This window comes from Calonectris borealis, chromosome 5 (genome assembly GCF_964195595.1).
Source record: "Calonectris borealis chromosome 5, bCalBor7.hap1.2, whole genome shotgun sequence".
Lineage (NCBI taxonomy): Eukaryota > Metazoa > Chordata > Aves > Procellariiformes > Procellariidae > Calonectris > Calonectris borealis.
In genome coordinates this window covers 12,718,465-12,860,011 of record NC_134316.1, presented here as the reverse complement: position 1 = coordinate 12,860,011, position 141,547 = coordinate 12,718,465, and the positions used below count along the sequence as shown (strand labels likewise).

At 46.1% G+C, this 141,547-nt stretch overlaps 1 protein-coding gene across 2 annotated transcripts; it reads left to right on the top strand.

The window, feature by feature from the left end:
• The first annotated feature begins 24,648 nt into the window (after positions 1 to 24,648).
• RCOR1 (REST corepressor 1) lies at positions 24,649 to 110,495 on the top strand. 2 transcript variants are annotated; one of them, XM_075151039.1, is made up of 12 exons: positions 24,649 to 25,084; positions 25,185 to 25,244; positions 68,419 to 68,502; positions 86,131 to 86,183; positions 90,247 to 90,408; positions 93,065 to 93,183; positions 96,795 to 96,873; positions 101,305 to 101,499; positions 102,494 to 102,571; positions 103,287 to 103,344; positions 103,888 to 104,117; positions 106,722 to 110,495. In XM_075151039.1, the coding sequence occupies exons 1-12, from the start codon at positions 24,898 to 24,900 to the stop codon at positions 106,761 to 106,763; spliced, it is 1,347 nt and encodes a 448-aa protein (XP_075007140.1). In that variant the 5' UTR covers positions 24,649 to 24,897; the 3' UTR covers positions 106,764 to 110,495. The 2 variants fall into 2 exon arrangements, with proteins under 2 accessions (XP_075007140.1, XP_075007141.1); XM_075151040.1 differs by lacking the exon at positions 68,419 to 68,502 and having other exon boundaries at positions 24,675 to 25,084.
• The last annotated feature ends 31,052 nt before the right edge of the window (positions 110,496 to 141,547 follow it).

The following is a 141,547-nucleotide window of genomic DNA, read 5'->3' as shown; positions in this document are numbered from 1 at the left end:
TGGCAGCCAAGGGGGAATTGCTCCCAGGCAGTGCTTGTCCCCGGCAGGATGGCAGGGGCGGGGGCTCCCTGCTCCTTTGCAGCTAGCCCCCAGGAAAGTGATGCTGTTTTGCTGCCCTTGTGGCTTGCCCTTAATGCAGAACATACACCACTGTGCAAACAAGGTTTTGCCTTCAGTGGGGGAAGGAAAAATCCAGGACTGGGCAAAACAGAAAGCAAGGTGATCTTGGATGAGTAAAGTGAATCCTGTCTGAGGACATGATGGCGATGGCCATGGGTGTTATAAGAAAATGCTTCTTACATGGGCATCTCTGCTGTAATATAACTGTGCTTCAGGTAAAAGGCACAGTCTGATTTAGCAACAGATAAAGGCTAAGTGAAACTTTTCTTGTTTATTTTTCTTAGCTTTTGTCGTGGTTTAACCCCAGCTGGCATCTAAGCACCACACAGCCGCTCGCTCACTCCCCCCGGTGGGATGGGGGAGAGAATCAGAAGAGTAAAAGTGAGAAAACTCGTGGGTTGACATAAAGGCAGTTTAATAAGCAAAGCAAAACAAGGAATTTGTTCACTACTTCGCATTGCCAGGCAGGCGTTCAGCCAGGAAAGCAGGGCTCCATCACGCTTAATGGTTACTTGGGAAGACAAAACACCATCACTCCAAATCTCTGCTCCTTCCTTCTTCCCCCTGCTTTATATGCTGAGCATGACATCATATGGTATGGAACGTCCCTTTGGTCAGTTGGGGTCAGCTGTCCCAGCTGTGTCCCCTCCTGACTTCTTGTGCCCCCCCAGTCTCCTCGCTGGTGGGGTGGTGTGGGAGGCAGAGAAGGCCTTGACTCTGTGTCAGCACTGCTCAGCAATACGAAAACATCCCTCTCTTATCAACACTGTTTCCAGCACAAATCCAAAACACAGCCCCAGACTAGCTACTATGAAGAAAATTAACTTTAGCCCAGCCAAAACCAGCACAGCTTTATAGCTCATAACTGGAGTGGCTGGGTTTCTTCCACAAAAAAATGCAAAAATTCAATGACACTGAAATGGCTGAAAGCTAAAGCAAATTAAAACTGAACAGTCTCCTGCTTTTCTAAAAATTTCAAACAACACGTTGTTTCAAACTTTTTTCCTATTTTTAATCAATTTTAATTAATTTTAATTAAAAACCTTAACATCGTGGTTCAGTGCCAAACTAGGTATTTAATTTCACATCAAACTGAAGTGCCAGTAGCAATAATACTCATATTAATAGCCATTTTCATAATACCAAGAAAGGCACACACTGAGGCTGGAGATCTTGTTTGGAAGGGAAGACCTGGTGGACACCCTGATGACAGCAGCAAGAACCCAAGTGCATGCGATGGTCCGTCCCTTGCATTGACAGAGTAAGATCATACAGTTGAATCGTACAGTCACTGGCCTTACAGACAGTGCGGCTACTCTGGGATGGAATAAGGAAACTACAGTCCCTCCTTTTCTGCCTTTAACAGGCATTCAAGACTCTGGACCACACTGATCCCCTCCCTTCTCTCCCTCCAATTATAGGAGGCCAAAGTGACTTTGCTTGGTGAAAAAAAGAAGGAAAAGAAACCAACCCCAAAACCCCAGAAAAAATATCAAACTCCCTCCCACAGCTGAATTAAATTTTTTTGTAAGGTGACGTTCTGAGGTAATCGAACATAAACAGAAAGAGCGAGCCCCGAGAGGGCTGTACGTGATACGTGATAAACTGAAACCATACCACGTTGGGCAGTTTAACTGTTTTAGCAGCCAGCAGGCAGACGCAGAGGGGTGGAAGGATGTGGGGATGTACATATAGCCCTGCTGCCCATAGGGACCGACCCTGTGATCAGCATGATGAGCTGGTGGGTCCCCAAACTCCTCTGCCCATGGTGGCGAGCAGAGAGCGGTGACGGGCGGCAGTCTCGTCCTCCGCTCTGCCTGTTGGCTTCACTTTTAAGGTGTTTAGTTTCCTGTGTTGTGGTGGATGGGTTCACAGGCAGCGCTTCCTGTCAGACATCGGTTGGGGACCACAAAGCGAGTTGGATCAATAGTCTCGCCGCTTTGATGTCCTTTTGATTAGCGTGGTGTCTTGGTGGCCGGATCCCAGTGTCGTATCAGCTGCCCTTGGTTGGAGGCATCAGACTGAGTCAGGCTCGGCCTGTCTCAGAAGCAACAAGGTTTTCTATAACATCCCGTTATTGGCAACTTCTACTTGGTGTCAGACACAGACAATAGACTTCTCGGTTTTCATCTGCCAGAGGAGAAGCAGCTATAGATATCTCCCCTATGCAAATCTGTGTAGCCAAGTGAAGAGCACAGCCACTCACAGGGTGTCAGGGTCCCCTCCCGGGCGCCCAAAGACCTCTCCGATTTTCTGGTCAAGAGTCATTGTGAACCACGTTTACCTCACTTTTCCTGCCCTATCTTTAGAAGGAAAATAATTTGTAAAGGCCAAAACACACTTCCAAGTTCTTTTCTGCACATTGTGGGTTTGAACTGTGAGGTTACACTTGAGTTGTTCCCCAGCTTTTCCTGGGAGCATGTTTATGAAAAGCTTGGTTATCACAAGTGCATTTGGGAGATGAGACCTGAAGAAAAAAAACACCCAGCATTGCAAAACATATGAAGAAGCTACAGGAATTACCCACCTGGGCCCAGCTGCCATGCTGGCATGGGACCTGGGGCAGAGCCCACGGCCTCGCTGCAGTGGCGTCAACACTGCCCTGGGCTCGGCCCATCTTGGAGTTGGGAGAATGCCTCCCCATCCATTTTATAACTAAAGCCTGAACTATGTTCAGCCTTTGACCATCCAGTTCGCTTTCTCCACTCTGTCAGACAGCCTCCTCCGAGCAAACCCGCTGGAGGCGGCTCGGGCCTGCTTCTTTGCTCCGGCCCTGAGAACTGGTGGCCGGCAGCCTGCCCGCCTCAAACTGCTGGCCGGGCAGGATCCCTCTCAAACAGCGGATGAACAACAATGGATGGGTAGGCTGTTCCTGGCCTTTTACGGAAAAAAAAAAAAAAAGATTTTCACTGCGCTGCTTGTTTTTGTTGTTACCTTTGCAAGCACGCGTGGCCGTGGGGCAGTATGACAGGACACAGGCTGCGCTGTGAGGCGCGGCTGTTAAACTGTCCAAAATAGTGAACCTTTCACCATTTTGATCAAAAGCATTCTTAAAAGTGAGGAAAACCTCAGCATTGACTTAAAGCGCAGAGCATTTTACCTTTCAGTTTGCCCCTGAGGCCAACCTGGAGGCCAGCCGGCCCCCGTAGCAGGGGCGGCCTGGGCTGCCCGCCTCTGGGGAAGCTGAGACCCCCGGCGGGGCAGGCGTCGGGAGCCACCAGCCCCACTGCTGCACAGCCCCCTCCTGCTGCCAGAAGGTGCTGGCATGTCCTGATAATCCCGTCTGTTAAAAAAGCTTGATGTAATTGAGGAAAAATGCTCTATTTATCTTTTGCTCATCTTAACTCAATTTGAAGAAAAGGCTCTGCTCTCGTTGCTTGGCGAGGATGTTGTCCAGAAAGGTTAACGCTAGAGGATGTTTATACGGGAACGGAGTTTCCCAAGGAGGGAGCTGGGCGGAGGAGATATCTCCTCCAGTTGTCATTTTAATTTCCTGGTTTTAAATGATCGGTCTCAGCCTTTTAGAGAGAATACAGGGGTGAGCTGTGTTTGACATGTGCTTTGCCACCATGGCGATGTGACGTGAATAAACTGGTGCTCCCAGCCCCACTCATGGAGGCCCTCACGGCTCACAAGCCCAGCATCCGCCATGGGTTGGGTGGTCCTGTCTTTGGAAAACAGCCACCCACCGGAGGGACCCTTTAGTTTAACAGTGGGGAGGGGCATATCAGCGATGTGAGGGACTTGTTGCACCTTTAGTGCTGCCTCGTGTGATACGTGCCCCATAAGAGCTATAGGGCAGTTGATGTGGTTACTCCATGGGCTCCTGGACCTTCTTCCCCACTCACACCTACACAGCGGTTGCACCCAGCCCTGTAGCAGCACCCAAACCTCTTATGGGTCGCCTGTCAACCTGCTAGCCAGGAACTTGGAGGTACAAAGAGATGCTGGCCGTCTTGCTGGAGGTAGGGGCTGAAATGGTGCTGTTTTGCCTCCAGACACCCAGCCAAATTTATGCATCAGCGCAGCCTCCTTCCCCATCCTGAAAGCCCTACGGAAATTGCTCCGTAGCTCTTCTGCAGAAGGTACCATGGAGAGGTGGGGATCTAAGCAGTTTTGCAGCACAATTTGTAAAGACACCAGCAATGGTTTGGAAGACAGGTGTGAGCCGGTAGAGTGGAAGGGTCATTCCTGCTGCCCATGGTACCGGACTGAGGTTGGAAATACCGATGGACCAGGGTCATCTGTACCAGTGAGGGCTGCATTATAAATGAGCTAGTGGATGGATGCCTAACACAAAGGACTGAATTCAGTGTTGACCTGCACTACATGCAGCCCTTCAGTGGGCTGGCGTGGGGTGCCAGTCAGCTCTCAGTTTGTCCTCAGTGAAGCTGTTATTCTAGTTGGACTCTATTATAAGGCATGGGGTTTGCCGCATTTGTGGAAATGGGATCACAAACGCCTATATAGGAGACACTGTACACAAACAAAAGTAATTTTTCAGTTTTTCACAATTTGACTAGTGTTTCTGAGAAAAAAAAGGCTCGTGATTGTGATTTGTATCTAAAATTTCTGCTAGGTAGCTGCATCTTGCTGTGTCCTGCCCTGACCCTACATCATTTTCAGCTGTCGCCGGCTGTCCCTTGCTCTTGCCTTGTGAACTACACAAAACAAAACAAGAACAAGTACAGCGTGAAAGTGTGAACGGTCTGTGCTGCAGACCTCCCCCGGGCTCTCTCCAAGAACAGAGGCCAGGAGTCAGAGGTTCTGGAGACGTGCCCTGGGCGAGCTCCAGAAGACAACTTGCTCTGCACACTACCAAACAGCCTCTCACCTGTGCAGCTGAGGGGCACCAAGCTCCTGGTGCTCGCTAAAGCAGCCAGCGTGGGGTCAGGGCACAGAAAGGCAGAGCCTGAAGATCCCTTTGTGGTTTCCGAAAGGGTAGGCTGGACTTTTGGGCAAGCAGCACTTCTGCTCCTGCCTGCTGAGCAGCCTGCCTTCCTCTTCCCAGGGCAGCACGGGGGTGGGGAAGCTCCTCCTTAAATTTCTCACGTAATGCAGCAGAAAATCTGTTATTTCTGCTAAGCCTGGACTTCTGATATGCTACTCAAAGTCTGGGTCTGGCTGACTGCAAAAAGTATTACCCAGCTTTTGTTCACTTGGCTTTGTTTTCCCTTTTTTTTCCCCTCTTATTTTTCTTCATACCAGGTAGCAGGAGCATTTAGTGCCAGATAGATTTTTAGCAACACCTAACATATCTACTGCTCTCCTGCAGTCAGAAGATGCCAGTGGAAGAACTGTGCTGACTGCAGTGACTTGGGGTGCCTTTATCGTCCGCATACACCAAGGTTGGAGCCAGCGGTCTGCAGGCAGCGAGAGCAGCCGCTCGCCCTCCTGCCTGCTGCAGCCGACTCACGCGCCCTGTGCTTGTGCTCCCTCTGCCTTTTCCTCTCTGACAGAGACCTGGGTTTCTGCCCATACATATATATATTTAGTGCGTGGCAGAAGCAACGTTAGGCTTACCTTTGGGTGATTGTGGGTTTTTGGCCCAGTGATTGTTTGACGTCTCTCCCTGCTCTGCAATGGAGAGGAAGTTGACTGAATGTTTATTACATTTTGTAGATTACCTATGCCCATCTACAGCATATGTTTACAACGAATTTATAGACCCCTATAAAGGGGCTTACAGGCATTATATTTAATTAATGTGGCAGAAATTATATCATTGTAATAACTGCCTGGCCTTTAGAGGTAAAACTCGGTGCCAAGGATTCCCAGATGAATCATCTCTGATAAGAACCAGAAATGACACAGGCCATATATTGTATGGTGAATTTGTTTGGATTGGTACCTTTAGGGTATTCAGCCTTGCCAAGTCTCTGCGGTGCTGACACAGTTTATTACACATTTTCATTTATTAAGAGATTATTTGACTGCAGTTTGTTGTTTTATTGTACAGCAGGTGATAATTTTACACTAAATTAACTGTAACATCTCTGTTAGGAACAGGCCGAAGAGGCTTCTTGCTATGATGCTAAATACTAAGTAATGGCTTTTATTCATCAAGGGAGTAATTTATTCTTATGTGCAGGGCTTGAATAAGACTCTCCACCAACCTGTTATTAGCCTGTGCGTGTATGTGGTTCAGGTTAGGGTTAATGGGTCTTGTGCCAGTGCAGGCTGCCTCTTAAAACCAGATCTCTGTGCTAGCACCAAACAGCTCGCTACTTTGAGGCTTGACTAAAAAATGGTTTGAGGCTGCCAAACCTGCACATAGGCAGACAAATGGGCACCGAGGTCTGGAGGTGGGTGATGCTCGTCCTTGTCAGCCTGGGAGCCCAACTTTTAGCATCAGAAGAGGTTACAGCTGGGCAAGCAAAAAAGTGAAAACTTCTAGCACAGTTTGACTCTTCAGTAAAATAAAAAGATGCTGTTTCCCTTCCTGGCTTAAATATTTGTTATTTCAACCAAAGAAATAATTCAACCAGAAAATAATTTTCAAACCTTTTGTAAAAATGAAGGAAAAAATGAGCAACAATAACCATCCTCCTTTTCCCACAGAAATTAATAACTTTTGAAGGAAAAATATTTATTCAAAAGCCCTTTTTTCATTTAAAATAGGTTACAGATGAAAATAATTTGCCTATCCCTTAACGAAGTCCATTATATCAGACTAGTTTCATAGTCTGTCTCACACAGATATCGTCGAGTTAAGCTTTGTGTTGGGAGATGGGAATTCCACACCAAATTGAATTGGAGACTGAAGCAGGAACAATTATGGCTGCAAATTATTAAAGCTTTGCTATATTGGAAATTCACAGCATGCTCATAGCGGTAACTTACTATTAAGAAGAACCATACTACAAAGCTAAAAATAGAGGAAAACATCAGAACCATATTGCTTTGATCACAATTCCATGTTTAAAGGAAGTAATCATTGGCAAAATAATCCCCTTCCCAACTGCGCCATGGATTAGCTTTGGTTAATACTAACATTTCCTTTATACGGAGCACATCAAGGGAAAAATTATCAATTAAAATCTAGGGCTGGGTAAGGAACTCATAGCAAATAATTTACTCGAGGGAAACCCCCGACACACACTCGCTCTTTCTCACTTCTGACTTTTCTGCAAGCAAACCTTGACTTTCAGCACATGATATTGGTGAGCAATAACTTACCGAGCGGTTAGCTGTGAGTTACACACATTTGTTCTGACTGGACAAGCAGATGAAGCGTTATATTTCTAGATGCTGAAGGGATGATCAGAGCTCTTAAATTAGGTGTCCAGTGTGGGGTTTTTTTATTAGTTATTCCAAATTGTCTTCTGAGGAATACTTTCTAGTGCTTATTTTAAAATTAGCTGCTCAAAGATCATTCTGCAGCAAGCTTGTTAGCTGGAGCGCTCACGGAAAGCTGCTACCAAAGCAATGTGCACCCACACTTGGAGGATATGAAAAATTATTCCTAACTATTTTTTTTCAGTATACCCCGGATCTAAAAGCATTGAACGGGCTTGTCTGTTTTATTTATTTGGGGGTGTTTGTTAATTGTTTTTATATGAGGGAATGTGAGACAATGTAAACGGCTTTTGTCTGTTGCCTTTTGGGAATGACATTTGGTTTTCCCCTCTCTCCTCAATTTTTGGAGTCCCTGTTTTCTGCAAATGGAATGTACAGCAAATTTCCAGCTCATCCTTAATGTGGGTTTTGGTTCTTTTTCAAGGGCAAGGGCAATGCCAGCCTATGAAAAAAAACTCTCCCGGGCCCTGGGCCTCATGCCTGGGAATTAAGTGTTTGCAAGTGGGAGGCTCTGCCTGTGCATCCCAGCTCAGGTGCGAACATTTGGGGAAAAAACCTGCACACTTGAGACCGGACACCAAAGACATACCTGCACCAAAGGCACACCTGCTTGAGAACGAATCCTTTGCTGGATAGCTTACAAAAGCTGCTGCTCCTAAAGCCACCAGCAAAAAAAGATGAGCAAATTTGGGAATAAATGGAGATTCAAACAAATCCTTTGTGCATATTCAACATATCTTTTGCACATAGTTGAGAATTTAAATGCATTTGATCCTTTGAAGAAAGTTTCAGTCCGTGCATTTTTAGAGGGATGTGGTCTTGCGCCTGAACTGGAACCTGCAGCTGCCTTCTGCCCTTGCCTCTGTAAGAGCTATGATGTACATCTCCGTGGGTTTTAGCTATATTTCATGCCTAAAGCTGGCACACAACAGCATAACGTGAGCTTGAAAAGCCCTGAGAGATCCCTAAGTGACGGCTGTTCTACAAGGGCCCACTGAGATGACAAAGTCCTATTGCGTTCAGACAGGATTGCAAACAGTGAGGTGAGCTGGCATGTGTGACATGAACATTGACTAGGTGACGTCTATTTTTAACATCCAGCAAAATTATTTGAACCACTACTGTTATCATCAGCAAGGATAAGAAACCCTGAAAGGATAGGGCTACTACGGAACATCCCGTACAAAATGATGCTTGGAGGTTGTACCACAGTACATGCTATTATGTTACGTTCCCACCCACCTAGCATCCCTGCAGCCCGTTTAAAGGACTGTAAGTAAAACCTGAGCTGCTGATAAACACTTTACAAATGAAAACCTTGATTTTATTAGATGGCGTAAGACTTGAGAAGAAAATGGGGGGAAAAACACAGAGCAGAATAAATTTTATTAGTAGAGCAGATGCAGCAGAATAATTACAATTTCTGGGAGAGTGTTGGGAACAGCATAAGAAGTCTGGAAAAGAAACAGCAGCTTAAATTTTTATTGTCTGTTAGGGGTGATAGAAAAGTCAAGAGTGCCATTTCCAGTCTAAAATCCCTATATCCAATATTAAAAAGCATTAGAGCCTAAATAAGGATTTGAATACAAATGTCTTCAACTCTGGCTCACCACAAAATTAAAGGCTCTGTTCCAGGAAAGACAGTATCCGCATGAAGAGACCCCCCTAGATCTACGCCTTTGAAGCTTAAGTTTTAATTCAGGACTAAAAAAAAAAACAAACCAACTTGCACAAGGCCCTGCAGAAGTCCGACACGGCATCCTGGAAGAGATCCTGTGCCGCTGCTGGCTCGAGTGGAGCTGGGTCGGAGGTCTCGCCACTTGCCCGCCCCAGAGAGGGAACGCTACCCACAGTGATGCTGCTGATGCAAGAGTGATTCAGCTGCGAATGCGGAGATAAACACTGAATCCAGGAGAGAAGCACTGAATCCAGGACGGGTGGGGTGGCACACAGGCTGGCTAAGCCCTGATGATGCTGGTTTTAAAGGCAAACGCACATGGTTTGGGTTAAGGCTGGCCTCCCTCTGTCCAAATGCGTTGCAGATTATAGATGATGTCAGTAATTTTTTCTTTTTCATCTTGGTATAAGGCAGCCCAGGAGACACTATCATGTATGATGTGTGCATTTCTCTTGTGCTCTGTGTTTCATTTACTCAAAAGAGCTTCTTAGCAGCCCAGATACAGTGGGTGACCACTTCTATTATTCTCAGCGTTGTGCAACATTATTATTTTGCCTGTCCTCTTTTATGTGCAGGCTTGAGTGCACTTGGAAGCACCAGGCAGAGCTCACTCATTTAGGGACATCTGAACTGGGATAAAATAAGATAACCAGTAGCTTTTACCTCCTAGTGTAGACAGAGCTGGCAGTAGGGTCATTTTCAATAGATGCCCATGGGTGGCCCTACCAAACAAGATGCCTCAGCGCTGGAAGTCCCAGCAGCAGCGATGGCAGGGTCCCGGGATGCAGGGGATGCTGTCAGGTGAGCTGCTTTGTAGGTGGGGTTGGCCACGGCTCCAGCGCTGGGCAAGCTGGCTCTGGGGTTCATGGCCTTTGAGGTGTTTTCCCTGGGTAGGTGTCGCAGACCCAGCAGCACCGGGGTCACAGTGGGAGCCACTGACCAGCCTCACTGATATTCTGCCAGCTGCCCAGTTGCTCTGTAAGCAATTCTGAGGCTGGTTTTCATTTTTATTTACTCCATTACATTAAATATTCACATCTCAAAAAACCTGAAACCCCCACAACACCCAAAGATATTTCCAGAGAACAATATTTTCCATTTGCTCCTGCTGGGCAGGGTCCCTGGCCCTTTGGCCCATGGTGCAGCAGTTTCCATTTTGAGCTCTGATGTTCTTGGGTCAGCCCTGGCTACAGGAGCCTGTCCAAAACGGGGGCCTCCTCAGCCTGGTTCATGGGCCACTTGCAAGCTCCACTCCAAGGCAAGTGCATACAAATTCAGTGGCCGTATTCCTTGTCTTTCTGGAGCTTGTTGTGCAACTAAAGATTGGTTTCTGAGTGATCCCACTGTGCATCCTGAGTCCTGCAGGGAGACGTGCCAGTACGAGCCATATTAGTAAAAAGATCTAGTAAAAGGGTAGGTGACTTCATTTTAGCCCGTGAGAGAATATGTGCATCGCAGCTCAGCTGTGGGCTCGGAGGGCAAGGAAACCTTTGGTGAGGGGCTGCTGCTTAACAGACAAGGGTTATAATTTTTTCACCTGGAAGAGCTGCATCTTCCCAAAGAGGGAAGAGCCTCCAAATCCCTCCTGTGAGCTCTGGAAAACATTTTGAAAAATTTTCCCTTCTTCAGATAAAGAACTCATTAAGTTTTCTGTTCTTCTGAGTCCCTGTGCTTCCCATTCCCAGAGGCATAACATTGAGCCTAATCACTAACTAGAACAACTGAGGCCTTTATTTTGGTGTAAAGCTGCATGAAAAAAAGAAAGTCCCCTGTGTATACAGCTGTAACACTTGCATGATTGTAAGAAAAATGGAGGAACCCACAACTGATTTCCAAATCTGCATCTTCCTTTTTCCAAAGTGAGTGTGATGCATAATTTACACAGGCAAGAAAACGTACGAAGCTGATTATTTTTTTCTTTCTGTTTGTTTTCATTCAGTTGCAGAAGGGCTGGAACTCCAGAAAGCTGAGATAAGAGCCCTACCTTTTCCTTGATGCGGTGAGCATGACAGCATGGAGAGGAACGCTAGTACTCAAGGTACAACCATGAGGACTCTGTTGGGTCTTTCCAGCAGCTATCAAAAAAAGACGTCTCGTCTCTTTCCTGTTTTGAAAAGGAGGAGCATGAGAGCCATGGTGTGAAACCCTCCGTGGTGGCAGGGGCAATCACAGTCCCAGTCACCGAGATACTTGCCACACCCAGAACTGCAGCAATAAACTGCTGACTACAACTAATATTATAAAAATTCCTCCCTGGATGCCGTAGACACATGAATGGTTTTGCATATCTGGAAGACTCACTGGGTGATGACATATTTCCTTTTTGGGTTGACTCACGAGCTGCTCCTCCTGGTTGCTATGAAAGTTGGAAGCACTTTAGTGCTGCCTGCTGCAAGTACCTTTCATTAAAAGAGAGAAAATCTCAATATTATTTCTGGATTCACTGGTTTGACCCTTTCACTTTTGCAACTGGTAAGCTTTGACATTTATTAAATAGCTTGACAGTGGCAGAAGCAACGACAATAAAATTTGTGTGTATAATCTAAAGCAAACAATCTCCTCTCTTAATCCGGCCTTCAAGGCCTGAAGTAAACAACTGCATTTCAAGGGAACGCTAGTAAGAAGAGAAAAGTCTGTCGGGTGCTCCTTTTTTTTTAAAACATGAGAGAAAAAGCTCTAAGCCCCGAGTTGTTATGGGGAGATAACAGCTTTGTTAATTAGATGATCAAATATTACTTTATTAGTAAATTCTTACATTGGTCTGGCATGACTTGTGCTCATTGATGAGATATGCGACTCTCTTCTTTTCAGCATTTATAATGAAATTTTTCCAGTAAGTTGTTTAATGTAATTGCCGTAATTCTCTAATCCATATATTTGCATCAATGTTGTGTGTTGATTATGACCTGGCTCAGGGTATTTATCTGTGCTGATTTTCAGCAGCTCTTGGGAAAAAAATAAAAGGTCTTTTCACAACGTGCAAGTTTCCTCACCAGGAGAGGTGAGGCTGGTAGATCTGTGTTCTTGAGCTCGTCCCGAGTTAGCACCGCGCCAGCACGCGGGCAGAGGGGAAAGCGAGAGGGAAGAGGCTGGATAAAGGCATTAGGGCAGCTGACAGGGACACCAGCAGCCGACCTGCCACTGACTCCTGAGCAGGGGCACGTTATATGGGGATGGACAACACCTCCTGCTGCGTCTGCTTGCCCTGCCGCACGGACGGTTAAATTGCCTGTGAGCTGCTGATGGCCAGAACTTACAGCCTGGTAGTTTAAGGGGAACTAAAATCACTGCTGATCCACCTTGAAACGTGGGCTGTGGGCAGAGCGCTCAGGAGCGCGGCAAAAACCAGCATGGGGAGCCGGAGGGACTGCGGCAGAACTTTACCAGCAGAAGTCACTGGCCCTCGAGTCAGCACCAGGCCGTCTTGCAGGGATGTGGGCTGCCCACATTGAAATCGCTTGTGGATTTAAATTGGACCTAGCATTTCACAGCGCGATCTCTCCCTGTAGTTCCCTATGCAGGGGCCATATACATTTGTATATTGTACAGCCCCCTCACAGCCTGCAGTACTTTTAACACGTAATATACATGTTAATCTCAACGTGGGATAGACAGCAATTAACACTGCTCGTTAATGAGGGCATAATCAACTTGCATAACCTTGAACCACTGAGTGCACACAGTGATGTATGAATGAGAGGTTAACTGCAGATGACAGCTCATTTCTTTTTGTTCTTCTGCCCAGAACATCCTGCCAATACACACATTATAAATAACGTGTTCTTGTGATGGTAAGGGGAGGCATTTCAGAAGTGCGTGTTGCCTCTTTGTTTTAGGAATGATTGCATGACATTTGGGGTTTCAACCTTAATACCATCAATCGCCTCGGCTGCTGGGATCAGCTGTTTCCCCCCAGGATCTCCACTGCTGGTACCCCCAACCACAGCCCAGTTCTGCTTTCTGAATTAGAAAGTTGAATGTAACACGGATTAACTTAAAAACCTACAGAAAAGGGCAAGTGGTATTTTTGATGTGTCTGAGACGCCCGTGCCCATCTGACTCACAGTTCACAACTCATGGAGCGGTATCATTCGTAATTTGTGTAAATGCTCACTTGCTCACCCACCCACAGCTGTGTTATATACTGCTTTTCCATGCAAAACGCTCAGCCAGCGATAAAGCCCAGTTAACATCACGCTATCTCTGCTCTCACACAGATTATGCCACATCAGTGTTCTTTCTGTGACGAATATATTTACTTGCTGTAAGGAGCCATCTAGTGAGGGTTTACTGCACATAAAATCAAAGTAACCTTTTCTTTACTGTTTCCAGGCAATATCGAAAGAAAAAGTGCTTTTTTTTTTCCTCTTCCCCCCCTCCACGTGCTCCTGCTGCACTCAAGCCACAGCTAAAGCAAAGAGATTGAGCAGGCGAGGCTGTCAGGACTGAACGCTTATTCCTCTGGCCTTCCCTTTACAAAAGACAGGGAGCACACGTGCTCACCCTCGCTCAGCTCTGCTCTTGGGGTACCCACAGGGAGCAAGGAAGAGTCCCAAAGTACCTGCCCTCTGCACTGGCAAGAGCGAAAGCAAAGTGAGCAGGCAGAGAATACAGGGAAGGGCTGCACCAGGCAGAAGTGAAAGGCCTTAAAGCTGGTCCAGTTTTAGCGTACGGGGAACGGAAGAACAGAGCCAGCTGGTGAAGTGCCCCTCGTCACGCAGGCAGCGATGGCACAGCCGGGAACTTAATTCAATTTACAGAAGGCTAAGCCAGAGCCTCAGTCAGCAGACAGATAAAGAGAGCGGCGTTTGAATGGTGGGCACTTCTGTGCTGGTTTGCTTTTTTTTTAGTTTTGTTCTTTAAAGAATGATGAACTTCAGCAGATGAAAATGCGAGAGTAGAGTTGAGAGTGTCCGTGCACTACAGAAATTTGAAGTTACAGTTCCTGGCGTCAAAAGCCCAGCTACATTGCAAATCTATATTGTTATGAATTTTACAGCCTGCAGAAGGTACTGAACACACCGAGTTAAATATTAAGCACTTGGTCAGGGAAATGACAGCAGCTTTTCTACACGTTAGAAGTAAGATGTTGTGTTGTGCCCTGAAACTATACCCAGCGAGTGTGGCTGGGTGGAGGGAGGGGGTGCAGGGGCAGCATCATTCGTTTTGGTTGTACTGAAGCAGTCTCCAGGCTAAATCCGAGCGGCCGCAGGCAGCGGGGTGTCTGTCAGGGTGTGCCACAGCAGGTGATATGCAGGAGTCTCCATCGTGACATTCACTGTGGAGCTTCCTCCAGCCCCTTCAAGCCTCTCGGGGTGGGAGTTTGCAAGCAAGCAAGCAGCTTCGCATTACTTCGAGCAGCCTTATGCTGTGCTGGCACTGGAGTAATCCTCCCCATCTCCTGCCTGCGTACTTCCAGCGCTGGTTCTCAGTAGGCAGCTTTTCTGTCCCTCGATAGCTCAGCTCTGTGCTCGCCCGCGTTGTCCTCAGCTCAATTCCCTTAGGCACAACCAGCCAGCCCTTGATGGGAGAGTGCCGAGTGTCAGCCTCTGTAGGGCTGAAAGAAATGGCTGGCACACTGGAGGAAAGGGACTCTGAGACGTTTGTCACTGTAATACACAATAAACAGGACAGTAATTTTTCATAGCTATGCTGTATATCAGGATAGGGAAAGTAATCCAACTTTTATAAACAAGCCTTTATTCTACAAAACCCAGACACACTTTCATGCACAAGAAAATGCTCTGAATTATGAATGCCTGTCATTTTACAATAACTATTCCTTGCTTTTTTCTTTTCTGGAAAATGCAAGCAATGAAAAATATTTTTTTTAACAGTGAGAAAATCCCCATTTTTAGTCAGTGGAAAGTATTTGACTACATCAATGATTAATGGGTCTAATGTAATATCTGCAACTGAAATTTAAAAAGCAAACAAGCCAAACAGAGCTGAATGTTATAATGATTTCATTAGGGATTTTTAAAAGTTTGCTTTATACTTGCAGTTTGTTGTCAGAAAGAATTGGCTGAATTCAGTCAAAATGGTTTGTTCTTTGTCTGTCCGTGATCACCATAGCTACCACTTCAATCTGTTAACATATGTGGTATTATTTAGTTCCTTTCTCTTAAACTCTATTCACAGATGCTGTCAAGATTTTCCTTTGTACATATCTGATCGGTTTGTGCCAGGTTTGGCTCCATGCCCTTTCAGACGAGAGCCTCTGATGAGGACAAGGTGGTTAGGCACTTGGTGCAGCAATGGAGACAGGAGAAGCTGGGGTGGGGATGGCTCCTACTCCACTACGGCATGGGATCTGTGAGAAATACCTTGGGAAGATATTGTCAGAGGTGTATCTATTTTCTGGAGAGGTAGGTATTCCCTGGATATGCTGTGCCAGATCCTCAGCTGCTGTAAATCAGTGTAAATTCATTCATTTTAGTGGAGCTGTTGTGCCTGCTGATGGTCAGGCCCTGTGATGTTGCTCATTACACAGGTTTTGGGTAAGGAGCCAAGAGATGAAGGGAGGTATGGCTACAACATTTTAAATAAATAAGTAATAGGATTGTATAGCCTCTATTCTCTTGCTTTTTCCAGTCTTAGAAAAGGTTCAGGTTGCCACTGAGTATGGGGGTGTATCCACTCTGGACAATGTAGGTGATTGGAATATTTAGTGGAGATCAGATTATCCACATTTCCCATTTTAATTGGTGCTGAATGGGAAAGAGTCAGCTTTCTCTATTGCTGAATGTGAAGATGATTGAGAGGGCTTCATTTTCTTTCCAGCTGTGAAGCAGGCAGGTAAATGTATTGATGTGAGTATCAATACAGTACAGTTTAGCAGTACAGTTTATAGTGGGGAAGCCGTAAGAGAAATCAGATAGTCTGGAAAATATACAATTTTCTTTCACAACAAAGCTCTCACGGTAAAGAGTAAAGTTAAGGTCAGTCTGCCTCTTTTTTTTTTTTTTTTAATAGTATAAAAGCCTTTGTTTAAAGCTCTGTGGGTCTGATTTTCAGAGCTGCTGAGCACCCTGCTCTCTGATTTCTTTTAACTGGAGATGTAGGTGTTCAGCATTTCTGGCAGCTGGGGCCCCTCTGCTAATGCCTGCAGAGAGTAGCTGGAGAAAGTGTGAGAAACATTATTGTAATGAGGGGCTAATTCTGCCTCTCCTTCCTGCCTCTCAGTGCAGATGAAAGAGTGCCTGCGAGTACGGAGAAGGGGAATTCTGATTTACTGGCTCCCCAGGGGCAGGGATGCTCTCCTAGCACAACTCGCAGTAAGTCACATCTGCATTTCCAGTATAAGGCCCATTTTTAAGGACTCCTAGTTCGGCTATAAAAATTCACTTAGCATGCATGAATAGAAACCAAATTGACAAGATAGACCATAACTGCTCTGAAAGGGCCATTAGTTTCTGTCATATGAAAAATCCACGTTTTAAAAAAGCGAGTATTGTTCACATTTGCACAACAGGCTGTAACTGTTCCTTCTAAGTCATTATAGCCTGTACGGAAATAGTCATTTTCAAAATCACTATTGATACCACAGACACAAAAACAGCAGGAGGCAGATGCCTGTGCTTGATATTAATCCAGAGCCTTCCAGTGTCCCTGAGCAGGTTCCGATCAGTGTAGACTCTAGATTTACACCGACGTAACTGAGAAGAGGAAGACCACGGTATAAAGATTTTGTCTGATGAATGAAGAGTTTGCTGCAAGGTTTCTGGTGTCCTGAGATGAATCCCAGCGGCTGTGAGAGGGTACCAACAAGTTGTCCGTTGAGAAACACTATCCATCAGTGCTAGTGGAGAGGGTAGGGAAAATGCATTGGCATTTTGGTGTTTAATAAGGGAAAAGCCCAGGGCAGATAGGAATGTAGTTCTTTTTTTAAATTGTGATTTTAAGAGATACTAGGTCATGGCATTTTCTAAAATAGTTTCTCTTAGTTGGCGATTAATCCCTCACTTGACACCAAATGGAGATTTTGTTGATCTTTTTCTTTTCTGTTCCAGGTTTTCGTGTGTTGCAGGTTTTCTTTAGACAAATAGCAGTGAGGAACTAACTTTGATTTCTCTCTTCTCCCCCTGAGATCACTAGCATTTGAGATTTCCAGATTATACCTGGAATGAATGGAAGAGAGAGTGTAAAATCAAAGGTTGGCACTAGAGTCCTGATGAGTTGTGCTATGTTCTCCAAAACACTGGGCCTGAGCCTTCATGTACTGGTTTTACAACACAGGGAATTTCCAGGGATTTCAGCAGAGTGATCCCTACATACATCAGAAGGATGTGAATAAGACGATTTCTCCACTCCCACATGTGTGTGCAGACATACCAACCTATACATTTTTACTCTCTTACAAAAGTTTGCTTGAACCTACGACTACACGTTTTGAGGGCAATTTCAGATGAATTTCTAATACTTCCCTTTCCCGTGGGAATGCCAGTGGTCAGAGGCCCTATAGGATACCCCTGGCTGAATTTCCCTAAGATCATCCTATGTCATGGGAAGAGATTGGGCTGAATGGTGGAGTAAAGAGGCCTGTGTTGGCAGAAAGTCAAACCGGGGATTTTTCGGTAGGATTTCGGGAGCAAGCAGCTGCCTCTCAGCTGGACCTCTCTTTCCCGTTGCTGGGATCACCACAATAGCAGCAAGGCAAGTGAAGAGGACCCCCAGGGAGGCAGGAGACCGCCTGGCTGAGGGACTTCGCTGCAGGGTTTCCCTTGGAGCCCCGGACACCAGCGTGCCTCCGTGGGGGGGTGCAGGCAGGAGGCTGCGAAGGCGGGACACCTCTCTCCAGGCTGCCTTTTCTGCTCCCACCAGTGGATCCCAGCGGCGCGGGCCCCTGGACAGCTGCCACCATGGAGGGTCTCACATGGAGGAGTTCTCCTGCTGGATCTGTCCGGCGCTTGTTTTAGTCCGTTAGCCTTGCTGCTAGCAGCGTTCTTCAAAGGTAATGCCACAGCACTGCGCGAGTAGCTGCTCCTGGGGAAAGCTTCTCTCACTCAAAAAAAAAGACATTGATTTAAACGCTGAAGTGCAAGGGATTGTATTTCTTGCAAAGCTCTAAAAATTAATATCTACTGTTAAACCCCTGGATCTTTTAATGTACAGCATCCAAGCTTTGTCCCATTAGGTCTCGTGACAAAGAGCTCCCCAAAGGGATTGTGTGCATTTCTTGTTTGAAATCTCCTGTGAGAAAAATTAAGTTATTTGACTCCCAATCACCCTGAAAACGATGACAGCTGTCCCCTGGAACTCCGTCTCCCCTCACATACTCTCGCATTGCACGCTGGCTGCCCCGCTGCCGAGATGGTGATGATGGAGAGAAGTGAAAACAAAGAAGTTTATAAAAAGAGAGTGATATCTTCCCAGGTAAGCGCTGTGCCGGCTGCAATCCTCCCTACGATGAAGTGGCTCCCAAAAAGGAAATCTTTTTTCCTCATTTGTCTTTTTAAGGAGTGATGAATCTCTTTGCACCTCGTGTTTCTCTTCTGATATGGAGATTTTCTACTTAAACACAGAACAGAGTGAAGCAAAATCACCAGCTATCTGAGGCTTTCTACTCTGATTTTGCTACATGCCTTCTCCTCCTCCTCAGGAAGGGAAAGGTGCCTGTCCCACCTCATGCGAGGCTTCGTTTCTGTGAGAAGGCACCAGCTACGGAGGGGTTAATAACACCAGAGCCTAGCTCCTGTCTCACCCCCTTTCACTGCTGTCCCTTCCCACTTTCTCCTCCCGAGCTCTTCTTCAGGGCTCCTCAGGGCTGCAGGGTGGGGGGCAGAGAGGGGCTTCCCACTCTGGGTGCTGCCTGCTGGGGGGTGCCCCCGCCCTGGAGCCCTGCTGGCTGGGGAGCTGGGGGAGCTGAGGGGGAACAGGGCTCCTCAACAGCCTTAAATTTAATTAGCTGAGAGAAGCTCCCAGGAAGAAAAGGAGAGAGGGGGAGCAACACAGGGTGGCCGGGAAGGCCATATACCCCAGGAGCCGAAGCCCTGCTAAGGGGATGCGGACAGTAGCGCATACAGATGAGTGACTTCTGTTCCCCTCAGCTTCATAAGCTGTGAAATAGCTCCTAGTGTGGACGCTGAAACAAACCCACTGGGGTCTGTGTTCACACTTCGCTGGGATAGACGGGGTGTTCTCTGCAACTCTGCCCGCGCCAAGATGTCGTCTGTTTGTCCCGCTGCTCTCCCGGGCTTCGCCAACCTCTGCCTGTGCAGAATTTTAGTCCCATCCTCTCCTTCCTCCCAAGGCCAGCTCTTAGTGCCTCCCCTCTGGGCCAGCCAGGAGCCCTGCTCCAGGCCAAGACGGGGTTTCCTCTGCTGCTGCAGCAGCTCCCCCGGCTCCGCCACGCTCACCCCGCAGCTGCCAGCAGCCCTTCTCCTGCCTCCCCCCGCTGATCCAGCCCCAGCTGCCTCTCTGCACCCTTGCACTCCCACCATGGTCCTCCCCGTATTTTTTCTGCTGGCCTCCCACTCACTACAGGATATGAGCCATTCTCTCCAGTGGGAAATAAAAGTTTGGATTAAAATTTGCCGTATTATTCCTTCTGAAAAGCAGCGTTCAGGCTGAAAAGCTCCAAGGACAAATTTCCAAAGGAGTGCGGGAGATTTAGGGACAGATTTTTAAGGTCTTTTAGTTACATTAAAATGAAATTAGATGTCCCCTGGGATCTTTTCAGCAGAAGGAGGTGTTTTTGAAATTTGCATATGATGTCTGTTCACGTCTTTAGGCATTGAAATGCTTCCAGAGATTTGGGTTTTGAACACCTAAGTCCCCTTGAAACCAAAGAGAGCCAGACATCAAGTCCTGTACATTCCTTCCAAATTCCAGCCAAAATTGTTGTCAAACTTGGAGCACGATGTTCTAATGTAAGAGATTATAAACTCGATTTCCGCTCTGCTTTAGCAGGCAGCTTAGCACCAGGGAAAAAAAAACAACCCATAGTGTTGACTGTATAAACATCTTGTTCAAAGGGTAACATTTTCCTGATTAATAGCCTTTCAGTATTAAAAACAATCAGTCTAGAACGTGATTAATTGTCCCTTCTACTACTAGTAACCAAATACATGTGTGTGTATATACATACATATATATATATATACACTTGTGCAAACACGCAGGCACATTCTCACTGTGGCAAGCATTTTTAGTGTGTCTGTTTTCAAGGAAAATAAAATACGCAGGAGGTGAGAGCTGCTTTTTACAATTTGGGCAAATGGGAAGGGTTTTAGCTCTTGTAACCCTTTGTTGCAAGAACTGGCAACCCCAGGGACATGCGTTAAGCATTGCTGTCCTGGTGAAAGGCATGAAACACTCACCTGGGCAGGGAGGAGCCCAAGAAAGAGGCAGAAGACACTTTGCTTTTTGTCTGGGGAATGAAGGCTGCTTAGTTGTTGGGCATCCCGGCTGCGTTTCTACTTCATCTGTATTTTACTTGTGGGACTGACAGGGTTAATGACAATAAAAAGTTTTAATTTAAAAGTTGGCAAGGAGAGGTGGTTTTCCCTTGGCAAAGATAACCAAATTTCAAGAAATTATTTAAAAAGACAGTCCTGCCTGGTCCAACCTGTTAGGCTACAGCAAACACACAACAGTGACACCGTCTTTGTAAAGAAAAGACTTTTTCTTCCCCCACTTTTGCTCTGATATCTAAACAGCTGAACAGGTTAACCATTACGCTACAGTAATGTCCAGAAGTTGCAGTCAAGCTCAGGGGCTAGGAAAAACGCCATCCTTGCTTTATGTGACTCAGTCTGCTACAGATCGTATATGAAACTCCTCCTGATCATACACATGGCTTGATGACCCTCCGCAGAACATACGGGTGTGCGCAGTCACGTGTAGGATCGCGGCCTAACGTGTCTAAATGAAGTATCGATCCAGGTAAACAAGACCCACCAGAGGCTCTCTTAGTGCTCATGGGGTTTCCTCCTCATATGTCCCACCTTGCAGAACCTGAAAATAATGAGGTTTTAACATCGGGTTTCTCCAGAGCAAGCGGCGTGAGCCGGAGGAGTAGAATTTGTTGCTCTTTTGGCATTTGCAGTAGTCAGAGGCTGCAAAAAGTGCATTCACTGTTGCTGCTGAAAAATAAAATACAATTCTGTATTTTGTGTACAGTCTCTGAGTACACACTCGCCTACACTCTGTGAAGAGTTTTCTTTATGTCCAGAAAAGAATTTTTCAAAGTTTCCTTCAAGAACACCACCAAAATCTGTAGCACTGTGTTGAGACACTCTCAAAACTTCAGGCTTTTAGCCTAAGCAGAAAGAAACCCAATGCCACTGGTAAGGAAGCAAAAACAAACACGAAAATTTGTCTCAATGGTTAGAAACAAAAAGCTCCATCAGCATCAGAGATGTTGCGTTCAGGGCTCATGAGTTTCTGCAGAAAGGTTTGAAAAAGAAAAGCAGCCCTGCCAGGGGTGCAGAGGGTGTTGTAGGCCTGGGACAGCGGCTGTGACAGGTGCACACTGGCTGTGACAGTGACAGCCCCGAGACTTCCTGCTCTGGGGACACACGCACGTGCACAGCGCACACACGCGCCCCTTGGCACCCACGGGAGAAGGCACCCACCCGCTCCTCTTCCTGGGCATCTCCTCATCTTCTGCCGGGGATAGGGAGCGGCCTGGTGGGCGGCGGGAGTGGCAGAGCATGCCCTGCTGTCCCAGGCGGTGGCTCCGGCAGGGGTGGCTCCCTCAGGGTGCTGCCAAGCGGAGGTGCGGCGGCAGGGGAGGCGCGGCTCCCCCAGCCCGCTCCGCCGGGATGGTGCTGCTCAGCCCGCGCCCGGGCGGGCAGGGCCGGGGCCGCGGCTTTGGGAGAGGCGAGCAGCTGTGGTGCGCTGGCAGCCAATGTCGCTTCAACGGTTTAAAGGAGTGCAATTGCGTTATAAATATTTTAGATGGTTGACTTAGATTTTAATCCTGGGGCCTAAGCGGGTAACGGCTATGAAGAGCGGGGGAGGGAGGCAGGGAGGCAGGGAGAGGAAGTGAAGGAAGACCAAAATTAGGCCCCGATTTGCAAAGCCATACACACGTGTCTCAGTGTAAGCGCATCTGAGGTCTCAGGTTCAAGTTCGAGTTGAACTCTCAGGTGTGCTTCAGTCTAATTCTTGGGTGAGCTATGGGTTTTTTTTTCAGGGTTGGGACCTGCAAAGCAGATTGAAAAACCTTTCGAATTTCACTCAAGCTCATTTTTAAATGAAAAATCGGGTGTTCCCTTCCTGCCCTTGCATTTCTGGAGTAGAAATATTGGAGTACGGAGAAGGATAATGAACACACTGCCATGTTTGCATTCCTGTCTATCATGAAAATGTATTCTGCGCTAAAGAACTAATACACTTTGCACTGGGAAATATTTGTGGCTGTCAGTGCTGGGGTTTAAGAGCATTGCTAATTATTCCCCTGATTTAGAACTGATATTTTTAAAGAGTGTGGGATCACGAGTCACCATCATAAAATTTAGTTTTCTGAGCTAGAAAAAGTTTTTTTTATGTAGTGTAAATAAACCTATTTTTTGTGCTGTAAATAACTGCAGTGAATAAATATCCACAGGTTCATGCATGTGTACATGAAGGAAACTGGTTATGCATCTGTCAGTACATACACACAACACATATACTGAGTATAGAAGGGAAAATAAATATTGTGAAGAGGTCAGTATCCTCAAAGAAACAACCGTGCATTTCAAAAAGGTATTTCTTTCCCTAATTTTAATAGAGCAAATAGTGCATGAAAATTAAGGAGGACCGTTTCTCAACTACTACCTAGAAGTGAGATAATTTTGATAATTTTAAGCACAATATAGAAAAGGAATGGTAAACCCAGTACTAGACACCGTAGCTCTCCTTCAGCAGCTCTTTCCCCCTCCCCCTGTGCAAATTCTCTTGGATTAAAATGGCAGAGGGAGGAGGGGAGTGGCTGGGGACAGTTCGTCTGATATGAGATAACCGCTGCTAGTCAAATTGCACTTTTAATTGCACGGGCCAATAAAAAAAACTTGCTACAGAAGTTAATTTGAATGAAAATACAAGACACACCCCACAAGCTGCTTTCCATGATTATGTATTGTTTTCCCTCACCCTGCTGTACAGCTCAAGTCGCAAATAAAAGCGAGCAGTTTGTATACTTTTGTTGCCCATTTTTGCCAGGACGGGTCTGGACCCCCGTCCCCCTCCTCCCCCCAAGCAATTCCTCCCCTGAAGCGTACAGGGTTTGCCGACAGGAGCCCCGTTGCAACAAGGGAAGGAAAAGTGGTCTCACTTCCCCTTTTGTTTCCTCCCCTCGCCCCTCGCCCCGGCTCCTGCCCAGTTTTTGGGAGCGCTGCCGCCGGAGGCTGGCGGCAGGGCAGTACGCACGCTCCGGCTGAGACCCGGGGAAGGCACAAACGCGTAGGATGATGCAGTCCCCGGTTCCGAAAGCCTGCTCTTACGACGGCAGCCATGTGGAGAGGGTTCTGTGCCGTGCCAGGCCTCCGCGGGCTGCAGGGGCTCCTCCGCCGCCCGAGCCCCCCAGCGCCGCCGCCTCGGGGAGCCAGGCGCCTCGCGGGCCTCGCTGGCAAAGCGCGAACCGCGGAAATGCGGGGCGCGGGGTCGGCCGCTCCCGGTGGGCCCGAAGAGCGGATCTTGACTTGGCAGAAGAGCCCCTCGAGGGGAAGGGGGGGCTCAGGAGTTACTTGAGAGGACCCCGGGGCCACCACCGCCGCAGCCTGGGGCAAGGGCTTCAGCGGCTCCTGGTGACGGTGCGGGACGCTCCGGCGGGCGGCTCTGCCTGCCGGGGGCAGCCGGCAGCACCCTGCTGACGGGGCCTGATCCTGCTTTCGGCCGCGGCCTCGTCCGTCTGGTGCCCGTTTCCCGGCGGGCTGCTCTCAGCCCCTCAGGGCTCCGCTCCTGGGAAGGATGAGCCTCCCCCGCCCCCGACGCTGTCCCCTACCCTCCGCGCCGCTACCGGCCGGCCGCCCCCCCCACTCTCCTCAGGGAACGCCCGGCCGTTGGGCTCCCCCAAGCCCTCGGGGGACTCTCACCCCCCGCGGAGCAGCCGCCCCTGCCGGCGGGGGCCGTCCCGACCGGGCCAGGCGCAGAGCCCCAGCGCCAACCGCCCCCCAACCTGCCCGCCCCGGCGCCCCCCAGCCACGGCCCCCGGGCAACGGGGGCTTTGTATGGAATCCCATTCAAACCACGCCGTAACCTTCCGCCGCGGGGGGGGGAGGAGGGAGGGAAAGTAGTCCCTCGCCACCCTCCCGGGGCTGAGTTCACAGCGGGGCGGCGGACCCCGCTGCCGCCCCCTCCGCGGGCCGGGCCGGGGAGCGCCGCTCCGGCGGGGGCGTGCGAACCCGCCTCTCCCCCTCTCCGCTCCGGCGCAGCCCTCGGAGGAGAGGTATCGCTGAGCGGAGAGATCGCGGAGCCCTCACACGTACAGCCCGGCGATACGCCTCCACCTAACCCAGCAAACGGAAGCGTCGAGCCGCCACGATGGACAGGAAAGGCCGTCCAATGGGCAGGCGGGCTGGCCTCCCAAAATGTAGGTTTAGCCAATGGAAAGGGGCGGGAGCGGGGGGAGGCGGGGCCGGTCGCAGGCAGCAGCGCAGGTTGAACGGAGTCCCAGCGCAGGGCTGGGATGAGCCTCAAAGTTCGGGGCGATCGTGGTGGGGGATGTAGCAGCGCCGCCGCCGCCGCGCACCGGCCCGCCCCGGCTCCCGCCCGCCCTCGGCGCCTCCCCCAGCCCCCCCCCCGCAGTTTTTAAACTCTGATCCCCCTCCTTCCCTTCTCCTCCACCCCCCCCCCCCACCTTCCTCCCCTAAATGCCAGCCATGATCGAGAAGGGCCCGGAGGTCTCGGGGAAACGGCGGGGCAGGAACCACAACGCCGCCGGCGCGAATAATAACAACAACGGCGGTAGCAAAAGTTTATCCGCCGCCCCCAACGGCAACAGCAGCGGCAACTCCTGGGAGGAGGGTAGCTCGGGGTCCTCCAGCGATGAGGAGCACGGTGAGAAGCAGGGGGGTGGCGGTGTGTGGTAACTGGGGGGGGGGAATGTAGGGGCCGGGCGGGCCCACGCGGGTAACGCTTCTCCCTCTGCCTCCCTCAGCTGGCGGCGGTATGAGGGTCGGGCCGCAGTACCAGGCGGTGGTCCCCGATTTCGACCCCGGTAAGTCTTTATTATTTTTTAGGGGGGGGCGACTCCCTCCACTCATCCATTGCTTTGGACCCCCCCCCATGAGCGGAGCCCGGGGAGGGGGATTCCCCCCGCCCCGGGCTCCGCTCATCGGGGGGGGTCCAAAAATAATCCCCTTTAATTCCAGTTCCAAACACCCAGAGCAAGAACAAGGACCCCCCTTACCCCCCCCCAACACACACGGTTGATAAAAGAAGTCTCGATGCTTTCCAGAGGGCGCTTTGCAGGCAGGGAGGAGGAACAGGGAAGCTGGCAGGGCTAGAGGAGGCAGGAGATGGCAGTTGGGTGGGTTTTTTTTTTTTCTTCTTTCTTTCTTTTTTTTTATCCCCTCCTGGACTCGTGTGTCCGTGGGCTCGGTGGTAGGGGTGGAACTAGAAGGCATCAAGTTGTAAATATAATTTTTTCGAAGGTATTTAGAAGCGACTTGGATCTGTATTTCAATTTTCTCTCCTAAGAAGCTGCTCGCCTCCCCCCTCCAAAAAAAAAAAAATGTTTCACATTCCAGCTATTCTGCTGCGGTTCTTTGTAAGCTAATTTAAAGTGGTATGGAAGCAAATTTTGAGCAAACAAAGGAATTGGGGCTGTGCTGAAAGGCAGGTGCTGGAAGCACGTTAGTACTGATGTATCTCTGTGTATAGAAAGACAGACTGTTGACCTCCTTAGTTTGAAATCTAAGCAATTTTTTTTTTTTGTGTTGTTCCTTTGTAAGTGGAGGTTACAAAAACCCTCCTCCTGTCTGGAGATCCTAGCGTTTTGAGTTGTCCCTTTGGCCAGCCCAAACTTAATTGAATCCTCCGCACCTCTTGCCTTAAAACAAAAAGAATGGTGTAGAAAGTCACGGTGTCTCCTTATCGAATAATCCTGAGAGTTACTATTGTGTGGATTCAGGAAAAAGGTTTCTCATGGATCGTCCTCAGACTGTGCACTGATATGTTGGATGCCTTTTTTATTATTAAATATATATGTTTGTTCTTAACTGTTGTCTCGGGGGGGAGGGGGCGAAGCGGATTTTTTTCTTAAGTTCAGTATTACTTGTATCTATTTACAGAATCATTTTTCCCCACTCCTTCCCCCCTTCATTTTCCTGACAAAATAAGATACAAGGTCTTGGCACATGGGAGCTCCATTTCTTGGTTGACCAGAAGGAGGAAGGAGGGGGGGAAGGAGGAGGAGAAAAAGTGGGGGGAGGGAGGGGGAGCTGTTAGTTAGGCAGCAGTTGACACTGTTTTTCAATCTGTAGGTCAAACGCAACGTTTCTGTAACACACAACGCATATCACGCTGGCTATTAGCCAGGTATCACAACAATACTTGGGCTTTTCGGCACCCCTGTGAATTACACTCCTTTGTGCAATTCATTTCTCTAACATAATAGATGGAGGGGAAAAAAATACTATGTGCCCCTTCCTCACTATCATGTGCTTAGTTATACATTGTTCTGGTTTTAACTTACAGACGTACAGTGACCTATACAAAGGTTACTGCTTTCTGTGCTGTGTGGAGTGGAAGGGAGGGGGTAGTGTGTGATGTGGAGAAACAATTTTTTTTTTCTGAGTAATATATACCCTACACAGCATCAGCAGGCACTCTTCTTTGAGTACACAGTGTAATATAGCAAGCTCTTAGTAGATTCACCCAAAGTAAATGATCAGTCTTCTGATGACCTGAATGGGCATCGGATCCTCCTTTACTGGTCTGTCTATTTTTTCTTTTTTTTTTTTTCTTAAAAGTATACTTTTTAGTTAACAAGTTTGAGGTCAACTTTTGTCTGCTTGTGCATTGAAGAGTGGGTTTCCTGGCCTGTGGAATTATCCAGGAATAATTTTGCAATGCACCGTTATTCCCTGAATTTTGTCATCTCTTTAGCCTAAAGGCTAAATAGCCATGTTGTGTTTATTTGTTATGCCTCTTTTGTTTCCATGTTTAAGAAGGAAAACCCTAAATAAGCCTAACACGCTGCACTAAGACTTTTTGGCTGAAACTATTAAATTGTCCCATCTCACTCATAATTTCAAAGTTAATCAATGGAATAGTGTTATCGGAGCGCACAGATGCTGTGTCTGTTTCTCACCAGAAATTTTAGGGACTGGTTGACCAAAGGATCCTAAAGCTTGAAGGTTGCTTGGTGTCGTGTTGTGGAGGCTTTCACCTTCAGATTAGCTGGCTGGTAAAATGCGGAGGGCTCATGCTGCTCTAGCTGTGTCTGAGGGGAAAATGGCACAGACTAGGCCTCGTGTGCATATTATTTTTTTTTTTAACTTAAATGTTCAGTTATACCTCGGGTTTGGCTGAGGTATATCTGTAACTGCTGATTCTTATATCAGCATTCTTACGTGGGTGTTCCTCTGTCCCCATGCACAGGGGCAGAGAAAGCATTTAATGTTGTTTCACTTCTCAGCCACATGCAAACTGTAGCAAAGAGCAGTAAAATCAGGAAAGCTTTTCTGAAGTCCTTATCTGTGAGACTATGGGAGAAAAGAGAGGTAGAGCAAGGTAGTGGTGGGATGTTGGTCTGGGTTTCATGAATTAAATAGCCAGAGAAGAGCAAAAAAGTACCAAATGGTATGTCCTGAAAATGAAGAGAGTGTCTCCTCAATGATTGCCTAGGTTTAGGGAGAGAAGGGACCTCAGCACCTTTCAGTTAGCGTGGAGGAGGATAGAGCATGTTGTCTCTCCCTTGTTTGAGCAGAGTATGAGGAAAATGGCTGAGGGTTGTGCTTCTTTGTTTTAGCTTAATCTTTAGAACCAGAAAATAACAAGTTCTCATTCTGGATTAAAATATCTTGGTGCAAGTTTTTAATTCTCCTTGTGGCTAAAACTTGCCGTGGCAGTGGCCAAGGAAGGGCCTGATGTGATTCTTTGACTGTAAAAGTGCTCGTGGCTGGAATCCTCTGTAGGAGGTGGTCCTTATTCGCAGCTCCTTTAGTAAATCTCTTTATGGTGGCAAGGCCTATTCCATGTGCTGGCAGAGCTTGTAAGTTCTTTGCCCAAATTAATGTTGCTATCTTTCTTACCTATCCCAATCTCCCCTTACCTTGGGAAAGTAAGTTCTCACTGCATTGATCCCACTTCTTTTATTCTCAAAAAGTTACACCTATATTATTATAGTACTGTGGTACTTACACCTTTATTATTATTTGTATAATAAGAATAGTTGTACAGCAAAGGCAAGGCTTTTGCAGAGGCAACGTGTTTATTAAACAAGCCAATTCAACTAGGGAGAAGAACAGGCAAAACTTTTTGGGCTGAAAATCCCATGCCAGTGCTCATTAGAATCAGTAAAACTTGCACTTCAGCTGTGTTTCACTGTTTGGCGTTGATGTCACAGATATGATGTGAAAAATTGCTATTGTCTCTCCTATTTCATCTCTTATTAGAGCTCAGAGTCAAATATTTGCCAGCTGAAAATTCTGTGCATTAAACAAAGGCTGGTATCAGTAGGTCGGCATTTCTTGTGAGCTCTTGATCTGAGACATTGAAGGTTTTGAAGAGGGAAAACTATTATGGTTCTTTTAATCCATACAAATGAAACCCACATGTCCTGGTAATGGAAAAACTCAGTGGAAGGAAACATTGCATATCCTAAAGCTAAATAAAAATCTTTCGTATGGGGAAGCACTGATATTGTACTTGACCATTTTACTTGTTACTTATTAATTTATGCTATTGGAACATTGAAAATAGGAGGAAGAAAACATCAGTGAGCACTTTAACCCAACCGGTGAATTTAAGTAAGGATTTAAAGCTTCCATAACTTCAAGGAGTGTTAAATAACTCCCTGAAGAAAATGGTCTCTCCTGAATTTTGACACAGGTTGAAGGCAGATGAGCTTTTCTTTCTCCTTCATAGCACTACAACTTTAGATTCCCTCATTTGTTGCAATGGCAGTAAAAATACAAGCCACATCTTGTACCTTTGGACATCAGTTGTGTTGGTCATCTTTGGAAAGCAGCTTCCAGGGCTATTTCCAGTGGAAACAGATGAGCAAAAGCTGGTTTGACTCAATAGTGTCTTGTTGAGGAGATCCAAAGTTGGGATGTGTGTCAGTTGGGAGACTTGTTTGCAATGCTGTTCTTTTCCCATTTTTTTGTTGTTGTACTGTGACAATTAAAGTAAAAATGGTGGAAGGAAATACTCTGTAGTGCTTTCACCTCTAGGTGCAGAAAAGCTTACTGGAAGGTGCTCGCTGCCAGAAAGTCACTAATCCTTGAGGAGCTCCTTCTCTGGTCCACACACGCTTAGCTGTGCTCTGCGTGCTCCTGCACAAACACTTGATATTCCCTGGCCGCCTTTCATGGCCAAGGCTGTGTTGTTTCAGTGTTACCAAAAATGAAGGGAGGGGCGGCGGGTAAGAAACCAACAACCCTTTTCAATGTAGTCAGAAACTCTGTCAGTGCAGTTGTGTCTAAGAAGGGGGGGAAGGAAAATATAGTCTCTGTTGTCTCTGATCTGGAATGCCTGATAGGGAAGTGGTGGCGTGGCCATGTCCTAGGGGAGGAAGCTGGTGCATCCATCCATCCAACTCTGGCTGTATAAATGCGCCCACCCTCTGTCTATTTAGGATCAAAGGTGAAAGTATAATAGTGGGACAGCCCCTGGGCGGCTGATTCCCCTAGAATAGCTGTATTTCTCTGGTGTTTGTAAAGGCCAGATTTCATTAGGTTGTGTCTTCAGCTACTTCATGGGGTTCTCAGCAGAAGCACCTATTGGTCTACACAATAGGGACTGTAACCCTTTAACAAGAGGTTGTTAAAAGCCCCCTTATGACTTGCACTTGGCAAGTCCAACTCCCAGCCAGCTTGTTCTGTTTCTTTGTTTGCAAATAGTCCTGCTCCTAACAGTCCTAATAGTTTGCAAATAGTCTGAGTACCCAATGACTGTAAGAGAAAATTGTGTTTAGATGAACGGACTCATCAGAAAGGGGGTGGGGAAAAAAAGTGTGCTCTTCAGGTGAGACTTTAGGATCTCTATCTAAGCAAGTGGAAAAGTCAAAACCAAGCTCCTGAAACTGGAAATACTGGTATCCTGGAAAGCTATCTCATCTCCTCAAATGACTTTGCCTTAAACGCAACATGCAGGAACTCCCTTAATGCAACAGTCTCCTTGGAAAAGAAGGGAGAGTTATGAGGATGTTTGATCTAATCAGAAGTACCAAACCATAATGTACTAATACCCAATGTGTTTGGGCTGACAGAGGCTGCCTAGTATCTTGATAAACCAGGCGCGCCTCGGTCCTTTCACTGTTGTCTGAGGAGATGTGCATTGTCCCGGACAAGAGTGTGTTTTCCTAATTAGGTGGTAGAAAATTTAGGTACTGTGGGTTTTCTGTTAAACTTTCTGTTGGGAGAAGAGGAGTTTTTCCCCCGAGTTGTAGTCTGCTTAGCCCCTTAACTCCCTCATGGGCTGTATTTGTCTTGCCCTCCTTCTTCTACAAGTCACAGCCTCTCTGTATGTGGTGTACTGCAGAGCAGATGAGAAGTTCTTGAACCGGCGTTGCACCAAAAGCTGTTGCCGAAACCTTGTTTTTTTGGCTGTCTCAACCCCATAGGCATTTAGGTACAAGCAAAGGGGATTCTCAAGGTCAGGCTGGTCCCCAGCAGCCCTGGGGAAGGGGGACATGACTCCTGCCGCCTCCTTACTGTGCTGGCAACTCTGCTGGTGCGTGGGTGAGTCTTGGTCTCGTCTTGTTCCCTCACTGGTATGTACTGCTGGTCCAGTCACTGCGGCAGGAGAGGGTGCAGTCCCACTACACCTACATTAGGAGAATGAAGCTGACTTGTAGATGCAGACACTTCAGCTTATCCTCTGTTTTTTAAATCCACCCTGGAGAAAAAGAAGAGTAGTGCTCAAGCTGGAGACTTCATTATCCCTATCTCTGTCACCTCAGCAGGAGCGCAGCTGTTGATTTGGTGCCATACCTTTCTTACCGCTGGGCTGCTCCCCTGAGGGAGACCATTTTTAAGCCTGCGTGGCTCAATAGTTAGCTTTCACCTGGTCTGTTCACTCATCCTGTGAAGGGGTGCAGAGGCTGCTGGTGGTGAGCAGAGCTCCTGTTCCACCTTATTTCAAGGCATGGCTTCGGAGCTTTCTCGTTATTCAAATAGTACCAAGAACATCCTTCTCAAACCTGAATGCTGTAGTAAACAAACAAGTCTCAGTGCAGCCAAAGCCTGTGGCTTCCTTCCCTGCCTGGCACATGCAGTGTTTGTATGTGGAGGTAATAGCTGTCTCATGTACTGACAAATGTATTAATGGCTGGACTGGAATTAATACTAGGTAGAGTGAATGCTTTGTTCTTCATAGCTGGTTCCTGCTGCTTAATGAGTTGCTCTTAAAACTCTTGTTTTCAGCCCTAGTTAGGTCTGTGACTTGGCCAAGTGAAGGCTTAGAGCTCCCTGTGATTAGTCATTATAATTAGCTCGGAAATCTTTGCCTCTGTGATCAAGGTGCACTGTATAATGCGGCTTATAGTGGGCTCTAGTCCTGTCACATACCTTCAGAGTAGTATAAATGACAATCCTTTGTTGGACATCCATATGTATTTTTTTAAGTGTGTTGTAACTTTAATATACATTCTTTTAATATGCACCAGGCAGGTAAATGTGAAGTAACTGGCTCCTCAGAAGCTTGTGGTTGATGCTAGTCCCCACTTCCCTCAGGTATAACAATTTCTGGTCGTATCCAAGGCTTGCCTTACCCATTCCAAGTGTAAGGTAAGATTGAGACATGGTGACTAGAGGCTGATTGAGTCTAGAGACCAAATCAAAAAGAAAACTTTGGGGTAGCTAGAAAGAGCGTGCTCCCTTCCTAGGAAGTCTGTACCTCTTTCTGCACTGGGTGACCTTGTCTTTTGAGGCTTTGACTTGACGGTATAACAAGATGAGCAATCCCATGTTCTTAAGTGTTGAAACTTGAAAGAACAGTTTGAAATTCAGTTCTTGAAAATAGAAAGTTGATTTGTAAACTAAACTTGGTCTTAAAAAATGCTTTTGTAAGGAATGTTAGATTAGTGCCTCTTTCTTTAAACTTTACAAGCTTTTAATTTATAGTTCCATGTGAAAGTTTTGACTTCCTTTGCTTTTCGAAAGTGCAAGAGGATGTGCTCAGCCTTAGTGAAGGCAGTGAAAGTTTCTCCAGTATATTCTAGAATTGGGCTGCTTTTGTGCTCCTCTAGCTGTTTGTTTTGAAATGCAACAGATTGTGACTGCCTTTAAGTATTATAGGTCAAACTCAATAAATTTGCTTCACTTCTCATGTAAGGTTTTGAGACCAAACAAGTGAGTTTAACCTACCTTTCCAAGTATCTTCAAAAATTCAGCTCTATGCAGCAGCTTGCTCTTTGAACTTCATAAAGGAAGTATTGGTAAATGTTGCCTCTCTGGGGGGAGGAGGCTGCAGCAGTGTGATAAAATTGCAAAAATCCCCTCTCAGGAGGAAATTCTAGTCTATGCTTCCCTCTTCAGCCCTGTCCTTCTATGGTGCAGGTACCTCCAGGGAACATCAGCGGGGTCTCGTATGTACTCCGTCTGTGTGTAACTAGGCATATCTCTAGAAAAATACTCCTCTGCCCCTTTAGGGGCAGGAGGATAAGGTTGTGAGTTTTTGGCCTTAAAGTTATTTAATCTTACTTGCCACCTCCCTTATCTCTGTGCTCTTCACCTGGATGGATTTCACAAATAATAATCTGAGAGAGCCTGCGGCTTGTTTTCATAGTGTACCTGTCTAATTAGAGGAGTCTAACCATGTGGCTGTCTATCGCAGCTTTTCAGTTCTGATGTCTGTAGGTATCTGTGATAGCCCATCATGATAGCATGTGCATGTACTTTTAGATGACTAGATGTCTTATCAGGTTGGGGTTTAGTTCATACAGAGACTTTGATTTGAAAGTTGGGTATTTGAAAATAATTATTAGTGTATGTGACCTTGAATTGGTGTCCTTCTAAACTTCATAACCATAGTATGAAAGCACAACGTAACAAATGTGTAATCATAGTTGTGGCTTCTGGGTTCAGAAATCCCTAAGGAATATGTATAAACAAGGCTTGCACGCAGGGGCGTGATGCCTGCCCTCCCCTCTTAACTGTTACCTGGTGAGAGTCCCTGGAGAGGGCACAGAGATTCTAGTTCCACAGCGGGACCGGGTATGGATAAAGGCTAAGAAAAACCTCTCCTGTGTAGGAAACGGCCTCCCCTCTTGAGGAACTGAAATGGCAGGACTGGGATAGTCTGGTTTACATAACAGCTTTGCTTTTGAAGCAACTCTTTACTTGCAGCTTGCATTGAAATGTGGAGTTTTTTCTCCTCCCTCCAACTTCCCACCTTTTTTTGGGGTCTAAACTCATCCCTCTGTTCTCATCAGTAACGTTGGTTTGAGTCTTGGCCACGTGTCAGTGGGGATGGGGGAGGATTTTTCACCTACTCCCCACATTGTATTGAGAGCTAGCTGCCCCATGTAGCAGGCGCTGTTGGCTGGAGTTGTATATAGTTCTGTGGTTAGGTTGCTAACAGCTGTTTGAGAAGCTAAAAGTGCCGCATCTGTAATCCAAGCTTTTTTTGTGCTAAACAGTGCAAATGATCTGTAGATATCAGTGTGCATGTGTATTCCCCTGGCTGACATCTCTCCATCCCTAGGAGGGGGCTGCTCTGGCTGCTTTCGGGTGGGGGCGGGGGGAGCAGGCTGTAAAGGCAGGCAGGCATACCAGGTGTAGCGTTCGTACTTTCTTGATATTGTTTTCTGTCTGGGAATCTTAAAGATGTTCCTCCTGGGACCCTTGTGCTGATTTGTGCCGCTGCCACCACACTGTTCATGACAGTAGCCATGGGAACACAAGTAGGATGATACAAGTTTAAAACTCCAACTTGTTGCTAGGCAGACCCAGCTCAATGTGTGGATTAAGTAGTCTTAACAACAACAAAAAAACCCTGTTCTGATATCCTACCTCTTTCGTGGGGCTTGGCTTGCCCCAAATTCTGGGTCTTTGTCTTTAGACTGGCAGAATGAAACCAGCCCCAAAAGGGTCCTCTGACACCAGCCAATCTTGGGGGAAACCCCTCTTGTACATCTGAATAATGAGTACGTGGTAGCTGGGGTGAGTGGGAGTTTCAGCAGGTAGATTTTAACGCAACCTTTTCTTAAAAACAAAGTGCTGCAAAGTAAAGCGATGTGCCATCCAATGCAAAACCATTGCGCTGCTCATACGGTCTAAAAGTTGTAGCCTGCATTAAAATAGATACTGCTAAAAGTGACACACTCTAAACAAAGGTCACTGGCTTAAAATATCACAAGATCACTTCTAAACTCTGGCTGTAAAAACTTAAAATTATGACTCAGGCGAGGTAAACACCTTCAAAACTTACAATGCTTTTGCACGTTGTTAGTGTGTAGATGCTGGTATGTTCCGGATGAGCTGGGTTAGACCTTTTAACTTGGGCAGTCTCTTGCTGATAAGTTGCTTTGTCCCAAGCTTGTGTTTTGGCACTTCTTGTTCAAGAAATAAGGGCAGCCCGTTCTCTCATGTTATTTTTGTCGTCGATGCCTGACAAAGGATGTATGGCAAATTACAGGGGCTTGAAGGGAACTGGAGACCCAAACTCTAAGGGAGAGATGGGCCTCGTGTGCTTCTCAAGGGCTGAGCTCCAGCATGCCTTTGTCTCTGCAGCTGTTGGCTTCCTGTATCACAGCAGTAATTGGTTATGCTCTGGCCACTGGTTTAAATGGATCTTTTTTATTTTATAAACATTTGCTGTGCAGTAACTGTCATTCCTGTTGGAATAAGGCCATTTATAGAGATGCTCCCAATTACCACCTGCTCTTTTTCTTTCTTAGCAAAGTACACTCTTACCTAATTTAACCTCCCACAGCAACGCTTTGAAGTAGTTTTCTCTCTGCACCTTAGCTCACTGCTATCCCTTTCCCCTCTGACCACCCTAGCAAACTGCAGTTGTCCTTGCTTGTCCTTCCAGAAATTACCTACTTCTGGGGGGAAAAAACCGCTTGCTTGGTTTGCCCCAAATGTTTCTGTACTCAACTCTTATAAGAAACCATTGCTTTCCTTTAATATGCTTCAGCCCCCTTTTTTTTTTTTCATTTCCTAAGTTGCTATTTGTGGTTCTCCCACTTTCATTATAATTTGTGTACAGCTTCTAAATCCTATCTATCCGCTCTCTTACTAACCCAGCCCTGCTCGGGTTTCTGAGCTCTTCTCTGTGCTCCTGAGCCCCCTTTCTCAGTGCTTTGTCCCTCCAGGAGAGACACCTTCTCTGTGCCTGAGCTACATTGTAGTTGTTCTCCCAAGTTCCCTCTCAGGCTGGAAGAAAGTGGTCATGATTTTTACTTTGTTATAATTTTGCTCTAAAAGAGGGAAAAATGTAGCAGAACTCTGCCGCTTAACAACCTATTTTAACTTGCGTGCCTCTCTGGATATGGTGTCTGCCTGCTTTTCAAGCATTTAAATAGCAGTGATGTTTTCGCCTTCTCAGGCTCCTTTCTCAAGGCTTTTTTGCATCACTGAAGAATTTGTGCCTCAGCTTCTCCTGTGGAAGCCTCAAGGCGCTGCTTGCTCTTGTTGGAGCAAATGCTTCCCCCCACTTTAGCCTGGTAGAGCATCCATCTCTTTGGCCAGTAGTGTCACTCTTCTGAACTGTTGCTGCTGTGAGCAAAGAGCTGCGTGACAACGGTGAGAAAGGTGATCTCTCCTGCAGCCAGGGCTGCCCTGGGGACGGGCTGGGCGCTTGGCTGGAGGCTCCAGCTGGCCCCTGCCTGCTGGGCGCTGAGGCTGATTTTCCGTGAGTAGCTCTGAAGCCTATCCTATGAGTTTGGAGAGGAGGTAGGGGAGGTCTCCTCTCCCATTGTGTGAATAAAGCAAACCTTGGAGTTGCTGGCTGACTCAAATCTGCAAACAGCGAGTTGTGATGCAGTGAGGACAGGCAAGTGCTCTGAAGAGCTTTTCCTCTTCTCTTTTTGCTGTAGACTCCGCCTCGGGCTCATCGTTGGGTGTGCTGAGTTGGGTGGTGCTGAGGGGAGGGTACAGCTGGATCTCATCTGAAGTTCTCATCGCCTCTCTTCTCCTGTTAGGCTTTGTACAAGTATTGAATAACTTGGCGGGGGGAGGCTTGCTGGTGGGAACTTGGTGGCAGAGGGAGGATTTTTCAGAGTTGTCCTCTGGCTTTCAGCCCAAGATCTGAGTTGCTTGGCAAATTGTTTCCTCCTGTGCGTACTGGCTCCGAGAAGCGGGTTTGCTCTCTGGGAAACTGCTGCATTGTGCTCTAGCTCCTTCTGTATTTTGGCTGGGTTTTTAGTCCTCTCGATTTGATTCTTAAGATGGTTGTTCTTCCCCCCCCCCCCCCCAAGATTTGCTTGGGTGTGTGAGTCCATGGGATCAGCTTTTGTTTCTTTTCTTGGGCAATTTCAGGTGAATCAGAAAGCTGTCCTCCACGCGCAGGTCAGATGCTGTCCTTGTGGTGCAAACAGGGCAGGCACAAATCCAGCCATCCCACCAACAGTCTGAAAATTGGCAAAGGTCTAGGGGTATATTTGTGGATTTGGGAGAAAAATGACTTTTTCTATTGGAACAGAAGGAAACGTGGTGGAGCTGGGAGGTGTTGCAGTTTGCTCTGGTGCAGCTAGTGACTGAAGAACATCCATCTGCTGGTCCAGGAGCAGAGATGGGCAGCACTCGTTTTGCCTGAAAATCCAAGACTAGCTGCTGCTGGTTTGAAAGGATGGATGTAAATGTTTAAGCTGTTCAAAGTGTGTGTGAGAGCAGTTACATTAGGCAAATTGATGTCTTTTATTGTACCCATCTTGCTGAAGTTATTTTGGAGGATGGGGGAGAAATAAAGACAGAACTTCTTAAACCCCTAATAAGAATATTTTTAGAAGTCATAAAAAACAAATAAATGAGGTGTTGGGGGAATTAGGCTTGGAAAGCAGTCCTTATGGCTCTGAAACTTGCGGGGAAGTGGACTGTTTTCATGTCCTCTTACCTGAGCTCTTGCGAAGAGGCTCTAGGAGCAAATGCTGGTGTCTTGAAACCAACCGTCTCCAGCTCAGTTCAGTGGAATGCTGCCCTGTCTGGTTATCGCTCGCTCTGCAGCGGCTGCTGTGTTGCCGAGAGCAATACCTCCTGAGCAGCAGTGTGTCCTTTTGTTTCAGCTCAAGAGATGGAAACTACTGGGTGCAGTGGTGTTGCCTGCAAAATGATTTCAGTGTCTGCTGGGGGAGGGGGTAGGAGGAGATGTGATGGGGTCTCTGAAAGAGATGGGTAGGAGAAACCTTTCCAGTGACTATGTAGCGCCTATGTAAATAAAGGCAGCGGATTTAATTCATGCTGCCAGAGCTGGGACAAAGCTTGGAGCAGGTGCACACCCAGAGCTTGCTTAAGTTGGATAGCTGCCTGCTGAAATGTTTATCAAACATGAGAATAAAAGGAAAAGGGTTGTATTTAACCTTTTTTTTGATGATGCATTTTAAAAATAACTTACATTTCTAAAGTGAGCAGCAGTTACGACCAGGGTTTGAAAAATTGACTTGGCGCTTGCAAGCCACAGTGGGAAACACCTGTGCTGCAATACGCCCTGTAGCAGGAAGGGATAAAATGGTTGGGTGCTGCTTGCTTACTGTGGTGTTTGTTGGCTGTTGCAGCGGGGTTCTCCTTGTGTGCTAGGGTTGCCTTTGCACTCTTTATTGCCACTTGGTTCTTGCTCTTTCATCAGTAGACATAATTTGACTTGATATCTGTATTTCACTGCTTTCAAGTGATTCTTGAATTCAAGTGATTCTGAGCCTCTGGAGTAGGAAAGAATGAATCTAGTTAGTCTTAGCTCAGTTTTACCCCTGTAAAACTATGGCATGCAGTTGAGGTACTGAAGCTGTCTTCAGACTAAGGAAGACACTACTGCACTAATGTGCTAATTTTAAACTCTCACTTGGCAGGTTGCCTTTGTAATCAAAGGGCTGGAAATTTTTCGGTTTGAACAAAATGTTCCAAGTAGCTGTTCTCTAGGTGGAAATGGATTTGATACGGGATACTGTCCTCAGAAGAAATCCATGTTTCCTTATCTTTCTGGGCATAATCATAATCTGGGCATAAAATTCTCTTTCCTGACTAAGTAAAACTATAGTCAAGACCTGGGTAAGGCTTACCTGTAAAGTTTCCTTTCCTTAGCAATGGTGTATCTCGCCAATCTCTATGAATCTGATGGGAATGGAGACAGGGGATGTTTTCAGAAAGTACCTGGAAGTTTTAGGAATGACAGTTGTAATGAATTTCAACAGAACCATTCTATTATGTGTCATTTTCTCTCTGTTTGGTTAATAACTATTGTACAGGCTTGGTAGAGAGCATGGTCAAAATATAAAAGCTTGTTTTAAGCAAGTTTGGAAGATAGTGTCCTGGTGAGTTGTACAGTACCTGGCACATGGGGATTATGCAGCAGGGAGTAAGTATCTGCTTCTCATCAATGGTGTAAAAGTAATTAGAAACATCTTTTGATGCCCTTGGGTTTTTTGCCCTTTGTTTCAGGGAAGCAGTGAGCACTGACTAGAGAACATACGTATCCCGACTTTACTTTTTCCAACGAAAATGTCCATGGGAGCAGAGCAATCACAGAGCAATCATATATTTTTAAAGTGGTTTGAAATAAAATGTTAACTCAAAGGCCATGTTATGTTACTAGAAAGCTTAAAAAAAAAACGGCAGAATTTCTTCCACCCTGTATGAAACTTATGTCTTTCTGTTGCCTTTGATTTTTTTTTTTAAAGTAGCTTCCAGTGTTCTTGAATCTATATAGAATTTTAAATACACTATTTTTTAATGAGCCTAAAATTTCAACTTCTGTAATACTATAATGAGAGCTGGCTGCTAAACTTTGTTGCTTTGAGTTTAAGATGAAACAAAACTCTGTGTGCCATATGTTAAAAGGACAAGCCAACTTGACAACAAGAATGTGTTTTATCTTCTGCATTTTGGCAAGACTATAGTCTTGGAGGGCAACTGTAAGGAGAGAGAAATCAGTGAAGATGCAAGAATGATGCAGGAAGGACTTGTGAGGTCAGGAGAGCTGGAAGCTAACTGTCTTAGATGGAAGGGGGGGAATAGGAAGAGAACCAAGCAAAAAGGGCTCAAAAGTGGCAGCAGGGAAAATCTTAATTAAAAAAAAAACCCTCATGCTGTTAGTGTCCTCTTCTAAAGATATTTGGCTATTCTTTCTGTTGTTTTATCATTTGACAGATTAAACATATAGGTGCCAGTTCAGGTGAGTGCAAATCTACCCTTCCTACACTTCAGACAATATGGTCTTGAATTGAATTCCTGAGATCAGGAAACAACCAGGCTGGTGGGGTGGTGGTGGAAGGGAAGCTACATTGATGACAGTATCTTACTAGCCAAAGACTGCCGTATCTGAAAGCCTGACAGATCCACATTGAGCTGAACTACTGCTTCTGCCTGCAGCAGCTGTTCTTATCTGTGTTAGGGGCTTAGGTACATGGCTGGGTACTGCTCTGGCAACCTGGGCAAATATGCAGCTTGCCTGGTGATGGGAGAGCCAGAGCAGGCCTGTCCTTCCTTTCTCTCCTCCCCGGGAAGGAGAGCGGTGGCTTTCTCTGTTCACGTGCCCTCTGCCAGTGCCGCAGCTGCTCAGGCCATTCAGCTGAAACTCTTCCTTTGCTGTGACTTTTGTTCTACCTTACCCAAAAGCAGTTTGCTGAGAAGTTGAGGGCTTACATAGTGGGGATGCAAGTTGTGTTTGGCACCTGCTGTTGTTGCTCTGTCACTTGTGATTTCCTGTGACCATCAGCAAAGTGTGATGTCCCCACAGCATACTGTTTACTTGGCCTTGCTGTGCTGGGCTTGGTGAAGCTTGGTCACCATGGAGCTAATGACTTGCTTGCCATAACCTGCGATAAAGACGTAGGGGGGATTGCAAGTGAGTGTTTCAGCCATCCTGTCAGTATATTTTGCTCTCCTGTTGGTTGTCCTGCCTGTCCTTTGAAGACAGGCAGCATCCCTTTGTACTGCCGTCATGGCATGGGGACCTCGTGTGTGATTACCTTCTGCTGGACTGTAGCAGGCTGCTGGAAGTGCGAGCGAGCCAAATGAACTGCTGGCTCTGGGGAGTGTGCCTGAGCCAGATGCAGGTGGAGCCAAACACTGTAAGTCACCGTGCAGGCTGGCTCTTGGCACAATATTCAGTTGACTAAAATTGCGAGACGTGCTTTGCAGGGTCTAGAGTCTGAATTTGCCTCCGAGTGGATCTTCTCAAGTCTTGTTACTTCTGTTCAGGCTTGAGTTTTACAGTACAGGTCTCGTTCCTCCATCTCTGTGTTTTACTCCATATAAGTTCTTGGCTAAATATTTGTTTGGGTTAAGGGGCCCTTATGGCTTTCTCTCTTCTACTTCTAACCTCCCTTCTTTCCAGACTCCTTGTTTCATCCCTGAGCTGCACAAAGTACTCTATCTCTTTCAGAGGTGGAAATACTGTTACTATCTGCGTTCCTAGACCTCTCTGAGGCTGGGACAGGCCTTGCCTAACTCAGATCTCCTAGGTAATGCCAATTCCTGTTCCTTGTGCTATGCAACAGCTCAACCTCCCCCCTCTGAAAAACAAGCAATATTGCAGTCACTCACGCACTGTTCCTGTGCCGTGCGTTCAGAGCAGGACCTCTCTCTGCCGTTGGGGTGTCCTTGCTGCAGCAGGTGCTTACTCTGGCGCTGAATTTGGCCAGGCGTGCCCAGGACCCTGTTCAGTAAGAGCATGCACTTTGTGCTGGTGCTGTTGTTAGACAGGCGTGAGATCCCTGTCGTACTTGGATCACAGTACAGTTACACCCTGTTGTTTCACAGATGTGTCCGTGTCTCACAACTGTAGGGTGACAAAGATCTTCTTGTCAAAGCAGATGTTTAAGTGGCTATTTAGCTTGCATTGTAGTGAACTATCTCCATGCAACTACAATTGAGTGGAGCAGGAGTATGGGCTAGCATTGAGGGAGGTGGTGGGAATAATGCCTCCAAATAGCCATAAATAAATAGTCTTTGGCTGCAGCCAAGCACAGCTAGAGCATTAGTGAAGCGAGCGAGGGAATGAAGTAATGATCGTGGACAGACCCTGGAATGAATTGGATGGGGGAAGCTGTCAGCACACCAAAAATGGCCCTTCTGTATAGATGTCTGACTAATTGGCAGTGATGGAGGAAAGAGCACGTAGGACACTGGGATTTGACACTAGCCTCTGAAGGGCTCTCTGGGGCATATCTGATTGCTGGAGGTGGCTTGTGAAGCTGGCTGATAGGTTCCTTCCAGAGTTTAGATGTATAGTAACAAGAGAAAGTGAGCAGTGGCAGGGGAAGAAAAATAATTTGGTCCCCTCTTTCAGTCATTTGGATTGTAAGAGTACAAGCTTGTGCTGGGAGTGGGGTAAATGAACACTATTGCCTGCAGTGTTCATGGCTCTTTGTACTTACTACCCTCCACATAGAGGAGCTCGGGACATTTGTGTGCCACAGGGAAAGTAGCCACTGTTCCCTTTTAGGGCAGGACTTCCAGTGCACAGTTAATCCAGGTAGTAAGGTGAGTAATTAGCACCTCTGCTCTGCATGTGTGTTCTCCATGGCAAAGCCTTCATCAAGTTCTTGTGTTTCTTATTCTGTTAGCCCCCAGCTGGGTCACCTCTCTTTGCACAATGGAGGTTGGACTTGAATGAATGAGAAACCAGTTGGGAGGTGAGCCAGCTTGGTATGCAGATAATGTGCTGACATTTCTTCCCTTTCCTCCCCCTTTTGGCCCAGTGGCTTAAAACCTTGTTCTGAAAAAGCATCCTCCAGTTGAGTTTTCAAACAGGGAAACAGGCAAGACTTCTTCTAATACGGGAAGGTAAACTTGGTTTAGGTTACTTTGCCCTGCAGCGAAGAACACTGACATCTGAAGGTAAGAAGTGGTAGAGGGGAGAAGACTCCAAAAAGAGCTTGGTTTCATTTAGCAAAGTCACCTGAAATCTTGACATGTGAGAATCATTTCCACTTGGCATAGACTGTGACAGGTGTTTCACCATAGGAAATTCATTGCTTGACTTCCAGTGTGACCTTGGACAGAAAGCTGAACCTTTTAGCTTTCTCTGTTTTACGTTAAATCTACCTGTGTTCAGTATGGGGATGACAGTGGAGTGGACAAGCATGCATGTATCCAGAGACATTCGAGAAGAAACCAGCAGCCTGAGCAGAGCTAGTACTTTCTGAGGCAGGACTGGAATCCCCCCTGTCTGATTTGGTGACAATTAAGATGGGGAGAGGAGATGTCAGTGTTTGTGGTCTGTCTTATTAACAGAATTGATGCATCTGAAGTCTGGTCTAACCACAGCAGATTAATTCATGTTCTGAAGGTAAAACAGGAAATTTTCCTCTGTAATCTGTCTTCCAAAAGTCAAAAGTGTTTCTGACTGCAGGGTAACTAAGGTGCATTAACTATTCCACTGTGAATTCCTTGTGGAGTCAGTGTGCTTGCTCTAGCTTTACTGCAAAGTAAAGCAGGTGCAGCCAGTGCTCAGCTTGCTTGTCCATCTCAGGGAGGAGTCTGCATTTGTGCACTGCGGGGGGAGGGAGAGATGTCTCTAGCAGGGAAGGCAGAGGCTAAATTTACACATTTCCCTTTCAGGCTGCTTGGAAGGAAGAGAAATGTATAGCAAATAAATGTGTGTTGGGGTTAGACTCTGTTGTGCCAGACCTGTGCTGTGCCTTATGAGCAATGTTGACATGTCTTAAAGTTTAATTCCTTCCCTCTGCCTATAATTGAGTGATGAGGAATTGGAAGGTTTTCTACACCGTCCAGTACTGCTCATGTAAGGGCATATTTCTCTGGGTTACCTTAACTTCTAGTTCATAATGCTGCCTCTCTTGCTTGCTCATGCAAGAAAAACTGCTTCCAGGGACTGCTGGAGTTGGGGAGTCCTCTGTTCTGACTGCTTTGGTGTTGTCCCTGTTTCTGGAATGTCACTTCTGTGGGTGAAGCCTGGCATGTTGGAGCAGCCACAGCTCTGGAGCAGGGGGATTTCATTGGCTCAGGAGAAACCCTCTTCCCCCTTAAACAAAGGGTTTGGAGGGTGTTTCTTGGCAGTTTCTCTTCCATTCTTTTTTCTGTGACTATTTCATCAGAGGGTTTTTGAGAATCTGGAGGCCTGTCCCCTGAAAATCTGGGAGGGGAATACAAGATATTGGAGAAGGTAGGGAAATTCTTGAGGCAGTATGTTCTGACATGCTGGATTCAAGCAAGTGCCTGAAACCCAGAATTTCCCACACTCAAAGGCCTCATCTACTGCAAAAGCTGGAGAAGTGAATGCCAAGTGATGGTAATAGAAGCATGTTCAGTTCTCCTCTCTAGCTGCCTGCCTAAATAAACACCCTCTGCATCAGTCACACCATTGTCTCATGCCTTTAAGCTAAGCTAATTTTCCCCACGATGGTGTAAAACAGGAAATGAATTCAAAATCTTTATTAAATGACAACTCCGGCACTATCCCCTGCTAAGTGATGAGAGGACAGCTGGTCTACAGAGACACCACAGCATTTGTCACTCAGCCACGTGCATCCTGCCGCATCCATAAGAAGTCCTTGGTAGTGGAGCTCAGGTTTGTTCCAGCCCTCTCTGTGCAAGGTGCGTCTGTACAACATGCGAGTGCCGGTTGTTTGGAAACCTTAACAGAACTTGTGTTCAGTCGGCTCTTGGAAGGGAGAGATTAAAAGCAGGTCCTAAATGTGTCTGCTGTGGTCTCTGAAAACCGTGGTCTATTGGATGGTGAAATTATCTTCCAAGGCTCAGCTATAACGGAGTCTTAGGGTGCCCTGAGGGGAATAGGCTCTTGTTCCTCTGATGTGGAGGCATAATTTAAGGGGGCCCCTCTCAGGGTTGAAGGCCTCCTGGTGACCTGCTTTACCGTGAAGAGATGCTATCATGACATGGACAAGCAGAAGCTGGTCCAAGGCTATGACCAAGTATGCCTTGCTGTAGTTTGATGTGTGTTATGACAGATGAGTACGCAGGTGAGCAGAGAAGAGGGTTAGAGTAGCTAGAAGAGCTTCTCCTGGATCTAGCAGCCAAACAGACATTGTCCTAATGAGCACTTTGTGGGAATGGCTTGCGGAGAGAAGAATGAAACAAATGCTGGCTCAGCAACCTGCTTGCTAGTGTGCACCCAAGTGTCTTGAAAATGTATTTCTTTAAGGTGTATTACCACCTATGCAGAGCATTTCACGTCTGAGACAAATTGGTCTGTAGCTGTACCTTGGTTATCGTAAGACTTTTTGCAGGATATTGTCTATCACAGTAATATAAATCATCCATCCACCTAGTGACGAAAATCCCGGCTAATTATTCTTGGAAACTTGCTTTTGAATTGTCAGAGTGTGAACTCTCTGGTGGGCTAAGCAGCAAGTCTGAAGTGCATGGTGCTGGCTCGGTCCCTGCTCAGTGCAGTATGTGCAAGGGAGCCCGGATGGAGCCCCTGGGTTCAGGAGCAGTTGCTGGAAGCCTGGCTGCCTGCTGCTTGTGTCTTCTCAGCTCTGTGAAGTTTTATGCTTTAAAGCGAATGTTCTTTCTCAGTAATTGGTCCAGCAGCTTGGAAGAAAGAGGTGTGCAGCACCATGTTCTGCTGTAGAGCTGCTTGTAGGGGAGCAGAGAGTGATGTTGCTGGTATTTTGAGAGCAGTCCTTGAGGCCCATTGTTCTTAAGTACACTGTGACTGGCTCTGATCGAGGGCTTGCAGCGTGGCTCTGTCACTAGTTTGCAAAGCACTTTCCTCGTGGCTTTATCAATCACAGGTTTAAAAATAAACTGGGAATTATTGGCTGTGTGCAGGCTTGTGATGGCAGGATATGCTGTTAGTTCATCTTTGAGATAGAGGTGTGGGTCAGCTGCTGGCTGGCAGAAATCCCTAATGTAGGTGCTGTGTGGCCAGCAAAGCCCAAAGAACTTGCTGGGAGGTGGTTTGCTATAGTTCTACAAAGCACAGCTCTGCCAGTATAGCAGGATAGATACTGGGAATGCTCTGGGGATGGTTTGGTATTTAACTGCTATGGAGTGAATCCATGAACTTCAGAGCATAAATGCCATGAACCAGAGCCCAGCTAGGTCAGTGGAACAAGTCCCTGTGGGTCGGAGGACTGTAGGCTGGGCCTCATGTTGCCATTTCTCTCCTCTTTCCCAATTTCTGATGGGAAAGTAGTGTGGGTTTTCTTCCGCTCCTATCCCTTTTTTTTTTTATGTAGCTAGCTTTAATCCACAGTATGGTCTTCTCCTATCACCTGTGATTCTTCAAAATTGTAAATTAGCAAGAGACTTGATTAAAGCTTAGCAATATATTAAAATCTTTTTTAGTATTCCAGGAGCTTTTACAATAAGAACAAGATTTCTAGAACCTAAACGTCTTGTCCTCATTTGTTTAGCTTTTCCTTTTAATAGCTGTATCCAGTGATCTTTTCCAGGCAGTTCACCTGGTGTGGAGGTAAGACTTGCTGTTCTGAACTTTTCAGAATCACTCCTGCCCACCTGCCTCCTAAAGGCTCTGTACTTGGTACCCACTGTTGCACCGCCTGGTTAGAATAAACTGATGTGGCACATGAGGAAGGAGGGACTGGGGAAGTAGGGGAGAAGACTTGTATCTGAAACTGCAAAGGCATAGGTAGCCTCCTTTCTTATAGCTAGTAGTTTGCTTTGCTTCCTAGTTCACTAATTTATTCCTTCATTTTCGTGTGCATCAGACTTTGAAATACTGCTAGAAAAGGATAGGCATAGATGCAGTTTCTTCTGTCCTGAAGTCTAACAGAGAGATCACTAGCTTCTCTGTAACTAACTTACCCTCCTTAACTACTGCTTTTTGTTCCTGGGTTTTCCAGAAGATCTTGCTGACTTGCATCAAAAGAGGAAGTCTGCAGTGCTGTAAATAACTGGGTGGTTCCGTCTGATTTTTTCCATCCAACATTTTACCAGCCGAAGTTAAAATTCCTTTTTATTGGTATCAGTTGTCCTGAGCTAGGGCTAGACTTTCAGCACATAACCTATCAAGTTTCATTATGGAGAAACGTGGGATTTGAGGGAGAGTGGTGTTGGTCCTGCCTTGCCCTTCTGTTGTATTTTGGCAATATTCCCTACAAAGGTACCATATGTGAAGACACTGCAAAATGTCAGAGCATCCTTGGACTCAGCCTGAAGGTTGCTGTCTGTCTTAACCTGACTGTAGGAAAAGAAGGCTTAGTTCAGCAGCCTCTGAGGAGGAGCACACCAGATGGACACAGAGGATTTTGGTTTCCTAGTGAGGTTCTGCTGCTGAATTGACTCAATCATACCAGTATAACCACAGAGCAGCCTCCTTCCACTGCAAGAGTGGACATAGTGCGGTGTGACTACTCCTTCACTGATAATAACTGCTCAGTTTAACTTGCTCTCATCCTCCATATCTGTACAGAGATTTGGGTTATGTCATGACTGTCCCTGCTTGGGGTAGCAGCTGTAGGTAGGCTAACTGTACTCTGCAGTGAGATTCCTGGATAGAACAACTTCAGGAACTCCTTTTGATAGTTCAGGTATATGGGTATCATCCTCCTGCTATGTTCTTTTAGTAGTTTGTTTTAAGTAAAGCTTAAGCTGTGTAGCACAACTCTGGCTACAGATCTGCAGAGACGTAGGGTTCTGACTTACGCTTTGTCTACACTAAAAAGCTTTTCCTTTATGAGCTGAGCTAGGGTGTGAATTTAATCTGCTGTAGTTAAGGCTGTATAACCCTTACGGAGGAACTCCAGTCAGTTGTGAATAGCTTGCTTTCCCCTTCCTTTCTTCTCCTTCTCAATGGGGTCTTCTATTTAGAAAGGGGTTTTGTGAAACCTTAAATGATATTTGGGAAGCTGCAGACTTTCCTAGGTAGGCAAGGCATCTCACATCCTACTAGACACCACTCTGAGGCTGCGAGGCCAAGGACACCTTCCTTTTGTCCTGCTGGAGTGAATGGTTTCTGCTCTTGCTTTGCCACCTCAGGCCAGGAACCGTTTTATGGAGATCTCCGATATCAAGGTCCCTGGAAAGGCCTGTGTCTCAAGCAAAAGGGACACAGCTATCAAGAGACTTGCCCAGGTAACTGGCCTGACACTGGTGTCTGCTCCCATTAGCACTGGAACTGGATGTGCAAGTGCTGTTGGTGTCTACACTGGAAAAGTTATGAAATAATTGAGGGTGTGACTGCAAAGCACAGTAGCTCTCCTGCAGAACTCCACTTTTTTTTTTTTTCTTCCTCAGAAGGGGCATTTTTGTAATTCAGTCTGCTATTGAAGTTGTTCTTCAGCAAGCACAGTGATCTGCCTGTGTTAGTAAGCTATTAATACTGGGAGATTCATTCTTTGGATGTGATGGATCGGAGTCTCCTATGGCCACCATTACCTCCAGGAGGTAACTTGAATTGACTTTCTGTGGTCTTCTCACTTTGAAGTGCACTGTGGTAAAAATTCCCTCAAGGTCTGTCTTAGCCTGGCTCGCGCGTGTGCAGCAGTTCTTTCTGCCACGGAGCCCGGAACACTGTCCTGATAATGGCCTTTAGACTTTCTAGCCCCCTGCATCTATGTCTGCAAAGTACCAAGTATTGCCGCGAATTGAAGGCAGGAGGAAATCGAGGCACTGAAGTAAAATGCCTTGCTTCTGCTCCAGGGAATAAAACGTGGTTTCCCACATAGCATCCCGGTTCCACATTCAGTCACTTTCTGTGGTAGTCAGAAATAAATCCATTTTCATACAGCTTTTTCTTCAGAACTGCGGTGCCTAAGCATTCTAGCAGACGATCTAAGCTTTTGTTGTAACAGTGCTTGAGAGGAGAAAACATGGGGCCTCTGGCTGCAAAGCAACTTAGCAGAGTAAGGTCTTCATGAATCAGTAATGAAATGCAGAGAGTCCCATTCCAAGGACAAGATCTTTTAGGTCTATGAGAAGAAAATAATTCCCTCAGGTTTTTTGTTTGTTTTAATAAATGAATAAAATGGTTTTATGGGTGTCTTGTGAACTCTGGGCTCAAAGTCAGAAGGTCAGACTAACACAGATCCTCATAACCAGAAGTAAATGATACCTGGGACTGGTTCATGGATGATAGCGTTGTGTTTCATGAAGGCCAGATAGTTCTCTAGGGCAAGATTCAGTACGTGAAACAACACTTAATCTCTATGGAAAGATCATGGATGTGATGTACTAGACGTGAGGACTTGATAGGGAAAAAGAGTAAGTCATTAGCTCTCAGAATCTACTTTCCTCTCCCCAAGTCCAGCGTGGAAAAATCAGAAGGGATATTCTTGAGTTATATTTAGGATTAAAAGTGAAAAGCTTTAAATGGAGATGACTGCTGCACTTAAGTTATTCAGAATGTTTTCTGTCACTAATGAATTCAAATACGTTTGCTTCATTTAAAAAAATAAAATCCGTATATATGAATTTAATTAGTGATAACGTGGGATCAGATTTACTTTTTGTCCTTGCTGTTTCCATGTCACAATGAAGGACACTTTTGTGTAGACTGGGATGTTGTACTTGTTTCTTTACGTTTGCATTATGACACTAGGTCTTTATTTACATACCATTTCAGAGCCCTCAGGATATATAACCTTCTGTTTGAGTTAACAATATTGATACTTTCTATTTCTGACACTTTTCTTCCCTCTTTTGTCTCATTTTAGAGAAACATCAACTGGCAACAAATACACTTATTACCATAGCACGCTGTGACGTTCTAGTCTCACTTCTGAATGGTGATAAATGTACCTTGTATTAAAGAGCTTTATTTGAAAGCATACCTGATGGAAATTTATGGGCTAACTCAATTAGGCATGATGCATTTCTCATTCCTAGATGAGCAAATGAAGTTCCAAGTTCCTACAGACTTCTTAAAAAACTTCTGGGAAAGGGCAGGTAGAAAGCAAAGAGAACTAGTTTTCACTCCCTGTGTTTCAAAACTTCAGGAAACGTTACACTTCTGGGTGATGCATGAGGTGAACAAGACTGATCATCTTTACGTTAGGATGTAACGAGACAGGCCAGTGTCTAACCCGTGAGAACATGCAGCATGGCATGGACCTTTCCCTCTGTCCTCTCCATGTGTGCCTTGCTCTACCAGGATGTAGGTGGCTGGGGACATTCCCTTTCTAATTCACTAGTGTTATTTTTAGTGGCAGCGCTGAGAATGATACTATTGTAGATGGCCTTGAGATCACCGAAACAAAGAAACAGGAGGAACAAGGGAAACTTGCCATATTTTTTGAACAACGGCAGAAGTGGTAGGGTTGTGTGATGGTTTCAAGTGAGTTTTCTAGCGAAGAGCCAAGGGAGCCAGGGAAGAAAATGTTGATATAGCTAAATGGCAAACTCGGGGATGATAATTGCTGCTTCTATAAAAAAAAAAGGATTTTTTTTCCCTTGTGGCATGGTTTCTAGTGGCCAAAATTGATGGTTCTGTAGGAACAGCAGAGGAAGGGCTTCTGAAAGCAGAAAAATCTGCTTTCCTAGCGGTGTTGGTAGAATGTCCTTGGCCTATACATTTGAATTGAAGCCTCTGTTCAGGAAGATGCCAGTATCACAGGATAAAGTTGGACATGACCAATCCTAAACTTGATGAGGGAACAACAACTGACCACCTAGTGAGTATATGCATGCAGCTTATGGGGGGATCTACTCTTCAGTATCCTTCTGTCAGGAGATGGCTCTAGAGACAAATGCATACATTTTGTTTCTGCGTACCATAGCCTAGTGTGTTCTCTGTCCCTTTTGTCTCTCCCCTGCTCCTACAGGGAAAATTCTTGCAGGTGGTGCAGAAGAGCAAAGGCATGGTGTCCTTGCTTTACGTGAAGCGTTACTGCAGGGCACTAGCTGAGCCTGCTGGCATGTGACCTTCAGTTTTAGGAATCGAGAAGCAACCTAGACGCACATTGTGAAAGCTTTAGCTTTCCAGTAGCGTCACCGTGGCAAAGTGGGGCTTGGAAGAAAAAGGTGTAGTTATTCTGTTCCTGTAGACCACTGGGTGGGATCTTCAGAAGGGCTTTGCTCTCGGTTAGGATGTGGAGGAGGGAGGTTGCATCACCAACCAGTGTCAGATGGAAACAAGTTTTCCAGCCTTACTGACTCTGCACAAAAAGAACTATCCAAGGGCAGTAAGCCAGAGATGTGGAAACTGTGGTGCTCTGGTGTCATCTTTCCTAGAAATTGCTGCTGAGTTCTCTACTGGAGATAGCACAGATATTTAAACAAACTGCACAGAGGGAGTGCTGTTTTCTTGGTGTATTGCTATAGTCAAGGGTGCAAGGATTCACAAATAGATAGAGCCCAGGCATCTTATTAGGCATAGCTTAATTATTACTCCTTTTTCTTGTGCAGGAATAACTTAAAACCTGCTCTCCCAGCATCTGTGCTGGTTTCATGTGACTTTTCTACATACTGACTGGGCAGTTGCATAAGGTGGTCCTGAGGTTATGGGGGGACATGCCAGGGCTCTGGGACTCGTTGAACTGCTCTTGGACTGAGAGTCTTTTGATGAACTGTTCATACTTGTGGCTGAACTGTTGTTTTCTGTAAGAGGGGGAAAATGGAGGCTTTTGGAGGGAACTCTGCAAATTTAGATCGAACGCAGCAGCAACAGGCATCTGAATTCCCCTGCATGCAGATTGATGCCTCTGGTTCAGGACAGCGCCAGATGCAATGGGGTCATCTTGTTCTGCAAGCCTGGAACAGCTGACAATGGATCTGGAACACTGCTACAAGAAAGTGGTCTTTTAAGGAGTTTTGTAAGCAGCTTCCTTCTTCCTTTCTCTGTGGAGGCACAGAAACAAGTAAAGCCATGCACTCAGCAGCTTGGCAGTCTGAAGTACTGTGCAAAACATGGCTACAGGTCTAAGACTGATGTTGTTAGGACGGTGTTGCTGGAAGCCATGTGAGTTGATCTAGCATGTGGTTTACCAGTCTGGACACAATGCTGGTACCTGTGATAATCATGACCTTGAGGAAATGAACGTCCCAAATTTCCTGGGGCTCGTCAGGGATGTTTCTGTCTCCCTGCCTTGTGCCAAGGTCTTGCAAGCATTGCTGATGTTCAGGCCTTGCTGGAGCAGAAGAGCTGGTGTTTGTAGCTTATGCTGGATATACCAGAAAAAATACCTGGGTGCAAAGATCTAGCATCCAGTTGTTGAGAAAGCCTGGGCCATGTTCCTGCTGAATGAAAGTTTTTGAAGGTGGGGTTTGTCTGGATCTTCAGGGGGTCCCACTTCCCTGCTGCTTCTGTGTCTTGTGCAGCAGCACATGTTGTGACTGCTCCTGCAGGAAGCTCCCACAGCTGTTGCGGGATGGTGGAGAGCTGCCTGCAGAGGTGTGGGAGGGTGGGCATGTCACAGTGCGGCAGCTGGATGCCCTCACACAGGGCTCTGCAAGTGGAGACGTAGCAAGTGTTGACAAGAGTGAGCTTGGAGTCTTGCTTGCATTTGGGCCCAGTACAGACAGCCAGCACCTTCTCTGGGCATCGCTCAGGCAGGATCTTAAGAACAACTAGAATAAGATGTTCTTGTCGCTCTGCACAGTAGATGCACACTGCAGAAATCTGCCATAGGAGAAGAGCTTCAGTCGTCTTGTTCAGTGAAGCTGGTTTACTCTTGAGTTTGTGTTGTGTTGTTTTGTTTTATTTTATTTTTTTAACTGGAGCTTGGTATCTTGTACAGGCTGTGGACTCTTCCTCCTTTGCTGTTTTACATTCAGGCTAGGTATTATTAAACAGAATTATACCAAGAATCACTGCCAGCATCATGACTGTCTGACTACAAATAGTTTTATCATTAGAAAGTTGGACCAATCGGAGCATGCCTTAAAGGGAGCTGAGGCTCTCAGCCATGTCCCTGGCTGCGCTAACAAGTATTGGTTTAATGTGTGCAAAGCGTTTGCCGAGGGGCTGTGTGCATGCAAGGAGGGGGAAGTGAAGCTGAGGGATTTTCTGGGATGGGAGGAGGGGTAGAAGAGAGAAGTCTGTGGAGTCGACTTACCCTGAATTATTTTGACACTTATTCTTTCCCTTCAACATAGATATAACTGGATTCATAGCAATTTGTATTTGTGTGGTGGCACAGAGCAGAAGACTCAAGACTTCCAAATGCGCAGGGTGAAATCAGTGTTGTGGCAGTACGTACAGCTCCCAGTCACAGATCAGAGCTCAACTGCACTAAGAATAGCGGTTGTTAGTCCCTGTTTCATGGTCCCTGTCTTGTAGTCTGTCCTTTAAGGTAACAAACTTTTATTGAAAAAGCAGCCTATGAAAATCCAGATGTCAGGGGAAATGGTCGTCCTTCACTAAATGCAATAACTTGTGCTGGGAAAGTTACAGAGAAAGTGCAGGCCAGGATAGAAATGAAGAGGACACGCAGCTTTTCTGCTGAGGAAGATGTAAGTGTCTCAAAATGCTTGGCAGAGCCCCTCGCTACGGGTAAATAGCGCGGGTTCCCTGGCCTGCCTTGCCTTGTAGTTTTCTTTGACAGTCTGGTTTCCTCTCTGGTGCCAGCGAGTCTCAGCTTTTCTGTGCTCCAGCCCACATATGCACCTGTGAGGCTGTTGTGTTCTCCAAGATGCTCTGCACAGATTTTTCCTTTGAAGACCCAGCAGCCTTAGCATGGTTTAGCTTCTCAGTCTCTAATAACTTGGCTCTTCTAAATACTGTCCCTCCCCTGAGGCTCTCTGTCCTCTTTATGTCCCTGTGTGTTTTGTTTCCCTTGCTGCCTTGTTCTTGTTGCTGCTCTTTTTTTTTTTTCTTTCTTTTTTTTCCCTCCTGTATGGATGTGTGTAAGCCCCATTAAGCACTTTTCTCCAAGCTGGGGAGCTAAGATTTGGATTTGAAGTGATCTGGTGGCAGAACAAGAGGCTGCATTGGGTCATTAATACTCAGAAGGTGATAGTGTGGAGTCGGTGCTGCAGAGTGGCCAGAGTGGTAGCACTGGATGTAGGAGGACAGGGACGATTGCTTAATGCCTCCTTACGTGGCTGGGGCGCAATATGGTGCCCTGCGGAGACCTGCTGGTTGCTTTTAAGGAGTTATCCAGTGATCACTGGGTAAAGACAATGAGCTTGGCAGCCACGTTTTGAATTTGTCCAGTGCAGTGCGGGGCAGCGTAATTGATGTGCAAGGAGGCACAGCTGTATTCCTATCAAATAGCTGCTGGGGGCTGGCCACTGGATTTTTTTCCATTATATAATTTGTGGGAAGAGAAAATGAGACCTCTGGGCTCTTAACACAGGCAGGGACACTCTGGCTGCTTTCACTATGTTGATGGGTTTTGGAAGGAAGGGAGAGAGGGGATGTTTTGCCCTGAGCATGAATTATGTCTAAAAGGGATTTTTTTTTTTTTCTTTTTAAATTGGAGAAAATGGAAGAATTTTCAGCCTCAATAAAGAGGCATTTAAGAGCTGAATAGGATCTCGGTCCTCAGATTGGAAAGACTAATGGCCCTGAACACAGTAAAATTAAGTTAATTTTGTAGCTGTGTATCTGTGTGTGAGGAGGACCGTGCCGCAGCATGTGCGGTACAAGGGACGTGCTACAGGGCAGGTAAGTGCTGTGCAAACCGCCCTCCTCTGCCTTGCCGGGGAGCGTCTCCTTCCCCTCCTGGGGCAGCGCCAAGCCGGGTTCCTCCCTCAGCTCTCTACCAAACCGCACTCTTCTCCTTCCAGCAGGGTCTTGGCTCCTCCGTTTATCTACGCTGCCAGGCTGGCATTCGGCTGGCTTCGCCTTATCTGCTTAGCCTCACCGTCCCCTTTGTGCTCGCTTCCTTGTGGCGATGGCGGGAGAATAAGGCTCGGTCTCCCCTTCCCCCGTCTCCTGGCTGCCGAGGCTTTCCCAGCCCTCTCCCTTCTGTCTCCTGCTGCCTCTCGGCTCTTTGTGTGAGCTCTGCTCCTGACGCTCGCCACGTGGTGGTTGCGTTTTAGAGAGCTTGTAAGGCCTTGCGCCTGCTAACTTCTGTCCTCTTTGTTAAACAAGGTGGGGAAAGGGATTGTGCTTTAGACATGGATAGGTTGTAACCGGTTTGCTTTTCCCTGAAGCATCTAAGCAGAGCAGAAAACCGCGTCCATTTCTGCGGGGTGCCCCAAGCACTATGGGCCTCCTCTCCGTGTTCACCTTCGTGCTTGTGTCCCGATTGATTTCTTTGTAAATATGCTGTGGTATGCAAATGCCAGCACTGCAGAAGGAGTGTTCATAATCCCAAAGCGGAGGCAGCTCAGGAAAATCCAACATTTTTGCAGGCCTGTGCCCCTGTTTTGTTCCTCTGGGCTGCAAGTGTACTTGCTGCCGCTATTGCTGAGAGCTTGTCTCTCCAGGGTTTGGTTCGCTGTTACTTGGCACCTTTTACGATCAGTTACGTTCAGCATAAAGTGGGAGTATGGGCAGACCAGCAGTGCAGAATGAGTGCAAAGCAGTGCTTGGTGTGGAGCGATGATGAATTAAGTGTTTAGCCTCTCTCGTAGTTATCATACTGCTTTCTTGCTCTGGAATTTTATTAATGTAGATGCAAGACAAACTAGTTCTGAGACTCTTTTGAAGGTGGGAGAAGGAGAGGAACCAGATAACTTGTTTTGGATGGTCTTTTAGTAAAAGTTGAATGTTAAAAACAAAATTTTAAGATTTGCTATGATTGTTAGCTACATTTTAAATATAGTCCTTACTGTGCCTCTGAGTTTGGCAAAAATGGGAAAAAACAAACTGACTTGTGAAATCTGTTGGAAAAATGTGATCCAGGAGCTGCCTGCATTTCAAGGGCATGTTAAGTCTGACTTTGTGTTTTTGGATATGAATATTATCCTTACAGCACCCTGTTGAGCCAGGCCCCATGCAGACAGAAGGAGAGGGACTGTCTGTGTGCCTTGGGGAGCTTGTGAGCTAATGAATACAACAGTCAGCTCCAAGGAGAGTTGGAAGCAGACTGAGTTTTCAAGATCTGATTTGAAATATTACAAATGTGTTATTTACGGGCTCCTATTTGATTTCAGCATTTCTGAGAGTGGGATGATGGGGAAGGATGACCCACAGTTGGGGCTCTAACACGGGGCCCAGGAAACCTGGCTCAACTGCGAGCCTGGCACTTGGCGCTTTGCGTGTGTGTGTGTGTGTTGATAAAACCTCTCATCTGCTGGTAGGGGTGCTGTGAGGATAAGGACCTGGAAGACTGTCATGGATGGGGGTGAGAGGAGGATATGCAACTGTCGCAGACGTTTAAAAGTCGGATTTGTGTGGGTTAAACTGGGCATGCTCGCAGCCTGTTGATTGCAGTTGCACACCACATCGGTGCATGACTCAGTGCTGGGTGGGATTTGATATATAAGCTTCTCATACGCTCACGTTGGCCTGAGGACAGGTGTCTGCTTCTAGAGATGGCTGCGTCGGGAGAGGAAGCTGTGCCCCCTTTTCAGCTTGCTATCTGCCGCTCTGTCAGCCAGGCCACTCGTGTAACCTCTACAAAACCAGCTTCAGGTAGAAGTGGCTGGGTAACTTTAGGTGGCTTCAGCACAGAGGTGAGGCCTCTCCTGGGCATGCTGGCACGGCCTGATTCTGCTGCTTTTGGGGAGGGCACTACCTCCAGCAGCGAGGTGCAGTAATGGTACCTTCCTGGATGTCCAGCCTCTCCACGGCACCCAGCTGGGTTTGGAAGATGTGTGTCTGCCACTGTATGTGATGGGCTTGTCTGCTTATGGCCTTGAAGAGTGTTGGTGTTTGACCCAGGTTTTAAAGAAGAATAATAATAATAATGTGAGAAATCTTTTCTGTCTTTGAGAGCTGACTGTGCCTAGCTGTTGCTGATTGATGCAGTCTACTGTGTAAAATGATTTGGTACTGCAAGAGTACAGTAACATGGAGTTTCTCTCTCATTTGACCTTTTGAGTGGACTCTTGTCTGGATGGAGACACCAGTGTGACTTATCTGCATGCCCTTCACAGTCTTGCCAAGCAGTTACATGTTCACCCAGCAGCCTTAGTTCATAAGCCATTGAGCATAGCTGGTTGTGATTGATTTTTTTTTTTTTTTTTTTTTTTCCCCTTCCCCCCTGAACTCCTGAGATGTAGGGTGAGGAGGAGGAGAAGTGCTCACATCCCATACTCTTTGGACACCGGGTTCCAGTTAGTCAGATGTGTTCCTGACTATCTCTTGGCAAGGGTTTTTGAAGCGTGGTGGAAAAAATAAACCAGTTACTTTAGGTTAACCAAGAATCTATGTTTCATACCACTGGTGCTTTCTGGGCACTCGTTACTTCCACTAATCAGTGTAAGCTATCTCAAAAGGATGCTGTCATGTGCACTTTGGATGGGTGGGAAGGGAAGAGGTGTTGCTAAAAATACCAAAAACTAATCTCTCTGCTTTGTGAACACTTGAGACTGAGGTTTTAGGTTTTTTCCTTTTTTTTTCTTTTTTTTTTTTTTTTCTTCTTGCATTGGGCAATAGGAACAGGCCAGCTGGTCCTTAGTGTGTGGGAAAGATGAGTAAAGTGCTGCTTGTTTGGGTTGCCAGTGCTTGTGCAGGCCTAGGAAGGCCAAGTTTGAAGCTTTGCAGGGGAAACCAGGTCTGCTCTGTGAGTAAGGAGGTTCACTGCTTTCTAAAGCTGGGGTGGTGGGAGTGTCTCCTCTGAGCAGAAGCAAAAGCACTGGTCCCTCCCCCGTTTTCTGTTCCTTTCCTCATTCCCCAAATGGGGAAATGGGAACATGTGGCTGGAGCTGGGAAGTGGGGAGTACTTGGGTCGGTGGTCTAAACAGCATTGCCATTTAACGGGAAAGGGAATGGGGGGAGCCGCAAGGTCTGAGAAAACCCTCCGTTGGCTTCTTGCTCCTTATGTCGCGTCACTTGGGGGAAGAAGCCTTGGGAAGTCAGAGGTGTCCTGGAACTGGGGGTTGGAGAGGAGCCACTGTGCACTTCTCACTCTCCGAATAAAGTGATGCTTGTGTATTCTCTATGTCAAATTACATATCTTGTTATTTTTGTTTCTCGCTTTTTATTTTTACTAAAAGCTGGATTGTCCTTTTGTCAGTGTGTAAAGACAGTATGTGAACAGGACGAAGGGGTGGCAGGGGGAGTGTGGGTATCTGCTGAACGGGGAGAATGGGCAACCTGTTCAGTCTTGTGACAGCATGGCTGTAAAAATGACAGGTGACACTTGTTGTTATGTGCTAAGTAATATTCGGGGAGGGGGGTGGGGTAGAGTGGAACAGCCGTTAACATGGTAGTGGTCTCCAAATTAGCTGGTGCCTTTCCAGATAAAGATCTTGGGAGTCATAGTGGTTTTTTCATCAACTCAATGGTAATAGTGAAAAGGCAAGTGTATTGTTAAAAGCTGTTATGAAAGCATCTGCGAACAAAACAGAACCTCATTATGGCATGTTTTATAAATCCTGTGGCGTACCCTCTTCTTGAACACTGTGTACAGTTCTGGTTGTGCCCCGTTTCCATCCCTCCCCCGTGCATACATGCTTCTCAGAGCTGTAAGATAACTAGATAAAGTACAGGAATTGTTCTTGTTTCCTATCTCTGTACGAGGGAGAAGCAGAAAAGCCCAGACTGTCTTGCTTGGAAAACAGATGACCGAGAGGAGTGTGGTAGAGGGTCTGTAAAACAGCAAGAGACACAGAGGAGGTGAACAGGGCACAGTTATTCTCTGCTTCTCATAAGGCAGGAAATGGGGCCACCAAATGAAATGACTGGGTAGCAGCTTCAGAGCCGAGAAGGGGGTGTGTGCATGGGCTTTCTTTGTTCTCCTTCAGACAACAAACATATAATTAAATTGTAGCACTCTGCCACAGGATGTTGTAGATGCCAAAATTACAAATGGGTTCAAAAAGGATGAGATGATTTGATGGACTTCCCCCCCCACCCCCACCCCCCCTCCTCCCATGAAGGGCCATTAAATCCAATGATGCAGATACAGTGCCAGGCTCAGGAAGTCTATCTGCTGGGTCCTCGTCTTGTTATTCCTAAGTGCTGCCCGTGAATAGTGGGCAGGACTGGGCCCAAACAACTCCTCTTGCTAGGGGTAAGGGAACACAACAGAGGACCCCGTTCAATGGGTGGGAAGAGCTGAGGGCTGGCTTAGTAAAGAAATGGAAGACCATATGAATGTGGAGCTCTGTGTGTAGGAGTTGCTGATTGTTAAGGAACAGGGGAGGCAGCAGAGTCAAGATCTATAATGGAAGGAGGAAGATGTGTTTGCCTTAGCTTTGCTTCCTCATCAGTAGACTGTTTGGCTTCGAATAGATTTGGCAGTACCTCGATATTTGTCGGCAGCACAAGACCTGGCATTTGAGGTAACTGTGCTATGTTATTGTTGTTCCTTTTCTGTATATGAAATTATATATGTGGATCTTATTTGCATACATGTAGGCGTGCCTGTGTGACTACTTGGTCACCTGAATGAAAGTGGAAGGGAAATAGTGTGGAGGGAAGGAAGGAAGGAAATCTCTTCTTGTTGGGGCAGTGTTCAGGGAGATTGAACAGAAACCAACAGTAGTTGGCTCATTGTAGCTTGGCTCAGCTTGTAGCTTGGCTCTCAGGACTAATTGTGTGCATGCATTTACCTATTTTTAACTAACTTTAAAATGGTTCACTGCGTGGCTCTGTGGAGCTCCTGCATTAATGTTTTTTGTAGGGCTGTGAGTGTGCGGGGGTTCCCAGGGTTGGTGGCAACCTGGCATGTGGGACCCAGTGTGGCAGTCATGGGTTGTGGGGTGGTATCCATAGGGTGTGTGGGACCCCCGAGGCCCCACGTGTGGTGCTTGCTTTTGTTGCTACTGACTGGCAGGGCAGCATGGGTCCAGTCCCATCCCAGTCCTCCTGATGGAGCGTTGGAGCTGCTGCGGCTCTGAACCGCAGCCTGGGGAGGCCGAGGGTGCTCTTGGTGATGTTGGGGGCGGGGGGAAGTGCACTTGGGAGGGCAGGTGGGCCTTGTAGCTCCAACTCGATGCGTGCGCTGCAGGCTTTTGCTTTGTTCTGATTGCTTGTTTTTTCTTGTGCATTCAGGATTGCTGTAGTATAGTTACTAGCCCTCCTCCTTTAAAAAAAAAAAAGTGGATGGTGCACATTTTCACATTCTTAAAAGCGCTTGCAAGAGATTTATGGTAAAATCTTAATCAAATGTGCATTTTCTCCTCTTAATTTTATACTTGATTCTCTCTTTAGATAAACTCTAACCCTTTCATGTTTCAGTACTAAACCCTGGCCATGTTTAGACAAAAGCCTGTTGTGATTAGCAGGGGTGTGCTTCTCAATACTGAGTGTGTGTGTGGATATATTCATGCTTCTGATGTTCTGTTAATTTATTTCCTGCTCCTGTATGGGTTGCAGGGCTTGTGTATGCAGAACTCGCTGCAGAGCTCAGGTTGGAATTGCATGCATGTAGAAAAAATAATTTTACACACTGAGAGTGTATATTGAAAGGCTGTTTGCTTGTATAGTTATTCAGACCTCATCTGTGGCTGCACATTGGTGCCACCTGCTTGCAGGAAAGAATGAGTGGACTCCTATTATTCAGGAAAAAAAAAACCAAGGCGAGGCCTCAACATCTGTTCTGGCTTCATTGTTCGGTCTGGCCTGGGCTGTGGGCAAAATGTAGGCCACAGCTTTTGCTTTACTACTAGCTCTTAAACTGGATAGGCATCTTGGATCAGATAGGTTCTTAGAAAAGTTTAAAATAAAATAAAAACATACAAAGATGTGAAGTTCAGACTTGGTATGGATTGAACTTGATTACTTTACAGAAAAGGAAACTGTATTGCTATCCATGCTTTTTCTCATTTTCTCTTCCAGTTCTTCTAATGGTAATAATTTTTATCACTGCAAAGTGACCTTTGTAATCATTGCTGGATGATTAATCTTTAACTGGGTAATTTTTAAAGCACTATTTTTCACACTGTTGTAATGTGTGATACTGTGGGTTTTTGTAGCACAGCACCTACAGTTATTCTGAGGCAATAGGGCCCTTCAGCCTGCATTTCCAGTGCTGCTGCTCTGTATAGAAACCCAAATAGTTGCCTTTGTTTCCTTAGGCAGATACAAAAATGCCCTCAGAACTTTATTTGCATATAGATTATAGTGCCAGCTGGGTGTAGTCATGTATAGGAAGAGCTAACCGCTGCTTAATTTATAAGTTTTTAATTAAAAAATGTTCCTCAACTTGCAGGATTCCAGTCTAAAATGTTCTGCTGCATTTCATGCTGCTACAGTGTGTACAAAGATGTATTTCTATGAGGTACCAGCTACTATAAGCAGTCCTCAGAAAACACGAATGAAAGGGCATCACAAGCATTATCTGCTGACTTGGGGAGAAGTCACATGCAGAAGGAAGTGGGAATAGGCAGCAAAGTTATGTCTTTGAGTTGCTGTTGAGACACCAGTGCCAGCAGCGGGGGAGGAAGGCAGAAAAAGCTTTTCTTCTGACTATTTTGTTTGAATTCTCTTGTGCCACATAGGTATTTTGTTGTTGGATCGCAGTTGTGCATTTACAATTACACTGTGAGCCTGAGTAATATCAATGAACCAGTGAGAGCGAGTTTTTTAAACTGCAGGAACCAGTGCCTCCCTTGTCTTATTTTGTTTAATAGTCATCATGGGTCCTGTTAACATGGGATTTTACCCTATGCAATAAATATAAGGTCCGCATTGATAAAGAAAATGCAGGGTTGGGAATGGAAGCACTTGTTTAATCTCACTTCATTAGAAGTAAATACATTTAGACTTGGTCCAAAACTGCTTTAAGCAGCATTCAACAGCTAAGTTATTATATGTCAGCTCCAGCTCTTCCCCAAACAATAAAAACATCTATTCACCTTTGGGTATTATACAATGCATGTTTTATATATAATGCTGAGGGTTACATATTAAAAGGAAAAGGTTTTTCTTAGTCTTTCTTTTTAAACCTTCAATATGTGATTTAAAAATGAGTTAGTACCAGTTATCGGGGGATCAATAAGTGCTGTTAGTAATGCAGTAGCCTTTGTAGGTGGGAATCTTGCATCCTGTACCTTGGAGATTTCAGTTGTTGTTGTGTAAACTTTAATAACTTCATGAAATACGTTGTTTAGATCTGGAAATCTTTTCTTACCTGTTGCCTTGCAAAAGATCAGTACCTGAAGAATTCCCTGTACTTCTGTGGCAAGTGCTTTTTACACTTTTATTTGCCCATGTTTGCCTTCCAGAGAAGGTACAGAAGTGTGTATCTGTATGGAACACCTGACAGTGGACGTGCTTTTCTGAGTTACCTTTTGCTGTTTCTAAATAACGGAGGAACTGACTAGCAGCAGATTCCCACTCTTCATGGTGTGTGTTGCAGCGCTCTCACATAGTCATGTGTTAATGTGTTTTGCTTTGAAACTCGGAGGGCTTCAATAGCTCTGAAATGCCTTGTGCAAACAGCAACAGCAAAAACTCACATCAGAGACTACGGAAAGAGTTATGGAGAAGGAAGAATGGGGAGGCCTCCGGCAGAGCTTCACCCCGACTTGGGCAGGATGGAACTGGGAGCAAAGTGTGTCTTGGCATCTGCAGCAGATGAGGATCATCTCTCTGAGGGGTCAGTATAGGTGCCAAAAGCAAAGCGCTCTTGAATGGCTCACAGGCGCAGCTGGAACATGCAGCATCCTTGGGGAGAGCTGCAAGACAGAGCAGCTCCCTCAAGTGCAGGAACTCCAGTGGGAGCTGGCACAGCTACCTTGCACAGAAGCAAAATAACAGGCGACAGAGTGATTGGTGGCTCTTTGAGAGGCCTCGGCTCCCATTGAGTTTATTCTGGCATGTTTCTTCTCTAACTTGGAGAAGAAAAATAAAATGGGATGTGTCAGGCTGGAGCTGCGCAGCGCTGGGCTGCTGCTCGCTGGCAGGCTCTGCCTTCCTGCCTGCTCTTCATGTATGCTGTCATTTTACCAGCGGTCCTTAAGACAGCCTAAACTGGTGCTATGATTGACAGAGGTGTCCTACCTGTCCCTGCTTCTTCATTCCCCTTCCTTGTTTCTTAGGATGTGCGGTAGAAAACTATGAACTGTTACGAGTTAAAGCTAACTGTTTTTTTTTTTGTTGGGTTACTTTTTTTTTTTTAAGCTCAGGTAGATTCCCTGCTTTGGTTTGTCAAACAGGTATTGGTGCTGGTGGAAGGGGAAACAGCCTCCCTCCCTCCTTCTGCAGTGGTGCTGCTGAACCATCACATTGGGGTGAAGCTCTGCGGGGTGAAGGCAGAGAGGCCCCTGTCCACGTGGGCTTGCTGCTCCCTGTGCACCCGCTTGGCTGTTTGTCTCATCTTGCAGCCAGTTGATTTGATTTAATAACAGGGGGAAATGCTGTTTGCCTTCTATTTTGCCAAGTTACTTTTAGCGAATGTGCTTGGCTTGGAGGGATAAATACCAGAGTCAACACAGGATGGTGGGGGAGAGGCAGGGAGCATATGTCAGGAGAGCAGAGCAACGCTGGCTGAGCAGGACCTCCTCTCCCTTCAGAAGAGGTGTTGGATGGATTGAAGCTGTGAAGTGCAAGCTTCACCCTTTGGCCTTTTGACACAGCTCTTCAGAGGCTCTTAGTTCATCTCACCAAAAAGGGATTTAGGTGGGACGAAGGGAGTGGTATTACTGCCAGGCACAACTTTTCTTGTGTACTGATGCCATCTGCTCCATAGCTAACTTGAAATTGGGGAGGGGTCAGAAGCATGGGGAAGGTACTCTCTGACCTGTAGCAGGGACTTTATGTGTGTGGTGCAGTGGCCTTTGGTAGTTTCTGTTTGGAGACGTGCCCGTTTCCCTTTGCCTGTCAGTTGTCCTGACTTCACAGCACCTGGTAGAGGTGGGGAGAGAAGCACACTTGTTGCTTTCAGCCCCACTTTGTTGTCCATTTGCAGCAACTCTGCTGAGCGTGGTGGCTGAGGAGCCTGCAGGGCACGTGCGCATGTCTTGGCTCTCTCGCAACGTTCTGGAGAGAGCCTGAACAAAGATCTGTGGTTTCATGTCAACACAAATGTATTCATGATGACAAACTCTGCAGCACGTTCAACACTGAGCTTATTCATACAGTCCTGATTCCAGCACCAGTAATATTTTGGTTTGCCTAAGAGAAAATACAAAGTTATAATATCTGCAGATCCCCTCAGATGTGAGATACTTGTGTATTTCTTGGTATAGGGAGGGGATTTAGACCCAGGGTTTAAGGTAATCGACACATCAGAGGGCTCGCAAGGGTATTTAGGGCTTGGTGTCCTTTAAGAAGTTCCTTGCAAGGAACTTGCAAGTTCCACCTTTCTCCTCTGTTTCTGCAGAGGGTCATGGCAAGGTTGACCCTCTGCTCTCTGACTTGGAGTAAGTGCAGCAGAGGAATGTGGCTCTGGGAGGAAGGGAGTGGGTTTTAAGAGTTTTGGTTTGTTTTGTTGTTTTTTTTGTTTTTTTGACAAAAAAAAATCTCTTTGCTCTCACTTTACTCTTTGTTCTCCTTTTCCTTTGTGAGCTGGAATCACTCAGGTTTGGGGTCTAAGGTGGATTTACCCCTGAGGCTTTAAACTGTGTGGGTGGTGGTGGGAGAGCAGGACTGACACCTTTCTGTATGCAAGTGAAAATTGGACAGACAGATGCTTGGGAGTGAGGCTGTCCCATGGAGTAACCTTCACAGCAGGGGAAAGACATGCTTTAAAGAACTGTCAAGATTTTTTTTTTCTTTTTTTTTTTTTTTAAATCTGCCTAATGCCTCTTGGAGTCTGAACTGACTGCTGCTGCTGGTTGAAACCTCTGTCTTGTTTTTCTGTGGGGCAGTCTTGCAACAGCTTTCTAAAAGTTGGGGAAGAGCCGTAGCTGCTGCAGGTTGGGGTTTCACGTCCTTGCAATGTGCTGCTCTTGCGTGTGCCAGGCTGGTGCTGTAGCACAGGCAGCCCCCGGGGATGGAGAGCCTCAGCCTATGGGCAGAAGTGGTAGGAACTCCAACGGCAGTGTTCCCTCTCTGCTGTGCAAATCGATATATTCCTATACACCGTGTAGTCGACTGCATGCTGGTGTTCAGATGTGCCCTCACAGCTCCAGGGGGAAAAAAAAAGCCCCCACAACTTCTTTTTAGAATAATGTTGATACATGGGTATTCTGCCCTGCGTCATCGCCTCCCTCGTACAGTTGAACTATTTGGGCTTGTGCAGTAAACCACACCTGTAAATGGGACCAAGTTTAAAAATAACATTTTCTTCACAAAGTGAGTTTTAACCTGGATCAGTTCCCTCCTGTGTTTCAGCGTGTAGTCCATGGGTTAGGGGTACATTTGGGGGATGAGGGAAGAGAGAGGGATGGGAACTGCTGTGGAAAAAGCAACGCGATACTGTGGTTGGGGCACTTCTCTACTTGGGTAAAGGCAATGGGAGCTTGCATCCCCTGTGAATTCTGGCAGTGGAACAAAATTTAGGGGGTGCCGCTTGTAGTAGAAGGTCTTTCTCTTGGGGATGGAGCAAGCATCCATGATTCCTCCCAGACTTGGGACAAATGGGAAAGCCAGCAGTGGGAAAGTGATTACAGAGTGTTTGCTCCCACAACAGCTGTGATAGGGAGTTGATGGCTATGGCAAAGACTTTACAAACACCTGGTGGGTAGCCTCTATGAAAGTGCAGGATTAACTGAAATGTCACATGATCTCATCTGCCAATATACAGCTTCTCTAAACACAGGTTGCACTGGTTTAACTGCAGTTCCTTAAACAAGCAAACCCCATTGATCCTAAATTGATCTGTTCCCCTAAAAAAGAGTAACCCTTGCCCTCCTTATGTGGCTATTTTTATACGAAATATATAATGGATTAAATTGAATTAGCTTTTTAGCTTTGTCACTGAAGTGTAGAATGTTTGAATTCACCCTGGTATCCTTTGTCCAGAAGCAGGGGATGGGGTAAGGAATTCCCCCGTGTTGGTGGACCTTGCAGCTGTGCTTGGAAAGATGCAGGAAAAGGGTGTAATAACTGCTCTGCTCTAAGCCCCCTCTTCTCTTCTGGTGGCTGTTACTCTGAAATAACCATTTCAATATGCTTCCAAATTCTGAGCAAGCTCTTAAGCTCTTCCTTGCTATGTCATGTAGCAAGAGTACTTGTGCTGCATGTATTTATGATGGAGTCAACACTGGTCAACTGAAGAATGCCTGACCTGTCTGCCTTGTGTGCAGGGGTAAACATGGGGGCTGTGGGCTTGAGAAGGGGTGATGGGGAGGATGTGGTGCTGGAAGGTGAAGGAGCTGGGTGGCAGGCTAAGTCACCTCTGATGTTAGAGAGGGAGTCTCGGCCTCTGTGGATGTTTGAGGAACACACCACCACCACCCCACCTTCTATGTGTGTTGGCATTTAGGTGCTTCTGTCCTTTGCAGAGAAGCATGAGTTTTAACTTAAGCCTGCTGTGTGCCTTGCACTGGCCTCTACCTCTGTCGAGGAACGAGGGCTGAGGGTGGACAGGTGTGGGCTTGGGTGGAGAGGCAGGGCGGGAGAGATGTTTTGGGAATACCGGAGGTGCTGCTTCACACATGTTTACAAGTGCAGTGTAACTTGGCTGGTTGTTGCTACCGAGAGGCTGGAGGGAGGCAGAGGGGAGGAAGCTGGGCTGTGGGAACTGGGCAGAAGGGGGTCCTGAGGATTGCGTGAAGCCCAGCATTTGCAGGGGGTTCTTGTTCTGGGTGCAAGGCCCAGCGAGTGATTTACCCCGGCTCCTAGGGAGGCGATGTGGGGCTGAAAGGAGGTAGCTCCTAGCCCAAGGCACTGCCTTTGCAAAGGGAGGTCCTGGGTTCCTGGGGGAGGACGAGGAACACATTTCACCAACCCTGCTTGGGTGCCATGAGGTCCTGCAGTACCTCCCTGCACTGGTTGTCACCTCCCAGGGCTAGCTGCAGTTCACAGCCAGGAAGGCTGCGGTGCTCCCTCTGCAATGCCCCAAAGCGTAACTTGGGGTTTTAACCGTGGGAGGTGAAACTTCACCCACCTTACTGTGGGTGAGCTGAGCTAGCGGCGCTCTGCTCCTGAAAGGGACAGCCGGGCTGGGACGTGTGCCTGACGTGTCAGGAGGAGGTTCAGCCTGCTAAACTAGGAGAAAACTTTTACCTTTTCCTGAGTTAGGTGGGTTTTGCTAGTTCAGTGAGTGAGACTGTGGTAAAGCCAGGCTGACAATTTGCCTTGTGTTAAGCCTCGCTGGCAGAATTTGGGCATCAGGCTCCTGAACTACGGTGGGTTACTGGGAGTGCGTTGGGATTTGGGTAGAAAGTGTTTAACTTCCTGGAGACCTGACTGATGATTTCTGTCTTTGAGTGTTTTTATGGGATGAGAACGTGCTTTTCAGTGTAGTGCAAAGTGAGGAGACAGACTTTTTTCCTTTCCGCGTTTTGAACCCTATGCTAGACTTAGTAGGACAGACCATCCTGGGTAGGGAGAGTGAGGAGCAAAATTTGATAAAGGGGAGGCTTAAGGTTGCCTCTTTCTTTGCATTCCCGACCTAGACTTGAAATAAGGGAGAAAGTAAAATTTAATCCCCAATGTTTCAAGACTTTTTTTTGTGAAGTTGTAATTTTAAATTCAGTATTGTAACTTTAAATTCGGACACCCTTTGTTTTGTGTATAGACCTGGTCTCTACCCCCCATCTCTCCCCACCAGAGGCTGTTGTTGTCTCTTCTCACTCCTGTTTTTCTGCCTAGTGTAGAAAGCAATGAACATGCAGAGTGGACAAAATATCTTGTATGTGCAGTTGCTAACCTTACTTAAAAAAAATAAACTCTGTGAAAGATAATAATTGTGTTTGTCATGAAAAAAATTGTTAGTTCAATGTAAATATGTTGCTGGCAACTGGTTATTTTTAATACATGCTATTTGTGCTTTAAATTTAATGTTAAAATACTTTTGTCATCTAAACCCTGACTGCTCTTAGCTGAGCAGATTTCACGTTAAAAACAGTAATCAAACCATGAGTGTTCATAGCATTGTAATTACTAAACTTTCTGATGTGTTCAGATGAGCAGGGGCTGGATGCTGGCAGGCCTCTTTCTGCTGCAGCGGAGACATGTGAGCAGATAATGTTCTGATTTCATACCCTGTGCCATGAGACAGCGTCGTGGCATTGCATCGTTCGTGTTACTAGATCTTTTCTGACCTGTTTGTTTAATGCCTCGTGAAGTGGTGGTTATATGTCTAATTGCACAGCGCAGAGAAAATAGCATTGTGTTGAAATATTGCATAAAACTTCAGCGTTATGTGACGTTTTGTAGTGGAAGTAGTACTGTAGGCACTCGTTCATAACAAGACCTGCAAGTTTCTCTTGGCTAGGGTGGGTAGTTGAGCTGGCTGTGTGTGTGCTGACTCAACGGAGCAAGTTTCTTTCTCTTCTCATCCTCCTCCTCATTTGACTGCTTGTGACCGAACAACAGCAGATTCACAAGAACTCGCTGTTGAAATGTACCTTAGCTTGAGGTTGCTCTTTAAAACTACGTGCAGCTGTGGTTCTTCACTTGAGACTTTCAGAGCTCTCGTGCCAGCCAGGTGTTAAGTTGGTTAAAAATGGACTTGCTTTCTGAGCGTGCGTATGTGTACGCAATGTGGGTTTGAACGCACAAGAATTTCTCTGGAGCGTTGAACAGAGGACCTGATTCTGACCTGGGGGACCCCATTCCTGTCTGTATGGGGGATGGAGGCACAGAAGGGCTGCTGAGGCAGGGGAGGAGGTGCTCAGAAGTGAAATCCGGGAGGTTCATGCATGTGTCTACCCTGAAGTGTTAATCGAGCTGCACAGTACGGTCTCATGATGTCAAGGGCTGGGAGCCTGCTGCCTGAGCCTAGCTCCTCCCTTTTTCATTTAATGATGTCTGGAAGAAAAATAATCAAGTATGCTGGAAGAGAAACATTAATTAACTTTTAATTTAGATCCAACGTATGCTTCTTAGAGTACTGCATGAAAGAGTGAGTGTGCAGTATCTGTCATGTTATACAGGGGATGATGCATTGAAGAAACGAGGAAAAGCCTCAGGTCGAATGGGAAGATGGGGTTTTAACTCTGTGGATGGGTTTTGTATCTTGATTAAAAGCTGCAGATGTGTGATAAGTCACTTTTGTATCCATTTTGCATCTGAAATTACTTTCTCTGTAACTTGGTTTGTATCTGTTTTCTCTTAAGCCAAACTTGCAAGGCGAAGTCAGGAGAGAGAGAATCTCGGCATGCTGGTCTGGTCACCTAACCAGAATCTGTCTGAAGCAAAATGTAAGTCTCTTCAAATACTTTTATTTCCTGCTTCCCTTACATGTATCACTTCAAGAATGCAAAGTTGCCACTTTCAGTAGAGAGGTTATGTCTGTGAGCTTTCCATTATGATTTGAAATTAATTTGAAAAAAGAAAAGCCTACAAAGCAATCCCCCAGAAGAGCTTTGTTCCCCAATGGGCAGCTGCTCAGAGCGTCAAATCCATGGAGGCAGAGAAAGCAGGAGAAACGTGACGCACTTTCTTCCTGGGTATGAATTCTTTAAGGTACTTATCCATGGGCCTACACGATCTGCTTTTTTGCTGGTGGTGCTGTAGAAGACGACAGAAATAACTGGGGAAAGCAAAATGAAAAGTATTTGGCGGGAGGGAATATATGCTAATTAGTAGTACCTTTTTCCCCACAAAGACACAAATAAAATTCACATCTGGAGCCCATGGAGGTTTAAATGCCAGAACAATTGCAGTGCCTTGGAATTCCACGTGAGGGCAATTACTGTGTGTGTCTGGGAACAAGCCTCAGTGCTGCTGCCAGATGGCAGAACTAGTGTTTGAAAGGTTTGTCTAGCTACAGTTCTCCTCATGAATAAGTAGGACTCTTTGATTAAAGGGCTGCTGTTTGAATGCAGTAACTAAACCTAAGTGCTTTTGGGGAAGGGAGGTGAAAGGAGCTATTTTTGACTTTGTGCTTGTACCCTTTTTTCCTCCTTTCTGATTCTGGGACTAAGAATAAGAAACTTGCATTCCTGTTCCTCTACAGTTGTTTGTGGTGGCACTATTAAGTTGATATCTGGTTTTCCCCTAGACCCAAGGGTTAAGATGCATCACAAGACAATTGTGAGGATGTAGTGGCATTTGCAAATTAAGGCAGCAGAGATTGTGCACAAACTGGCTCTGTCATGAAAGGGTTGGGCTCTGCCCTGGGGCATTTGTTCTACTGAGCAAGTTGCCCCTTAAATTACAGAAGGATGATGGTACTGTGATCTACAGATAAAAAGGGCTTTGCAAGGATCATGTCTGCCTTCTCTCCTACCAGTGGTGTCTTGCCTGCTCCCTGCTGGCTATTGGATGCTGAACTAAATAAGACTGATGAGGAGAGGGATATATTTGACTGTTATCTACAGCTAGAAACCTCTAAAAGGTGTCAAAACAAGAAACTGTTGCTTCCACCAAAAGGAATGACTGTTCATGGGTCGCCTGTGACACAGAAGATTCCTGTAGCTGCCTCTCAAGTCTTGAGAGTCTTTTGAATCTCAGCTTAGCTTTGGAACATTTAACTCCTGCCTGATAGGAAACAGGTTTCTTGGAGAGGGAAGAGAGAATGGAGGAGGAAAAGGAGTGAAGATATGTGGAATTGAGTAAAATAATCTGTGACTGAATATTCTGTGGCAATTTGCACAAAAATATGCAAGGCTATTATAGACCATAAAGAGGATATAATATCTGCTAAGAAGATGTCATGAACCTAAGAGGTAATTAAAAATTTAGTATGACATTAATAAATAAAAACTAGGTGGCAGTTGACTGTTGCTGCTACAATAAAAAAGTTGGGGAAAACAATATGAATGTAAGAAGAGGGCAAGAAGAAATTTCTCAAAAGACTCAAAATTGTAGTAAGAGTGTAGGCTCATCAGTGATTTCACCTTCCAAAAAAGATACAGAAAAAAATTAATAAATATTTCATATAGTGTTTTGGGGAGAGAAGTATGATGCTCTTGCACATGACACACAAAGTATCTCCCAGGCGCCTAATATAGAGGGATGGAGTTGGGAAATTCAGCATCTAGTAGTAGTAAAAAAAACAAAGGAGCTTTGGGAGAGGTGGCTGAGGGGACCTTGGGGTGCCAGGAAAACTCCAGCAGATGGGGAGAGGGCAGTTGTGCAGGGAATGAGAGAACAGGGTAAGAGTGGGCTGGTTGGTCATTGCTTTGTCTTGTGTCAATTTGAGCTGACACTAGCAAAAGGTATCAGTTATTTCTGTCTCTACCTGGCATTACTTAAAAATGCACTGTGAAAAACAAACCCTGCTGAAGGTAGCTGCTTTTGTTCTTTTTGAGACTAGAAATGGATTGATCGGTAGAAATAACTTCATAGCTCTAATGTATTCAGCCAGCTGTTAGACATTGATTTGCTACTGCATGAGATTCTGATTCAATCCCCGTTCTTTTCAAAAGACGGGAACCTCCTCCAAAACACCAGTGCTCTGCAATGGCTGTAGAGCATTTACTAAATGTATTGCAAGCAGAGTCCTCTAGTCTGTTTTATGGTTTATGAAGAAAGAACATCAGGGGACAGGATTCAGCTACTCTCAAGTTCACTGACGAGTCTTGGCATTGTTGATAGTGAATCCTAATTAAATGGGGTCCGTGGGGGTGTGTGAGAAGACTGATGATGATCAACATTTCCATCAGTGATATGGGAATTGATACAGGATTGCTGCGGAGAGAAATTGAGGATGAGCCATAGCCTGACAGGATGGTAAATGAAATGAATGCTACCGATAGTCTTGTGGAGTGCTTTGGGTCTTTTCCTAACTTGAACTGATGCCAATGCAATGGGCTTTTAATGACCCAACTGCAGGGTTATGAATCTCAGTACTGAAAGCTCTGGCCTTATCTTCTGCATCAAGGCTGATGTTTGGAAAGAAGTGGCTTGGAGAGCAATTTTGGGGACACAGTGGGCAGGTAATTTGACAAAGCTTCCCGGTGTCCTGCTTGACTCAATGGATGATGTGGGGGTAAAGAGAGTGAGGTAGTCACTGGAACGGTTTGCTGTCTCTGCACCCAGCAGCATTCAGGAAAATGAACCTCAGAATAGTGACTTTAGTGTCGAAAAACTGAGAAAAGGATGGAGATGGGAGCTAGTGAAACGTTTTGGAAAATGAAGACTCCATCTGTTCAACTTACTGAAAAGAGACTGAAAGGGGACTATTGTCAATTATTTTCTCAAAGGGAAATTTTGACATAGTAAGAGACGTGCATAATACAAACAAATGGCTACAAAATAAGTCCACATGGACTGGAATGAAATGCCTGAGTGTGGGGTTTTTTTTGTGATTGATTATTGGAAGTTATCCAGGGAAGTGATGGATTCTCTATTTCTTGATGCCTGTTTTTTAAAACATGGGTTTTTGTGATGTGTGTGTTATCCTTGGTGGGAGGAATCATTGGCAGTGTGAAATGGCAAGTGGAAGGAGCTGTGGTGTCCAGGAGGTTGGTGTAGCCACTTGGGCTGTAAGAACTATGAATCCTAGCTCGCACATCATTCTTAATTTTGCTGTTCAGGTTGAAGCGTGAGTGAACAAATCCTTCCCATCAGCAGCATGTTGATACCTGGTCTAGTTACTTTCATTTGTACTCCAAAGCCTTTAATCCATCTTGTGCCTGTTCTTGTGGTAAACTCTTTAAAAGTCATAGGTCTCTTCTCTGTTCCTGTGGCTGGGGCTCAATGTGAAGATGGAAGTTAGTGCAGCACATGTTAGCTGTCAGCTTGGAGTGAACTGGCACCTCTCGTGAGCAGGACAGTTCTGTACAATCAGTGAAACTCTTGGAAGCCACCTCCAGTAAAGGTGAATCTGTGCTGCAAAACACTGTGAGCAGATCTGTGACAATGCTCAGAGCAACGCACACTGACGGGTTTGGCAGAGGGCTGGCCAAAGTGGCGGAGGTTGTGGGAGGGTCTTCTGTGAGCTGCTGAAATGAATCCTGGAAAGACCAGTGTTTCAACCAAGACCTGGTGGATATCTGCATGCCTGATGCTCCAGGCTCGTACAATTAATTAAAGCTTGTTTGGGTCCCATGCATCCTATATGCTGGAGCAATGTTTTAATCCTGTTGGAGAAACCTTTTGCCTGGATGCCATGAAATGATGGTTATGGTAGAGAAGATTAAAACAAACAAAAGTATGTGTTGGCACATTGATCACTTTTTTTTATCCTCTGCCTTGTTAACCATTAAACCTGGGTACAAACCACTTACTGCCTTGCCCATATTAATACCAAAGTGGAATGGTGCCAGCAGTTCCATATCTACTGCCAGACTTCTGCCTTTGAGGGGTCACTTGCATAGTACTTGCCACCATTAGTGAGTAGTTCACAAAGTTAGCCCAAAGCTAGAAGTTTGTCCTGTCTCTTTTGAAGAAGAAAGAATTGTCATTGTGCAGTAACTGAACATTTGGACTTAAAATCACTGTGCTCCCCTTCCAGCTCTGCTCCAAATACCCCGTGTGCTGTGGCTAGTGTTGCACCCTTTACAAGGACCTTGCTCTTAAAATGAGACTCCTGAGAGGCTTTCTGAGGACTTGGTGCCACGAAGGGCAACTGTTCTGGCTGTGCTGGGACACTGTCATAGAGGGCGGGGAAGGAGACAGGGAGAGAGGAGGAGGAGCGAGGCCTTGAGCAAGGTGACATTGAGGAGCAGGAACAGCTAGGTGGAAGACAGGCATCTGCTCTTTGAGTGGCATGTGGGGAAGGAGGGGGGAAATAGTGAAAAATGCATTGTAATGATGCTGTGGAAATCTTGCACAGGATAGAGCTGGGCCAGCATGAAGCTATTAATAAAACAGCAGTGTCTCACTCTGTGCCAAGTACGCCAATGGGTGGAACCATAAAAATGACATTGGGTTGGTTTAGGAGTGAGCAAGTGCTGGCATGCTGCAGCTGCCCGGGAGCAAGGGATGGAAACCAGGCGGGAGGATAGGATGTGATGATTGCTTTTATGCATCTGCAGTTCAGAGGTGAACTACAAGAGGAGAAAGATGTATTGTTTTGCTTGTGATAAGCTCTGTTTTGAAAGTAATTTTTCTGCTCTCTTCTGACAGAATACGTGTGCCGCTAGATGGGAGTTTTGGTTTCTCACTGATGTCTTGGTGGGTGTCGCCAGTGGATTTATGGGGTGTCACTGAGGCAGGCGCTGTCCCTAATAGCCATGGGACAGTGGGTGGTGGACGGCAGCTGAGTCCCCTGGTCTTGCAGTGCTGCTTCTGTTTGACCTGATGGTTGATCGGCCTGCCAACTTCGGACACTCACAGTCCCTCCCTCCCTTACCCTGTGGCATCTCTTCCTGCGAGACTGCAGCTGGCTCCCTGCTTTACATTATGCCTGCCCTGGTGCACTTGGAGAGAATTTAGGCAGCCTCCTTTCCCCCCTACGGAGGGGAGGCAGAAGTGCCCAGGGAACATGGGGGCAGAGGAATGACGGAATTAGGTGAAGCAGCGAGTGCCTCAACATCCTTGTGATGTGTTTGGCCAAACCCCATGGTTGGGGGGAAAGGGAGGGGTCCCTAAATGTGCTGCAAAACCTGATGCTGGGAAGGCAGCGATGTGCCAGCTGAGGCTCTGATGGAGGAAGAAATGCTGGTTGCTATGGTTACTAAGGATATTAACCCTGTGGTGTCTGCATGGACAAGGTTTAGTTAACTGTGCCACAGGCTGGGTAACGGTTTGGAAGCGTGGAGCAGCGGTGCTCCACCCTAAGAAGCTGTGAGTTGGCATTCAGGATCTTAAAAGCCTATGTCCCAACCAAGTCTGTAAGCGTGTCCTGGTCATTAGTGTGTCAACAGCCTTCTTTGAGTGAGAGTGAGTTTTGGTTGCTGTCCTCTGTTGTGAAGGTGAGGTGAATTCCAAAATTTCTAAGGGCAGGTTGCACGTTTAAGTGGCTAGAGTCTGTCTCCAGCTGTAGTTCAAGAAGAGGTAATCTTTGCATAGAACAGGCTATGATTATTCTTCAGTTTCTCTTTTGAAGGGGATGTTAAACAAGCTTGGAAATCACCTTTGTCTGAATTTTCTAACTTAAAATGACTGCCAGAGTAGAGGACAGGAAAATCTTTGTCTTCTCAGGTTGCTGAGTGTGTCTGATTGTTTTGTGTGGCAAGTTTTCAGTGTGTAGCTGAGCCATAGCTGTTTTAAGAAGGGCTTCTGCTTGAACATATCGTTTCCCCCTCAGCTCACTTATTTTGGCCTATGAATTCTGTGGACATACAAGCCCATCAACTATCGTCATCAGTTCTCATTTTCCTTGGGGCGTAGGGTGCCCTAGCAATCAATAAATGTGAGTGGAAAACCACAAATGGGAGAGAGTAGACTGGGGAAAGTGTTGATCTTAAAATCTCCCTTTTAAAGAATGAAGCCCCTATTTAACAGGATGCATTTAAAATGGAAGGGATTAATGCTTCAGAGGTACCCAACAGCCACCCCCTCGTGGGTGCACAGGCACCCCTGCCCCGGGCAGAGCAGTGAGGGAGAGGATGTAGTTGGGTGTGTATTCAGCATCAGCAAAGCTGCTTTTTAAGTCCCTCCTCTCCATCATGCTGTAAACAGGATCCTTGAAACACTTGGAATTGTGGTTTTGTTTTTGGTCCTCTCTCCCCTCCAACCCCTATAGTTTCTGTGACCTGGTTTATAACACAACCCCACGAAAGGTTGCGCTGGCACTCAGTGAGAGTGCAGCCAGCTTGGTCAGGGATAGGAGAGTGGGAGCTGCTTAGGCTTTGCCACCTGAGAGAAAAGTATTGTTGAACTCTTAGCTGAGCTTATACCTTTTTTTTTTTTTTTTTTTTTTGTGCTGGCTAGGTGCTGTGGGAGATTTTGAAAGGAGGACTGTATCTATTGTGCTTTTCTTGTTTGGGGTTTTTCTGCTTGTTCATGTCTGAGGTTTTTTGTTGAGGTGGGGTTTTTTTTTGGTAGTAGGAAAAGTGTTGGCTTTAAAAAATAGCTGCCAGGTAAAGCCAAGACTTCCAGGTCTCTGAGGGGTGGACTTCAGGGATTATAACTCTCGCCTGAAGCTAGGTGCTTACCTTTTGTCACTCAAGTGAAGACAGCAAAAAAACCAAACTTATGATCTTGCTGTTTGTATGTGCTCCTTCCCTAGAAATATCAGTTTGTTGGCTGTCCCAGTGACAGCAAAAAAGATTAATGGAAAAGCAGGATTGGGTTTGTTTATCCCTAATCCAAATTTCATATTATGCAGTAAACCTGGCAGCTGTGAAGCTTGGATGCCAATACAGTAGCTGAAGAATACAACTCCATGAATTTAGAAATGAGAGAACTGGTGTTTAATTTAAGATTCTGCTTGAGTTTAGCTGTAGAAATAATATAGTCACGGCCATTTCTCCCAGCAGCTGCAGTTGCTGCACTTCAGAAAATGCTCAAAAGGTGAAGGTGAAGGGATGCAGTTTTTCATTTTAGCTGAGGCAACTTTTGGTGTTTATAGTAGCAATATTGTGAACAACAAAAAGAAGATACCAGGCTTTCAAAGGCTATGGGTGTATCCCAGAAATGGCTGAGTTGCTTCAAACTTAGCTGCAGTTTCCCCTTTGTTCATCATCCGCTGTGCTAGTTGCTGTTGCAATGCTGTGTGGAAATCTCAGAGCAGCTCTTTCATCATTATTGCTGCAGGTTGATATTTCTGGATCCTGAATGCATATTTAAATTAAGATGAGGTTTTAACCCTTTCAGCAGTGGTTTGTATTGCAGCCAGGAAAGCAATTTAGTTTGAAAGGACTAGGGTGTATGTTTGGGATGGATTTCACCCAAAGTACAGTGGATTGGTTTGTTTGGTTTTTTTTCTTTTTTAAACAAAAACAAAATAACAACAAAACCCAACCAAACAAAAAAAAAACAACCAAAACAACCCACAGACAAAAAAACTGAAGAAGAGAAAGTGTTGGAGAGTATCCAGGAAAAGGATGTCTTATCTAAGGTAGCTGTGTTATCCTGGAGGAATTTTTGCTGCTGTGCTGGGAGGGGGGGCAGTCACCAGTTTCTTCATGTGCCTTGTTCTCTCCTGCCACCTGTTTGTTCCTCCTTTTTACTGCAGCGTGAAACAGGCCTTCTCCGAACCTGTCGAGATGACCCAGTTTGAAAATGCCGACTGCCGCTACTGTTGCTGCTGCGGGGATTGAACTAGTGCTGGTGCTAGGAAGAAGCTTTTTTCCTAAGAGAAGTTTAGAGACAAGATGACGTGGATGTAATGGAGTGATGATAGCCGTGTTAAGAGTTACGCTGGCAGCGAGCCTTGATCTGAAATACGTTTGGGAGCAGTCCTAACCAGCCTGATAGGCTCTGTTTGAGTTGTAGGACCAGTATGACGAGAACTAGCAGGCTGCAGCTACATCGTGCTGCTTGGACCCAGCCCTGGGATGGGCTGAGTGCGCTCCAGTCTTGCTGGTCTTGGTGGGAATGGCAGGCTCAGAGCATTTCAGAGGACTAGGTCTTTTTTCCTCACCTCTTATGTCTTACTGTAGCTGTGAGGGAAGAATAAGAAGGGTCAGGGAACTGGAGGGTAACTATGATTTTTTTTTCCTTCCCCCCTGCCCCAAGCAGGTTAGTCAGGAAACGAACCAAGTGCACGTTTATAGGGATATGATGAGAGCTGTGCGCAGGCAGGGAGGAGCTCTTGGGGGCTATGTCCTCCACTGAGGAATGCTCGAAGAGGTCATGGTCATAACAGCTTGCTGTGATGAGTTCATGTGCTGCTGAGTGTGACCTTTATAGAGGTGCTAGTACAGGAGGCAGAGCAGCGAGGCTTTCTCAAGGACATGTGCCAGAGCTTCCCTCACCGTAATGTGTTTGCTGTGGCATTATTTGCTCTAATTAGGAACCACTCCCACTAGTTATTTTTCCTGTACTCTTATTTTTGCACTCCATGTTAAGTTACTTCCCTATCATGTGCTTCTCATGCAGATTTATATTATGGTAAGGTAGTAGTGAATTTTCTAGCACTGCAAGGATTAGTACTACATAATAACTTCTCAGTAAGGACTGGGCTTCTAAATCCTGGCTAAAAGCCATGACCACCTACCACTGATACTTCAGGATCTAGTTAGTGACATTGGTTTATTGTAGGCTTTTCTGCTCAGTCTCTTAGGATCAGCCTTGAAGGCTGATATAATCCATGTTTCAGCATGTGCTGTGTGGATCTGTAACTTAACTTTTTCTAAATTGACTTAATTTTATATATTTTTGAATACCTTAATATCTGTCAACATTAACACTAATACTTTGTTTTAGAGACTACTGTAAAAATTATGTTGCCCAAGATCTGGCTGTTTAAGCTTGCTGTCTTTCTGCATGGACTTCTTGGAGGGGTCAAAAACATTTCTTTTCATCTCTTTGGTTTCAGACCTGTAGGAATAAACAAGTGCAAGAATGGATGTATTGAGTGTTAGTGTATCCCGAAGGCTGGCCTGCCTACAGTAGGGCAGTCCTTATCAGTTTGTCCATAAGTAGCTTCAGATCTCTGATGGAGAACAGGTTCTTTACCTAAACCTCTGTTTATTGCCCGGGTTCTCATGTTGTGTGGGGTAAGGTACCAGGAATTTCATGAACCACTGCACCTTAACCTGCAGTAGGCGCTTGTTTATGTTGCCTTAGTTCATGGCCTGCCTTATTAAGGGATTAAGCAGCTGCTTAATCAAGCAGCCAAACTGTTCTTTCAGGAGAGGGATGGGGCAGACAGCTGGGGGGCAGAGCCACGACTGCTCTCGAGATAAGCTGTTCCCTTCAGGTTGTGCAGCACTCTGTGCATTGGAAGTGTTTGTCTTGTCTCCGTTGTTCTGCTTCCTGTTAACTTGCTCACATCCAGCTGATATGAAAGTGAGGAAAATGGAGTCTTTCAAAGCAAGTTTGAGACTTATTTTTTTTCATTCTTAGCACCCAGGTGCAGTGGTGCAATGAGTGGAGTTGTGGGAAGGCCCTTGCCTTCTCAGAAGGGGCCAGCCCCAGACATCTGAAAACAGATTTTTAACTGTAGATGTACAGGGAACAAAAGCATCTCAGTAATACTTCAGAAAATACAACTGAAGGATTAGTTCCCCTCCAACATCAAGCTGCCTTCACTTATTCCCTATCATTCTTCATCTAATTTTGCTGGAAGCAAGTTTCATGCAACTTGTTCATGAGAGCAGAGGCCTCCTGAGTTGCTAACACTATTAGGTTACTCATATAGCTGAGCTTGGAAGTGAGGGGGTCGGCTGGAAAAAATAACTAAAATAGTAAGTGGTGCTTTTGTGACCTGACCACTCACCATTCTCCTGTTCCAGCTGCTGAGGAGCTGGGTGTGGGCAATTACAGCTGGAGGCTCTCTCCCCTCTGCTAGCAGCTCCTGGCTCTCGGCACGCCTGCTGAGGGCAGCTCCTCTGTGTGACTCCGACTCATCTCCTTCCTTTTGCTGCCTGCTTGCTTGCCCGATACTTCCTTTCTACCCAAGTGACATCCTTCAGGGAGGTAGCTAGGGGACAAATTGATCATTTCTTCTGCTTTTGTATCCATTATAAAGGGGGGCAGCATGGCTTCTATTCTCTTGTCATAGGCTTTATTATCGGTAAGGATAATAATGAGCTGTAATTTAACCTGATGGCTATTCTGCTCGCACACACCCCTTGTGTGTGTGCCCTCATGCTGCACAAAGACCCTGTGTCGTGGGGTAGTAGTTACCCATGCTGTTTAGGAAGCCTAAAAGTGCTTTTATTAGTTTGCATTCCCACCACAATGGGGACTATAACAGTTCTGGTTTTAGACAGGAGCTTTCAAAATCTTGTGGAGGGTGGAAAATGGACCTTGTGGAAGGTTTCACTGTCTTTAAAGGGCTTGGAGTCTTGATATTCCTTGGTGGCTTCTGAAGCTGGTTGACAGCAGGTTGCTCGACCAAGCTTTATCGTAGTCTGCGCTGACTATTTTGCAGGCCAAGAATTTCAGCATATATAGCATGACGTGGATGAAGAGCTGGGAATGTTTCTAGGTAGAGTACCAAAGCCTTGTATCAGACTGCTAGTAGTGTGTATCTGTGGTCTCCCATACCGACTCTGTCATGAGTGTGTGTCAAAACTGTATTTTTTTGAATTAGGGAATCTGGCTTTTGGAAAGGATGCACTGGAGCAGGCATTCTCAAGGAGTGCAAAAAATAATTTCCATAAGAAAATCTGCACGAGGGAGGTTTCTTCTAATCCAAGTTACCATCTCCTGCAGTGAACCATCTGATCATAATTTTTTTAATATTCTACCCCTTGTCTCAACTGTATTGATAATGTTGCTACTTGCATTACTTGGGCATGTTGCTGCCTGTAGTTGAAGTATATAATCTGAGGCTATAACTTCTCAGTGGAGTTAACTCAAAACACGCTTTGACAGTAGAATAAATCTGGCTTTAGGGCTCCTCGGACTGAATTGAGAGCACTGTGCTGAATCATGCAAAGAGCTGTTCTGCTATAAACTCTTTGCTGTTTGGGCGCGTGCTCTGTGCATTTATCCTGCCTGTAACTTCCTGTCTATGTCTTGGAAGGTCATACGTGGCAACGAGTATTCCCTCCCTGCTGGAAGCTACTGTGTGCTGGTTTTATGTTCATACGTTGCCTTCAAACCCAACATCAAGTGCTGTAGCTAATTACATTTAATACAGTCCAGTGCCGGTGTCTGATTTAGGATCAGGTTTGCGCTGCTGAATGATCCAGCCATGCTCAGATCCTGTATGGTCACAGATTAGGTCCCTGGTGATCTGATGTGGCTCTGCCTATTCTGTGCTAGGTCCCAGAGGTAACGTTTCCTCTTTGCTACTGCCCTGTCAGATCTCCCTCGTCCCCTTCTCTTCTGTGGTACATCTGGAGACGTCTGAGCTCATGGTACCCAGGGCTCTGTAGATACTGAAAGCTGTGCCACTCCTCCAGTAAAGTGGCGTTCAGTGCTATGGCGGAGCAAATTTCTGGCTGAAGGTTAAATGTGATGGATGTGTAAGAAGCAGTCTTTCTTCCCAGAGGGTCCTCCATGGATATCCTTAAAATGGGCATCCACATGGTCTTTCTGAGGGAGAACAGCATCAGAGAGCAAGAGAGCATCAACTGGCTGGCTCTCCTTACGGTAATCGTCATTAATACACCACCCTACACATATACGCACTGTGTTGAGCCTTTTTTCTTCAGTGTCAGCTGAGGGTGCAACTTTAGGAATGAGCGTATGTTGGTAAAAGCTTTAAAAGTAACACGCGTCTACTAGCAAAAGGCCTTTCTGGTTAACAGTTTAAAATAATTTTGGCAAGCTACGAAAACTATGCTAGATTTGTCAGTACACCTGTGTCTGCAGTACAGCCTTCTTGCTGGTATAGCAAAATCTAAAGGCAGATGAGTCAGATCTTTAACCATCACTGGATTTTCAACTTTGGACTTGCCCTTAGATGCAGGCCATGCAAAGAACAGAATTAAAAATAATAATAATCAAAAAAAAAAGGGGGAGGAAATGGGGTGTTTCTTTTCCAGCTTATTAGTGTGCACTGCTTCCGTGGGGACTGGTTGCCTTTGTGTGAGAAAGGAAGCTTTCGGTAGGTATCAGGGCTTTTAAAGGGATAAATCTCCCAGCAATGGGGCACTCCATTTAATTCCTTGTTTTCTGCGCTCTGAGGCTGCAGTTTCCTGGCTCCAGGTGTGGTTCCATGAGCAACTCTTTCCTCACCAGTGCTTCTTTACATAGCCATGCCTGTTCCTGCCTGTCTGCTCATCCCTGCCACTGTACTGTGCCGGGATGAGGAATGAGTCGCACTTTTGGCTGAGCCAGTGTCATTGCTCACTGGAACTAGGAGGGTTCGTCTCTTCTCAGGCTTGTGTAACCTCCCAGCAAAGTGATTTTTATATGGTATACAACCATATAAAAAGTGTAAAACTGTTTTATGAATAGCATGCCGCTTTGGTGGTGGTCAGCTGTTCAGTGTCTTGAGTGGCTCCAGAGCTGGTGCAAGAGAAGGGGGCAGCCTGCATAGCTAGGTCTGGCAATAGGAGAGCCTGGGACTGCTCCTCCTGGTAGGTGAGAGCATCTCCATACTTTCAACCACCACCACCACTCAGTGCTTGTATGGCTTCACTGCCGCTTGTGTGAGGGAGCTAATGCAGCAGGAGAGGGTTGGTTGTTTTTCAGGTGGAAAGGTTTCCCAGCCCAGTTCCCTGGGGGTCCAGGCAAATGTTTGTGCTCCCAGGTGGGAAGAGGTGGCTGGAGGCTAGGGGTGCTTAACCTGGCCCTGCTGCCAAAGGAGACTTCTAATGCAATGGCACCCTTCGAACGTGGACAAGAGATGACGTACAAGTAAGATCTGAGCTACAGGGAGGTAAGTGGGTGGGAGGCTGAGATACACTGTGAAGTCCCGTGACTCAAGGTACACTACCCTGCTGCAGGGTGTTTTCTCTTGCTCCCATTCAAGTAAGCTTCTCCAGGTAAGGTTTGTTTTCCTTTGCCTTGCAGTTGCATCCAGACTTTTCCCTCACCTGCTGTAGGTGCAATGGAGTTGAGGCCTAAGTCCTCTTGTGCCTTCAGTTGCATGAAGTGATTTTTAAGTAGCCTTTGTGTCTGTGTAACTAGCGCTCTCTGTTCCTAGAAAGAGTGTTAAAGGAGTCTGTATGCCTGCCCAGGTGGGTGCAGCATGGGGCATAAAACATGGCTGTGCTCTCGCTCTCCGCTCCTCTCCTGCCTGTGACACACATGGCATCTTGCCAAGAAGAGGAAATAGCTTTTCCAAGGCAGAAGACCCTTTTAAATAGGCAGGTTTTATTTTCTTTTAAGTGATTCTGCCCAGAAAAAGTGGTCAAGCCACCTTGCTTTGATCTCTGCCTGCTCCCCCCTGCCTCCTGTTGCAGCTGGCTTTAGTGAGACACTTGTCCAAACTCTTGTGCTTTTTGCGACTTCCTCTCCTGTGCTGGGACCACGAGGTGGCAGGATTGTTCCACCGATGCTGCGAGGGCGGCGGGACGGCAATGCAGCTGCTCATTTTTATAGCCAAGGCAAAAACTGTGCTTAGTTGTTTGTGTACCATCATAATTGTGTTTTGAAATTTAGAAGAATTTCACATATGTGTGTCTAATCCATGCTCCTTATTTTCTTTATATAACATTGATTTGTTCTGGATCTTGACTTTTTTTTTTTCCTATTCTCAAGGGAGATGGAGGGGAGAGGGAGATATACAGCAACATCCAGAATTCCTCACAGGTTCCGGCATTGATCAAACCCTGTGAAGCACATTACTGAGGCTGTGAAGGCTGCTGCTTTTGTCCTCATTTCACCCCGTTCTGTCAGGGTATTGCATCACGTAATATGCAAAGTGTTCAGAGCTCCTGCAGTACCCCAGTGATAGGGGTGAACTGAGGTTGCAGCAACAGCTCTACCTCTGCATTCCTGTTGCTTTCTATAGGCTTTAGCACACTCGCTTCTGCTGCAAACCCTCCTTGGGGTCACTGAGTCCACTAAACATGATGCGATGCTTGTGGGGTCATTAAGAAGCAATTTGGGTATGGGGGAGAAATTCTCTGGAAAGACCCACTCAGGGAGATCATTTAATTGATCAAATGGTGATGAGGGGAGTCGTTGCTTTCAGGCATTTCTCTTTTCAGAGTTCTCCCACCCCCCTGAAATTAATGTTTCTGTTTTACATCTCTCAATTCACTGTTCTAGGATATGGGACTGAAAATCAGCAATGCAGTTGTTTGCTCTTGTCTCTCCTTCCCTCTGTCAGCCAAGAGGGTCCCCTTTCTTTTGCCTCTAGTGAGGAATTCTTGCAGGAAGATGGTTAGCAGAAGAAAAGGGAGTATGAGACAGCTGGAAACAAGACCACAAAATTCAGGGAGTTGACAGCACCATTTTGGTCAGAAACTCTCTTCTCTAGATGGCAGGGGGGGAAGCATCTTTGTCTGCTTCCTTTCCCACTCCCTTCCATTTCCCTTGTCTCTTTGGCTGTGTTAGTGCTAGACCCGGGGTCCTTTGGTCATCTCATTGTAGACCTCACTTCTTGTATTAGGGCGAGGTGTTTTTTAGCATCTGAACACTCCGTGTTCCTCTTTGCTGGTGACAATGTGTATGTGGGGCTCTGTTCCCTTTGTATCCCCGCCTTTTGTGCTACTTCTGCCTTCCTGAGCATGGCTGGCTGTAGGAAAGGGCTCTTTGGGCCAGTGCTCACTCCATTTTGGGTGTGGGGTGGACAGGGGGGTCCAGCTAAAATGCATGCAAGAGAAGAAATGTAGCCAAATAGCCAATAAAGAAATACCGGTTTATGATTCTCTTCTCCATCCCTCCCCCCATCTGGTTTCTAGTAGCAACAAAAGCCTTCACAGGAGCAATGCATCTCCTGTGTTACAGGACTGTCTCTATTCAAGTGTCATTGTCTTTTTGGCCTGGCCTGTGCCGAAATATCTTTCCGGCATAGAGAAGTGAGTTAGATGGGAGGGGAGGATGCTCTTGTCTGCCCTGTTCGGGGAAAAGTTATGCTGGTAGAAAGCTGGTGGTGTAGTTTATGCTAGGGGAAATAGGATGGGATTGCTTTGCTGCTCTTGCTTATTCTCTTCTGGAAAGCGGCTAAGAGCCGTGTTGGCAAACTGTCTCTTCTGGTGTAAGCAGGGCTCTGCCCCAGGCTCCTCTGGCTCCAAACTCTGATGTCTAAACAGATTTCTGGGTTACACGCTGAGCGTGACTGGATGCCAGTGAAACTCAGTGGAGCAGAATTTCACGTGCCTGCTGCCCTGGGCTTGCTAGAGGTGCTTGGGGAAGGCAGAGATGGAAGAGGACACTTATTTATCTGGTGTGGCATGTGAAGCATTAAGCTTGTGGCAATTCCATGCTCTACTGGTATGGGAGACTAAAGGGATCCTGTGACTCAGCTGGTGCCATGCTCTTTCTTGCTCGCTTCATATGGAGGGGTTAGTAAAGAAAGCAATCAGAAGGATTGCTCAAGGGACTGTCATACCTCTCAGATGGTGCAAGCATCAAAGCAAGTGAGCCCACAATTAGCCAAGAAATGACAAGCAGAACAGGCTAGATTGTCAGTAAGCAGGCAGGGAACAAGCTAAGAGTAGGGTACGATGGTGTACTCCTTGTCCTTATTTCATCTACAAACACTCTTTTAGTGTATAGAAGGAACATTGCCGTGTGCTCATGGTCGGTTTACTGCCTTATTGCCTTTTTCTTATTTTTCTTTTTTCTTCCTCCACTGTAACAATGGGGTGTAACACTGAGGTGTTGCAGACCCCACCATGACAAGAAAAGCATCCCGTCTCCTCTCATGGTGTCCGATCACTCACAGTGTACTCTTTGGCCCTGTGGTATATGGACTTGATTCAAGAGAAATCCTGTTGATATTGACATGGGGGGACATTGCTAATGTTCTTGCTCAGTTAGGAGAGAAAATGCTGTAATGGTTTTTTGGGGGGTGATGAGCAAGGGGGAGGAAGTATGTTTTCATTGCTTATAGCATCTGGCATAAGAAAGGTAATATGCTGAAAAGGAGAACGACCTCATCTCTTCTCTGTATGTATTAAAAGATAAGATGCTGAAGTCAAATCAGGAACTGTAGATCTTTCCACAGTGAAAGCGAGCTAGTTAATGCAGCAGTACTTAGCATTCAAGAGCTTAATTCAGCCTTGGACTTCACAGAATTCAACTCCTTTCCCTCCCCCTTCCTTCACCTCTCTCTTAGACAAAATATATAACACTGCATGTGCAATACCTGTCCTAAGGAAGCCGAGAGTATTTAGCTGAAGTACTGGGAAATGCTGCACTTAGGGTTTCCTGGCAGCCTTTGTTTTTGGTGTGGTTGTAAAGTCTGGAAGCATCTGAAGTCACTCTTCTGCCCACATCCTACTGATGTTCCCTGCCCTGTTTGGCGTGTGGAGGGAAGGGATGGTGTGTAGGGAGGAGGCAGATCCCTTCTCTGTCCCCATTTCCCCAGTGTGGTCCTCCTGGATCATGTTCTCCCTTTGGGGTGTGGTTTTGCAAGTTGGTGTTTTTCCCTTTTTTCTAAGTCTTTCAGGGTACTAGCACATTGGGGATCCTACAAAAAACCAATGCTTCCAGCATCTTCCACTCCATTAGGTGAAGTCTCACCTCATACAAATAGCTTGTATTTTTTTTTTCCAAGGGTGTTATTATCATTACAGTGTATTTAATGACCAAACAAAAGGGCACAGACTTCAGAACACCATCACTGGTACGGACTTTGATCCAGTCCTCTCCAATGGGTGCCATTGGATATAATGTAAGCTCAGTCACTCATACTGAAAGAGACATTTGGGTTTTAGTCCCATCTATACAAAATATAACTCCTCAGGGCATCTTCACATTGTAAGGTTAAAAGCTCATGGGGGCCTAATAATACATAGAGGTGGGGTTTGGTCCAAGATGAAAATTGGTGAGCCATAAGGGCTAAAAAATTCGCCAAGATATCTGCAGTGGTTGTGCAATACTAGGAGTCTGGCAGTATTGGAACATATGGATTTTGTCTAGGGATTTTTGTTCTTAAGAAAACAACTGCTTTGGAGGATTTTAAAAAAAAAAAAAGTAGCTGAGACAGTTATGTCTATAGTTCTGGTGAACAAGTTCTGAAATACTATATGCTATGTTTCAGAAGTGCTGGAACTGGATTGGATATCATGCATCATTTAGGCTTGTTAAGGAAAATATGTAGTAGTTTGTCTGGTGACTATTGTTTTTCTTTTGTTTCCTTCCTTTCCCAAATTGTTGGAAACAGCAGCTATTCATGAGAGTTCTCTGTGGAGGATGCAATGACCATGACTGAAGTCAGAGCTGCAGGACTGGGTTTTAGACTGGAAAGGGGAAGGGAAGAGGAGATGAGATCATTATATGAAATGCTCTTATGTCTTCTCTTTGTTTTTCAGTGGACGAATATATTGCCATTGCTAAAGAGAAGCATGGATACAATATGGAACAGGTAACAACCCTTTGAATACTTCCTTTATTTTAAAATCTTTTTCAGCAGGTATTAAAACATGACTTAAAGTGACTGCCTAGAACTGCTGCTTCCCTTCTGTACCATCTGTGTTTTCTCCTCTCCTACTTCTCCTAGAACTGACTGTTCCTAATAGCAACCTGTGCTCTGGCGTATGGAGTTCACCCCTAGTTTTACATCAAGAGTCAAAAGAAGAAAAACAAAACCATTGTAATTTTTAATGGAGTTTGGCCATGAGTATTATGCTTCCTGTGGTGACTACCTCTTGAACGCTTTCAGAACCCCTAAACAACATTAAAAAGATTGGCTTGTCTTTGGACAGCTGCCTGATTGCATTGCAGTTTCCAGTTGACTGCCCCATCTCTGCTTCATGGATGTCTTGACAGTTATTAATGAGCTATTGAGCCATCATAATATGCTTTTCTGAGGCAAACCAATATCCACGGTTACTTACCTTAAAATTGTGCTGCAAATCATTTTGCATTTCATAGATGAGCATCTCAGATGTCGGTGCAGTAGCAGTGGATGACTTCACCAGCTGTCCCTGAGGTTAGCCAGCGCCTTTAGCCTAGGAATGGAAATCCTGGTCTGAGGAGCAGACCTCTCCTTTACTCCACATGGTCTAAGATTGTGTACTAATCTTCCCTGTTTTAACTAACATCGATTTCAACACTCATCTGGGAAGATGAGTAGACCTGTGCCTGGGAAGCTTTTCTGAATTCTGTGGAGTTTCCTTATGCACTAATACTTGCCTGGAAGGGGAAGGTGGGGAATCTCATGGCTTACTGTATTGGCAAAATATGTACTGTCTCTACAAAGGAATTCTATGAAAACTTGAAAGTTTATGAAATTGTTCAGGCAAAAGCCATGAGCATAGAAACCAACGATTTGGATGGGCAAGGATTTCTATTTAAATGACTCTGCTGTCATCTTTGAGTCAGACTTTCAGTGGTTGGTACTCATGCTCAAAAAGACTTCTTGTGGAACAAGAACATTGAAGTTGAGACAGCCAGCAAAATTTCCAGCAAAACCAGGAATGATCAGACTTGATATTTATAATTTCTAAGAGCAGAAAACAGCAAAAAAAAAAAAGGAACAGGAAGGCACCAAAAGGCTGCGAACTTGAATCAAAATAAGGATGGTAGCTCACTTCAGTTGAGATGGGTATATCCTAGTATTGGATATTGTGGATAATATTTGCCAAAAGAGATTTTTGCATGGTAATAAAAATGGCTTTCATTATTTTAGTGGAGAAGTGTTTTTTAGGGAGTATAGACTGATCAGAATGAAGCTTGTGATTTTTTAAAAAAAAAAAGAATTCTCGTGTTTGGAAAAACTTAGATTTGGCTAACAGAGATTAGCATTCATTTTAATATTGGAATTACAGACCTCTCGCTCATTCCTCGAAGACTTTCTCCCCATTTTTCTCCCCTCCTCTGTGTACAGAAGTAGAACTTATGGGACTCACCACGCCAGGATGTAAAGTGTAAAGCAACTTGTAAAAATGTCCCTCCTTCTGAAAATTTTCTTATTCCTTCCCTAGCACTCTCACATAATACTCTGGAGTTAAACATGTTTCCCAGGTCCTTTGGGATTTCCTAGACAGCTAAGCTAGGCACTTCCAGGAAATAACTGGAGAGGACCAATCTTTTATCATGCTGGAAGGCACGTACTCTGTTTTGTATTATAGGGACAAGTGTCAGGGCTTTCAAATCAGGATGATTTGTTGTGTCACCGACGGACGCCCTCTCTTTAGCAGGTATCATCAGAATTGCTGCTGGCTGGGTAACTGTGGACAAGCTGATACGGACTCCCTGGAAGCCAGTCAGAGCTCACTTTAGCATTTGGCCACCGTCTCTGGGCTTTGCTGGCCAAGGCAGCCCTTTCCTATGCATGCATCCCCCCGACAGCCAGTCTCTTTGGACCCCTGTGCGGGTGGCTTGGCTGACAGTCATCGCACAGAGATTCCCGTTCTTCCATCTGTGCCCCCTGCCCAAAACCTACTTTTGCAGATTAAGATGTGCCAGTTTGTTAAAGGGAGAGGTGAGCTGTCTGGCAGGGCGGCTGGGACGCATGCTGGCACTCCTCTGCCCAGCGGCTTTCCCATCTGTGCCATGCATGGCTCCCATATCTCTGTCCTTTCTCTCTCCTTGTGGCCGAGTGCCCCATTGTTGGCTCTGCTGCTGTGGGATGATGGCTGGAGGCTCGGGGCTGTGCTGCTGGTGGGAGTCCCTGCAGCCTCACCAGCTTGAGGGCAGGCAAAGGGCAGTCTCCAGCAGGCAAGAGAGCTCTGGCTGGGCAAGCCCACTTTAGCTAGTGTTGGCAAACTGCGGTAGGTGGTTGTGCGAAGCCGTAGCAGTCACAGGCTTCTGGGAGCACTACAGCAAGTCTGGAGGTGAGCTGTGCTCTCCTGCCAGCCTGTGTCAGATGCCCTGGGACAAAGGAGGCTGGAAAAGCTGTGTACTTGCCTGTATATGAGTGCAGAGCTCTCCTAGGGCAGCATGCGGTGGAGAAGGAATACTGCTCTCCTGTTAAACAAGCCTATAAGGAAAGCCTTTTTGTTTTCCTTTTGCTTTGTGTAAGCACCTGTCCCCTCAGCCCTCGCTAGCACCTTAGTGGTATTTAACACCAGCCTGCCCTCCCAAATGTCTCCCTCCTTCTTTTTCCCTTGCTTTCTCACAAGGATATTTGGTACAGCTCATATCTGAAGCTGAAAGGGATGGCAGGGGAGAGAAAACTTGGTCCTTCATGACTGCAGAATAATTTCTTTGGCCCCATGCTTGCCAGAGTGGATGGAGATAAGTGGCTCTGTGGCTCCTGTGACCTCTCGAGTGACTCTGCTGCAACCAAGACTACTTCTTGTTCTGCATGGTGGCAAAAAGGAGGGGGAGGGTGCCTGAGCAGCACTGAGAGGCCAGTAGGGTCAGGACAAGATCTTGGATAACACTAATATTTATATGCATGCTCTCTGCAGAATCTCAGGGGAGCAAGATCCCATAAAGGAACTGCTTTTTGCATAGCAAAGCATAATGGGGAAACCCCGAATTTGGAGGGATTTTGTAGCTCTGAGCGACCAGGGTGAAACTACTAGATGAGGGCAACTGTGGCTGCGAAACCCGAGCTGAGTTTGCATATGATGAGCAGGTTACTCTGATGTTTTACTCAGCATGTTAGGGATTGTTTTCACTTTACAGCCGTTGCGAAAGGCTGGTTTCTAGCTCTGCAGAGTCAGGCCTTCCCAAAATGACTTGCAGTGGTCGCTGGCATGCCAAATGTAGTGATGTGTCATAACACACAGGGCCTGCGCACCCTTGGGAGAAGGGTGAGCGAGCGTCTCAGATGGCGGGAGGAGAACAGTTTGCAGGTGGTGAAGTGCAGCGCATGCACTTTATCTGTGGAACTGAGAATTAGAGAATGCAACAGTGAAACGAGGTGTCTCTGAAGGGAACAGATGAGTAGCCCCCAAAATGAGTGAGATTTGTTCCTCCTTCGGGCCAGGAACATCTTAGCAGCAAGTCAAGGTTGTGCATGCTCTCTGCCTTTCCTTCTTCCAGTTCTTCCCTCATTCTCTCCCCCTTTTCCCCCTCCTCCTCAGAAAGAGCCTCCTAAACCCCCAATCAACTAAACCATCTTCTTAATTGCACAGGAAATGAAGGGAGTTTAGTGCTAGCAAGAAGCTTCCTTTTAGTCCAGCCTGTTTTTTAGGTAGTCTTCCCAAGTCTTTGCTTAGCTTTCCTGTGCATACCATGATCAGTGAAGTTGGAGTCATTTCTTCAATCTTCCTCTCCCCACTTTCTGCTGCTGCTCTCTTATTACGTTACTACCTGGGTGGTTTGGATGAATTTCAAGTTGGTCTTCGCAGCCTAGCAGGGTGGGGGTCAGATTCCAGGTTTCTTGCACACAGAAAAGTGTCTGATGTAGCTGAGAATTAATATTATGTCTAACGTGTTGCCTGAGAAAAATACTGTAGCTTTTTCCCTTTGCATGCATATAATAATGTTTCTTGTTATTACAATTGTCCCCTTGGTGTCCTTGTTATTTCTAGGCCCTTGGGATGCTGTTTTGGCACAAGCACAACATTGAGAAGTCTTTGGCAGATCTGCCAAACTTTACTCCATTCCCAGATGAGTGGACAGTGGAAGACAAGGTCTTGTTTGAACAGGCCTTCAGTTTCCATGGGAAAACCTTTCACAGGATCCAGCAGATGGTAAGTGGTGTCAGAGGAATGGAAAAGCAGAAGAGGAGGTTGGACTGTCGTCTTCAGTGCTGATTGTGCTGAACTCCTGTTTAATGCTCTTGGGAGAGAACAGGCCAAAGGGGATGTTAGAGGAAAAATATTACCATGAATAGAAAGAAACAACATTGTTTCCAGAGTCTCTGTAGAAGTGTTTTTCTGAAGTGCTTTACTGGTTCAGGATAAACTTTGACTGTGCATTTTTTTTTTTGTTGGAAATTACAGTTTTCAGTCCCCTGTGTGCTATGGTAGTGTTTATGTCTCAGCTGGAGTTCAGGCATGGTCTGTACATACGTGCCCACGCACACACAGAGTAAAGATCATCTCTGTGCAAAGCTGATTTCCTTTCTTACAGTCTGCTTTTTAGGAATTCATTTTATTTGACTATGAAGTCTGTGCTTAATGTGATTTGGGACTGTCAGTGGATGCTGTGGTGGAGGTTTATACATCATTGCAAGCATTCAGTCCTTTGTTTTTGGTTGGTAATGATTTTTTTTAAACTATGATTGAAAACCTCAAGGGTAGGTTTCTGCCTGAAGGGGAACCGCTGGGGTGTGTGCAATTTTCTCTCAAAAGAGGGAGAGGATGGGATGTAAACATTTTTTATTAGTTTTATCTTGAGAGTTTCTTCAAGTGGTTCATCACCTGGGTGGGAACCAGACTTTGTTCTTTACTCTTCTTCAGTAAAGTGCCTCTCAAGAGTTCCAGCAGGACCTGGTTACGTTTGTTGTGACCCTTTGAAGTGAGCCTAGGCTGTTGGAGTCTGTTCAGCCTCTTTAAAGCACATGTGAAGGTCTGTGTTACTGATGATGCTGAAAAGTGAAAGGCAACTGGCCTCCCAAGTATGAAGGAAAACTGCCAGGTCCCTCTTCAAAAGGGTGGCAGGAACAGTCTCGTTCTCCTCATGTCCTCCTTGAATGTTCCTTCACTGGCATTTGTTTCCAAATGTTCTTGGAGTCCTAAGGTCTCCCACTCCCTTGGGTCAGATGGCGGGGCTTGCACGTACTATGGACAGCTGATACAGACAGTCTGGAGAGTTGTGGACTCCTGAAGGGTGAAGCTGTTTTCTTCTTTATTCATCTGTTCTTACATAGGGGGGGAAAAAAGGGGAAGGGAATGTCCTGGACAAAAAAGAGAACATAAAGCCCGTCCTGTTGCTTGATTAAATGCCAGAGCAAGAAATTCTCAATTTGGTTTACGTGCAGAAGCATGAGTCTGTCCCTGAGTGAAGTGCATTCCAATACAGGGATGCCAAGCTCATGCACTGTTCCCTAGGTAATGATATTTTTTTACTGTTGCTCCCAGAAAAGCCACCCTGCACGAAAGGAATTAAATAGCATGAAGCTTTGTGTTTAGCAGGGGACAGGAATCAATGGCTCGGGAGCATGTTAGTTGTTAGTTTGTATATGCTGCCCCGTTAGCACCAGTGCAGCTTGGAACTGAGGGGAGAAAATCATCGAAGCCAGAGAATGAAAAGTGAGTTATGTTATTTACCAGAGCTGGTTCTGATATTTTGGCACTCTTAGCATGTGTTTGTAGCCAAGTGGATGTTTGTCACGAATAGCCTTGTCCCTGAGTTTGTTCTGTTGTTCTGGAAATCTTCAATTCCAGCGTACCAGCCTGCTGCATGGCTATTGGCAACACAACATCGACGTAGCACCTGTGCTTTGCCAGCGCAGATGGATTTATGCCTGTGTGCAGCTGTGGGCCAGGGTGGTAGTTCTAGCGCAATCCATTATTAGGACCTAAAGTCAACCTGCAGTCTGAGAACCAGGCTTATCTCAAGTGAAGACTTAAACTGCAGTATCTGAATAAGAGAGATCTGGCTCTTGCTCACAGTTCTTGCTCACAGTTTTGTTTTCCTTCCTACCAATCCTGCCCTCCAAGCTGAATCAGACACTTATCTAAAACATGTTTTATTCAGCAAGAAAGGCTGGACTTTTACCTTGTAGAAGTCCTCTGTAGGAACATCCATGCAAAGTACCTCAGAAGTAGAGAATTAGTCCTAATGTAGTTTTATGCTTCCTGGAGGCAGCCTTTTCATTCACAGCTACAGGGCAATGACATTAGTGTAAGAGGACAAAAAAATAAAAATTGAGACTTGTGTTTTCCTATATCCTCAGTTCACCATACAGTAATGTTTCACCTTTTGAAAACATCTTTTGTTGAGACCTTTGAATAGACTTCATCATGTGAATGGTGTGAATAAGCCTTTCTAACCAAACATCAAATATGTGCTTGGGATGTAGCTTGCAATTCAGCAGTTCCTGCGGTTGCTTACACATGCCTGTGTTGGCTTTCAAAACTGTTATCTCAGTTTCAAGGCCCCATTTTGGATTTGCTCTTGCTATGTTCCTCTATTCTGAAGGGAACCAGCTACCTGGCTGGTGAGTGGAGGCTTGCTGAGATGCTTTTTAGAGATTTTGATGTCCTAAATAGTAGGCACTAACCTGAAACACTCCCCCATAGATAATTTTTGGAAAGGCTGCAGAACTGCCTTGCTTGAGCCTGTGAGAGAATCCAACGTAGAGAGATCAGATGTTCCTTGACAAAAACAGACCGATTGTATGTGAACTCCTGGGGATACTTTACATATAAACATATAAAAGGATACATGTTTAATTTACAGCTTCCTGACAAATCAATAGCCAGCCTGGTGAAATTTTACTACTCCTGGAAGAAGACAAGGACTAAAACTAGCGTGATGGACCGTCATGCTCGTAAACAAAAAAGGGAACGTGAGGAAAGGTAGGTTTGCAAGCAGAAAGGCTGTGTATTTGACGCACATTGATTTCTTCAGACTATCTCAGAGACTCCTGTTAGCTTGTAAGAAACTAGACGTAGGATTTTCCCCAAAATGTTTCCTGGTACCACACCTTCTTTCCCCACCCCTCTTCTCTGCTCTGCATGTTTTGCTTTGCTTAAAGACAAAAGGAATCTGTCGGCAATTAGGTGTGCTCCCTTTTTCAACACTGTGCAATTCCTGATTGCCATCTAGTGCAGTGGTCACCGTACCATCACTCTAGAAGCTTTTTCTCTGATACTGCTTGAGGGTGCAGAAAATGAAATTAAAGCTGTTTACAAGCTGATTGGCACTGTTGTCAGCAGAGCCAGAAAAGCTGATAAGCAGGACAGTAAAAGGAAGTAATGAAGGAGCTAGAAATCTGCCTTTATTTCCTCCATGTGATGCTCAGTAGAGTGAGAACATGCACCTGATGGGGAACAGGCTCCAGTGCAGCACCCCTCAGCCTGTGTGTATGCACACACAGGCCCTTCCCCTGCCTTTTACTTAGAAAACTCTGTTTTTAAGTGACTGAGAAGAGGGTAGCACAGGGGAACTTAGGGTGAGTTCTCTGGCAGAGGTGTCCCAAGGAGTGCTGGGTGCATTAGGATTTAGGTGAGGGTGGTGATGTTTGGAGGTCACTAGCCACTGAGCAGATGAGCTTGACTCCTGCTTGTGCAGCTTTGTCTGCAAGTCACCCTCCTGGATACCCTTGCAAACCCTTGAAGGTAGGCCAGCCAGTGGCCGTGTGTGTATTGCTAGAAGTACCTGTACAGTTAGATCTGCCACTTGGTCGCTTTGCCTAGTTGTGGAGCTGACAGGGCCTCAGAAATACGGTGGCCTGAGGTGTGTGTGTGTGTGCGTGTGGGCGGACGGACCTCTGAACAGCAGCAACTCCATCTGCTTGATGCAGGTGCCTTCTCAACCCGCTCTAAAATGCAGTTAATAATGTCTTTGCCAACCAAACTTGAGGTGTGCCTGGCTTTGGAAGACTCCTAGTGTAATTGGGCAAAATTCTGCAAAAGCTTTTCCCTCAAAGGAGTTGTTGCTCTAGCACTTCCCAGGGAGCTGTTCACTGGCTCCAGTGCGTATAAGTGAGCCCTGTTTGGAAAGGGGGGAGAAATGTGTTTCCAGGGTTGAGCTGTACTACACCAATGAGTCACTCAACCTCTCCCATCTCTCCACTAGATCAGCAGTGCTTGCTTAACAGGCAGGGCTAGGGAGAATGCTACCAGCCAACTTGTCCAGTGTTTGGTTGGCTTTCTCTGACCTGAGTCTCTTTTTCCATTCTGTTCTTTTCCCTTCTCTGCAAAGGCTGACTTGATTTTTCTTCTCCCCATCCTGCTTTTTTTAAAATTTTGCTACTAATTTATGAGGGGGGAAAAAATCTCTTATAAGGAGTATGTGTTTGTCTTGTACTATGTAGTTTAGGATCTCTTAATACTACCTCTCTATTTTTGTTCTGTGCTCATAAATGAAATACTGCAATTTGGAAATACACCTCTCTGGTACCTATGCCTGTTTGCTGGGAAAAGCAGCACCTCAGACCATCTGGTGATTGGGAAAGAACTGTATGGGCTGCCATGTGCTGTAATTTTGCAACCTTTGAGGAAGGCAGCTGGATTGGAAATGCATCATTTGGTTTACATATGCAGCAAGCTAAGCACCAGGCCATCAGCTTGAGGCTGGATTTCCCTTCTTCCCCTCCATTATGTAAAATAGTCAAACCCCTACACCCCTGAAGGATTTGTCAGTGCAGCCATGCGGAGTGTGGAAGCAAAGCTGGGTGAGTTTGGGGTGCCCAGATTTTGAGGTTGTACTGTGCCATTGGGTGTTGGCAAAACTTCAGAAATGTTCTTCCGTTAATAGTGATCAATGTCTAAAACTGCAGAAATGAGTAGGTGGGTTTTGATCTAGCTCATGTCTAGGGAACTTGCTGGAACAGACAAGCAAACTATGAGCACAGCGAACCCCATGGGGGTTTGGCCTTTGCAGAAAGGCTGAAATCTGAACCTAAGTGAGAAGACAAGGAAGCTCTTTTGGAGATGGGGTTAAGAGAAGAGGCAGACTGAAGTATCTCACTCGAATACTGCTATATCTCTTCTGTGGCTAGGCAGGGAAATTCCCCAACCCCTCAGATTGTCACTAAAATAGCTCCCAGTGCATTTGGGACCAGGTTTTCAATAGCTGTTCTTAGTTGTATGCAAGGGGCTTTGTGTTTGCAGCTCTGGGAGGGGGTGCTTGTGAGTTTATTCCCTGGAATCGTGATTACACAAACTAAATATCTTGTGAATCAGCTGGTGACCCAGGCAGGTTGGGAGAGCAGGAATGGCTTGTACAAGTAACTGCTCTTGTGGAGACGGATGCCACCTCAAGCCACCCGGCAGTACGTTCCGCCTTAGGCTATGTCTGCACAGGACGTCGCTGCAGCAGGGAGACAGGCGTGAGCGAGCACCGGTACCGCAGCCATGCTCGCTAGCACCCACCGTGCCTGCTGTCCCCTGCTCCTGTGTGAACGCACCCCGGCTGGCTACAGCACAGCTGGCAGCGTAGCACAGCTTCTGCTGGGGTTTCTCTGCACAAAACTGCCTTGCGCTGGCGCTGTGACATACCTGCACCAGCTGAAGTTCCTCGTCCCAGGCTATAAAGTTTGACATGACAAAACAGGTTTATTTTTTGATTTAAAAAAAAAAAGAAAAAAGAAAAAAGAAAAAAAGAAAAAAAGCTTTGATTAGGTCAGCTTATTTCTTCTGTTTCTGGGCATCATCCCAAATGATGCAGTTAACTTTAGTTGTGTACTGTACAAAAATTCTAAATGGTGAAAATATATTTGATTTAATGTCTGATTAAAATTCCAATGAAGCCAAACTGGCCAGGTGTGCCAAGGTCACTTTGAGTATGGCCCCAATTTCATGTCTATTATTATTCTGTAACTGATAACCTCTTTTTCTTTTCCAGGGGAGAATGAAATGTGAGGCTATCGCTGGGGGAAAAAAACAAAAAACACCAAACAAAAAACCACACCCCAACCAACAAACAAAACAACACCCCCCCCAAAACAAACAAACAAACAAAACCCCAAACATTTCTTTATGCTTGTTCTTGAGGGAGTTCATCTTGTGCATGACTATTGCTAAATGTTAAGGAGTTGAATGAAATCCATGCTTTAGCTACTTGCTGTAATTCTAAGTCTTTGTTTTTGTCTCGATTTGCCTAAAGTTAAAATGCTCAATGTCCCATGTTCTTTAAAAGATAACTTGTGTAATCATTTTCATATATCTTGCCTTCATCCGACTGGACTTATTTTGCCTAAGTACGCTACTGAGAAGTATTTCTTTACAAGACATGGTCCCTAGTATTTTTACAATTAAGAATTTCTTGACTTAAACCAAAAACAAATGAACAAAAAACCCAAAACAAAAAAATCCACCCCAAGCCCCTAAAAAACCACCCTGGGAATAAAACTAAGGAAAGCTGTTGCACTTGCTATTGCATCCATGCATTTCTTTCAGCATGCTATTTATAGAAAAAGAGAGCCTCACAAACTAATACAGTACTGTTTGCTTTTGTCTTCCAGTGAGGATGAAATGGAGGAAGCAAATGGAAATAACCCTATTGATATTGAAGTTGAACAAAACAAGGAGAGCAAAAAGGAGGTATAAATCTTTTCTCACTACTGCACAAATGAAAGTGTTTACTTACTAGCTACTTCATGTAGAAGCTGACAGTATCTAATTTTCTTTATTTGTGCTTTGTATAGTTGTCGTACAAGAAAAGAAGAATTGTCTTCAGAATTATTCTTAGATCAAGACAAGTATAGACAAATAAGTTATTATGGATGGAGCTGGGAAAATTTAAGACTTTACCATCCCATGACAATGTACTATATGAATGTTTCTAGTCTGCTTGATTCAAGGTTGGCTGTGTTAGCTTGAACCACCTCCAGTGATGGTTTCAATGAACCTAACTACATGGAGATGGAGTAGAAGCGGTTATGTCCCCACTGAGATGGCTTAGTGGAGGGGAAATATGTCCTTTAAACTGTTCTAGGTAGACTAGCAAGAGTGTGTTTATCTACACTTTAGACTCTAAAGTAAATTCCTGATGTACTGAAATCCTCAGCAACAGTTCTGAGGATTTCAGTGGCACCAGGATTGCAACAACAGTGGTGAACAGTAGAGGAGAAAGCTTTTGTGTGGCCAGTTCATTTTGTCTGGCAGAGGGATCTTAACCTGTTGTTATGCACAGAATATTTTGTACTTGCACTCACTTCAAATTTTAAGTGGGCATACAGTGCTAGATGAAAATAGTCACACAAATACAACAGTTTTGAAAACCTAGTCTGTGATGCTTAACAGGAAAGTGTGTACTTTATTTTCATGTGCATAACCTGCTGGTTATCTGTTGCTAAACAAAAAAGCCTTGCCATTCAGCATCAGCGTGGCTTGTATGTGTGAGTGAGTGCTACAGGAAGATGTTTACCCTAAAGCCTTCTCTCCTTGAAGTAGCTCCCTTTCCTGATTTCTCGTAGCCTGATTTCTCTCCCATAGTCATTCTCTTTCAATTTTTAAAATTATTTTTAAAAGGGTATACGTAGGGAAAAAAACATTAGAATTATTTAAAAACATGATTGCACACGCAAAAACAAGAGCCTAGAGCAGCTGCTTTGTCAGTCACTGTCAGTGAGGTTAATTCCTCCAATAAATTATTTTGAATGGAAATAACTGAAAAATCACAGCATTCTAGTCTGTTCTTCACCCATGCCAAGGTGCTCTCTAGACTTTCCAGAAAAGCCTAGCTATTGCTTCCACCAAAGGAACCGGCATCCCTGATGACTTCCTAGGAGCAGAGTGGATGTGAAGCCACTCATGTTTACCCTTACAAGAAGCTGAGTTCTCAAAAGCCTCAGCAACACGCAAACTGGAAGGGTTCTTACTTAGCTAAGTTGCAGCTGCATACTGCAGCTCTCCAGTGTGTCTTGTAAACGATTAATACTATGGGCTCATTTCCCATTATTTTAATAAATTTTCAAGTTTAGATTTCTCTGTAAGCTCTTCGAAAGCTTGCATCTGTGAGAGAGCTCCCTTCAATCCCCTTTATTACTGTTTCCTTCCCTATCACGCTGGCATGCTCTGAACTTGCTGCAGAAGAGGCAAAGGTAGTTCTTCGCCAACGTGGCTGCCTCTGTTGTAAGGCCAAACCAGAGCAGATGGCTGATAGCTACCATCAAGACATTTTTGTAGAAAGTCTTGTATGGGAGGAGGCTGTCTGCCCTCCCTGTCACACTAATACAGGCCATGGTGCACTAACGGATCCGAAAGAGATCACCAGAACTCATGGAGCATGTGCAGTCTGGCTGGGTATGTAATGGCGGGCAGCCTTGTGGCTCTTCTGGACGGGGAATGTACTAGTGGGTAAAATGAAGCTGACAACCTGCATAGCCTGTTCAGAGTTAATTTGATTTGATTTTGCAATACCTGAGCCTGGGGCTGATTGAAAATGCCTTGAGAGAGAGCAGGTATCCAGGAGGGGGATATGTTCTTTCCTGATCATATGTTTCTTTTAATGACGTGGTCAAAAGTGCAGGGGTGGTGATGTACCACTAGCGCAGGACTCTTACTGTAAAGAACCTCCCTGTCCCAACCCCACAGAGATGGTTTTTCCAGCTCTGAGAAATGTCGGTTACTGTATGACTTGCCGAGTAATACTGGGATTTCCCAGAGCATCCGAAATCTCTCCTCTGTTTCTTCTTTTGGGGGTCATTGGAGGGGGAATCTTCCCTTTGTTTCAGTATTTTCAGTGTTAGTGCAACTGTTCAGTTTCCTCAGATAGTGACTCCATGATACTGAGGTCACAAACTAGAACTGCTTTCTCCACATCTTCCCTGTTCCTAGTAATGCCTCCCATTTCATCCTCTGCTTTTACGTGGCTTGAGATAGCTTGGTCTTTTCTTTTTACACTGTGAAATCTGAGGAAGGGAACCTTGTATATTAAGGAGTTTGTGAGACGGAGGTGCGCTGGATAGCAGTGGCAATATCTAAATAAACAGAGAAGCACTGCTAAATCCCTGCATTTTAATTCTCTCTGGTTTTCATGAGTTTATTTAATTCTACAGAGAGATGTGTGTGGCCAGGAAAGCAAGATAGGGTCGACGTTTGAATTTTCACAGCCTGCACAGTATCTCTGGGGCCTAGAGGCATTTGGAGCTGTCAAAAACCGTTCTGCTGGAGCTCTGGCTTCTTGTCCACAACACAAAAGAGCTTCACGTTCTTTGAACTGTGTAAAACAATCATTTGAAACTGCTTTCATTTTTCCTTAATGTTGAGGCTTCTGGGATATTTGCACTGCAGGCATTGTGTGTTGGTCAACCTACAGTCTGAACCTGTTGTGAGGCATTACTGCATGATCCTGTCAAATTCTGTATGTAGAAGAAATATGAATAAATCTGCAATGTCTATCCATGTTGAGTAATTTACCTAGCTCAGTTATCAAAGCGCTCACTTCTGAAGCGGAGTGCAGAGCTTACCTTACTTATTCATAGCTAAACCAGTTTCTCCTGCTCCCCACTCCCTTCTGCAAAAAGAATCATAGAATCATAGAATCATACAGGTTGGAAAAGACCTCTAAGATCATCGTGTCCAACCGTCAACCCAACACACCATGTCCACTAAACCATGTCCCTAAGGGCCTCATCTACATGTCTTTTAAATACCTCCAGGGATGGTGACTCCACCACTTCCCTGGGCAGCCTGTTATAGAAATAGGGTATCCATCCTGCAACAGCAATAGTTATCTCTTGCTCTTGGGCTTGCCTTAGGCATTGTCTCTCATGGAGTCTTTTGCACTAAAGGAGGGAAGAAAAAAGTTGAGAACAGGCAATTGTCCACATTACTGCTCCTGTGTGGTTCTGGCCCTTAAGCCCATGAAAAGGGTGCAAGCTTTTATCTGCCAGCAGCTGTGCTGGGGTCCTCCAGTCTTTGGGAGGCAGAGCCTCCTGCTTACATGGGGCTTTGTGCTCAGCCTCTTGTGGGTTTGAATGCGAGTGTTTTATTGCTCACTAATGAGCAAATTCCGCAACCTGTGTAGAAACTGCATGTAGCTGCAAATTAGGAGGGAAACAATAGTGCTAAGTGAAGAAAGCTGGCAGTGATCAAGCAGAGGATTTCAGATGTGCGGCCTCCCCTCTCTGCTTTTTCTCTCCCCGCCACACTACTTCTGTTCTGTGTTCTTGGCCAGGCTCCAGCCACTGGGTAATAAATCTTGGGTATGAGTTGCTTGTTGAAAATAACTTCTGGAGGAAATGTTTTTGGTGTTAGAGAATCAGATGTGCTCTTGAAGGATCTGTCGTATGGTGTCCTAGGTAATCTACCTGTTAGAGGTGTGCGCCTAATTCTTTGCTTTAGACAGAGGCATAAAAATAGTTAGTGGTGTGTGAAATATTCCCTTTTCCAAAAGAGACTTAAAATTTATTTGTGGGCAAAACTGCATCGTTTTAGTGGAACAGTTGATATATCAGTGCTATGCAAGAAAACTTGGCTTCCAAGAAACTGCGTAATGATCTAAGAGTTACTTTGTGGTCACCTCGCTCCTTTATCCGTAGTCTTTAAATAAATTTGGTTTATTCCTTCTCCTGTCTGACATGTAGAAAAAAAACAAGTCTCTGTAAACTCTTCTAGTTGTGTTCTTCCCCTGTCTCCAAACTCCACTTTGTTTCCTTCTGGTGTTCAGTTAAACTGGCATGTTCAGGCCTGGTGATGAAAGCGAGAGAGGTTTCAGTGTGTTTGAAAATAACCAGAATATTTAACTGCTGGAAGATTGGGCATCTGTCTCCCAAAATGAGAATGGGCAGAGAAGACAACCAGTATCTCTGTAAACATTGAAAGCTGCCTAGAAGAGAGGAGAGATTTGCATAAGATGGTGTTTGTATGAATGCCACTTAAAGCAAAAAATGTCTTCCTGTCTGCAAGCTACCATTTTTATTCTCCAACCTTTGACGATGACTAAAAGTCATAGAATCACAAAATGGTTTGCGTTGGAAGGAACCTTTAAAGGTCATCTAGTTTTGTAAAATGACTGCTGTTTGCCAGGTGCCGCCTGCTGAAACCGTTCCTCAGGTGAAGAAGGAGAAGCACAGTGCACAGGCCAAGAACAGAGCGAAGAGGAAACCTCCCAAAGGAATGTTCCTTTCCCAAGAAGACGTGGAGGCCGTTTCCGCCAACGCGACAGCTGCTACCACTGTACTCAGACAACTGGACATGGAATTAGTCTCAATCAAACGGCAGGTATGGATGGGAATAACTGCTATTTTTGGTGGTGGTGCCTGTCACAGTCTGCAAAGTTCACAGGAATTTGTAGCTTGACAGTGATGATGCACATCATTATGTGCCTTAATTGACAAGCTGCTAGCCTTGTGCTATAAACTAATGCAGCCCTGTGTCTTACGTCTTTTAGTTCTATGGGCAAGCCTACTTTATACCTAAAGTGAAGCAAGGAAAAGTCCATAGCACTGACTTGAAGGAACATTTGTTGATGCTTAGTGTTTCTTGCAATTCAGTTTCTTGAAGTTTGTTTTAACTATGAACTTCCCTCAGATGACATTGGTTTCAGCAGTATCTGCTTTCCATCTGCAGCAGTCAGTTTCCTTTGCCTTTTCATATGATACTTTTGGAACAGGCAGATAAGTTTGTTCTATTCTTTCTTAGACAGACATCGTACAAACTTTCCTATGTACCTTTTGCTTCCCTGATGGATCTGCCTTTTAAACAAATGTTTTTCAAATATCTGTTAGTAAAGACAGGTTTACTACATGAGTCTGTTTCCCAGATCTGAACTTTTTCACTGTTTTTAAAGCAGAGATCTGGCTCAGGCTTTTTATTAAACTTATTAGAATTGGTATTTTGGCCTGAAGCCTTTTTCTTGGCACTCTGGGAGAAGCGGAGCTCTCTAGCAGTCTTTGATTCATTTCTTGCTGTGAACAAGGGCCTGCCTTATGCTGGACTTTATACAGACCTGGAAGTTGGGGCAGTTCTTGCTCCAAATAACTTGCAGACAGGATAGAATAAATTAAATGGGATCTTCTGATGTGCCAGCTGCTCCTGCATTCCTTTATTCCAGTATAACAAACCTTCTTTTTGGAAAAGGGAGGTTGTGAGAAAAACTGGAATGCTGAGCTTGTGGGGTTCCTGCCGGGGCTGCTGGAAGAAGGCTTGTCCAAAGATTTTTTTTTTTTTTTTTTTTAAAAAAATCCTTGTTAAAGGGATGAAACTTTATTTTCAGATTCAGAATATCAAACAGACAAACAGCGCGCTCAAAGAAAAACTTGAAGGTGGTATAGAACAATACAGACTTCCAGAGGTAAGATCATTTTCTGACTCTTGTTTATTGTGGAGATAAATGTGAATCTGTGTTTATATACCTGGGCTATTAGCATTGCCAGTAAACTAGGACCAATGTCCTATTAGTTGTCAGTGTGAATCAAGACCATTACCATATTCACTGTTGTTGTGTAATGGAAGTGGGAGATGAGAAGTAAGAGCAGTGTTTAACATGTGAAAGTGGTTTCTATCAGAAGCACTGGTATCCCAGATATACCATGTTTTGTCAGTGTTATATCCATATACCCTTGTGAGAGAGGTAGTTGCTTTGCTCTAAATACTGAGAAATGTCGGAGAGGATGTTAATGGCCTATCTTTCTCTTGGCACTTGGTGCTTTTGCTGTTTCCCTTTCAACTATGGTGCCTCATGCTGGAAATAATTTGACCAACATTACAGAGGGTGTCTGTGACAAAAGCAAGTAGGTGCTTTGGAAGAGCGTGGCTCTTGGTTATCTGCTCAGACCATTCCCTATCTTTTTGTATACCATGACTTACAGGTGCAGTGTATGTCACAGTTAACTGAATGCATGCCATACGCAGTTCTTTATGTTGAAAACATTCTTGCTACTAAAAGGAACGATATAGTCTGACTAACAGTTAATTCCTTGTTGTATTTTTGTGAGGTTTTTATGAGCTCAGATACAAGTGAAAGTTGTTGCTTATGTAAATGAAGTTACCTAATTTTTTGATTCTAGGTCGTTCAGAAATTTAATGCACGTTGGACCACAGATGAGCAGCTTCTTGCTGTGCAAGGTATGGCACTACAAGTCTATTTGTACTTCAGTTGGTGATCAAAACTCTGCTGCATTTCAGAGCTGTGTTTCCCTTCAGTGGCTAAGTGAAGGATTTTGACATTGCTGTGTACTAATGTCCAAAGGACAGAATTGAACAAGGGAAAAATATCACCCCTTCTCCTCCCCAGCAGTATAAAATTGCACCATATGAATGTTTGCAAATAATCTCTGCTTGTCCAAGCTTTCAGAAAGTGAAACTCTACTGGAGTCACTGTTATGCTCTTTGTGTAACTTCTCAAGTAGTACAGGCAGATTTACACAGGTCTTCTAGATTTGGCTCTGCCAATCTTTACTACGCCTCTATTTTCTTCTCTTCTCCAGGGATAGTCTTAACTATATCTCTTGCCCAATTTAGCCTTTTTTTTTTTTCTGGATTAATCTGAGAAAGGCTTGCAACCTTGACAGAAGTTCAGCTTCGGATCCTTATGCTGTCACTTGAGCCCGATTTGTGGTCTTTGTGGAAATAACACATTGCTTTTGTTTTTCTTTTTGTTGCTTTTAGCAATCAGGAAATACGGCCGAGACTTTCAGGCAATCTCTGATGTGATTGGAAACAAATCTGTGGTGCAAGTGAAAAACTTTTTTGTAAATTATCGACGTCGTTTCAACATAGATGAAGTTCTACAGGAGTGGGAGGCAGAGCATGGCAAAGAGGAGACAAACGGAACCAATAGCCAGAAGCCTGTAAAATCCCCTGATAATTCCACTAAAATGTCCGAAGAGGAAGATGAGGTAAATCCAATTTAAAAATCACATAAAATTCCCAATCTGAGCTCAGTTCAGATAGATGTGTGTATATATATATATATTCTTTGCAAAAGCCATTTTTGAAAATCTTCAATCTGAGCATATTTCACTTCCTCTGGATGTACAGATTCCAGTACTGATTTGGGGAATTGGGAATTCCAGACATATATGAAAGTGGAAAGAGAACAGTTAATTTGCAGCCTTTGACAGTACCTGTATCTCATCAGCACATGGACATTTTAATGCCTCCTGCTGCCGACACCCCATACATCTTTGTTTCACTTGGATGTTTTTCCTGCACTCAGTTCTCCAAGCTGTTTTAGGTTTGGCTTTATGGGACTGTACAGTCTTCTGAGGCAAAGCTCGCTCTTTCATTTTTGACGATGGAGTGGTTTCACTTGGGGGAAGGGAAGAAAGCTATAAACAAGGCGAGTGTGTGAAACTGTTCATTCTGGAATTACCTAGAGGCAAAGTTTCCTTGATTTTACAGCAGTTTCTGTGAAGACAGACATTCTAGAAACAGCCATTCCTTGATGGAGCTTCATGGAGTTAACACTTCTCCAAAGACAATGTGTGTTTAAAGTTAACTAAGAGACTGTAGAGTGTTTAAATATGAAAGTTAGTTACAAAAATGTAATATTAACACAGTCTTGCAAAAGAAAACCCCGCTAGAGGTTTGCATGTTAAAAATGTCTGATCTAGGACTCCCTTTGGCCTAATTTTATACGACAGCTTGGCAAAAAAGCTGTATTTTCTAAATGCAGGCACAATCAACAGCGTAAGGCGAATTTTAGTCTTGCATGGACTAAAGACTTCTCAGTGTACTGTATATTTTTGTTGCCCTGATTATGGTTGGCTCACTTGTACGTTGCTGTTCAGACATTCAGAGAGCAGAATTTCATTGCTTCACAAATCCTAATAATGGGTTATTCAAAGATTCTTATATTTGGGAACTAGGTCCAAAGGTACAACAGATGAACAAAACCATACTCAAAAAACTTGCCTTCTCAGAAGGGTGTGAGTGAAATTGTCCCATTCTTCCAGAACTGAGAGGTGGAGCGAAGAAGCAATGGTACTAGTATGTAGCCACCCATTTGAAAGTCAGGTGGCTCGTGTCACTGCCTTTTCCTGTGACCAGTAGAGTTGTGTCTGTTGGCAGTGCACAGCTTTTCTTCTCTGAGCCCTCTGAGATTCTTCCTGGCTTCAAATACACCCTTGCTCCTACAGTCAAAAAAGGGGAGTCTCACTTGAGGTAGGAGGAAAATGGTTGTAGCGGGAACTGGAGTGTGCTGATGTGGCCAAGTGTGTGGATACTGGAGCAATGAAGATCCCAGACAAGTTAGCAGAGGAGGAGGAGGGAGAGTGGAGGCATGACAGCAAGGTCTCGTGAAATGACTGGTGGAGCAGCAGTCGTGATCCCCAAACTAGTGATGGAAAGTGCCCAGGCTGGAGGCGAGCAAGTGCTGAGTGATGGAAAGGGGACCAAAACAATAGGCTGGTGGGAATAGTTGCAAAGCCCAGAGAAAAGGCAGCTATTGCGAGAGTCAGGTGGTTCCCTGTGCCTTGCAGTACAGTAAGGGATGAGGGCAGAGCCTGCCTGCACCAGGCTGACACAGGCAGGAGCCAGGCAGGGTGGCAGTGAGCTGCCAGCAGTGACATACCATGTATGTCTTACACTAGCACTATGTGGCCTGTGGTTGTTGATGAAGCCTATTCTGGACAGTAGGAACTGATGTGTCACAGCTGGGAGGAGGAGGGTCCTGGCAGCATGGAGGGGATTTTAACTACTAAGCCTGCAGCTTTTTATAAAAATGCACAAGGAAGGGACACAAGGGTGTTGCACAGTGGACATCTAATGGCCACTATGTTCTCTGAGCACATCAGACATTGTCTCTCAGGCTGGCTATAAATGTAGTGCTCCTGCCTTCAGAGGTAACATAAGCACAGCGCTGACTGGGTGCCTGTCTGAGCAGTTCTGGGGGCAAAGTGAAATGACATTGGGATTATCACGAGTGATCTATATGGGCTAGGAGGGGGGGGTTCCAGTCCCTCCTGAACTGCGCAGTACTGTGCGACTGGTGCCTGCTCTTGAGAGCACTTGCACAGGCGACTAGTCAAGTCAGATGGACTCAGTCAGCAGTAGCCAGGAGAAGACTTTGCTGGCCTAACGCTGAAGTCCCTTGGATGCTTTCTTCCCTGGCATGCCTTGTCTGCCTGGCCACCAGCCCATTAAAAGCTTTGTCAGCCCTCTGACTGCTCTGGGCTTTCCCCTTCAGTGTGTTTTCATAGCAAGTGCCCACAGTTCCTTTTTTTTTTTCTTTTTTTTTTTTGAAAGGGGGAGGTAAGACTGCTGATTATAAATCAGCCTCAACTCCAGTCTTAGTTCTTGTACGTTTATACTCCCAACAAACCCCAGCGAGGCTCAGAATAGGGGAAGCTGCTGCGATTTTTCCCGTGTGCCAGGGTTGTCTGTTTTGTTGCTTTCAATACCATGGATCTGAGGTGAAGTTTGGAGATGCAAGAAAGCCTATGTGTATTCACTTTTAAACTAAACGTCTCCTTTTTCTCCCCCCTTCCCCTTCCCTCCAGGCTACTTCTGTTCTTGATGTCAGATATGCATCTGCTTCGTGAGAAGGTGCTGTAGCCTAGAACAATTTGTGTTGACTACTGTGTTATCCAGGATATCAGGTATTAGCAAACCTCAGACAGCCATCTGCATCATATCTGTGGACAAGCAGCTATTACCAAAAAAAGGCAAACGCTTCCAGTCCTGTGCTACATCTGCCTTAATCTCCCCTCATTCCTCCATACTGCCTCCACTTTCTTTCAAAAGCACCCAGGTAGCTCAGCTCTTCATTTCATCAATGTCCTGCTTAAGCATGGAGATTTCTAGAACCAGTAACACCTGTCTGTAAATTTTGACCAACCTGCAAAACAAGGAGCTCCTTAGCAGCCCCACAGTAACTCTACACATTAGGAGTTCTTATAATACTTGGTCCGTAGGGTATAAGTACGTATTGCTGCATGGCCTTGTGGTCTCCGCTTCCTGTGTATTCTTACGATGACACTATTATTAGCGAGCTTTCTATAAAGGAGAGGCCTGTGCACATGCCAGTGGTGTCAGGTTTGTTCTGAAATGACAGGGCATATTAACAAGCAATCTTGAATAATGCAAAGTGATAGGAAATGTTATTTCTAAGGTTTGGTCAGCCCAAGGTTGTAAATGTAACTCATTACACTTCTGGTTTGTGCAATTCTTTCCACTATATTTGTGTGTTCTTGCTTCATAGAAAGCTCCCTAATTGAGCATTTTATTCCTGTATATTTTAATGGCTTTTATTTAGTGCAAAAGGGAATACGTAACCTGAAACTGTTTGATGCGCTATTTAACCCCTGGCATTCAGCATTTGCATTGTAACTTGTTAAATGAGTGCTACACAACTTTCTTTTTCCTGATCCTCTGTGGGATTAAGTCAAAACAACTTTCTCTGGTGCCTCTCCTTTTGGAATATGTGCCTTTTTACATTTGGCTACCATAGGTCACTTTCTGTCCCAGTGTCTCATTCCTCCTCAGAGCGCTGTTTGCGAAAGACACCAAACTACTTCTCCCTCTAGAAGTCTGGACAAGGGTTGGAGCACAAAATTCAACCTTCAGGTAGTTTTTGGTCTCTCGGAAGTTTAGCGGAGAAGAACTGGGTTAATTTCATTGGCCATTTTAACCCTTCTGAAGCACACATCGCTTTCATGTTCTGAACCAATATATGCAATTTTAAATCTAAGAGGTGCTTTTCCAAATACTTGGTGCATGCAGCTTTCCCCAGCCCTCTGCTCAGATGAACTGTGCTGTGGCCTGTCTGGCTGGCTTGAACTGGAGCTGTTCTTGGAAGTCCTGTATGAGGACTTTGCACCTTCAACAAGGTAGTTGCTGACTGCCGAGCAGACAGTGTTCAGAGAAGCTAGAAGCAGCAGTATTACTTCTTGTCCAGTGGAAAGCTGCAAAATAACACTAGTCACAAAGCATTTAAAAATGGTTAATTTAATTATGTTGGAAGAAACCACCAGGTGTCTTTGCAGGTGGAAAAAAGGACCTTCTTTGCCTCTCTTCCTCTCTAGAGGGTTCAAGCCAAAATGGCACACGGCAATGTACGGCACCAGCCTCTTAACACAACCTGAAAGGAGCTAGTCCATGTCCTGGCCTGCAGCTGAGGTGCTGCAGCTCGGAGTCTAGCCCTGAACTTGGTGCTGATGTTTTAGCTGCTGGGCTGTGCCATGTTGTGTGCTGTGACGGCTCTGTTCTCTGCACCTAAACGAGGCAGGCTAATGCCAGCTGGCTAGCAGAGCCAGCTGTGGCTGCACTTCCTGCAGCGTAGACACAACCCAAGGAAAGGCAGGAAGGTAGCCTCGTGTACTGCTGAGGTGGTCTCCTCCTTGGGCCTTGAATGAGGAAAGTAATTCAACATCAGAAATCGAGCAACACCACACAGGCGAAGGAGCAGATGGGCATTTCTTAGGGCAAGCTAGAGTGTGGAGCCCAAAAAGGGCCTGTTTCAGCCACTTTGCAGCTGTTTCTGAGCAGTTGCATTCTGGTAGCTCCAGAGAGATCCTTTGAGGTGGTGGGAGGATGGAAGGGAGCTATTCCCTATCCTCTGTATTGGAAACCTGTAATCCCAAGTTTGTGGCAGCGTCTCTACAGCTGTTGATGTGAACTGGCAGCTCTGATGGTGGCCCCGCAGACGTTCCTTCAGTCCTGTGACAGCTGGAGTCGGGAGTCTCTTGTGGAAAAGGACACTAGTTGTTAGCCAGTGTGAACTAGGATTAAAGACGGGCAAATAGCACTGTGAATTCAGCTGACAGTTCTGGTGTAAAGCAACGCTGCTTATTAGAAATACTCTAGTATTAAACGTCCTGCTGGTGCCCATGCATGGAGACAGGTCCTTGCCAGCGTGAGAGGGTTGTGTGAGCTTGCATCCCAGCTGGTGAAACTCATCAGGAGAGGCTTCTGCTGGCGAGTTAAGTTACCTGTGAGGACTTTTCATTGGTTTTTGCCCTCAAACCTCTCCATCTTATGATCAGAAAAGTTGTGTTTTGGCTTCATCCCCGAGGGGTAGGGGGAAACATGTAAAATTCATGATATTAGGAAGAAAAAAGTTGTTTAATTACTTTTCAGTTGACTGCTATCTTATTGTAGTTGATACATACAATATAATAGCACTGTATTTTAAACGTTTAGTTTTTTACGTTCTCTTTAACTATGTTTTTAAATGCGATAAAATCATTTTAGCTTTTGAAAGTTTAAATGGTTTGGTCTTGTTTAGGTGAAGACCCTCTTTTTCTTTTTTAAATGGGTCAAGCATTAGATACATCAACTGGTTGCATTCTGATTAGAAGGGTCCACAAAGATAACTGCATAAGATAGAATATTCACTTAAATTTTGTTTCTTAAACTACCAATGTGAATGTCATAATTATATATATTTTGTGGAAAATGGGAAATTATTTCTCCTAAGTATAAGTTATTGTGCAAAATATGGTATCGTTAAAGAAAATGATAGTTTAAGTTTTAGTTTTAGAAATCTTAAAGATATAAAAGTGTATTGCATATGCATAAACAAATTTCATTTGTTCTATTTAATTTTTATGTAGTTGTGTAAAGTGCTAGGTAACTTCTTTTTTCGCTTATCCATTAAAACAACCTTGTTACTTGAATATTCGTGTTTAACTGGTTTGAAACAGTGATCAATTTTTGTAATATAATCTTATAACCAAGGGAAAAAAATACATGCCTCAGTTGTGCTTAACAATATAGCAACAATGTACAATCAGATGCTTAAGACCATAGTAGCCATAACTGGTAGTGCAACCACAATGGTTGTGTCTTGATATATTTAATACCAATGGGGATAATGAATTCTTAATATATTTTTACAAGTTTGCAACCAGGAAGACCCCATAAATATCCACTAGAACACTTTTTTAATAGTTAATATAAGAGTGAAACTCTTATTCTCTTAAAGCAATGTCCTGACAAACATTTTTCTTTCCTGTACAAATACATCTGAAACATTATGTATTAAAATATGCTCATTGTCACTTTAAATTTCAGTTTTTATTCTCTAAATCGCTAATATGCTGTTGGTATTCTTGCACACCAAATATGAGCCAAACAGTGCATTACACTAACTTGATCACTGGATTTGTGAACATAAATCTCCAAGTCAATGAAGCGCAAAAATATCGTAGGAGATTTTTCTGATAATGCGTTTTTTTCAAATCTGTATAAAATTATGCATAGCCCATTCAGCGATGAGTGGCCTGATATTTACTCTTTACAAAAAAAAAAAAAAAAAAGAAAAATGATTTTTATTAGCTCCAGCTTGTCTTCAGCAAGTCAAAATCTAGTGATCTTGTGCAATGCCCCTAAAGCAAATACTTTCTGCCACTCCCTGGATTAATGCAGCTTTTCCTGTTGATAGTAAAGCACAATTGCAGTGAAAGTTACAGTTCAGAAGATGGAAGGTCAGTATAGTCTATGCATGTTGTATAATAATGAGTGTTTACATTCATATTCTCCTAAAATAAAATTTATACTGGAGTGTATAGTATTCCATTATGTAGATTTTATCAATTTTGTTAACTGCTTATAGATTGCTTAAAAGAAGTTTTTTCAAGATTTTAAAAGATGTATAAGGTTAAGTTTGCAAATATAATGGAAATGCTGTATAGCTTTTGAAGTGATAAAATACTCGTTGGGATTTTAAAGAAAGTATGTTGTAATAATGCTGTTGTAAGTAATATTTTAAATGTCTTTTTTGCCTGTTTTCTATTATTCAGCACACTTACTGTGATGAATGTTCATAGCATTATAAAATTGCTTAGCCACTGAAAAGTAATATTTGGTTTTGAATTATTTTACTGTATGAGGAATTATAGTGAGGTAAATTCCTTTGTGAAATTCTACATAATTCATTTTTCTATGATTTCCAATGTTTGCTGACATCAAATAAAATTTTTTCAAGCCATTGATGTAATAAAATATGTAGTAAAATGTTATTGATGTAAAATGTGGTTCTGAAATGTAATTGATCCCCTACCTTTCGAATTTTGGTCAGGAGAACTGACCGGGGCTTGCCCCTTCCCGTAGTGCATCGCCTGTGTGTAGGTGTCGTGGGAGGACCTGTTAAGTGCCGCTGGAGTCAGCGGGCAGAGTCCCAGCCCCGGGAAACTCGAGCAGCCTCTAGTGCGGTGCTACCAGCTGGAGCTGCCTGGTGCAATTCATGCCAGTGGCCCCCGAGAGACTGCGCTCCTTCTTTTGATGGTGCAGCACACTCCTTCCGCTGGCACCGGCATCGCCTTCGGCCAACGGGCAGTGCTGTCGTGAGACAGCTCTCCTGTTTGGGAAGCGGTGGGTCTGGGGTGCTGGCTGCTCTTGAGGGGTAGAGCTGGAGCCTAGCTCGTAGGGTATGGATGGAGACTAGCTGACAGTGTCATCGCTATTGTAATGAGGACCTGAAGAACAAACTGCTGTCTGCTGCATGCAGAGGGCTAGCACTTGGCTGTGCAACTTAACAAGATCGTCATCTTTGTCCTGCAATGAAAGAAATGCATTTAAAATACATGGGAAAAGGCGACTCCTGCCCTCGAAGCTTAGCAGTGTGTAGATGTTGCTAACAGAGATGCTCAAAATGGCAGGAGACTTTGCACTGGGGTTGAACCTTGGGATTTTCAGGAAGGTCTTCACGTGCGGGGTGCAACTAAGCACTAAATGCAGAAGCACAGGTGAGACATTACAGAGCAGTTAGGAGAAAACTGCTTTGCGTTGTCTTGTTACGTTCAACGGCAGGGTACCAGCAGTGCTCTGTGAGTCTGGGTGTTAGCACAGGACAAATGACAAGGAGTTTTCTGCTTTGCTCGCATGTGTTAAATGCAGCAGAACTAACACAGCAAGATACTGTGGTTGTTTCCTGGAGGGCAGGAATTAGTCATGCCTCTCTGTATTGTAATGCAAGGGGAGGGGGGAGGGAGACAGGCTTGGGGTTTTGGAAGCACAGACAGCATTTTTAAGAGTTGAGATAGTGTTTCCTTACTGGAAAGCATTTTTGCAATTTTCCTGGTGGTGGAGAATACGGTACCAGTATTGTAAGGTAGTGATCCGCTTTTTTAGCGAAGTCATTTGACTCAAAGATCTTTCAGCCCTTAACCTTCAATACAAACCAGCCCTTCCTGCCCATATGCCCCCCCCAACCCCAAAGTAAAACAAAGAGGAACCAATAAAAAAGAAGGAACTTCCCCTCCTTTCAATCAGGGAGCACAAGCAGGTGAGGAAACTGGGACTTCCTCTGCCCAAACACATACGCGAGGAATCTCCTGAGGAGTCCAGAAGCAAAGGTAAAGTAGTGGTAACGCTACTGTTTTTAAAAACACAGGTGCTACATTTCTGCTTAGTAATGATATGTATTTGTAAATGGGAATGCAGTGTTGAATTAATGCTAAATGGAGTTAAAATGCTCTATTTAATATTCCTGATAGCCTGTTTCCTACATAAACAAATTGTTATCTGGTAACTTCCAGTGTTGAAGTCTTAAGGCATCAGCACTCCAGCAACTACTGTGGCTTAGACTTTAAGGTCTGACCTTAATTAAGCTTTGGACCTTAACTAAGAATGGGAATATGTGTATATGGGGAAATCTAAGTTTCTAGAACACATGCATGGGTCTTCCAGGCCTTTCCCATCTCTGCAAGCTGTGGAGTATGAACAACACAGCAGCACCGAGCACTTCTCCCTTAGGATAGGAGCTGCCTTGCCGGATGCGATACGAGCTGGAGTTCAGGCTGAAATAAGAGTTCAGTGTTGGTGCTGTTTGTGTGCCGAGATCTTAATCTAATCCTCAAGTATCAGCTTTATGAAATAACAGTATAAGTGTGGATTTTATTTCGCAAACCAACTTCCAGTCTGAAATGTACAATATGATGTTTGAGAGAGAACTGGATATCAAATTTATTATCTCATTCCCCTCTAAACCGTGCTCTGGCTTTGAACTAATAAAAGCAAATGTAATTTCTGGTCTTGCTTTTAGTAAACAATAAACAAAATGTGCATGTGTTTATGTAAAAACAAACAAACAAAAACCCCCCAAACAAACAAAAACAAAACAAAAAACACCCCCCAAAACTCACCAAAGGGCCTGCTGACAGTGATAGAGGAATTGTTTGCTTTTGCTGCAGAAGGACGAGGGAGACAATTGCTGTAAAATACTAAGGGAGCTAGTTTCTGAAGTCATCAAGAAGGGAAATCTTGAGGACAGTAGCATACAGGAGGTTTGAACTTTTATTAAAGATGGAGAAATCACCTAGAAGTTTCTCCTATGGAAAGGGGAGAACTTTGCATGGAAGAAGGCTGCAGGCCTAGCCTAACAAAGGCAGCAAAGGGCAGGGACTTGTAAGAAAAAACACTGATGAGCCAAAGAGTTTACACTGGGGAGATCAGGAAAGGGGAGCAAGAGAAGAACTGACCCATGTCATGCTGACTTCTGTTTGTTTCCAGCCAGAGACGATGGTGAGGGAGATGTCGAGATGTTTGTTCTGATTCTGGATGGACACTTAGTTTTCACTAAGGTAGTTTGGAACAGGAGAAGCTATGTGGGATGATGGAAATAAAATGTGCACATGTGAACTGGGAGGAGCTTTTCCCCATCTGCGCACTTTGGGGAGCAGATACAAAGTCTGACACCTAGCATATGAAATGGTATGGCTTAGCAAGGCCTGAATAAGCTTTTAAAATGGAAGATGATACTATGTGGCTGACAAAACTGAACTGATTTCGAAAAGAAAAAGATGAATAGGAGATCTAGGCAGCTGCAGACTTCTTGATACTGCCTTGTGTATTCAAGGTTTAGAATAAGTCATGATGGAAAGGAGAATTAGGTGAATTAATAAAACAGAAGAATGGGTGCAATGGGTTTGCCAGAGAAAGACTTGTGCCTGACTAGTCAACCACAAGGTGCAGGATTCATCAGTGGACACGGATATCACTGCCCGAGCTCGCTGTCCAGAGTCCCTTGGAGAGAAATAAGCTTTTCTACAGTGTAATTAATTTAATCCTAAATTAGATGTTGAAAACTGATCTAATATATTACATCCTGAAAGTGCTTATTTCCCTCCTTATTATAGATTATAGGCAGAGCCTAGGGCTCTGTCTCAGGTGTGGAAGCTGGCCCTTAACCACGCTAGTGCCATGGCTGCCTGGGCTTAACTCCGGGAGGGGGCAAGGGCTTAGACCCCCCGCTGCAGCGCTGGGCATTGTACTTCCAGCTAGATGAGGAAACGTTGATGCCATCATACCAATGCTTTGGAAAGCTCCTCTGGGGTATTGTGTACAATCCTGGTTCATCCTCCGGAAGACAGGTCTGCCCGAGCGGATGGAAATGAAGGGAAGGCACCCGGTGAGCTTGGCTTGCTCGGGCAGGTGGAAGAAGGGCTGGGGGTTGAGCTCTGTAAATGGCACCCTGGGGGTCACAGGTTAAGATAAAGGCAGTGTTGATGGGAGAAAATCTAGGCTGGATTTTAGTCTGTCCATAACCTTCATGAGGTGATTCTTCCAGGTTTGGGGTGAAATCTCTCCATTAATCCTAAACTCTGAGAGTATGCGAAGGAGGTGCCGTGGTTTCTGAGCTGAACTCCATATGGCAGAAGATTCTTCCCAGTTCCCTGCTTCTTGGTACAGGAGGGTACTGGACAAGCTCTGGTTTGCCACTTGGGTCCACCCTTACTGCCAGCTGGTTTTCTTCCTCTAGGAGAGTAGTGGTGTTGAATCACAGGGATTTGTGCTGTTGGCAGGGCACAGCTTCTGGTGGAAGGGTGCTCCAGGAGACAGACCTGCCTCTGATTGTATCTGTAGTCTTCCCCTGTTCTGGGCACCTGGCTGCCTGCAGCTGGCCAGCGCACGGCAGAGGCCAAGCAGCTCTCTGGTATGAAAGATGGAGAGGTGCTGTGAGCACGTAAGAGTGTGCTGGCTGTGGATTTCGAGTCCGAGCTTGCCCCTGGATGAAGCTGCTGGCTGACAGCTGTGTGGGTGAGAGCTGGGAATGGAGGGCTCCCTGGAGCTGTCAGGTCCATGGCTATGCTCTGTGTGCTGCCTGGGGGGTGGGATAAATGGCTTTGGGATAAGGGGAGACTAAGAGAGATGCCCTTGGCCGAGTAAAAGTTGTGTTGTGGCACAACAAAAGTTGTGTCTGGCTTTTGCACGTGCTGTTCTGGGTATAGAAGCTGATTTGAAGAAGCCTTGACTCGCCCCAGTGGCCTTGCCTGCCTTGGACCGCAGCAGCCGGGCCACTTGCCACTGGGATGCGGTAACTGCTTGTTCTCCCAGTGCCAGACCCAGGACCTCGCTGCTGGTGTGGGGAGGCTTGGGAAGGGCATTCATGGGAGCACCGGCAGATTCCCACAGATTCCTGCTGTGTTGGCTTGGGGATTTTGTGTCAGCTTATGTCTTCTTTTTCCTCATGTAAGATGAACTGGGTTCCCTATAGGAAAGATTGGCTTGAAGGATTCTGTTTATTTTAATTTCAGTAGCTACTGGATGTTGAGTTTCCCCAAAATGCAGCATGGCACGTCCTGTAGGCATGTCTCCATCATTGATAACTGAATTGCTTGTCCTGCTTTCCTGTAGGAGGGGTCCCTACTCCTGTCCTGTGCCCGTTCCTTGTGAGGGAGGATTAAATCTGCTTCCTGCCATGAGATATAATGGGAAATCTGGGACAGAGTTGGAAACTTTGGAGCTTCTAAACAAGTATGTCCTCCTGAAGGTCCCAAATTTAATTGCTTGTTGAAATATGCCTCTGATAACAGAACTAGCTCCCCTGTGGCTTGGTACCTGTTCAGTACTCTAGAAATGTCCCTGTGTGTGGGGGGAACCTCACTGGACCCAATTCCCATTCTTTTGGGCCCTGTGTCCCACCTCTCTTGAAGAGACAGCTCAGGGTAGAACTGCCATCGTTCACTAAAGCCAAAAATGTAATTCTTATGTATTTCCTATCATTTTTGGCCTTTCCAATACAACTTTAGGGACAGCTTTTCTGATGCCAAAAGTAGCTTTACACCTCTGGTCAGTATCTTGTGCTGTTAATGTTCTCCCTTAAAAAAATAAATTCAAGACAACTATTAGAAAACCAAACCCAAAAGTAGTTAATTGGATGTTCTATTTAAGCTAATTCCCTTTTGCTGCATGGCTGGTTCTCTCCTCCTTGCACAATCAAGTCTCACTGGTACAAATATTCTGAGATGATAACTTTTAAGCTTAATCAAATTCTCCTTTAAAAGCATTTGTGTAAAGATTGCAGTTTCTGCAATTAATCACGGGAAGCCCTGGGTTCAGCACCATGCTGTACTTGGGAAGCAAACAATACCCCGTGTCTGTGCTCCATCACAAGCAGCCTCTTGGTTTGACTTTCAATGAGTGACCCAGAACCACAGTGGGATTTAGCAGCAGAAAAATAATTTAAGAGAATTGTGCTACACACACAAGGAAGATAAACTAGTCAAGCAATTTGTTAGGAACAATGCCTTTAGCCCTAGGCATGGATGGATAACTTCTCTTCCTCCTGGTTTTATTTTTGTGCATTGTTAGCAGTGAGTACTGGGATCTGCCCAGGGCTCCAGATTTGCAGTTCAGAATCCAGTGTCAAGAAAAAAGATCCATAATAAATAACCATGAACTGACTTGCATCTTCACTGCCCTCACATGTGCGCTGCCTAGCGCTTCCATAATGTGAAACTTGGTCCTCTTCAGCCAGCCTGTCTCTCAAGGTGCAGAGAAAATCTCTTACAATAAGAGGAGAAAATGTAATTTTTATATATGCATATATAAATAAAAATTACTCCTTACTCCCTAACTTCTACTGGATTTCCCAAGATATTTTTGTACTAATGCTTTAAACTGCAAGTCCCCCACATGAGGATGCCCCTGCTATAGACATTAAATAAATAGCAGGGAGCCTAATCCAAGCCCTGTTAGGTGCGTTTACAAAGTCTGCAGCAAGACTTGGACCAGGTGGATAGTAAATAACTTTATAACGTTAGAGCAAATGCAGTTTTAAATGATTACCCGTCAGCCCCTCGTTAGTGTCTGGGGCCAAGCAGAAACTTGACAAGGAAAGATGTGCCTTGCTAATGAAGGAAAGCGTCAGCACACTGTGAGAAGCAGCAAGATTTCAGCAATGCTTTATCGACTCGAGGGAGCATCTAGCACCTCTGAATTGCTTCCTTGTTGGTCGGTGAACCTGTTTGGAGGACTTGGAGGAGGGAATTATGTTGCATTCAGGAAACTCTTTGATTTTTACTTTGTCCGCTGGAGATGGTCATTTCCTGGATCAAACTGGTTAATCTCAAGGATTTAACTAGTAATATGTGTTAACAAGAGGGCAGTGCCTTCAAACCTGGATGTGGTCCAGTTTTCCGTCCTTCTGCAATGTTTTGCTTTTCTATCGCAAGCATTGCTTTTGTATCGCATACAATGAAAAGAATGAAAAGTATGAAAAGAATGAGTATGAAAAGAAAAAGTAATCTGTAAAATGAAGCAAAGAGGGTTTATATCATTTTTGTTACTGTTCTTGCATTTGAAGGTTGCCAAAAGGCAGTGGAGTCATCTCTGGTTTTCTTGTAAAGGTGCATTTTTTCATTCAGTAACTCAGTCTTGTTTCTACAGCCTCCTGGGACGGAGAGGTCACAGTGCTATATAAATGAAAGCTGAGTAATTGAGATAGTTTTCAATGTTTTTACATTTTACTAAAAAGTTTAATGTTTACTTAATGCCCTGTAACCACTCAGGAGAATACATCTGTTTAAAAATTCAGAACCTACTGAAGGCTTCAGACAACTGCTGGTGACTTGGGGGAACTCGCAGCACCGCTGAGTTGTTGACGTGCTCATGGAGGAGGAGCAAAACTATAATTTCTGCTAATTTCTGCCAAAACTAAGTCAACGTTAACTCACCTGTGAGCCCAGGGTATAAAGTAGTGATGTCGGTGTGAAAACGTTGATGTCTGCAGATGGGAAGTGTTAGGATGTGTCCTTCCTATGGATAAGTCCTAGAATAATGCCCGAGTAGGGTTTGGATTGCCAACCTGTGGGTGTTGGGGAGGTAAAACCCTTGGTTAATGTTGCACAGTTGTAGAGGAGCAATTACGTACCTAAGGAAGAAGGCATTTCCTAATCCTTGCGATACATGGCTACCAAAGGCCCCAGCGTGTCGTTTTAGGCAGTGCACTCAAGTAAGGTGTTGCACAAGAGATTGCACAAGAGATTTGTTGTAGATGTTGTCTAGCAGCAAAGGGCTATTTTTGACTTGTATAAAACAAGCCCTATGAAAAGTGGATGCTGGTGGGAAGAGGGCTGACTTGAAGGGCTGCATGTGGTCGTGAACGTGGCCCTGTTGGAGGAACATTGCAGAGGCTGAGGTCGTGTGTTTGAGTAGCAGACTGGAGGGATGGGTCCTTGGCTGGATGCAAGAAGTTTCTGGAGAGAGATATCAGTGTGGACTTGCTTTGTGAAGGCTGAAGTTCTCTGATGCTAGAAGGGTATTGCCCTTGGTGTTGGCTTGCTCCTTGGCAATGATGGTATTTATAGCAGATTTTTCTGGAAACTCCTAACCAGGGATAATCAAAGCACAGAGGAACGTTGGAGAGCACAAGAAGAATGTCTTGATATGATACACGTCAACAAGATTGCTGGGCTGTGCTCCAGCTACAGACTAGTGTGGGCGTCTAGAAATCAACAAAAGGTACCTTGAACCTACATTGGGAGTAGTGGAAGCACCGTCGCAGTCTGTGGGGGAGGTGGGGCTTGGGACCTCTGCCATGGTCCCACCTCTAAGACCATTCCTGAGTAATGGATGAACAGTTTGATCTGTTTTCCATGCTGGGTCTGGCTGTACATCACAAGATCCATTTTTCATGACAGCCTTTTATAGCAGGTTGTTTTCCTAGAATAGTTGGAGCTTTGAAGAACGCTGTCCAAATTTCTTCAGTGTGCGACTATTTTGATTCTAAATGAGTTGTTTTGTAAGCAGACCCCAAGGGCCACTTGCCTGGGTGGCTCTAGCTCGGCTTGGTTTATTTTTCGTATACTAATTATTCCTATGAGATTCAGTTTGTGATTTCTGTTCAGCTGTTTAGGTGTCTCGGTTGTGAAGACAAAGTAACATGTCATTTAAGTAAATTAGTATGTGAAAACTGTGTGTCCTGAAGTGTTTGATTAATGCCTGCAGAAGCCTTTGGAAGCCATGTGTTTGTGGCTGGAAGCTGGGCAGTGCGTGCGTGCTGCTGTCTTAAATGTTGCCTTCAGCAGAAGCTTGGGAAGAATCTGTAGCCCCTGCTGGAGGAAGGGGCATGGATGTGTCTTCGCATTTCTTCTTCACTCCCTCCTACCCGCCTTGTAAGAAAAAAGGTCTCTTACACCAAGGAAGCTTGGTGTAAGTCCGGATTGCTCCAGCCATTTGAAGATACTGAAACCTACTGTTAAGAAATCCACCTCTTGTCCAGTGGTGAAGCTGAGGCTGCAGAAGGACGATGGCAGGAACGGCGAGGGGCCGGAGGGAAGCAGCGCGAGTCCTCGGCGCATAGCAAGGAGGCACTGGGTGTAGGCTACGCCACGGGTGCAGGGAGCCGCTTGGAGCCCTGAGCCAACAGGATTTATTTCTGCAGGAGATGGTGGACAGGTGCATGCTTCAGCCCAGGCGGCGTGGTAAGGCTAGAAATTAGCTCTTGACAAAGTCCTGGAAACGAGGTGGCAAAGGGAATTAATCATTAGCAGAGCTGAGTGACAGATGTGCTGCTTTCTTTATTGCTGTGAAACTTTGGGTTTGGTTGTCTCTCTGCACAAACCGTTTCTTGACTGCCTGTGTTCAATGCAGGAGTGCCAGGTGGCACCTCCAGCCTGGACTTTGCCAGAGCCGGTAAAGCTCTGAGGAGGAGAGGACGGGGAAGGTGTTCTCAGTGGCTCGAAAAAGCAATTAATCTTGTCAGTTGACAACCCAAGCAATACCTAGTCCAAAGGATTTGGAACTGCTTGAATAAATTATGAATCACAAATGATTTATTTGGGGGTTTTCTCTGAAGAGAAAGTCTAGATGAGTATAATTTGAGGGGGAGGCACAAGCTGGAAGGCATGAAGGACCCACGCGACTAGTGATAAATGATCAAGTGGGATGAATTCTTGTAGGTTTTGAAGGCCAGAAAGGCCCATAGCCATGTTTTGTGTGGCTTATCCCACCACTCAGTCTTTAATAGCCCTAAAACATCTCAGAACCTGCCTGATGATCTCTGCACCCCATTCAGACCCCCAGGCTGGCCGTACTTGCAGCTCTTCCGCAGCTCCTCGGGGACTCCTCTAGGTCTGCTGGTGTCTCTGTCCCACACTCATGTCTCTCCAGTGATGGGTTTTAAATCTGCAGATGCCTTCTGATGTACCATGGTGATTTCCACTCATTGGACGTCAGCCGGAGCGCCCCAGCTCTGCTGGAGGCAGTAGCATCGCAGGGGCTCCCACAAAGCAAGAACATTTGCCCAGGTTAGCAGGACGGTGGTGGGAGTAGATGGCACATGTGGGGCATGTGTTTGGTATTTTGTACCGGAGTGAGATGGTTCCTCTGAGTCCGGCAGCGTTGGCATTTAGCTCAAGGGCCCCATCCAGCCTCCTGAGCCAAGCAGTGCTCTTTTCTTTGGGAGGTGATGTCTCAAGAGGACAAGCCATCTATGCAGGCAATTGTGGGAGCTTGCCCTAATTATCCCTTTCTCCCCTTTCCTCTCCCACACGCTTCAGCAGTTCCCATCGGGTAGGGAATACCAATTTATTCATAATGACTTCTGCTTGATGTGACTATTTCCATGGCCTTTATCATATCTCTGCGCTTCCAGAATATCAGCTCTGTCACACCTGTAATTTATTCTTGAGCTGTAACGTAGCTCTTGGAAAGATGCCCAGGTTTGACTTCAAGCAACGATGAATTCACAAGGTCCCTAAGCAAGTTGCTTCAATAGTAAGTTACCTTTGCTGCCTTAACTTGCCCAGCATCTTCTTTTTTTCTGCTTGATGTATCTCATTGCATCTCCTTCTGCTAAGTTAAAGACTATTATTAGACACTTCTTCCCAACCTGGTACTTGTAGATGAGGAGTCATCTACATCGTAGTCTCATTTTGGATAAACTGAGTAGTACGAGTTTTCTGCTGTCCTCATGAAAAGGCAAACTTTACAGAACTGAAATGGTTCCTGTCACTCTCCTCTCAAAACCATGGTGTTTGGCACTGGTAACATGTGGAAGTGAATCTCCCTTCCCCTACGTTTCCTGGCATAAATTGTCTGACAGGTACGTTATCTGATAGGTTCCTGTTTTACAGTTGCATTGAAGATGCTCTGGAAGTCAGGGAACCTGTTTAACCTGATGCTATTTACAAGGTTTCTTTTTTACAACAGGCGATTTCCTCTCTTTGTGGCTGTCCTTGTGTGTCGGCCACAACTTGCATGGGAAATAAATGTCCTCGTGTGGTGGTTTTGCCGGTTTGAGGAACCTGGCAAGAGCCCATCTCCCACCATAGTGGAGGATGCTGAGTGCAGAAAGTGATTAAGTTTGTCTAGCGAGCAGAGCAGTGTGTTTAGCTGCCTGCAGGAAAAGCAGGCTTGTGGGACTCAAGCTAAGCTCGTTCATTTTCTGATCCCTGAACTAATCTAACTGAAAAAACGAAATACAAAATTAGAGCAATTCTGCAGTCTCTGCAACTCTCTCTAATTGGCAAAGTCCAGGCAAGAGGCCCCAGATGTTAAAAGAAGTCCCTGAGAAAAAAAAATGTGGTTTCCTATCGAGGCCTGGCGGCACCAAGATCTCTTGGCAGAACCGATTCGGGAGGTGGGGAGCTGGGTTCAGGCTCCTCCGGGAAGGGCATGGGGGAGCCTCCAGTCCCCGTATCCCTTCCCGAGGATACCGAGGGCACAGCGGGCCAGGTGAGCCGCCTCCCTCCCGCAGCGAGGAGCTTTCTAGGTATTGCTTTTAATGAAGATGCACCGCTAACGGGTTTGCATTCCCTGCAGTGCTCTTCTGGGCTGCCCCTCCGCTGCCGTAGGGAGAGATGGGGAAATGGTTTGCCGCCGGCTAGCGCGGCGGCGCACCGAGGAGCCTCATTACTGTGCCAGCCAGGTTGGCTTCGGCTTCTAACTTGTCTTCAGCGTTTAACTTGTCTTCCTCCTCCTCCCCTGTTTATCTCTGGTACCCACCTGTTGCAAGTTTGATCAAAAAAAAAAAAAAAAAAAGGGGGAGATGAGGTTCTCCGTGCCCAGAAAAAGGGAGCGTGGACCCCCGGTCTGGGCTCCCGTCAGCAAATATTAAGCATGGCCAGAGATTAATTAATAAGACCCCGTGGGTAGGCTTGTTGGGCGGGAAATGCCCAGAGGAGAGCCCAGTGTCACGTTAAGGACACTTTGGTCAGTGTGCAGTAACTGTAGTAACCGGCTGCACAAAAATAAACACATTGCTAAATTGCTCATAAATCTTACCCTGACCGTGGGGTCTGTCAGGTTCCAGCTCAAGCCAAGTGCCATCGGTTGAAGCGGGAAAAGGGCAGCGGGATGCTCGCTTCCCCTTGGGAGCAGATGATGGTTCTGAGTTGAGCCTTCCTAAAGGTGGCTTTCTACGCAGAGGTGACGGCATTCAAATCTCCTCTCCTCCTGGAGAGGATTGCTTTGCATCTGAGTTGAGGAAAGCATCTCCAGCGTCTGAAATAATGGGAAAGCTCTGGGATCTGTGGCAGAGGCTAAAGAAAGGATAGATGCAGCTACTGAAATTGCCTCCCGCTAATGCAGTGCCAGCAGTGTTTCAGCCGGTCGGTTAGGAGGAATGATTATGTAGATACTTGATTCTGACCAAGTGGGATTTATCGGAGTCAGCCTGCTGCCATCCATCAGCAACGGAGAAAAATTATGTTCTGTTCTGGGAGAGGAATTTGCAAACCCTGGTACGAGATGAGTAATAAGGGTAAATCAATTGGAGGCGCACCGTGCTTATTCTGGGAACGGCAGAGCGAGCCGCGCAGCGTTTAGTTCAATTGGTAGTGTTAGGTAAAATGCTGCATTTCATATGTAGGCCTTTACTGATATTTCCTTTATTTTTAGAAATACTCTTGACTTTTGTAATCATGCTTCATTTTGGTGTTGCAACAGTATTACTGGGAAGAGAAATAGCGGTACGGATGCCGAGTTTCTTCTCGAGCACTGTCCCCATGTATCTCTAGGTCTTGGTGGTAATTAGGGCCCAAAGACCTGCCCAATTTACTGCAGCCTGGTTGTGTTACTCAAGGGTGAGGTATCTGCACGCAGCGTTCCTCGCTGCTGCTGCAGCCATGCTGGGAGCCTCCTGCATGTGCTTTTGAGCCGTCCCTGTGGGGACGTGCCCCTCTTACCAGGCGAGCTCCCAGGCCTCCGCTTTCTGCAGGGAAACCTTGGATTTACCTTTTCCCAAGCCTGTCTCTTCACCTTCAGCGCATCGTTTCTCCCTGTGGCTGCTGGAACAAGCCCGGGAGTGTTGGAGCCCTCTTACAGACACACCGCCCTCGGAGCTGCGCAACCAGCAGGTGCTTGCGGGAACGCGGGGAGCTTTCTCAAAGCAACATCTCCCAGTGTTTTAGAAGTGCCTTTATATTGGGCTGGAAAAGGGGAGCCTTCCACTTTGCTTGTCCGGGAGCCGCTGTCAGCCCGTGGGCTGGCATCCTCTCCCACCGCCCCTCGGCTTCGCTCGCCAGCGGCACAGAAAGGAGACTGAAATGGCGTGGGGATGATGCTCTTCCTTTTCCACACTTGTGGGAGATGGATTAAAATGATCGTTGCTTTTTTTTTTTTCCCCTCTAACAGAGAGCTGTAATTAAATGTCCCTTTCCTTAATGTCTCCTATGGTAATTTGAGACCAGCTTATTAAAGGCTCAGTGACTGCTGCTGCTGCATAGCACTGCCTCCTCGTGCTCAGCACCCCGAGCAAGGTCAGGGGTCTGTTGTGCGAGATGCTGCGCTAATATACAGCAAGACAGGACTCTTGCTTTAATGACCTCCTTCTGAGGAGACAGCTGGGATCTGTGAACCCCCAGAGGAGGCTTTTTTTTTTAAAGGTGTTCCCTGAAAAATAGGAATGAGAAGAATACCATATGTGTCTGTGATTGCTTTTAGAGGAATGGTAAGCTACTGAAAATATTACACATGCCTTTGCCAATCCATGCTCGGGCATGTTGATGCGATGGACCAAAAGAGAAGCAGCTTTGTTCAGTGAAACAGTGTTGCTCAGTAGGAAATTTCCTGTATGAAAATCTCCCCAAGTAAGGGCAGCAGCACAGAGATGGAGTGTCAACATGAAGCTTCAGCTGTTGAAAGGAAAATATATTACAGCTCTGAGGAGAAAATGAAAAGAAATTTAGCATGCTTTAACACGCATGCTTTGCTAGGACTTCCACTACTCAGGCAGACTTCCTCTCCTTTAAAAAAATAAAAAATTCCAGTCAATTAAAAATCAAACTGTCCCATGTGTATGAGTTCAAGTGACTGAGCTGGTTTTTTTTAATGTTTACTTCATGCACTTACACTAATTGAAACGCTAGTTATATTGAATGAGTCTTTAAAAATGCCCTGGCCTCACTATATCCCAGCAAATGTCACGGGAAAAGGACATTTAATTATAGCCTGCTTCAGGGAAAAAAAAAAAATCAAGATTAAATTAATACTAATGTCTGTTTGAAAAATATAATAAATGTTAGACTAGGTGAGGAAGCATGAACAATCATCTGGAGCTTTGCAGGATACGGCTTTTGCAAATTCATGGAAAATTAAAACCCATTAGCATCTCAAGTACTTTGCAGAGGAGTTTTAGCAGAAGTTGTAGCTCTTCCCCTGCCCTGCTGGAAGCACCCCGGGTGGCTCAGCCCGTGCTGCGAGCTCCGGGTGATGCCTGCCCTGGCCTTTGTTAACCGGAGCCTTCCTCCTAACAGAGCCCCCGGTCGGGTACAAGGTAGGTTGGCTGCTGTGGTGTTGTCCTCTGCGGGGAAGCGGGGGCTTGGTGGAGCTGCTGTGAAGGTGGGTGCTGGGCTGAGGGCCTGGGGCAGCATCAGCGGGTCAGCCAGGGACACGGCGGGTCTTAAGCCCCGGTGAGAGGTGAGGCTGCAGGTTACACGTGGCTCTTAGCCACTGGGGACACAAACTCATTCCCTTTGCAAGTGCTGAAGCAATAAAACGTACTGAAACAGTCAACCCGGGATGCCTGTCAGCCTTTGGATGAGTTTATACAGGAGCTGATATGTAGCCAAAGTGGGAGGACTTTTACTGCCATTAGCAGATGTTGGTGGCTGCCACTCTAGAAACGAGCTCGGCTGTAAATCAGCTTTTCTACCCCTACAGGATTATTTTTTCCTTCTACAGTTTTCACTGTGCTCAGAACAGCATCAAATTCTTCTCCATCCCCCTTTCCCTCCTCCACCCTCTCTTGTGCCTCTGCCAAGGGCTAAAAATTCCCAGTTTCCAAACGTGAACTTCAAGCGTGCAGCAAACCCTGGAGGCTGCAGCGCTCGGGACGCAGTGGAGCCGCCGGTGACCCAGACAGGGCTGCAGCTCCGGCAGCGACTGCTCGGCCCCTCGGCAGCGCTGGCCCCCGCGGGACCAGCCGGCTCCCCCTGCGTAGCTCGGTCAGGGAGGTACAGCCACAGCGTTGGGTGGAGATGTCCGGGTGTTGGTCACAGCTTCTTCACACAGGCAGTACGTGCAGGTGGTGGTGGTTGGGGGGGGGGGGGCAGTTGCCTGGCTGGGGTAATGACTTGGATGCATCTTGTGTAAGAGATAAATTAAAGTAAATTCCTGCCAGCTGAAGAAAGGTATCGTCTGCTTGTCTCTAGCCAGCAAACCCTTACTGTTCCCAAAACTGCTCTGGCTGGATTGCTCTGGGACACTGCGGTTCAGCCCCACTGTCTTAAAGGAAGGAAGGACGGACTTGCATAGCACTGAGAAAGCAATTCAGCGGGGCTTGGTTGTGCTGGCCCTCCCGCTCTTGTGCACCCCAAGTGTCCCTGTGTTGGCCCCCTCAGTCCCCTCCCCGGTGCAACGAGCCCAGCCGGCCTCGCTCTGCAGCTTGGAGAGCCAGAGCTGCCACCTCCCCTTTTTCTGGATGAACCTGATGAAGGGTTTCGTGTTTCTCTTATAGGTCTGGTCCCCTCTAGTAATCCCTTTGGAGGCACAAGGAGGGTGGAATTGCCCCCCAGCACCCAGAATAATACCTCGTTTGTATGCTGGGCCGGGACTGTAGGCATCGCTTCCCATGAGGTAGATAAGCTGGAGATCCCAGACCGAGCCAAATCACTTTGGGCTCAGAGGGGTTTCTTCACAATAATTTTTTTCCCCCCTGAAACTCTCAAACTCGTAACACTCAAGCTGTGGTTTGTTATCTAATGTTTCCATAGTTGTTATGCTATGACTGGCAGATAGACTTTTAGACAGGAGACCACATGGTTACTGGTTTGTAATCTTTAATAATGCTATTTTTGGATTCTAAGAACAATGATCCAAAATCAATATATATTTTCCCAGCATAAGCAGGCCTGTGCCAGCCTTGGCCTGCGAGTCTGGCTTCCTTCAGTATGTTCAAAACATTAGCTTAGGGATTTTTTTATTCTGTCTCTTTTTCATTTTACTTTAGAGGTATCACTTTCTGCATTGCCTTCACCTACTACTGGGAACTGGGCTTTTATTTTGTTTTTTTTCCCTTCTTTAGTACTGCTTATCTTTATTTTTTTTCTCTGCAAGGTCCTCGCCTATGATACGGATTTTCATTCAGTAAGGTAAGGTGAATCCCACCCTGGTTTCAGATGATGGTGACCAACCAGCTCATGTGTAGATACCTGTGTTGTAAAGCCTCCCTTTTTATCCAATGGAGAAAAATACCCACTTCTAGGATACGACTTATCTCTTCCTAAGCGAGATCTAAGCTAGATCTCTAAACCAGTGGAGATGAACTGCATCCCAGAGGTGCCCATTCTCCCTTAACCCGTGAGGGACCCTGGACAGGCAGTGCAGATGCAGGTTTCCATGCTGGACATCCTGAAAGTTGGGGGAGATGAACCCAAATGCTGAAGCTTAAGATGTTTTCAGCCCTGGAATAGGAACTCGTTACTTGAAACAAACTCTTCAATATTTTGTTTTCCTCTGACATCCAGCTTGCTTCTACCTGTGATAGAAATGGTTTTCCTACTGTGATAGCTGAGTTCAGCAATGAGCACGATTACATTTTCTTTTCAACCCTTTTATTGAAACTCTATCTGCCCACTCACAGAAGTGTTCAGTTCATAAGAGACCTTCATGCTCCCGCTGACGTTTCATTTACTGGGTGCCTTTGCTTCTTGAGAAATCCCCGCGAGCGGTTCCCTTCCTCACCGTTGTCCCGAGGCCATCTGCTCCCTGCAGGGATGGACCTTTGCTGTTTCTTTCAAGGTATGTTTCTGTGGGTCCTCACCATGTTCTTGTAAATGCAGCAGAGTTGCAGAAGCCCACGCATACTTCCACACTGGATGGAAAACCCTTTGTGCAAACAGGCCGGGCTTTGCAAATCTTTTCTTGGGTCTTGCAATTCTGGCTCTGCATCCCCGGTCCCTGGGGCTGGGATTTGCTGGCTCGGTCCACCGTGGTTTTCTGGCCAGGATTTGCAGTTGTGATCTACAGCAATGGTGAATCCTTACTGGGTTCTTTTAGCAGACTCTTTTCCAGCTTTGTGTCTCTGACAGTCCTCACAATCTAGCCTTAAACTAGGCATTTCACTAGGCTGTGGGTTTGATGTAAATCTCTCATCTCAGACCTCAGAAGCTTCTGTCTTTATATGAAACCGATATCCCTCCAATTTTTTTTGTAAGACTGCAGTGTTCTTCTATTTCTTTTCTAGTGTCACCTAATAACCAGCTCTTCCCACTTAGCTGTAGACTATTGAGCAAGACTAATCTTTTTGACTGTGAAAAATTATATTTGTTTTAGAGCCATGCTTTGCTTGTCTTCCTTTTGAGCATGTCTTCATAAAAATAAAATCTTGCATGAGCCTTTTTTTATGGTATTTCTGGTGCTAGGCACCTTCCTGTCTCTTATTTTCCAAATTCTTGCAGGCAAGAGTCAAGTTATAATCCATTATTTAATTTCATATCTCATTTCTCCTTTACCCCTGTCTGTTTCAGCCACTTGATGCCCTGTGCTCCCAAAGCTTCTTGTGTCAGTGGGTAACTTTCCTGCGATAAAGGCAAGAGATGACTTTTTTTGAGGAAAAGCAGTGATTTTAGTAAGTCCCATTGCCTTGGTCTTGCCTAGAGCATCGAGCTTTGCAGCCATAATAGATCAGTGCTGCAAATCCTGCCTGCAAATCTAGTGTGGCTTTCCTGCGTCTGGTCCCAAACTGCAGCACAGGACTAACTAAGGCAACGCTGCGGGAAGGGAGATGAGCCTGTGGCATCCTGAGATATTTAGGTGCTTGAGAAAACCAGAAGATTGCTCTTGACTCAAAAACCTCAGACCTGATTCTGCCTTTCCAGAACTAAGGGCAGATTGTTGTTCTGAAACGCCCCTTTTTTGGCAAACCCATTCTAACCTGGCCTCCTGATAACAATATACCTCACAGGGCTGGTATAGGATTTACCTCCTAGACGATTTCTGTGAGCTGCCCTGACAGGGATACGATGATTCAAGCCTGCAGCTGGACCCTCCGGTAGACAAAATCCTGAAATGACAAATTAAGCTTTCAGAAACAGGCACGGTGTAATTCCAGAGCCGCTACGGAGCCTTTTGTGTACATGCTGTTCCCCTGCCTGATCGCCCATCGTGGATTATGATGCTTTTTCTTCCCCTCCCCTATTACGTGCAGTGAAAAAATGGATTATTCTGAGCATTTGAACAGATAGTTGCAGCCCTCCTAATCCACGGGAAAGAGATGCTGTGATTTTTATTAGTCTGTCAATAAAGATGCCTGGAGAGGAAAGAAAGGAGGTCTGAAATACAAACATGGAAAACAAACAAACATATATATATCTCTGATATATATTCCTCACAAACTAGTAAAGAGGAAGCAAACCGGTGTGTCCATGGTGTAGAAATGGGCTGCTACAGCGAAAGCAAGAGGAGCATTATCACCTAAACCCTCACAAAAAGTGCAAATCAACATTTTCTGAGCTGAGCCACCATAAAAGAGGCACCTCTGCATTCCATTTCTAAATTAATTCGTGTAAAAGCAAAAAAACGCAACCAACCCCAACCCACACATGCCAAAACCCTGACAAATATCCAGCCAGCTCCAGTTTGTGTTGCGGTGGAGATCATTGCTAATTTTTCTGTAGAATGACTTGGTGCCAGACTGTTATCCCGATGCTTTTTACTTGGGCTAGAAATCCTGCAGGTCCTTTCTTCCCCTCTCCGGGAGCGAGGAGGAACACTTTCCCTCCTTCCATGATTAATTGTTTCACATCCTGGAAAATGGAAGGGAAGGTGGCAGGTAAGGGGAAAACAGTAATTCCTCGTGATGCCGGAGACAAGGTCATGGCTGCATCAGCGGCCAAGCATTTCCTCACCTTTGTTAGCAACAAATCTGAATTTGTTGGTGGCGGCATGTTGGACTAATGCCGAGTCTTGCGCTGCGTTAGCAGTGTGGATAACGTGAGGGGTTTCTGGCGAGGATTTAATGAAAGAAATTCTTGCGATAAACTGAATCTGAAGAGTATCTGCTCACTGTTGCATGGTGAAACACTAGGAACCAAGGATATAGGTACCTCCCACCTAATCACTGTGAAAACCCTCTGATTTTGAGTTACCGGCAAGTGCTGGAGGCAGAGCACGTGGTGACAACGTGAGCAGAGATGCCGGCTTGGGAGGGGAGAGCTGCAGGTTCAGACACAGCTGGACAGAGGGACGCACCGTGCCCGCATGTACCCACAGGTGACACGTGGATTTGGCATCTAAGCTCAGGCATCCACAGTGCTCTGCTCCAGCAACCCAGCAAAAGGCTGTCCTCTGCCACCGCGGGCATCGGCTTGCAGTTTCCAAACCTAACCTCACCCAGACAGCTCATGCCCTCTGGGACTGGTGGGGAAAAAAAGCTGTGGAGGGAAATGGAGGTGCAGAGATTAGGGACCAATCTTGGTGGGGGAGCTGATGCTCCTTCCCTGAGAAAAAGCACAGCTTAGTTCAGCGCTGGGGGCTGCAAATGTCAGAGGCTGGACCCACCTGGCTTTGGTGGAAGCCAAGGGAGGTTCACGACCAAGGAGAGAGGAGGAAGAAAACAGGAGAAAAAGGTAAAGCAGGAATGAAAGCGATAAAAGGAGAAAAGACAGAACAGAGAGCAAAGCAGAGGGAAGATCCTCTCTCCTGCAGTCCTTCTGGTGCAGCTCTTCCCCCCGGCTGCACGGCCACGCTCTCCAGCTGGGCTCATGCTGCGGGTGCCAGGGTGGATGCGGCTGCTGAGCTGCCTTCGCTCGGTGGTGACGGCTGAGCGCAGTCAGACGCTTGAGCAAACACAGCGTTTCAGAGCGGTAAAACAGAAAATGAGAACATCACAGGGGTTTTGGTTTTTTTCCGGAGTCAAGTTGCAGCCTCAACCTGGAGACCTCGGGGCTGGCAGGTGGCCAGCTCCTGGTGACAGCGTGGTGCTCGAAAGAGCATCTCAGGCCCCGGCAAGCACAGAGCTCCGGGTCTAGCTCAGTAAATTGACCTATTATTTGGAATTTTAACATCCCAAGTTGAGATCCCCCGGGGCAGATAACCCTCCACTGCTACTAGCAGGAGCCCTAGCCAGGGCAGGCGGGAGCCAGCCAGCTGACCGGCAGCGTTAGCCTCCACCCTGCCTGGTCGCCCTTTGCAAAAGGAGCCCACGGGGGACTGTACAAAACAACCCCAGCCCAAAGGCTTTCAGAGTGACTTGCGACGCAACCAGATGCATCGGTCACTGTTGCCAACGAGAGTGACTTCGTGACCTGGATCGAGCGTTGCTCGCTTCACGGGGGAGAGCAGTGCACAGTGGTCCACAGGTCCCGAGCACGTCAGGGTTAGCCGGAGGCAGCAAGGTCTCTTGTTACCAGCTCCTGGACAGCTTGGCAGCCTGCGGGTAAGTCTCCTGCCAAACGATGATCTACAGCTTATTGCAATGCATGCGGTACAGAGTGCTATTGGCTGGATCTGGCCTTCACAGGGAATGCAAAATGGGTATTTTAAAGGAACTTCTTCCCTTGTTCATCCAGCACGTCCTCTGGGTACAGAGAGTGAGTGTATCTCTTCTACCTGTACAATAGGTAGAGTTCTGTAGGTACACCTACTATAGGTGTACCTATTCCAGTGAAGGAGTGTGCGACGGAGTCTCTGGCTTGTTTTATAAGAGCATGACGTCAGTTTTACACAGTAAAGACAATTCTGTGCAAATAGCAGGTGCCACCATTGCATCTGCAGTGGCACATCATCAGGTACTTTTTGCTTATTTGCGTTTTCCAAACATTGCCTGCAGTAGAAGAGAATGCAGATAGTAGGTAGGAAAGGAAAATCAGATTCTTATTATCTGTGAGCCTCAAATGCGTAATAGAGATACTGGGTTCCCCCCCCCCCCCAATATATATACACAATTTTAGCTAAGCTGCTGTTTATTTTTGTGCTTCTGTAGAGTATCTGTAACTTCTGGACTGCTCTTTCCCTCTGCATGTGTAACAGAAGTTGTCAGCGATTTTAAGCGAGGCGGCCCATTAGTGAAATGTTAAAACATTTCATCTGGGTGTCTTTCACTTCTCAGTTCTGGACCACCAGCCAACTGTGACTCGGGTTCCAGATAAGCAGCTAGAGACAGCAAGCCATTGCAGCCAGCTTCCCCTGCCCTCACGCTGCAGCTCTCGGAGCAGATGGTCCCAACAAATGCATTTAATAACTTTACACGTTAGGGTGCAGTAATCCAAGGAGCTCTGCTCTTCGGGCTGGGCAGGAACCCCTTGTCTGCCATTACTGTCCGCAACCCTGGACGTGATTGCGCACGTTTTTAACCTGGATGGCTGCGTTGCTGCGCTGTGTGCGATTTTGTATAACTCACAAGTAGGAATCAACCCGAGCAGCCTAATTTGTAGGCGTGATTAGCTGAGGTTGTTAAAGTTTCCTTGGTTTTGAAGCTACTATGCTGTGAGCTTTTAGAGGGAAGTTTCAATTCTGCCCTATCTAACCAGGCAACGCTCAGTTTTGTTCATCTTGAGGTTGGGGGATGATTTTGTTTTCTTTCATATAAGCTTTATCTCCTCATTTTTAGAGATAGTAACTGGAAATAAAAAAATGAGCATAGCAAAAGGTGGCAGACCTGTTTTCTGCTGAGATTTGGGTAGTGCTGGGAATTGGTAAGGAGAGGGAATTGCCAAGAAAGGCAGGGGTAGAGAGCTCTTGCGATGGCAGGGGCGAGGTCGAGGAGGCTGCGGAGTGGTGGGACAGAGCTGGGAAGTGGTCAGGGCGGGAGGAGGTGGCAAAGGAGGGCTGTGACATTTTCTAGGGGTCACTGTGTGATATTTAGAAAGCGAAGGATGTACTGAAGCAGCTCCAAGGCCAAAGAGGAGGCAGGTAAAGCTGCCTGAGGACAGAAAAACAGCCATCCTACTCCCCTGTTTTTGATGAAGGGGAACAATGCGTGTGCTGAAGCTTTGCGGCATGGAAGGCAGCATGTTGTGTTTAAGACCAGAGGTAACTTCATTAGAGCTGTTATATTTAGCCCGTCCTATAAAGACTCTTATTTCTATGGAATATTACATAGAAACTGTTACTATGTACAACACACTAGAAAAATGTGTTTTCTGTCCCACAGAGCTCACAATCTGCCTCTGCAAATTAACTTTGCTGACAAAGGTTAAATGGCAAAAGGTAGAATATTTGAACCTGTGAATTATCAAACACATGGATGGTGAAATCAGAGGGGGCAGTAGGTCTAGCTGGGAGACCGAGCCTCCTGTGCTGATGTGATCATACTTCTGGGGTGGTGAAGGCTCCCACGGGCATCAAGGAGCAGAGCTGGACCACGGGCCCTGCAGAGGATAGCAGTTTTACACAGAAAAGGAGGAGACCTGGAGTAAGGGTGAAGGTCACCAGCTCTGCCCAAGCTTTGATGACATTTGCAGATGTGGACTGAGATTAAATCCCAGCCTGCCTGGACGTTACCAGTGGTCAAACACGGGAACAGGTCACCCAGAGAGGATATAGCATCTCCACCCATGGAGATATACAAAGCCCAACGAAGCAACCTGCTCTGGCTGACCTTGCCCTGGGCAGGAGGTGGACAGATGGTCTCCAGAGGTCCCTGCCAGCCTCAGCCATCCTGATACCGCGAATCACTCAGTCCCATTGCTCCTCTTGCTCTCTCCTCCTGCTTGGAGACACGTTGTAGCCCTGTCGTAAAGCTCCAGGAGGATGCCCTGGGCCCCTGAACACCAAGGAGAGTGGCAACAGGCTGGCCCAGGCTGTGCTGGGAGGCCAGAGGGTGAGAAGCGTGTGCCTTTGAAACTGGCACTGAAACTCGTCTCGCGTGCTCTCTGCTCCCCAGGGAAGGCGTGCAGCTGCCGCTTCCCCTCGCACCCCGGCCCCGCGCCCCGGGGATGCCCCAGAGCCCCCTCCCACCTGCCCGGCCTCCACCCAAACCTCAGGCCCTGTCTCCCCGAAGATGGTCTGAAAGTGTCGGAGGGACCTGTGGGACGAGCTCCAGGCTCGGGCTGCGGCAGAGCCAGCCCTCAGTGACCTGCCCCGCAGGAGCTGTGCATCCTTGAGGAGGTGGAGGCACTGAAGCGTCCGTCCGTCTGTCCGTCCATCCAAACGGGTGCGAAACCCGTGCTCGGAGGCAGAGGGAAGAGGCTGATGAAGGGAGCTGCCCTCTGGGCTCTTCTCAACCCAGGGAAAGGAGTTTGCTGGGAGAAACCACAAGCCCTTTGGAGGCCTCCTGCAAGGATGATCTGGGGAAGGTCCATGTCCAGGGCTCAAGTAGCCACTTTCCACCCACCGGTGCTTTTAGACCACGACGTGCCTCCAGGCTTTGTGCAGAAAGCAAGGGCTGGGAGACCACCTTTGGCGAGGGCTTGGCAGACGCTGCTGCAAGTCACACCTCACCGGGGAGAGGGCTGTGGGTGGCTTGCTTTTAAAAAGCAAGCAAGCGTCGCCTGGAGAAGTGCCAGACAGCTGCGAGCCGAAGCAGCGCCCCGGTCTGCTCACTGGAGGAAGGCTGGGTGGGTTGGCAGTCTTCCTCACGTCCCGCGGGAGCCGCGCCGGGGTCCCACCAGCCTCTGTGCAGAGGGGATGCAGGCTGCCCTGGTGTCTCGGGGTGGGGGGGTGGCTTTTGGGAAGCCTTCAGCATTGATGGGGTTGGGGAGAGAGGTGTGCGACTCCGAGACTGATTTCTGGGAACGGAAGGCCATGCTTTAGCTAGGTAAATGTTGCTCCCATCGCTCAGCCGAGGCAGGAGCACACTGAAGGAGGCCTTGCTGCCATTTTGGCAGCACGTTGCTGCTCGGTCCACGCAGTGGGTGGGGAGGAGCCATTCAAGGTGTCAAATGATAGCAAGGAGCTAAGAAAAACTGCAGGGAAATCATTAACCTTGGCTATAAATACTGTTAAATTGCCATAAACTGCATGCAGTCGTAGCTTAAGACATTGCAAACAAATGGTCATTCATTCAACCCTAAACCAGCAGGGCTCCTAAACCACAATTAACATAAAAATGCTCTTCCTCAAGAAGCCAGAGTTTCACCCTATTGTTTTTCTATTCAGAGCAATATTACAATGCTGGAATGTGCCTCAGCAGCTTTTTAGCCCTTGCCCATAGCAGGCGTTTTCAGCCTATGTTAGAAAGAGCGGCTGCCTGGTTGTGTGTCCCCAGCAGAATCTGAATATTGGGGAGGGAAACTCCTCCGCTAGCAGCCTACCTATAAACGAGGTGGTTTCAGATGTTACTTGCCGAAAGGAAGAGGTTTGGAGAATTGGTTGCATTTTGTTTTCCACCTGGGCCATCATGTTACCGCGACCCCTAATGAAAGGTGAGCCAGGGGAGGAAAGCCTGGTGAGGAGAGGCTCAGGGCTTTATTCCTTGTGGAAGCGGAGCCGCAGCCCCGCAGCAGAGCAGCAGCACGTTAAGCTGTCGCTAGTCATATGTGTATCCAGCAGCGGGAGATGCCAGGGATTTCTTAGCTGGTAACCTCAAGTCTGGATGACTGATTTTGTTAACCCTCCTGTCTTTTTTTCAAGTCTCCCCTAAAATCACTCAGGTTTTGGTCATGGTTACCTGGAACATGCTACAGACCAGTACAATTCTCTGCTTGCTTTAGCTTAATACTTTGAGTTTTCTATTGCCCTGCTGTAGACTGTGGTCACCTGCCTAGTAATTAGAAGGTGGATCTTCAAAGCACGGACATTAAACAGAAGCCTCCTTAGATTCAGTTTCCTACTGTATATTTATCCAGTAAGAACCAGGTTTGCACAATGAGTGGGATGCCCGCTTGGCATCCGAGAAGCACCTTTTCTGAGAGGAACCTTCTTCAGCTGATATTCAGCAAGTATCCGAATGCACCCAGATTTGAGGAGGTCTTGATTTATGTGTGTCGACATTTGGTTAGCTGGCAGCTCCGGGCTTTGTGTGGAGAAAAGCCTCATCCTGAAAATGATTGTTTTAATTTCATTCTCACACTAAAGGTAGAGGATATTAGAAACCGAAGTCTTAATGGCTCACGATAAAATACGGAATAGCAACTACCCATTACATTTGTTATTGTCTCTTTCTTCTGTAAATCAATATAATTGAATTTCTCCTAACTTCTCCAGTATTGCACGCAGCCGCGTGCAATCACAGGGGACATTGCACAAAGATGAATAAGCACAACGCCGTTTTAAATGAGCAAAGCACCCAGTAGCCTCTCTGTGAGATTTGTTTTGCAGCACAGTCACGTTCTCCTGAGCCGGCCTGACACTGTCCTAGGGGGAGGACTCCTTTCCCTGCAGCAGCTGGGACTTTCTGCAATATTTAGAAGTAGCACGTGGACTTCTCACTGCCAGGATTGTCCCATTCTCAGGAGCGAATGAGACCCTCTGCTGAAGAGGCTTTTCAGTCAATGAATTGATTCCCAACTGAAGCTTGTCTCTGCCTCAGTTTCCCCAGCTGTGTGACTTTGCCAGCTACCTGGCTTCTCGTCTGACTTCATTGATTTCTTTTCCTTTGCCCAGGATTCCTGTTTTTTAAATTGAGAAAAACCAGGTGCTAAGGCCCTTTCAGCTGTTCCTGCTACATGGCTGTCCCCTTTTCCTTGCCTTCTCCCCAGGGCAGTGCCCATGTGATACCACTCGCAGCGCTTCCCCTCCCTACCTGTCAGAGAGCTTACCAGAAGGGTGGCTGCAAGCCCATTTTACAGAGAGGGAAACTGAGGCACGGAGCCAGACATCTTGTACGGGATCATCGGGAGGCGAAGGTGGTGCTGGAAGCAGAGACTGTGTTTACTGAGCTGTAGGTCTGTGCTTTCACCTCTGCCACTTCTTGCTCGGGTGCCTTTTACCCACGTTAGTGCCGGCTGGAGGCAGGGGAGGTGCAGAGGCTCATGGAGAGCACGGCTCCTCAGGCTGCTGAAAGCCTTTGGTGCAGGACCAGGCTGCTTCATCTATCCCAGGGAGAAGCCAGGTTTTGCGCTCTGCCGCATGAATTTGTAATAGCCCAAAAGCTCCTGAGAGACCCCAGGAGAAAGCAAAGAGTGTCTTGCATGCTGGGAATTCCCCAAACGGGGTCCAAAGCTATGAGCTAAAATGCTAGTGTTTCGCTTTCCTCTGTCTTCACAGCAAGGCTGCTGGTCCTCACCTGCCCCTGCTGCTCCTGCCTGCACAGGCTGCCCGCAGCCAGCTCATTTCTTCCTATCGGGACAGTGCACATCTCCCTTAAACAACAGCAGTTAGAGACTGAACCAGCTTTTGATCCTGAGCTAGTCTTTATTGAGGTGCAGGGCAAATCCGTTTGGATTTGGAGCACCGGTCCGCGCTCAAGCTCTGTAAACCGTTCAGACCAGCTCTAATGTGGAGCCCGTAGCTGAGCCTCATCTTTACAAACGGCAGTGACAGAGACAGGACCTTTGCACTTGGCAAACATGGCTGGGGCCCGCAGGAACCCACCCCAAGCACCGGGCAGAGCCGCTCCTGCGAGGTCCAGCTCCCCTCCGCTGCCGGCTGCGGGTCAGCCTTGCGGGGAAGTCAGGGGCGTTGCGCTGCGGGAGAGGCAGCTGTTCCAGCGGGGACGGGGCAGTTAAAGTCCAGCTTTGCAGAGCGTCGGCGGAGGATCCTGCTCTGCATTTTGCTATGTAGCAGTCGTGCTAGCTTTTTGGGGGGGTAACCGTGCTCCTAGGGCGTACACCCGAGCAAACCTCCTGCCTGTGTGGCGGGTGATGCCGTTGCTTCCAGATATCGCTGCGTATTGAAAAGGGCACATCCTCCAGCTGGAATGGATTACAGCCAGGCCCGTGGAGAGGGCTTCCCAGGGACCCGGTCCCCACCCAGTGCAGAAAGGCTTTACTCGCTCAGCGCACCCGGGGCGAGGGCATGGACTCCTCTCCTGGCTTGCTGTGAAGCAAGCTATCAGTTGTTAACCTCCTCCCCCACCACCAAGAAACCCCCTAAAAATCCCAAACCACTATAAAAATGTGTTGGCAGAATAGGAGCGAGTCACGCAGTGATATTTGGAAAACACAATCTTGTTTTCAAAATAGATTAATGATGGGTTTGGTGCCGGGGAGTCTGCCCTCCCCAACCCCCCCTTAGAAAAGCATTACAGGCAGGTCTGCAGTCCAGCAGTATAACTTCCTAAAAAATAAATAAAAGACTAGCTAATAATAACAGCGCCACTACTATTACTACTAATAGCGCGCTTCTGGCTGGCAACCTCTGCGATTTTATGAGCCTGCTCTGAATGAGAGGAGCCGGGGAACCGGGAGGTCACAAGCCCAATTAACCGGGCTCCACCCTGGCAGGGGCAGCGGCGTTGCCTGATGGAAAGTTAATGGCGAGGTGAAACGGCTGCCCCACTGGATCCCAATGCAGTCCACGCCGCTCTGAGCGGGAGCTAATTTGACAAACGTGAGGCTTTTCCCTCGCATCTTGCTGGAGGCCAGGCTCTGGCCTCACCCCACAGAGCTGCACCAGCTGGATGATGAGATGCAGTAGGTGCTTGAGGGAATCGTGTTGGGAAAAGCCCCTTGGATATGCCCCCAGCAGCTTTTTCTCTACTAGGGCTTGTTTGGGGCAAGGGGAGCGGAGGAGAGGTTGGGTACATGTATCTGGTAGAAATTCAGTTTTGCAGATGTCTGGTGCCTACACCCAGACCACTTTGCCTGGGGATAGTCTGGTCTAGTTATCCTGGTAAAACCCCACCAGCACAGCTCCATCCCCAACCCAAAATGTTTCTGGCTGCCCCAGCAACGTTTTATTCTGCGGCACAATCTGACCGGTCCGAGCACAAGCGCTGCTTGGAGGGATTGATGCCGTGTCTTGCCGTGAAGGATTTCAGCGGCGGTTCCTGGGGACGCAGGGCAGAGCGGGGCTGTCGGCGGCAGCCCGGGGGAAGGGGATTGCAGTCACATGCTGCTACTGCAGGGCTGGAGGAGAATTAGTAAAATTTGCTGCAGGATTTCCACACCCTTGCAGCAGCGACTGGCACTGCATTCCGGGGGCCTCTGATTCAGCTCTTTCTCCCCTTGGTCTCGAATGCCAGCACTACGTTTTTATCAGATGCTATGGACTACAAAGTGATTCTCCTAAAAGCTGCTATTCAGAGCAATTTCCCACCACCCAATGCTATTATTTAATGAAATCAATACACAGTGTTGTTACATGTTATGTTGTTTGTAAGCTATAAGCTTTCAAGCTAGGAATTGGATCAACATTATTCAAAGCCTTTTCAATTTGCCGTGCCTGCCAACTTATATGTTGATTGTGGTATTTTGCCCAAATAACATCAACTTGCTAAACCATAGGAAGAAATTTAGGTACGTTAACAAGAGGGATTAGAGTCTGTCATCAGGATTTACCTGCATGTCAGCAGAGATGTGGCTGCATATACTTTGTTTTTCCTATCTGTTGCTCAGTTTGCTTGCATGCATGTGTAGCTCCGGCACAGCCTCCTTCCAGGCACTGTCAGACTGCACCACGCGCTGTTTGCTAAAATGAAAGCCAAGGTGCGAGCCTGCAGAGGCACTGGAACTTGCATGCGGGCTGTGCCAAGTCTCCCTGCACTCTCTGCTGTGCCGAAGCATCGCAATCGAAGCTGTAATGCTGTCAGCATGCCCTCGCCCAGAGAAGCCCACCTGGGTCACTGCAGCAAGGCTGGACTACGGCTGCTGCTAAAAGAGCCCCCCAGCTTCCCCTTTTTGAGCTGTTTTTTAAACTGTAATTTTGCAGTTGCGTTAGCGCAGAGTTCGGTATCGAACTTCTCTCCTTTTTTCACAGGTGGAAGGTGGGAGGGCAAATGAGCTTGGCTTAATAACGCTATTGATGAAACAGTCCCAACTCACCCATGAAGTTCACTGCTCATTAAAGCGAACAGGCTGCAGCTATGCTTTTGGCTGCTTGCTTCTTTCAGCAGTGCCCCACTGCCCAAACGGCAGCACTGCAGCTCGCATCGCGACACGGTATCTTTTTTTGCACAAAGACCATTCAAAGCGTTTTCTTTTGAAACAAAGGCTTTGTAGTTAGCAAGGAGATCTGAGGAGATGCTGTCAGGTTAGGGGCTCAATGAGGTGATGAGTGACTGAGTGAATGAATCGACCTGCAGCATACAGCCCCTGTCTCCCACAGGTCCTTTGGACTTGCTTACATGAGATATTTTGGCTTTATCCGCATGAGGAGATCACAGCACATCCCTTCCCTTCCTGGGCAGACCCGAAACTGTGTGTGTAAGTGGCGGTGGGATAAAGTGGGGCTGGAAAAGGGGGACAGAGGGGACAGATGCTATTAGAGATGCAACGGCCCTTGCTTCTGTTTTGCCAGCTTCATTATGTTGGTCAGAGCAGTGGCTTTTTACCCTTCTCTTGCCAAAAAATAGCTGGCTGGCAAATGTCCCAGTGCTGATGCAGTCGTATCACTTGAAAAGGACTTTGCTGGCATTATTTGCTCTCTCTCAAGAGCCAGTCTGAGATATTCCAGCTGAAGGACGTTGCAATAAGCTGCATTTTTGTAAGGATGTTTGCTGGGAGATGTGACCTGTAGCTGGGGAAGGTGGGGATGCTCAGGAAGGAAAAGATATCCTTCTAAAAAACATGTATCAACCACTTGCAAATTTGTATGCATTCTGTTACAAAAGAAAGAAGAAATAAACCCCAAGTTTTTGGGGTGCTCCCCTGCTTGCTTTTTGAACCTCTGCAGTTACTAAGGGAGCCAGACAAGCACAAGCAGGAGAAAGGGAGTAATTTTATCTTCATGAGAACGGCTAAGCCACAGAGACCAAGGGCTTTGTCAGAGGAGCTCCAGGAGGTCCCGTGGTGGCAGATTGAAGCCTGATTGTCTCTATCTGACCACCCCAGCCTTTGCTGGATGTTACTGCTTGCGTAGCGGTCCCTATCTCGGTTGTGAATGGTCCCCCTGGCATTAGTGGGCCAGCAGGGGAAAAATAGCAATGGTTACGTGCCCATGTAGAGGTGTCCCATTCGAGGAGCGTGACACACACACATTTTGCTGTGCTGTGCTCTTGTCCCCACAGTAAGAAGGTCCAGGTGGCACGTGTCCTTCTGCTGTCCTGCCCTCAGGTGAGCTGCAGGAAGGGGAGGTGTGACTTGGGCTAAATGGTTACTATGCAAGTGAAATTACGTGCTCATATTATCACTCTGTCCTCCTCTGATTTTGAACTCATTTGACCCAATCAGACAAAATTTCGGGGACCTTAGAAGTATCAAGCTCCTTCAATTCCATGAATACATAGACCTGTTACCACTCCTAGGACAGGGAAGGGCCAGCAACTCATCTTTCCCTGGGTATCTGGGAAGGATCCAGCCTCACCTTTAAGATGTTTGTAGAAAACAAAACTTTATTTATTTTGCTATGCACACTATTACTTGTTTCTTTGATTGATCACACTTGTGTGTTTTACTGTATGAAGATCCCAAGCAGGGCTCCATGATGCTGAGACTCAGGGTTTGTTTAAAGCCCGAGGGCAGGACAGCCTCTCCGACATCTGTATTGGACCTCATCATGGCACGACGCGTTGGGAGATGAGGGGTGAACAGTGGAGCAGCTGCTCTTTGGATGTTCCCTATGGACAAGTCTTTCGAGAGAGCCCCTGGTGTAGCCTGAAGATGCTGACCAGCGCCGATGGCCTGCAGCATGAATAATCAGGTGATACAGACGAAGATGTCCCTGGCACTCATCAGGGTCG

Bases quoted from the DNA above. Each gene is read 5' to 3' on its own strand.
- RCOR1 (XM_075151039.1), top strand. From the start codon at position 24,898: ATGCCAGCCATGATCGAGAAGGGCCCGGAGGTCTCGGGGAAACGGCGG. The intron at 96,874-101,304 runs GTATAAATCTTT...GCTGTTTGCCAG, and splicing joins ACAAGGAGAGCAAAAAGGAG to GTGCCGCCTGCTGAAACCGT. The intron at 103,345-103,887 runs GTATGGCACTAC...TGTTGCTTTTAG, and splicing joins GCAGCTTCTTGCTGTGCAAG to CAATCAGGAAATACGGCCGA.